We start from the raw sequence: 138,464 nt of genomic DNA on the forward strand, positions 1-138,464 counted from the left end.
ATACTTTTTTCCACAGTGATTGTACCATTTTTACATTCCTATTAGCAATGCACAAGGGCAAATTTCTCCCCATTCTCACAAGAAAATAACACTTATTTTCTGTTTCATTTTGTTTTGTTTTATAATAACCACCCTAGTGGATTTGAAGTGGGTTTGTTTACATTTCTCTAATGATTTAGTGATGTTGAGCATCTTTTCAAGTGCTTATTGACCATTTGTTTATCTTTGGAGAAATGCCTATTCGTATCCTTTGTCCATTTTTAAATCAGGTTGTTCGTTTTTTTGTTATCAAGTTTATATATAAATTTTGATGAAGTCTGATTTATCGATTTTTCTCTTATTGTCTTTTCTTTCGGTGTTATATGCAAAAAATCATTGCCAAATTCCGTGTCATGAAGATTTTGGCCTGTGTTTTCTTCTAAGAGTTTCACAGTTTTAATTCTTATATTTAGGTCATTTTGGGTTAATTTTTATATGTGATTTAAGGTAAAGGTCTAACTTCATTCTTATACACGTAAATATCCAGTTTCCCCAGTTCCATTTGTTGAAAAGACTGTCATTTCCCCATTGACTGGTCAAAATTATTTGACCATATGTGCAAAGGTTTATTTCTAGGTTCTCTATTCCATTGGTCTATATGTTCGTCTTTATGCCAGTACCACACTGTTTTGATTACTATAGCTTTGTATAAGTTTTGAAATTAGGAAGCATGAGGTCTCCGACTTTATTATTCCTGTCTAAAATTGTTTTGGCTATTCAGGGTCCCTTGAGATTTCATATGAATTTCAGACAGTCAAGGGCTTTTTTTGTTTGGGCTCATAGTTTCTTGGGCAATACAATTACCTCAAAACCTTTTGGTGTTTGAGTCAGAGTTCTCCAGAAAAACATTTGATAGACAGATAGATAGATAGATAGACAGACAGACAGACAGACAGACAGACTCCGTATATGAAGAGAGATTTCAAGGAACAGGCTCATGATTGTGGAGGCTAGCAAGTCCAAAATCTGCAAGGTAAACCAACACCTAAAGACCTATGAAAGAGTTGATTTTGCAGTTTGAGTCTGAAAGCAATCTGCTGGTATAATTCCTTCTTTTTCAGGGGCAGTCAGTCTTTTTTCTGTTAAGACCTTCAATTGCTTGGATGAGGCCCACCCACTATAGCCGATAATCTACTTTACTCAAAGTCTACTGTTTTAAATGTCAATCTTATCTTTAAAAAATCCCTTCACAGAAACATCTGGAGTAATATTTGACTATCCACATACTGTGGCCTAGCACACACAAAATTAACACAACAGATTTCTGCTCTATTTGCTTCTAGTCAAATTCCTGTGAGACTAACCACACTCAAGTTCTTTCCTAGATAGAATTCTCAAGATGATATATTTACTTGCTTCATCACCCCCTGTCTCACTTTCAACATAATGGTGGCTGTATTGAAGCTGTGTGAAACTATAAGTGGGGAGGCCACATTGTTCACCTTAGAGGTGATCATGTCTTTCAGCTCCTGATGTTCAAGATTTTTTTGAATCTTATATATGTTGTCCAGAATCAGTCAGCTTTTCTGACCCTGAAAGGCTCATCATCTCTGGAATTTCTCTATTTCCCTTTCATTTCTGCTTGAATGTCAGCTAACTCTCACCCAAGTCCACCTATTCTTTCTAATATGCTATGAAGGAACCCATGCTAGTTATTAAGTTATTGTCTCTCAGCTCCGGATCTACCCTCCTCTTTTCTGCTATGAGATGCTAGAACTGGGATTCTGCAAATCACATTTCTGCTTTGTCAGCTGGCTCTGTTTGGCTCTGCCAATAAGGGCCACTAGAGGGAGATAGTGAGGCCAGAGGAGGAAGAAAGGACTCCTTTTTTCTCTTTGCTTCCTATTCCAGTGAGGTTACCCTAGAAATGCTCCTTCACCCTGGCAGCAGTAGTTTCTTCCTGTAGCAGGAGCTGAATCTACTTTGCAGTCTCTTCCAACAATTGCAGAAACAGCTTTATGATGTTCCACTCAGAGACAGCAGCACCAGCTGGGTAGCACCCCTTTCCTCAGAGGTGTTCAGACACTAGACTTGGAGGTCTGAATTTATGCTCTGTAGGGCCCCTCTTCTAAGTGTATAAGTTTTAGTAATTCCAAACTCTTCCCTTTGCTCGCCTAGCCTTAGAAGCTATTCCTGCCTCTATGATATCTCACTTTTCTTTTTACTCTTTCAACTGAAAGATGGATAACTCTAAACCTAGTTAACCATTCTAACCATTCTTTATATTAAATTCTCTCTGTCTAGTGACTGGTGTGGTTGCTGTCTCATTGGCTGTACCCTGACTGCTACAGAAATTGGTACTAGTAGATCTCAAAAGATAGGATTAGGGGACTGGTTTGGTTGTGTCATTGGATTTGAATGTGCTAAGCTCCTTGCCAATGAGAAATGTGATGCTACTAATCCATGGCATGCTGTGGCATCATGATTAATCAAATTATCACCTGTGGTTATTTGTGATGAAGTGCCAACTAAAGCAAGTGCCTTGGGGGCCCAAGTGGTTGTTGTACTTAACTGTTAAGGGAATGATGATGACCACAGAGACTTGGTATGGGAGGCATTTTTATGAATGCATCAGAGTCTTTGCAGAAAATGACAAGTTTGGGTATTTAAACTCCTAGCTCAAGTCACGGTCACAGAATCATAGTGCTTCCATGATAGCCATAAAATAGGCTCATTTCTTTTAGTCACAAGACTTATTTGGTACAAACAAAACAAAACAAAACAAAACAAAACAAAGTGCATGTTGCAGAGTGACATCAGTTGAATTCAATCTTATTAAGTCTTTCCTATGACTGAAAAGGAGTGGGACCCTGAAATTTGGCGTGGGGACATCTGGTTTGACTCTTCTAGGTTCTCAGAGTCTCCTTCATTCTGCCAGCACCTGGGAGTTTTATGGGCCAGCCTATCACTTCCACTCAGAATTCATTAGCCAAAATTCAGTCACATCGCCATACCTCTCTGTAAGAGAGGCTGGGAGCTGTGGGTATTGGTGAGAATGAGTAGTTTATGCCACACTAAATGAATCACTGGGGACATTTAAAATAAAAGTTTTAAGGGAGTGATGTTGACAGAAGCCAAATGGCAAGACATTAAGAAATGAATAGATGACAAGGAAGTGGTAGCTAATCTTTAAAAGGACCCTAATGAGAGAGAAAAAGATAAACCCGAAGCTAGAGTTAGGCATTAGCCAAATGTGGAAAGCTGTTTCTGTTGTTGGCTTTTTAGTTTAGTTTTGCTTTTTGATTGCTAGAGGAGAATTGATCAACATGGGAGTTTTGACCTGCTCTGTTTCTGACCTGGGCTGGTTCACCCTACCTTAGGTAACCTGGTGGTCTCCTGCTCCTGGGAGGTCACCACGTTGATGCCAAACTTAGAGCGGACACCCAGTCAGCATAGTGCACTACAGCCCAGAACTCCTGGGCTCAAGCGATCCTCCTGCCTCAGCCTCCCGAGTAGCAGGAACTACAGGCACGCACCACCATGCCCAGCAGTAGAGGAGAGTTGAGCATGTGTTTGCAGTCTCAATGAACAGGAGGAGAGCTAGGACATGAGTGGAGGGTTGACCACAGGCAGAGGGAGGTCCACATTTTTAGGATGCAAGGGAAAGAGAGATGCAAATAGAAATTATGAGGTAGAGAGGAGGGAAGCTGAAAATCCAGTAGGATATCTTTGGTTTCTGTGAAGGGACAAGGAGCAATAAAAGATTTAGGGTTGCAAGAGGACCCAACTGAGGTAGGACAGCAGGAATGTGTACTGAAACCAATATGTCCAGTTTTGTGACTTTGTTCCATAGCCAAAGAGTGAGAGGGAGGAAGCCCACAATTTGGTTCACTCCAAGTGAGGGGCTCATTAAGTCCAGAATCTTTGACACCCAGGGGTTTGGCTGGGTGACCTTTAGCATGTGTACCAATTAGTGATCCTTGACATCACTGTTGTTGCCTTTCTACCCCTCCCCATTGCACATTTGACTTCCTTTCTTACTCTCTCGTAGCCTAGCCTCCAGCTCTCTCTTTTCATGTACTTTTTCTTAGGTTTTCTAGTATCCTCAGTCTGGTAGACAGACCCTAAGGTGACCCCCAGTAATTTCTGCCTCCTAGTATTCACACCTTTGTGTGATCCTCTCCTCTTGAGTTCAAATGGTACTTGTGACTTTCTTCTAACATATAGAATATGGCAAAGGTGATAGGATGTCACATCTGTTACACATATAGTTGACTCTCAAAGAACGTGGGGGATCGGGGGTGCTGATCCCTGTGCAGTTGAAAATTCATGTTTAACTTTTGACTCCCCAAAAACTTAGTTGTCCCTCGATATCCAGGACCCCAGCAGTACCCAAATCCATGGGTGATCACATCCCCTATAGAAAATATGTGGGTGTAGATCGACATTAATAGTCATCCACAGACTCCTAAATGTGGATAGAAAACAACACAGGTATTTATTGGGGGGGGGGAACATGTATGAGTGGTCCCACACAGTTCAAACCCAAATGTATAATAAGTTATCTAATATAAAACTGTCTTAGCAAACTTGAGCTAGAGACCCTCGTGGGCCTGATGAAGTAAGTGGCTGTGTTGGAGAAGCCCACATGACAAGGAACTTTGGTAACCTCCAGGAACTGCAGATGGCTAAGGGGCGCCTCTAGATTACAGCCAGCAGAAATCCCTGGCCCTCAGTCATACAGTCCCAAGGAAATAAGTTCTGCCATCAACCTGAACAAGCTTGTAAATGGATTCTTCCCCAGCTGAGTCTCCAGGGGAGAATGTAGCCTGGCTGACACCTTGATTGCAGCTTTTTGAGACTCTAAGCAAAGGACTCAGCTAAGCTGTGTGGGGTGGGGGATGGGGTCATGACCTGGAACCTGTGAGATAATAATGTGTGTTGTTTTAAGCCGCTAAATTTGTGGTAATTTGTTACACAGCAATAGAAAACGAATATACCCAGAATTCGCGAAAGACCCTGAGGGCCTGCAGCTTGAACCCTACATGAAGTGACACCTAGGAAACCCTGGATCTGGGTCCAGATCACAAAGCTGGATGAGGGAGGCCAGGGCATGTGCCACACACATCCATTGGGCACTTTGAACTTCAAGGGCGTAGTTAACAGGTCCCTGGCTTTTGTCCCCACCCCAACTTCTGTTTGTCCCTCAAAATGCCTACCCAGTCAGTTCTCAGATCGGTGAAATCTGGCCCTGAAATTACAGATTGCAGAAGCAGATCACAAAGTTCGCCCCTCGACTCTCAGCGCTTGGCACGGTGCCCGGCATACAGGGGACGCCCAATAAATGGTTTGATTGAAAAGGAGCAGAAAGAGTCCAAGAGAGCGCATCTGCTGCACAGTCATTGTGCAAAAGGGATCCGGCCAGCTCAGTGGCAGCAGGAACTGGCCCGCTCGCTGCAGCGGGTCAGGACCCGGCAGCGGGCCCAAGCGCCATTCCAGGCCCAGGCGGTGGGGGCGCTGCGGCGGGAGGCCGCGCGGGCAGGGGCGAGGCGGGGCGGGGCCGCCTCCAGCTAGCTAGCGAGCGCCGCGCACGCCGCCGCTGCCGCTACCTCCGCTGCTCGGCCCGGTCCCGGTGCGGCCCGGCCGGCCCGCGGGGCGCGGAGCCGAGGCCCGCGGCCGGCTGCATGAAGGACTGCGAGTACCAGCAGATCAGCCCCGGGGCCGCCCCGCCGCCCGCCTCCCCCGGGGCGCGCCGCTCCGGCCCTGCCGCGCCCCCCGGCCCGGGCCCCGGGCCCCCGCCGTCCGCCGCGGCGCCGCGCTGGAGCGACAGCGGCAGCGGGAGCATCGGCCGCCGCCCGCGGCGCAAGTGGGAGGTGTTCCCGGGCCGCAACCGCTTCTACTGCGGCGGCCGCCTCATGCTGGCCGGCCACGGCGGCGTCTTCGCGCTCACGCTGCTGCTCATCCTCACCACCACCATCCTCTTCTTCGTCTTCGAGTGAGTTCGGCGGCGCCCCCGACCCCGCCCCCTCAGGCAACCCGTCCTCTCCGATCCCCACTGTTTGCCGTGCTGCCCACCTTCCCCAGCTCTCGATGGGAACTCCAGCACCTCTGGTCCCCGCTAGGCATCCATCCTCTCCGAGTACCCTGCACTCCACCCTTCCCAACACCTGCCAGGCACCCTCTGCTCCCTGCTCCTCCCGGGCCCGCATCCTCCCTGAGCCTCTCGGAGTCTGCCCTCAGGCCTCTCCGTCTCCTTGCACACCTCTTATCTGTTCTCCTTGGTCTCCGCCGCGCCTCCCAGACTCCTCGTCCTCCATTGCCTGTTTAGGTGCCCCGTCCCTGCTGGTCCCCGCAGCCCTCCCAGCCATCCCATCCTCTATGGCTCCGCCCTAGCACCTTTATCTTTCCCTGACACCCTGCCTTTGCCAGCCTCTGCCAAGAACACTGTCCTCCCAAGTCCCTTGACCCCCATCCTCTCTTCCCTCTCAGAATCTGCCCCCTCCTCAGTCCTCCCTTGCTCCTTGGACAGATTCCCCTCAGCCTCACACATTCCCAGGATGGGCGGCTCCAGCTCCCCCCACCCCAGGTTCTTTCTGACCCTTTGAAGCATCTTTTCTTTCTATCCCTTCCAGACAACTTCCATGTCCTTTGGCTATATACTCCCCACCACAAATTTCCTAGCCCTCTTCCCCCTTCCCTCCCTGGTCCCTCTAGGGTCCCCTTAGTCACTTCTCTATTCTCAGACCCTCACTCCTTGTTTCACCATCAGTCATTCTCTCCCTGGGTGCCCAGGAAATCTTTTCTTAAACATCTTTGGGTTCCTCAGGCCTCCTTTTCCCTCTCCAGCACTTTCCTTAGTTTCTCAATAGCTTCCTGTCCTTCCTCAGTCTCCTCCTGTCTCCCCAAACATCTCCCAAGCACCTCCCCTCTGCTTCCTGACCTGGCTTTCTTTCTCCTCAGCATTCTGGCTTCCCTCGGCCTGTTCCACAGCAGGAGCAGCTGCCGTGCCTCTTTATTTTTTCAGGAGAATCCAGAGTACTTTTATGTGACAGGCCACATTTGCCCCATGGATTTGACCTCTTCATATCTCCAGTGACCCAAGATTGGCCCACATGGCACCTCCCATTTTATGAATGAAGAGAGGATCCTGTCACTTTACCAGGGTCACATATTTGTGTCAAAAGTTTTCTACCCTCCCCTTGGTCTCTAGCACGAGCCACCTGCTGTGTGATTCCTTGCACACACAACCACAGGCGCACACACGTGCACATTTGCCCCATGCTCCATGAGCCCCCCGCCCCTTCTCTCCATCCTTTGTGGTCTCACTTCACTGTACACTGTGGTTAAGAATGCCATCTCCGGAGCCAAGAGACCTGGTTCAAATACCAGCTCTACGACGCTAATTGTGTGACTTCAGGGAAGTCATTTCACCTCTCAGAGCCCCAGTTTCTAATCTGTAAAATGGGATTTATAATAGTACCCACCCCCTAAGGTTGTCACAGCAGTGGCATGAAGTCACACACATAAGCTTTTAACCCATAACAAGCACTTAATGCTGGCTACTATTACTGTTGTCTTCGCCAAAACACCCTTCCCCAGGGCCTGTGGCCATGATAAGGCTGCCACAAAGAACTAGCCCCAGGAACCCTTTTTAGCTGCCAGATCATGTATCTGCAACCTTGGGTTTCCCCTTGAAGCAAGGTGAGGACTTTCTACAAATTAACTTCTCCCTTTCACCTTTCCTTTCTGAGTCAGGGTGGATACAAAGTTCAAGGGTAATTTAACAAGCAGAAGCTCTGGTGAGCAAGCCCCACCTCACACCTCCCACCATCAGCCCTGGACCGAGTGTCAGATCCACCTTGTTGGACCAGCCCACGTGGGCGTTTTGAAAGTGACTTTTCCAGAATCCCGCCCAGTTCTCCCTCCAGGGCTACAACAAGGGCAGGAGGAAGTGGTGCTTGCTGTGGGTTGGCCTGGTGACCTGCAGTGTGAGATTTGCTCAGTGCCGAAGCAGGATCTTCTCTGGGCTGACTGGGTATCTTCACTGGTGACAGATTTGTCCCCAGAGAGAGAAGAAGTGAGGACTTCTGGGTTCATGGAGAGCTTGTGAATCATCTTGCCTTTATGTCTGTTCCTCTTCATTTAGGGTGATGGAGTTGGCTGGGCTGGGCCGGGGTGGGGGTGGGGCGGATTTGGGCTGAGAGCTCACCTCCTTTTGGATGAGGGCTCGATAGGGAGCTGGCGTGATGTGTTGGGAATGCCGTTGGTGAAGTCATGGAGGATGATGTCCATCCATTGCTCTGGGGAAAGTGAAAGGTGGCTGTCAAGGTGCTTCCAGCTGAGAATGGTTTTGCTCCATTGTTTGGTTCAATGTATTATTACACAGGCCTCCCAGCAGGGCTCCCGGCTTCTCTGCCTCCCAGCAGGGCTCCCGGCTTCTGTTCTGCTTCCCAGCATCCAGAATGCTCCTTTAATTGTGAAGCAGACCCTAGTCCTTGGCTGTCTGGATTAGGGCCAGAGCCCTGATAACTGGGCTTCCTCCCTGTCCCTGTCTCCTCCCACTACCCCTATGCATTCACTCCCAGGTACGTCAGCCTCCTTGCACACTCCTACTCCAGGGCCTTATACTTTCAGAACACTCTTCTTTTAGGTAGCTAGCTTCACACTCCCTCACTTGCTTCCATCCTTACCTGACCATCCCTATAATAGCAAACCAGCCCCTGCCCCACATCCCCTCTCTGCCCTGACTTATTGTTCTCGTCAGGCATACCGTATGTATACTTTTGGTTAGTTTCTTGCCTTTCTTTATAGAGTAGGACTTTATTCTCTTCACTGTCCTATCCTCAGTGCCTAGAACAGGGCCTGGTATTTGGCAGGTGCTCAGTATAGTAAATATTTGTTGAATGGGCGGAACATTTACTGGGAGCTTGGAGACCCCAGTCCTGTCCTTGGATCTGGCTGTGGGCCTCAGTCCCCCTTTGTTAAATCAGGGGGCTAGGACCTGGTGTTTCTCAGGGCTCTACGAGTCTCAGACTTCAGGTCTTCTCCATCCCCTAAGAAGTCTGGATGGACATGAACTAGTTGAGTTGTCATGGGAGTTGTCATGGGAGTGACTGGCTCTGTTTGAGGTTCCAAACTGGGGAGCACTGAGATGTTTGGAGCAGAATGTTGCCCACTTAGAGCCTTGGTGTTAGCATTCTCTGCTCCTCAAGCGATGGGCTTCTCTGGTGGCCAGAGCCTCCGATGATGGAGGCTCCAGAAACAGCACGTGGGTGCCCACAGGTTCACTTGCTGCTACTACGTCAGCTCCTGGAACCTTGGCTGATTTGGGCCTCTCAGTGGCCAGCCATCTCCCAAATGTTCTTCGCCCCATCAGGTGCCACTCTGGCCCTGGGAAGGACATCAGCACAGGTCAATGGTTGATGATATATGTGGTCTTGAAGGTAGACCTGTGTGCAGGGTATTCTCTGAGTCAGCTAGGGGCAGGGGCCTGACCACACTGACTTTGGACGCCAGCCCTTGGGTAATGATGGCAGTGGCTAGACCATACTCTTTCCCAACCCCCTTCACCTGGCTGATCCTACGCATTATTTAGGTTTTAGCTGAGACCGCTCCTTCAGCCAGCCTTTCCTGACTGTTCTACTGCCGTCCTCTTCCCTGTTATAGCACACAAGACCCTGTGTGGCAGTTCTCCGTTTACATGTCTGTTCTCCGCGCTAGACCGTAACTTTGTTGAGGGAACAGGAGACTTATTCATTGTCAATATTCCTCTTTCTCATTGAAAGTATTGCCTGGCACGTAGAAGACCTCAGTAAATATTTGTGGAGTGAGTAACCAACTGAATGAATAAATGTATATTGTCACAGATGGTTCATCTCAAGTTCATTGGTAGTGGCTGCCTGAAGCTCTGCATTTTGAAGGATTCTGAGGCTGTAGTTAAGTGCAGGGGTCAAGAGAGCTGGGATCTATTGATCACATCTGCCATGGCTCGGAGAAATTCCAAGGATCAGTTACCGATGTCTTGTCTAGGCACTAATGGGTGTGTGGCTGCTGCTTCCGGGAAAGGCTCTATTCAAGCATGTGGTGATATTTGCTAGGTTGACAACACCTGCCCAGTGCTATAGCCCTGTGTCCCTTGACGTATCTTCTCATCTCTGTTTCTCTCTCTTTTTCTAGCTGTCCCTTCCTGGCTCGCCAGCTGACCCTCGCCATCCCCATCATCGCTGCCATCCTCTTCTTCTTTGTCATGAGCTGCCTGCTGCAGACGAGTTTCACTGACCCTGGGATCCTGCCCCGGGCCACGGTCTGTGAGGCAGCCGCCCTGGAGAAACAAATCGGTGAGCCTCCCACTCCAGCTGTGTCTCCCAGCTCCACATTGCTTGATTTAAGAGGGGACCTGGTTTTCTCTTCTCACACTATGCTAGGAACTGGAGGAACAGTAGTGAGCAAGGCAGGCCGGGGCTGACACTAGAGCAGAGGAGACAGATGATAAACAAGCGAGCAAATTAACAGACACTGGTGAAGGCTGTGATGGCAGCCAGGATAGTACGGAGTGCTTTCTGGGCACCAGGCACTGTTTTCATCTCTTTATATGCATGATCTTATTTAACGCCCCTATAATCTTAAGCAGTAGGTATTGTTGTTATTCTTTTACTTACTGATTAATTAAATTGAGTCTCAGAGGTTAAATGAATGGTCCAAGATAACATAGGAAGTGGAAGAGCTGCGATGAGACCCCAGACAGTCTGATCAGAGCCCCTGCTCTTAAACATTCGTATACACTTATTCACATACACTCATCAAACATTTACTGAGTGCCTGCTACATGCCAAGCACTTTTCTAGATGCTGGCGATATAGCAGTAAACAAATCTGACAATATCACTGCACTCTTGGAGCTGACATTCCAGCGGGAGGAGTAAGACAGTAAACAGGCAGTGAAAGATCGAGGATGTCAGACAGAGAAGGAAAGCAGGGAGGTAGGATGAGAGCTGGGTGGGCAGGTGTATAGTTTTTAAATAGGGTGATCAAGAAAGGCTTCTTGAAGATGACATCTGAGCGAAGAAGTAAAGACCTGCGGAAATGAGGAGTTGAACCGTGTGGGGATCTGGGGGGAAAGTACAGTAGGTGGTCAGGGGAGGTCTGTACGAGGAGGTGACACTTGAATGCGCCGTGAATGGTACGACGGAGCCAATAATATGTGGTCTGGAAACAACAGAAGCCAAAGCTTGGAGTGGTGAACAATCTGGTGTGTTTGAGGAATGGCAGGAAAGGCCAGTGTGGCCAGAAAGGACCTGTGTTCCCAGGCACTTGCGGTGGCCCTTGATTCCTGAAAGTGTTTGTCCTTCTGAGTGGCTGGCTGGGTATGGGGCGGGGCGGGGCCTTAATCTGAGCTTGCTCCACCCCAGCTCCTTCCTGCTGAGAAGTGACGTGGGTATTTGCACACCTCAGGAGTTTCCGGTCCATAGTTGACTCCTTCCCCTAACAAGGTGGCTTTCAGACAAGCTTTTAAACATCTAGCTGGCCCCAAAGAGCCCTAGTGGCTTGTCATTGTCAGAGCTCTGTTGCACCTGTCACAGGAAGTCATTCCACTGATTCTCTGCAGCAGCTCGGGAGGTGGGCAGGAGGGGAGGGGAGGTTCTCTTGCTCTTTGTGTGTTTCTTGTTTCATTCTCTGCCTAGGCCTGGCCTTGGCCACACCCTTGGTTGCTGTCTTCCTCTGCCTACATTCAGCTTCCTTCTCCCTTGGGCCACTGGCCGGCCTCCTGGTTTCTGCTCTGTCAGAAGCCCGCAGTCTGACCTGGGCTGGTCTGCCTGGCAGCAGGGAGGCTCTGTGGTAGCCCCGTTTCTCCTCTCTCCTGGTCAGGGCTAATCAGGAGGCAGGATTATTGCCCAGTGTAGCCTGGGCTCAGAGGTCTGGCCGCCTGGAATCCTCTGCCTCCTGTGCGCTGCCTGGGTAATACAGCAGTAATCCTCCATGTTTGGGGAGGGCTTGACTGTGTGCTGAGGGTTTTCCATCCGTTATCCCTACATATCCTCACGACAGCCAACTGTGCTGATTCAGAAACTGAGGCAGGCGGTCACAGGCCAAGGGTGGAGGCGCAGAGTTGGCATGTGTGCCTTGACTCCCAAACCCCTTGCTTTCTCCTCTGAGATGGCCGCAAGGACACGTTCCCAGTCTTCCATGGCCACAGCCATTTCACCCTTGTGCCTCAGCTCAAGTGTCCCATGCTCTGGGAAGCTTCCGTGATCCCGCTTGAGCCGCACCTTCCATGACACATTCATTCCCAGAGCGCCTTGTCCTGCCATCTGGGCCCTGTGCTGCATGGCGGTGTTACGCAATCGCCAGGCAGGCCTGGCAGACTTTTTTGAGCAGTGAGTGTCTTGTTCACCTTGTCTGCCACCTGGATGGCTCAGTGACTTTGGATGAAGGGTTGGTCCTCTATGAAGCCCTTCCTTACTGTCCCCAGGTTACTCGTGGAGAGACAGCTGGAACCTCTCCCAGTTAGGCATTATGGGTTTGACTATTATGTGTTAGATCATTCATGTTGATTCTATATGCTGGCTCCTAACTGAGGGGGAAGGGGGTTCATAGGAACGCCTGACTGGCCACCACAGGTGAGGTCGGGCTTTGGAAGAAGATCAGAGAAACCAAGAGTATCATCCGCCTAGAGGATATGGGGAGGCTTCCTGGAGAGGTGCCTTGAGCCAAACCATAGAGTTTGGGTGGAGTTCAAACATAGGAAGATATGCGAGGGGAGCCCTCCAGGCTGGAACAGGAGGAGGAGAGGACAGAGTGGGAAGGAGGGGGGACAGGCGTGGGACCTTGAGCAGGCTGTGTTGGCTGGAACACCACGGATGCATCAGAGAACTTGTGACATTCCCATTGGAGGATGGGGTAGAGTCAGTCTTGGGGGGCCCTGAATGTCAGGATGAAGATTTTCCTTGGAGAACAGTTGCTAAGCCTGGACAGTGGCATCTTTGAATTCAAAAGCATCTTTGAAAGGGCCTTTGCATTCTCAAACTTAAGCAGGAGGCTTCTAATCAGGGTGAAAAATATCTTGAAAAGGACTAAGGTTATGAGCCTTTTCAAGAAGGTTGGGGGCTGGCTTTGAGGTGCCGGTGCTGTGCACATAAGCGTGAACTACTTGCCTGCACCTTGGCCCATGCAAACTGTGGGCTTCTCACTTTGGCCCCATAGGCCAGCAGCTCTAGCCCAATGGGATCTGGCCCGGGCTCCCACCCCGGAAGCACCATTTGAGGTAGGATGACCAGTACCTCCCAGTTTTCCTAGGACAGTCCCCGTTTTAGCGCTGAAAGTCTAGCATCTTGGGAAACCCCTCAGATGCAGGCAAACCGGGGTGCTTGGTCACCCCGATCTGGGATCTGACTTGTCAGCTGGCAAGCCATGAAGCTGGATCATTCTGCAGGGCCACACATAGCCCAGTTACTCTGGGCAGTTGGGAGAGAGATAGGAGGCAGGAATGTTGGCCCCCAAAAGCTCTTGGTCTGATGAGAGACGATAGAAATATCTGAATCTGAGTGGCAGACACGAAGCCCGCCTCTCCCTCTGCCGCCACACAACAGGTGACAACCTGCATCCTGTACGTCTCCAGGATACCTCCCCTTAGGTCTTCCTGAAGCCCACAACCCTGGAACAGACTCTCCCTGGATTGGCTCAGGGCTCCGCTGCTCAGGCCCGGACACCTGGCCTCACCCTTCAGACATAGTTGTCTCTTCAAAACCCGGGTTTGGGCCCAACCCTCCCTGGCTCAGAATTTGGGTGACGCCCTAGTGCCCTCAGCAGCATTTCTTGACGATCAGTCATTGGGGTACAACCTTTGTGACTTTTGCCCTTCCTGCATCTCACCATGTACCTTCATTTCTTCACTATTTTCCTTTAAATGGCTCACTTTTATATGTATTTCATGAGGAAAATGTGTATCACCCCTGTAAGCAGAAAGCCACTTGTTCTGAATAGAAGGTAATCATAAAAACAAAACTATAACAATGCTACAGAATTCTTGATGGTTACAGTAGCCTGCAGAAAGCAGTCACTTTGAGGCCCGTGAGGATCACAGGTATTAGGCATTAAAACTTGAGACTTTGTCTTGATGGAGCCAAAGGCTTGAAAGAATTGAAAAGGGAATAACATATCACATGACTCAAGATTGGTTAGTGTCATGGCCAGGAAACAAACTGTCTTCCACCCTTGAAAACAACCCCTCATGTTCCACCTTCCTGAACACTCTCCCACCCACCCTTCCCCCATCTACTGCCACTCTCCAGTTCCCCCAGCCCCCCAGCCCCCCAGCGCAGCGACACCTCTATGCCTGTGCCCACTGCCACCACGCTCTCCTCCCCTAGTGAGCCTGAGGAATTGCTCTTTCTAATCCAGCTTAATTGCCACTTTCATCTTTTGCTTGCTTGAATGCTGCCTCCTGCCCCACCCCACATGTTCCCCTTTGTGTTCTCATGATATTGAGTTTAGACACCAGTAATAACATTAACTGATTAGCCATGGGTTAGGCCTTTACATTATAGCATCTCTAATTTGCTTCTCCATCTTGCAAGGTTGATGTTATTACCCAGTGAGGAAACCGAGGCTCAGAGAGCTTGAGCAGCTTCCTCAAAGTGACAGGCTAACTAGCGGCCAAGCCAGGTTTCAAAATGAGATCAGGCTGGCCCCATAGTTACCACATTTGACTCACAGCGCCTCTTACACTGACTGTAATTATCCACTGTGGTTCACTCTGCCCTCAGGCCAAGCTCTTCCTGTATCCCCAGGTTACCTACCACTGAGGCTGTATGTGGTAGGGGCTCCATAAACCTCTGGAATGAACAGAAATGGTCAGGTGGGGATTATTGACCCAGCACTCACAGCCTGGGCACTGGCTGACCTTGAGCTGCCTGGAAGCTGAGCAGCCTGCAGCCCTACAGCTGTTTCCTCCATAGGTGAGGACAACAGAGGGCAACAGTCAGGGCCCAGCGGGGCAGGTAGAGATCGCAGCCTTCCCTCATGAAAGCCTCCTCAGAAGCTCATGGCCAGCCCCAGGGAGTTTCCACGCCAGCCGCTGGGTTTAGTCACAGTCGCAGCCATTCAGGCTCTTTCTGCAGAGGGCCTGCCTGCTTCTCTCCCTGGGCTGTGGTTGGGGTAGAGCCACCCACAGCAGGCCTCTTGGTCAGGAGGAAGGTGTGCGGAGACTTATTTGCTTCTCACAGCCATTTGGTAAGAAGGAACCTTCCCCCCATTACCACTTCCCCAGAGGCTTAGTTTCCCACCTGAAGGCAGCAAAGAGGGCCTCTCGAGGAGGAGGGCACCTTTTTACTTATTGAGGAAGAGGCTGAAGCAGAACAAGCCCTGGAGTAGATCTTCAATCCCCTTAGGGCAGAGGTAGCATCTCTTCTATCACCTTCTCATTTCTTCAACAAATGTTTTCTGAACTGGTGACCAAAGCAAACATTTGGCTCATTGGTACGTATTCGCCCCTTACTTCTCCCCTCACTTGCCATCCCCCGGCCTTGTACAAGAGCTTGGCACAGTAGATGCTAATGTTTGAAAGAATGAACAAATGAATGCCTTGGGAGACGAGGGTTCTAATTTCAGCCCCACCTTAGCACCTCAGTTTCCCCGTCTGTGAAATGTGGGCACATGTCCCCTCACTCAGCCCAGACCATTTTTTGCACGAGTGTGACAGGGAATGTCAGTACACTTTAAAAATTGTTTTTGTCTATTTAAACTTAAGGAGCTTGAGCCTAGTGGTCAAGAATGGCAAATGGACTTGCTCTAACAATGGACAGGCACTAACAAGCTACCACTGGTAGTGGCTGCTGGGAAGAGAGGGTTGAGGAGGATTCTGAGGTCAAGTCCAGGGTGACGATTGGCCAGGACTATTTGGCCTGTGAAAAAACAGTGGGAGAGCAGCTTGTCTTCCCTCTGCTGTGGGGTTCAGCCTCTGTAGTGACCTCCTTTGACCCAGCTCCTTTAGGGCCCGGCAGTTTATGACTTTCATTTAGCATCTGGGTGGCACCATTGCTCCAAAGTGATGCTTCTCCTGTGCCTCTGGCTCTCATCAGCCTAAGGAAGTTGGACATGGAGAGCTTCACTTCCTCTTTCTCAGTGCTAGCTACCAACAAGCCTGGGCCTGAGGCCAGCACATGCTGATAGGAGTTCCCTCCCTGCTTTGGGGGGAGGCTCATGCTCCCCTCTGCGCTGGGGAGGGCCTGTGGGAATCCTCGGAAGACTCCAGTAACTTTTCTCTTAGTCCTGAAGAGAGTCTAAGATGGGATGTGTTCTGAAGATGGGTTATATTTCTTTGTAAATCAGTTGTTTGGAATATAGTTTCATAAAAACAGCAATGATAAAAATGGCTAATATTTCTGAAGCTCTTGCCAGGTGCTAGACACTTGGCTAAAAACCCACTCGATGAATTTTCGCCTAATCCTCCTAACAATACTAAAAAACAGATGGAGTTGATTATGTCCCATTTTCATATGATGAGACTACAGAGAAGTTAAGCAATTTGACCCACGTCACACAGCTAAGCAATTTGACCCACTTCACACAGTGGTTGGGCTACGATTCATAACCACATGTCTGAGCACGGTGCACAACCACCGCATGAGCTGTTTGTCAGGGTCAAGGCCCTCGTGGATTTAGCCCTGTGCTCAGAGCTGTCCTTGTAGCATCTCATTCCGCCCACAACCCTTTGAGATTGAGACTCTCTTAGCTCCATTTTATGAATGAGAAAACTGAGGCTCAGAGAGGTGAAAGGATCTTTGTAAGGAGCAAGTAAGTAGCAAAACCAGAATTCGAACCCAGTGTTTGACTCAAGGGCCTACATCTTACTGTCCTTTGTGAAAACAGCTATTAGTAAATACCAGGTGCCAGTTCCTTGTACTACTTCTGATCCTCACAACCCTCTAAAGTAGTTGTTGTTATTTGTCTGCTTTTACAAATGCTAAAACAGGCTCACAGAAGTTAAGTAACTTCCCCAAGGGCATCAACTTCTAAGTGGAAGGGTCTGGATTTGAACTCCAGGCCTGCCCGAGTCCAGAGCATGTTTTCTCTCCTCTTTGCTTGCTGCCTCACAGTTCATAGGCCCAAGACTAGCTGTTTATTCCACTGTCCCTGCTCTCACAAGATATATGGTCTAGGTGGAGAGACAATGTACACACACACAGCAGTCCTGTCACACCTCAGCGTGGAGCAACGAGTGTGTTTAGGTGCTGTGTGTGAAGCACAAGAGCCTCTGAGGCCGAAGTGGTCAGAGAAGCTGCTGGAGGCCAGACAGGGCTCCAGTGCGGCCTGGTGAGCAAAGTGAAGGAAGGGGCTGGGGCTTGGTGGGAGCACGGGCAAGAAGCCCTGGGCTCCAGGGACTCATTGGGTAGAGGAGAGGAGTGGGAGAAAATTGGGAACAGAGGTTGGACCCAATTGGGAAGGGCCCTAATATCAAGACAAGAAATTCGTCCTTTATCTTATTTTTTAGGGAGGAGACTGAAGGGTTTTGAGCTGAGAAGTAACACAAAAGGGGTTATTTGGAGGAATGTGGCAGTGTATGCAGTGGGTCGAAAGGCAGAGGGGCTGGAAGCAGGGAGTCTTCAGCTGACTGGTGATGCAGGCCTGGCCTGGGTTGTGTGTTGGGAGTGGAGAGTGAAGTGGCCAGGCAGGGATGAGGGAGAAGGATGGGTCTGCAAAGAGTCTCTAAACTGGATTCCCCTGCCTCTGCCACTCAGTGGCCGTGTGACCTTGGGCAAATCCCCTAATCTCTCTGGGCCTGTTTTCTCATTTGTAAACTGAACCAGTTAGAACTGAGGCAGTGAGCAGACGGACACTTATCAAGTATCTGCGATGTGCCAAAGCCTGTGTTATGCTTTGAGGTTCCTGCCAGCTCTTGGATTGTGCCATCGGTAGAAATAAGGAACCAGGCAAGGATAAATAACACTCATTATGATACTTTAAAATTTACGAAAGGACCTCAAGCCCAAACTTTGGAAACTTGGTTTCACATCCTGGTTCTGTCACTTACCTCCTGTGTGGCCTGTTTAAGTCACTTAACCTCGCTCTAAAGTCTCCCTAAGTATAACCTGGAGACGATAATGATAACCTAACCTCTTGGGATGCCATCAGGGTTACAGGAGACAGTGTCCGCAGAGTGCTCAGCATATAGCAGACCCTCAGTGCACTGTCCACTTTCCCTTGCGACTTCCCTTCTTTCTCTCAGTAATTCTGAGCTGCTAATAACTGTGCACACTCCTTAGCTATTTACTTTGTGCCACTTCATATATATTAACTCATTCAATCCTCACAACAACCCAGTGATGGATACTGTTATCCCCATTTTCAGTAATCAAGGAAACAGAGGCATGGAGAGGTTAAATGATTTGCCCTTCACACATCAAGCAAACAGGGTAATTAGGAGAAACTCAGCTAGTAAGAGGTGGAGCCAGGATTCATGCCGCATTTTACCCGACTGTTATTCCCATTTTACAGAAGAGAAAACTAAGGCTCAGAGAAGTCCATTTGACCTCACCCTCACACACAACAAGTCAGTGGCAAAACTGGGTTTCAGACTGTGTCCATTGGCCTCAGCCCCCCTGCCTTTTACCATGCCACCAGTTTTAAGAAAAAAGATGGATGCTCAGATGCTTAGTTCCATTTCAAACATACTATGATTGAGATGATGGTGAAATAATCTAGCAAAAGTATGCCTGATAGCTGGGAATGTGAGATGTGAATCTCTGCTTCACTGATGCCTGCCAAGTGCCTAGAATAGTGCCTGGCACATGGCAGGCACTCAGTAAACAATCATTGGAGGAAAGTGGCCAAATTGGAGATATTTGGGGAGTCGATCCGGTAGAAGTAATGGCTGGGAGCATAGCTGAGGGCTAGGGATCACAGACAGCCCTGTGTGACGTCTGGAGTTCTGTCCAGGAAGGAGCCTCTGTGGCCTAGGTACCAACAGGCTCATTGGATAGAATCATGGGCTTTTCATATGGCAGACATGGGTTTCAGATTCCTGCTCCGCCAGCATACCAGCTACATGACCTTAGATGAGGCCTTGAACCTTTCTTTTTCTTAGTTTTTTTATTAAAGTATAACGGGCCTACCAAGAAAGTATACAAATCATAAGTATTCTCTTTGTTAAGTGTTCACAAACTGAACGCACACACATAATCCACACCCAGATCAAGACACAGCATATGAGCAGTGTCCCAGGATCCCTACCTCGCTCCCCTTTCTGATCACTGTCACCCCTCCAGGGGTAACCACGACCCTGACTTCTAACTCCAAAGATTACTTTTACCTGTTTTTGAACATTTGCATTCTTAACGTGTGTGATTTCTTCACTTTACACGATGTCGACGAGATTCATTTGCGTTTCTGTGTGTGGCTGAGGATTGTTCTTTCTCATCGCTGTCTAGAATTCCATTGTGGGAGTATACATTTTTTTAAAATCCATTCCCCTATTGATGGACATTTGGAGAGGTCCGGCTTTTGGCTGTTATGAGAATTATTGCTGTGAACATTCTCGTGCATGCTGTTTAGTGCACATCAAATCCTGCACATTTCTGTTGGGAAGACACCTAGGACTGGGATTGCTGGGGACGCACATGCCAAGCTTCCGTCGTTAGCACCAGTTTTCCACGATGGTCGTATGAGATTTCTGGTTGCTTCACGTTTTTGCCAAAACTTGATTTACATCTTTCTTTTTTTTTTTTTTTTTTTTCATTTTAGACATTCTGGTGCATGTGTAGTGATAGCATGTTGTGGTTTTAATTTGTGTTTCCCTGATGACTAATGAGTATGGGCACCTTTTATGTGTTTATTAGCTGTTTGGATAGCTTCTTGTATGAAATGCCAGTTTGAATCTTTGGTACAAATTTGAATTCAGTTGTCTGACTTTTTCTTACTGACTAATAGGAATTCTTTATGTATTCTGGATATAAATCCATTGTCAAATATTGTAAATATCATCTCCAACTCTGAAGTTCACCTATTCATTCTTTAAATGATATCTGTAGATGAACAGAAGTTCTTAATTGTGATATAATGCAGTTTAGCAAATTACTCTTTTATGATTAGCCCCTTCATGTCATGTTTAAGAAATTTTTGTCTCCAGTCGTGACGTTGTTCTCTTATTATTATTTCTTTAATCTAGGACTTTTGCATTTGGAGCTGCAGTACATCTGGAATTGAATGTGTGTTTGGTGGGAGGCAGGGGTGCAGAAACGTTTTTTCCTCGGTTGCATACCCAGTGCACCCAGTACTGTTTATTGAAGAGCATCTTCCTTCACGGTCCTGCTGTGTTGTTGCCTTTGTCATAAACCACATGGTCATGTATATGTCGAGTCTGTTTTCAGATTCTCTTTTCTGGTCCATTGGTCAGCATTTCTGCCCTTGCACTCAAATCAGGCTGTCTTAAATACTACTGCTTTACCCTAAGTCTTGATATCGAATCGTGTAAGTCCTCTAGCTTTGCTCGTCAAGGGTGCCTAGGCTGTTCTCAGCTCTTTGCATTTCCATATGAATTTTAGTATGAGTTTGTTGATTTTCACACACACACACACACACACACACACACATGAAAAAGACCCTGGGAGTTTTGATTGGGATTATGTTGAATCTTTATATTAATTTAGGGACAATAAATCCTCTTCTAATATTGAGTCTTACAACTCTTGAATATGAAATATCTCTGTATTTCATTTTCTTTTAAAAAAATTTTTTAATTTTAATCCTCCACACACCCCCTTCCACTCCTGACCTACAGATGTTGGCGTCTCCCCTTAAGAACTGGATTTCTGAATGTGGAGCATCTCCTCCCACACACTCGCAGCACACACCGGGGCCTGGCTCACCCGGGGGGCCTGGTACACCCAGGGTCTGGCACACCCAGGGTATGGGCTGTGGCTCCACTGGGGCGCGAACCCAGGATCTTCTGCATGTAAAGCAGACGTGCTAACCACTACTCTATGGAATCACCCCCTCTTAAAATTTTTATTATGAAAAATTGCAAACATCCAGAAAAGTGGGAAGATTAGTATGATGAATTCCTCTACATTCACCATTTAGATTTAATAGTTGTGTTATATAGACATATATGTATAATTCTTATTAAATCATTTCATAGTAAATTATAGACATTATAGACTCCTTACCTATAAATACTTCAAGACGTATCTTCAAAATCTAAGGATAGTCTCCCACATAACCACAATTCCATTGTCATATCTAGGAAACTTACAGTTCCCAAATTTCTAATCTGTGGTCATTTTTCCCCCATTGCCCTCTAGATGTCTTTTGTTGTTGTGTTTGATCTTGTTTTTCAAATCTAGGACCATGCATTGCTTGTTTACATCTCCTAACTCTCTTTTAATTTAGAACCATCTCCCCTCGGTCATGTAAGTGACTTTGACTTTTGTTAGAGATCAGGCCAGTGGTCTTGTAGTTGTCCCATATTCTGGATCTGATCGTTTCCTTATAGTATTGTTTACTTTGTCCCTCCATCTCCTGAACCTCCTTGGAAACTAGAACTTATATCTAGGCTTGACTAGTGCAGATAAATCTCTCTAAGCCTTCCCGAGGTCTCCTTCTCTGATAGCCCTTCTCAGAGTTTTGCGTGTCCACTGGTGTGTGAGCAGGAGTGTGAGGCTTTAGCACACAGCAGTGTCAATAAGCCGTAGTAGCTCTTAATATTGTCCGTGCCTTAGGCCAGCAGTTTACCCCAACTTTTGTTTCCCAGAAATTTGCCCTGAGGTTTCTCTTGTCCCCCATCTGTCCTCCCACCCTCAGACAACACAGGCAGTTCCACGTACCGGCCACCTCCTCGAACTCGGGAGGTGATGATCAACGGGCAGATGGTGAAGTTGAAGTACTGTTTCACTTGCAAGATGTTTCGGCCACCCCGGACCTCACACTGCAGTGTCTGCGACAACTGTGTGGGTAAGTGGGAGGTGGGTGGGATGCAGGGAGCCCTGAGAGATGGAGCGCTGGAGGTTGTTCATGGGGGTGGGGGTCTGAAATATTCATGGCTGGGCAGGGCGTCTGGTTCACCCAGATTTGCTCTGACTGAAGGAGAACCATGGAGGATTGGTACATTCCTTCCCCCCAGGTCGGAAGTGTGGGGCGGACACAAAGGCCCTGAACCCTTCTCCCAAGCCCAGCCTGGTCCTCAGTAGACCCAAGGTCCCAGCCACCAGAGACTGGAACAATAACATTTTAGAGAGGTTTGGGCCAGAAAAGGAATGATCTACCCTCTAGTGGCCCAGGACAAGCTATACTTATAGACTTTGATCTGATTCCCAGGGTTTGGGAGGGACAAGAATCTGGGAACAGAGGAGTTTAAACTGTGAGGTGGAGAGGATGTAGCCAGGATTGGAAGCTAAGCTCCTGACCCACAACTACAGTGGTTGCTGGGGAACCAGAGGCTGTTTCATTCCTTCCCCTGCCCTCCAAAGCCCAGACAGCTCTGATGGGGACCAAGGGCGTGCCCCTGGGAGGGTGTCGTAAGGGAAATGCTATGCAAGAGGACCCAGGTGAGCTGAGCCACAGTGACTGTGCATGGTTGTCAAGGCAGTGAGCTCATCACGCTGGCTCAGCAGGGGAACAGTGAGGAACACCCCATGACGGTAGGCAGTGAAATGGGTTGACTCAGTGGGCATCATTCATCCATGAGAACTTGCCCCACCCACCCCTTGTGAAGGGTGCTGGCTTTGGCGTGAGGCCTGCAACAGGCTAATGACCCACATTCCCACAGGGGACTTTCCTCACCTGTCTGGGTGTGACCCCACCCCCAGGGAAATGGTGCTGCTGTGAGATCAGCCCTCTAACCTGGCTTCTTATGCCAGTTTCTCACTAGTTACATAGCGGCCTCGCCCCTCCTTGGGCCTCTAATCCTACTGCAAGGGACAGGAGTCATTGGTTGTTGGTGTATGGCCGGGGTTATAGGCCGGGCAACAAGTACTTTTTGTGGGTCTTTTTCCAGACATTGTTGGACCTGAGATTTAGCTCAGTGTGGGGCCAACACAGGCCCCCTTGTGGACCTTAGAGTTGAGTAGGAGTAATTGGCTAGGCTACTAATTATAAATTAGTACATAAACATCATGGGCAAAGTGCTGCGAAAGATAAGTGCCAGGCTAACTAACAGGGCAGGTAACAGGGTGCCCTTACCTTGTCTGGGGTCGGAGGACACTTTCTCAAGGAAGTGGCTTTGCAGCCGAGACATGAAGGAGGAATTACATCCCACCAGGTAAAGAGACAGGGAAGAATGTGTGGGAACAGGTTGACAAAGGACCTTCAGAAGCAGGGAGAGCCTGAGGGAGGGACTGATAGCCGGCTGGTACGGAGAGTGAGAGGGTAGGAAACTCCTAGCCATGGCGCGAGGCCTCGAACACCTGCGCTGTGCAGGCCGGCACTAACCTGCCTCCCCTGGCCCTTTTCCAGAACGGTTTGACCATCACTGCCCCTGGGTGGGCAACTGTGTGGGGAGACGGAACTACCGCTTCTTCTATGCGTTTATTCTCTCCCTCTCATTCCTGACGGCCTTCATCTTTGCCTGCGTGGTCACCCACCTGACGCTGCGTGAGTTGGCTGTGGGGGCGGAGGCGAGCAGGGGGCGGGACAGCGAGCTCAGCCAGGCCCAGGGGCTGTGGTCACTGTCCCTCTGAGCTGTGCCCTGTCCTGTTTCTTCCTCCTCAGGCTCTCAGGGAAGCAACTTCCTTTCCACTCTGAAGGAGACACCGGCGAGATATCCTTTGCCCTTTGTCCACTAGTGGATGGCTTGGTGGGAACTGAGGCCCCTTCACAGGGGTGAATCCCCACACCTCATCTTGTAAACAGGGGAATGGTGTAGAGCCGATACTTGTCCTCTAGAATCCCATATACTAGCTGCTTCTGTTCACACCCAGGCTAGAGCTGATCTTAAATCGATTGTCATGGGATTGTGGTGGCCGAGAACTGTCAGGAACCACAATCCCCGTCGTCACTTATGATACCCAGTTCCCTAGACCATGTCATATCTGAGACTCTTAGAGCTTGGAACCCCTAGTTTTCTCTACCATCTATTACCCTGGGCTCATCCTGATCTTGAAGGGAGCTCCCAAACTCTTCATGGGGCCCAGAAAGTGGTCCTGCTAAGTGGTGACTGGTCCACAGGAAGGTTATGAACTTCCTTTCTGGGGCGGTAGCTCCACAGAAGTAGGTGAGAAAGGTGGGTGTGGCAAGCTCCCAGGCGCAGGCGAGGCTCCCGGCCCTGTTCCTGTTCCACGTTCCCCGTGTGGGCCCTTGACTGCCCTGCCTTCTCACTGTGCTGGAGTTGGTGATCTGCTTCTTCTCCATCTGGTCCATCCTGGGCCTCTCAGGGTTTCACACTTACCTCGTCGCCTCCAACCTGACAACTAATGAAGATGTGAGTAAGGCTGGAGCAACCCCTCATCCCCGGGCAGGACCCTTGGAGGGAGGCAGGGCTGAGGGAGCCGGAGTGGCCACAGTGCAGCCCTGACTCTCAGACTGCTGGGGAAACGTGGGTGGAGACGGAAGGCAGCCAAACATCTCTTGCAGTGCTCACAGCTCGGCCGTGGGAGACCCAGTACAGGTTTCCGAGGCCCCCGCAGGCCTCGGCCCTTCGGTGTGGGCTTCCAGGCCCCCAAGCCACTTTCTTCCTAACCCCACAGGAGTAGCACTGGGTCCATAACAGTCATTGCATTTGGCCAGCACATTGCCATTTCCAGAGTTCTTTCAGTTCCTATCACCAATCTAGGTCCTTTTGTCAACTCTGCGGCAGAAAGAACCGGGATGCTTTTTCTCCATTTCATAGCTGAGTGTCGTGCCCCAAGGTCACACAGCTGGGAAGTGACAGAGCCAGGCTGTGCCCAGAAGCTATGGCCATGCTCAGTGTACCCCGCTGCAGTTGCAGGCAGCAGAGATATGATTGTTCCGAAGGTGTCCTCGAAGCTCCTTGAGGCTTCCTTATTGAGGGGGCAGCCAGGATAAGACTGTGAGGCTCCATCAACCCTCCCTACCTACTGCTTTCCAGACCCCCACCAATGAGCACTGTCTGAGCACTTACTGTGTGCCCACCCCTGGGCTAGACCTGACCTCCCCTTCCCATTCTCCCAGACAATAAAACAAATGAGAGCATCTGTTCCAGGGCCACCATCCAACATGAGGAGTTCCATCAACCAACAGAAAATACATTCCTTGACCTCAGCCTCTCATGTGGGGAAACAAAACTTGACATAGACGACAGGGCTATCACGTGCTGGGTGATTGCAGGATATTACTAGTGGTCAAACAAAAAGGACCGATATGAACAAATAAATGTGGAAAGCTCTGGGTCTGAGTGAAGCAGGTATCCTTCACTGCTAAACTCAGTGCCTTTGATAGCCAGCTTCACAGGCTAGAGATGGGCAAGATTTCGTCTGATGCTGCAGCAGTGCTAGCAGAGAGCTGGTAAAAGAGAGTTCCCTGTTTTTCACATTAGGATTGAGACTCGCCAGAGAAGTAGTGATCTGTCCAGGGTCATGCAGCAAGTCAGGGGTCCACAGACAGGTCAGCCTGAGCTCTGTGCCCTTATTCTGCCTTCCCCCTTAGGTAGCTGGCCAGAGAAAGGAGGACGTACCCCAGAAGTTTCTTTTGGTGGCTTCTCTGTGGCTTTACCCTGGTTGGGGCCTCCTCCTCTCTACTGGGTGCCCCGCAACATCCAGAAGTCCCCCCACATTCTCATTGAATGGCCCAGGTTAAAGAGGTGTCCTTTCTAATAGTCTAGCCAGAATTGGTTCCAGAAATCACTGGCCCGCCCTCCCATCCCTACCCCCGACTGGTGCCTCTAGACCACCTTCCTAGAAAAGCAAAGCCTGACCTAGACTTTCCTGCTTGTAGATCAAAGGCTCGTGGTCCAGCAAGAGGGGCGGTGAGGCCTCTGTCAACCCCTACAGCCATAAAAGTGTTGTCACCAACTGCTGTGCTGTGCTCTGCGGCCCCCTACCTCCCAGGTGAGACGCCGTGATCCTTTGAGTCCACACCTCTCAGATAGATTCTGGAATCACCAGATCTCTCCCCACACCACAGTCCTTTGTCCACCATTCCCTGCTGAAGGCACTCAGGGTATTTGTCACATAAAAGAGTTCTGTGGTGAGTTGTAATTTTTAATCCTGTGCTCATTTTAGATAAAAACTAGGTACAAAATATTAAAAAAGAAGAGTATTAGACTCACATGTAATCTTATTCCCCAGGGATAACCACAATTAGTGTTTTGTCTACGCTTGGGGGACGCTGCCCTTCTAGTGCTAATGGCGGCATTGGGTGGGGCCTCTGTCCTCCTTCCTGGCTTAAGAGAGTCCTGGTAGCTCCACCCTGCTGGGAGGTGCCCATATATCCTGACAGTAGGGGGAGCCAAAGCGCCAGAACTGGAGCGAAGTCGCAGTGGACACAGCAGGAACAAACCTTCCCCACACTGCACCCCTCTCCTGCCTGATGCCTGTCACCCATCCTGCCTGGGGAAGGGCAGTAGGAATTGCACAGTCTTCAGATGCCCTTTCATTCTTGCTTTTCCCCTCACCTGTAGCCTGGCTTCTTGGCGGCCAGACGGAAAGATGGGCCAGTTTGAATTAACAGTAAATAAATTCTGTGGCCAAAAGCCAGGTGTCCAGAGTGTGAAGAGGGCCCTTCCAGAAGGGAGTTTTGATCTCGCACAGTGGGAAGGCAGCTCCCCTTTCCTCAGCCCTTCTAGGGCTCGGTCTTCCCTCAGCTGGGAGGTGGACTCTGCCATCCAGCCCCGGGCCTGAGCTCTGGTGTCAGGCGGACCCTCATATGTCCCCTTTGTGTTTTGGAAGCCTGATTGACCGGAGGGGATTTGTGCAGCCTGACACGGTGTTGCCCTCGCCCGTCAGAAGCAACGAGCCAGCCCATGGAGCCAAGCCTGATGCCAGCATGGTAGGAGGCCACCCCTGAACCGGGCTTGGTACTTGCCACCTGCTGGCCTGTCCTGTCCGCCTCTCAGCACTCACCTGCCACCCTCCACACCTGCCGAGACTCTCCCATTCCACCCGAGGGAAGCAGAGCTGCCAAAGACTCAAGTCTTGTCGTATTTATTTCCCACCCCGCGTGGCTTTCCCTACACTGTTCCATGGCTGTACCCTCTGCTTCCCAAACCCAGGTTCCCACAGCCTTGGGCCTGAGATCCCTCATGATCAGTGGCAGGAGGAACAGGATAGAGAGGCCAGGGCCCCTGAGGCCCCCAGAGGTACCATGGCAAGTCTGCCTGTGCCAGGGCGAGCCCTGTGTGAGTGAGGGTGCGGACGAGTGTGACCTCCTCCCAGTAGGGGGTGCTGCTGGGCCCTGTGAGCCGGGGTCCTGGGGCGAAGTAGGACCAGCCAGCAGTAGGCTCTGGATAGTGGGCTATGGGAGAGGACGCCTCCACAAGCTGCTTTGGTTTGTGGGCTCCTTTATTCTTTTTGTGATAATCATTGTTCATTTGTTTTCCCTTCGGAGTTGGCCAAGAGAGTAGAGCTGGAGTTCCAGGTAGAGAAGGCAGAGTTGGGGCTGGGTGGGGGGCAGCCTGTGTCAGAGGAAGCCGGACCAGCCAGCCAGGCACCCAAGACCTCAGCTCCTCCATGATTCCTGGGCAGCATACTAAGAATCGGGGCCCTTGCCCTCTCTCTGCCCATGGAAGTTTCTCCATGGGGTCCTGGCCTGCCTCCCCCACACCCCCCACTTCTCTCCCAAGTCAGGTCTAAGGATGGAGAGATTATACTCATGCTGGCAATACTTGAAACGGGTTTATTAATGCTGGGTATTTTGCACAATTTTATAGACCTCTTTTCTACATAACATTTTTTTAAATGGAAGAAGAAAAAGTCAGCCACATTGCTATCCGTGTAGTGCCAGGTTAAGGGTTATCAGAAGGCAAGTTGGTTTTAATAAGTTTAATACAAGAGACCTTCTGGCCGTGTGTGTGTGTGTGTGTGTGTGTGTGTGTGTTTGCGTGCATGCGTGTGTGTGTGTGTGTGCGCGCACGTGTGTGTGTACACACGCTCTTGTTCAAATGTGGCTGGGTCTCACTTCCCCACATCCCCATGGCTGCCCTCCTCCCTGCCATCCCCCTTGAAGTGTCAGCCGGCAGCAGCAGGAGCAGCTTAAGCCATGGGGATAGGGAGCCTGTACATTGGTTACAAGAGACCCCTCAGCTCCTGCTGCAGCTCAGCCCCCATCCTATCTTTCCCTCCTCTAAGGACTTGAGATAGCCAGTGGCTGGGAACTCAGCCACCCACCCCCTGACCCCACCCCTGCCACCCAGCCCCCAGGTCAGGCTTCCAGCTGGGATCTGCCTGGACAGGCTAAGGCTGGGTGTGGTGGGTGAGGTAATGGCTATGGGGAGTGGCTGTTGTCCTACAAGCCACACCCCCTCCTCTAAGCCCTGAGTATGAGCTAGAGGAGAGGGAGTCACTGCCAACTGGAGGCCTCTAACCAGAAAAAAGGAAGGAAGGAGCACGGTGAGCCAAGAGGCTAGTGAAGATTGGCCTAAATGTAGGCCAGAAACTCAGAGGATGTCCCTCCTCTGAGGGGAGCTATAGTTTCTTGTCAAATAGATAGAAAATTGTGCCTCTGTCCCCCTCCTTAGCCCTTCAGGTGGGCTGAAAAAGACACAAGGAGGTCCCCGCATATCGCCCTTTCTTGCTCCAGAGGCTAGTAGATCACAGGCAGCTGAGAAGTGGCAGCCACAGAGGGACCTTCTGGGAGAAACAGCTTCACCCCGGCCTCGGGGCCCTGGGCCATGCTGCAGTGGCACGGGGAGGTTGGGGAAGAAGCTGGCTAGAGGAGGGGACGCCCAACTGCCTTTTATTTAAGCCAGTATTCTTTGTTCCTGCTTGTAATAAAACTTTTTAAGAGTTGATTTGCTTTGGTTTGGTTTTTATTTGCTCTTCCTTTGCCGAGGCCCCAAATGACAGCCATTTATTCTTTCAGCCAAACTCGGTCTTTCCTAGGGAGACAGAAGGCAGGTAGCCCAGCAACCTGGCTAAAGTTCTCTCCTGGCTGAAGTCTGTGTGCTGGAGGCAGAATAGAGGGGGCTGTGGCTAGACCCCCAGAGGTGTGTAAGAGGCCAGCCTGTCTCCTCTTCCTGATTTTCCCCTGCCTCAGGGGCTTGAAGACCTCCAAGTTCTTCCTTGATATCTTTCCTCTCTGACACTCAGTGACCGCTCAGCTAAGAAAATGTTTATGAGACAGTAGATTACAGTTTGAAAGCCAGAGCCTCCCTGGCCCCCACCCCGGCCTGGGCAGCAGGGCCTAGCCAGACAATTCATAACACTGGCCCACCTCTCTGGTATCTCCTCCAGGAGGACACCTGTCAGGATTTTGCCATCTCCTGCACAGCCTGAGGGGAGCTAACAGGCCTCTTTGCAGAGGGTTAGCTGGTAAGACCACATCCCCTGTCGGCCAGCACTGCCCGCTCCCCTCAGCACACCACCTCATCCTCATCGCATGCCTCGCCCACCCATGGAGCCCATTCATCTGTGTGTGTGGTGTGGTATGTGTGCTGGTGGTGGCAGGGTCCCCAGGGCTCCCCCTGAGCAGAAAGATGGGGGTGTGGGGTCAGGCAAAGAGCCCAGCCCTTCTTCGGACTGAGGAATTAGCTTCGCGCAGAGCAGCCCTCGTGGAGCAGGAGGTGAAGGGCGAGGACGGGGAGAGGACGGAGCATGTCCTCTGAGGTGCCTGGGCCTGTTCTGGTGGTGTCCTGGTGTGTAGGGGCCTTCGATCACTAACACCGTGTCCCGGCTTTCTGTCCTTGCTGAGCTTCCTCTCACCTGCCCGTTCTCTCCCCTGCTTCGTTGCCTGCTGCCCGAGCCTTGGCCCTTCTGTGGGGAAAAGGCAGGTGCTGTGGCAGCACCTGTCCCCACTGGCACCCTTTCAGGCCTCCCGTCTCCTCCCAATCCTGCTAACCCTCTCTCTTCTCCTTCTCTGCTGTCCTGCCCGGGATCTCCAGTGCGTGCGGGGGCTTAAGGACCTCCTGAGGACCGCTGCTCTCTGCCTCTCCAGGAGTGGCCTGGGGGGAGCCAGGCACCCGGCACCTCCACCTGCCTAACCTGTGGCCCATCCGCCACCATCTGTGCCTACAGGGTCTACCCCCAAGTCTGCCCCACACATGTGCTCTTTAGGGTCCCCCCATAGGGGGCAAGGGCTGGCCTCTTTGCCCCTGCCCCTACTCCATGCTGGCCAAAATGTAGAAAAGCCATAATGCAGCTGTCAGCACAATAATGTAATACTATGCTGAAACTCACCCTCCCCTCCTGACTTCCCCTTCCCCAGATCTGTCAAGGCTCTTTGGGAACCTTGCCTTACAGCCTGCGCCCCCACCACCAGGCATAGCCATAGGCGAGCTGAGCAGGTTTCTTCAGGAGCTGTCTGGGGTGTTGATGGTTGACGCCACTGAACAAGTTTGGTGACTTCTGAGCACAACTGGTTTGACAATGTTCCCTTTGCCCCCTCCACCCCCACCACCCAGAGTAGGTAGGTTACGAGGATGCTTGTACCCTTTGCTCCAGGCACCGGGGGACTGAGCTAGCTCTGACAGCCTGTGTTCTTCAGAGTAGCTACAGGAAACAAGGCTGGGTGCCTCGGAAATCCGCCGAGCCCATGGCTGGGGGCTGCTTGCCTGCCATCCTGTATCTTTTTTAACCAAAATAAAGACTTCCCTCTTCTTGCCATACCTTTGGCTGTCTGGTGCCACATTTACTTTGGGGGCTGGGGGTGGGGCCTGCAATGACTGCAGAACATCTGGCTCATTCTCACTGCTACCTTTGTTCCAGCTGGTCAGTGCTATTTCAGAGATTTTAAAAAGAGGCACAGCAAAGCCAGAAGTGATATAGGAAGAGTGACCAGTGTCCTCTTCACTCTGCCCCTCCAGAACTCCTGGTCTCAGTTCCAGAGACCTTCAAGCCTTAGCCAACCTCTGAACTCTGAAAGTTCCCAGCCCAGACTGAGACAGAGGGCTTAACTCTTGTCTGGGACAGTCACACCCCTGAACTGAGCCCAGCCCAGGGTAACACTGTCACGGAACCTTCCTTCTCCCCGGCTGCCACCCCACATCGAGGTACGCAGAGTGTGCTAAGAGCTAAAAAAATAACCGCAGTGGTCATTTAGCAAGGTCTTGCCAAGTCCCAGGCCTATTTCTTCGCCTAAACCTATGGGGAAGGTGATGTCAGAGCTTTTACAGATGAGGCAACTGAGGCTCAAGGAAGGCACAGGAGCCACCCAGGTCTCCCAGTTGATAAAGCAGCAAATTTAGGATTTGAACCTGACCTCTGACCCTCCTGCACTACCCAAGGAATGAATAGGGCTGCTTCAGGAGGAGGGGATCTAAGAGGGAAAAACCCTAAAATTAGAGTCTCTTTCATATCAAGGGGCTTAGGGATGATCTGCGCAGCCTCCTTGTACTGAGGGGGAAACTGAGGCCCAGAGGCAGGAAGGAACATGACCAAGGCCTGATAAATAGAGCTGGAACGCAGTCTCACACCCTGAGTTCATTGCATTCCCTTTCCAGAAATTCCACACTGTGTCTTAGACTGAACTGGTCTAGGAGATGCAGGATACTCTAAACAGCAGTGCCTCGAGGAGAAAAAGTGTCAGGATAGCTGAGTCACTTAAAAGTAATCTAACATCCCCTCCCAAAGGCAACTGGTAGAAAGAGCTCTTGGCTGGAAAACTGAACTCTTGCTCACAACTAGCAAGGAGGAGAAGATGCCATAGCTTTCTCCAGTCTCCTGTTTAATTTGATCATTCCAAGACCAAAACATTTCCTAGGAAGTGCTTCCTGGAATCTTAACCAGAGTCCTTCCTGCTGCAGTCAGAGCCCTGTCTTCTGTTCTCAATGGAGATAGATAGCAACTGGTTGCTGCCTTCTCTGCCACGACCCTTCAACACCTGTTGTTACCAGCTAAGAAGGATTGGTTGTCTATGGCAGGGGTCCCCAACCCCTGGGCCGCGGACTGGTACCAGTCAGTGGCATGTTGGGAACCGGGCCAACATCAGGAAGTGAGCAGCCGGCCAGCAAGCAAAGCTGCATCTGTATTTGTAGCTGCTCCCCAGCACTAGCATCACCGCCTCAGCTCCACCTCAGATCATTAGGCATTAGATCCTCATGGGACCATCGGTCCCTAGTGCCAAAAAGTTCGGGGACTGCTGATTTATGGGACCAGAGGCCTTGAGCCTGCTGGTAGGATAGATGCTATACAGTGTTGGGAGGTCGTAGGCAGGATGAGGAAAGCCCCTTTGGGCTGCAGCCCCAGCTCCTGTCCTGCTGACTCAGGCACTTGACTGTGGAACTCTGTGCCCTGCCAGGACCTGCTGCCTCCTGCCTGCCTGTGCTCATAGACTTGGGAAATGGTGGCCTGGAGGCAAAGGGAGGTGGCTGAGACAGGAACTGAGTCAGAATCTGCAGGCCAAAGCTGGCAGGAGATGTCAGGCAGCCTGGCTCCCAGATTCAGCAGGGTTGGGGGATGAATAAGGGACTTCCTTTCTCTTGCCCAGGGCTGCATTGAGGGCATGGAGCTTGCAGTGTGAACCACCACCAGGCCTCCTGGCTTGAGTGATAGAAAAGAGAACCTCGCTCTCTAGAGGCAGAAATAGCTCCAAAATTGCCAGGCCCTGCCTCTCAGGTTTCTGATGTTCTGGGATCTCCAGCTTTCACCCCAGGACTTGGAAAGCCTGGGCTGGATAACTAGTACAAAGGAAGGTCCTTGAGGGCCTAGCATCTGCAATAGTCCAGAGGAATGCTCAAGATGAAGAGGGAGGAGGCAGTGCTTTGGGAGCACATCTGACCGTTCATCTGCCTTATTTCCCCTGTGGACACCCACCTGGCAGGCCCTGATCTGGTCTTTGGCTGAAGCCTGGTGTGGGCCCTCCCTCATTTCATAGACCCTGGCTCTATGTTCATGCCGTGAATGTCTATGTTTATAATAAAGTTGGTTTGGTTTTTTTTTTTCACATGGTAATAACAGTTACCATCCATTCTACTAAGTACTTTCCATCATTTAATCTTCATAAACTCCATTTTACACTCAGGAAAACTGAGGCTTACAGAGGTTAAGTCCCTTGGCGAAGATCACAACTGCTTGTTAAGGCGATCTGATTCTAAAGATACTTGGCTATTCTGTCTCTCAGAAAAATAAAATATGCATTCATCATTGATAATTTGAAGAGGATAGGAAAAGGAAAATTGAAGTCTCACTACCTAAAATACTCTGTAAATTTGTATTTTAGTGCAGCGGTCCCCAACCTTTTTGGCCCCAGGGACTGGTGCTCCTTTGAGAATCTAATACCTGATGATCTGAGGTGGGGCTGAGGCGGTGATGCTAGCACTGGGAGCAAACTGCAAATACAGATAAAGCTCAGCTCGCTGGCCCGCCGCTTACCTCCTGCTGTGTGGCCCAATTCCTAATAAGCCATGGACTGGTACTAGTTCGTGGCCAGGGGTTTGGGGACATGTTTAAGTGTATTTCCTTTCCATTATTTTCTGTGTCAGTGATCTTATTTGAGCAAAACTTTTATACTTCCTTGGAAAGCTTGTAGCAGCAGCTCAGACATGTCCCTACTCTTTTAAGAGGCAGATCTCATCTTTGGGCCTTGAATTCTGGCCTGAGCCTCCCTCCAGAAGGGGAGGGTGGGTGTTCAGACACCAGAGGAACCTGGGGAGGGACAAGCCTATGAAATAGTCCTGGCTCCAGGATTAAGCTGGCAGCATCCCAGTGAGGGGAGCCCCACCCCTAAACCCCATCTGAGCTTTAGCTAGGGGTAGGGCAGATAAGCAGGAACCCACTCTCATGGGTGCAGTGCCAGCACCTTAGATGAAAAAACCTCTTGGCTGACACTAGGACAGCGCCCCAGCGAACAAGACAGAAAGCTGGCAACAGAGAAGTCTCCATCTCTGAGGCCCCTGCTAGGGGTCAGAGGTGGGGCCATGGGCAAAGGGAAGGGACCAGGAAACTTCTGAGAAGCAGGCTGTGGGAGGTAGCATTCAGCTGGGACTGCTGCCCCATAAAACAAAATGGTATGTGTCACTACTACCTCCTTTTTCTTGGTCCTGTCTCTCTCCCCAGTTGCTAGCGTCCCCCCTAGGGAAAAAAACTGGGTTGAGCACCCAGGTGGCCTGCTTCCCAGCCGCTGACAGAGGGCGGGCTGAGTCAGACAGGAAAGTGGTACAGCCAGCAAGCGAGAGGGCCCCCACCCTCTCTGAGCCCCACTGATACAGGACGGTAGGTGGCTTGGAGGGGGCCGGTGACCTGGCGTGGAGAGCCAGAGGGTAAGTCCTCAAACAAGTGGCAACAGGCCACCAACTTGAAAGGGAAAATTGCACTGTGATGGGAAAGGTGTCCAACAAACCTACTGGGTGACTAATTACAGAGGCTGGGCTGGAGCATCAGAGACCGCTCGTTAAACACCTTATTAAGTGGTACCCTGAAAGCTGCCACCTGTGCCTTCTGGGAGCTCAGAGAGGATAGGACCCTGAGGGGGAGTGAGGACTAGGGGATGGAACTATTTCAGGTAGACTCTAAAAGAAGCCTGGATCTCACTTCTGAATCTCTCAGCCTGGAGCTCACAAGCCAGAGGCCTCATGGGAGAGAAACCAAAGGAAATAGGATGCAAGGGACTAAGTAGCTATGTGACCTTGAGCAAATCTCATCCCTCTCTGAGCCTTAATATTCCTATCTCTAAAGTGGGGTAGTAGTCACAGTCCTGCCCACCTCACAGAGACATAGTAGGGATTAAACTAGATCATAGATAAAAAGTTGCTTGGGAAACTGTATAGCCCTACCTAAACATGAATGATCTCACCTGAACCAAGGGGACAACATACCTGGCAGGATTAGGAATGCTATCTTCCTGCACCTGGCTTTAGGGAGTCTGCCAAGGCTGAAGCGGCCAGGTGACTAAAGCCATCCTTAGTCTCTGGAAGGACATCATGAAGGAGAATCCAATTTGAGAAACTGGGGCAGCTACCTAATTGGGGGTACCCACCTATTTGGAGCCACCCATGTAATGGAAGACCTGAACAACAGGGGGCAGCCTGGAGCCTGGAAAAGTGCCTGTGCAGGTGGGGCCCACACCCAGATTTCTCCGGCTGACTGTCCTGATGACTCACCCCATATCCAGCCCTCTTACCTTTAAGGAAGAGCCGGAAAGGGTGTGGAGAGGAGAGGGAAGTAGGTTCTGGGCCTCAGTCCCGCCCCTTGCCCCTCCCTCCCTCCCCACCCTGCACTGGGCCAGGCCATCTAGCCAAAAGGCAGGCGGAAAGCAGGAGAGGCACAGAGTCCGGCATTGGTCCCGAGGCAGCCAGTTAGCCCACCGCCTGTCTGTCTGTCCCCAGAGCCATGGAGAGAGCCAGTCTGATCCAGAAGGCCAAGTTGGCAGAGCAGGCCGAACGCTATGAGGACATGGCAGCCTTCATGAAGAGCGCTGTGGAAAAGGGTGAGGAGCTGTCCTGTGAAGAGCGAAACCTGCTGTCAGTTGCTTATAAGAATGTGGTAGGTGGCCAGAGGGCTGCCTGGAGGGTCCTATCCAGTATCGAGCAGAAAAACAATGAGGAGGGCTCGGAGGAGAAGGGCCCAGAGGTGCAAGAGTACCGGCAGAAAGTGGAGACCGAGCTCCGAGGCGTGTGCGACACCGTACTGGGCCTGCTGGACACCCACCTCATCAAGGAGGCCGGTGACGCTGAAAGCCGGGTCTTCTACCTGAAAATGAAGGGCGACTATTACCGCTACCTGGCCGAGGTGGCCACTGGTGACGACAAGAAGCGCATCATCGACTCAGCCCGGTCAGCCTACCAGGAGGCCATGGACATCAGCAAGAAGGAGATGCCACCCACCAACCCCATCCGCCTGGGCCTGGCCCTGAACTTTTCTGTCTTCCACTATGAGATTGCCAACAGCCCTGAGGAGGCCATCTCACTGGCCAAGACCACCTTCGAGGAGGCCATGGCTGACCTGCACACGCTCAGCGAGGACTCCTACAAAGACAGCACCCTCATCATGCAGCTGCTGCGAGACAACCTGACGCTGTGGACGGCCGACAACGCTGCGGAAGAGGGGGGCGAGGCGCCCGAGGAGCCCCAGAGCTGAGCCACACCTGCTACCCTCCCTGCCCTGTCCTGCCTTCTCCAGTCCCCCACCCCCAGCAGAGAGGACTAGTACGGGGTGGGAGGCCCAACCCTTCTCTCCGAATGCTCTGTCCCAGCTCAGAGAGGCTCCACAGAGAGGGACCAGCAGAGCCGAAGCCTCCTGGAGCCAGAGGATCCCACTCTTCCTGCAGCTTGCGGGTGCTCCTAACCACTGGTCATCCCACCCAGCCCTGCTCTCTGCTCCCGCTCCTTAAGACCCGACCGGTGAATGGGGCCTCTTCTTCTGCCCTCTTGACTCCCTCCTGCCCCTGCTGCCTCTGAATCTTAGGAATTGAGGAGTGTCCCACCCTTGTAGCTGAGAACCGGATGGTGTGGCAGAGGCTGGAGATGAGTGTATGTGTGTGTGTGTGTGTGTGTGTGTGAGAGAGAGAGAGAGAGAGAGAGAGAGAGAGAGAGAGAGAGAGAGAGAGTTGAGAGCAAGACCCAGTATGAGAGGGAAAGCATGCCTGCTGGATGTGACCATATTTCCTCCCAATAAAATTTCCCTGTGACACTCCTCCTGTCTTTTCCAGTTATTGGTGGATGGCTGGGACTGGGATTGGTGTATGATTTACACAAAGCTTGACTTTGGAACTCTGATTTAGGACCCAGGCCTCCCATGGGGCTGGCTTGGTGACTCACAGGCAAGACTTTGGGGCCAGTGACTTCAGGTGAGAGGCTGGAGGTTCAGCTCTCTCCATCAGGGTGGCATCAAACAAACTGGTCTGGCCTCAGCTGGGTCAGACGGTGAGGCACAAAGGCGGCTCTGAGTCTCCTCTGAAGAGCTCAGATCTGAGGGGACAGGAAACGAGTGAAGTCTCAAATGTGAGGTGTGAGGACACGGCCGCATGGATGTGCTGTAGTGAGCAGCATTGAGCACCCCCGATATGAAAGCGGGGAATAGTTCCATCAGGTGCTCAGATCTGAGAGGCGGGAAGTATGATCTGGGGCAGGGGGTGTGACGCCGCCATTAAAAGTCCTGTTCTGAGGAGAGGGACACCCCGCATTGTTCGCGGATCGGGACAAAATGAAACGGGCGAGCTGGGTGGAAGGGCCTCCGGGAGTGGAGGCCAGTCCCGGTGAGCCGAGACCGTCGCCTCCGTTCCCAGCTGCAACACACCCGGGTGCCTCACTGGGTCCCACCTTCACAGCCCGCGCGGGAGGCGGGCCCAAGGTCGATATTGTCCAATTACAGGACGGGGCTGCTCGGGTTACCGCCCCCGGGTCCCGACTGACCAATGGGGGAGTGAGCGGCAGCCCAGCGCGGCGTGTGTTCCCGGCCCCTTCCCCGCCCAGAAATTGAGGCAACGCGAGGAGGGACTGAGAGCGTCCGGCTGCCCGCCGAGCGCCAGGGGCAGTGCTTTACGGGTTTCATTTAGACAAGTTGCCACCTGCCGGACCCGAAAGCTAGGCATCCTCAGAGCAGCGGGACGGGGCGGTGCGGAAAAGCAGTCCCCTCCCTTTGAGTCATCTGCTTAACCTGCGGTGCCTGGCGGGCGGGGCCCGCTGAGAAAAGGCCACCAAGGCGTCCTCACCACATGGCAGAGTCTAGGCAGCCCTGAATTGCCTTGGATTGTGTCCTTGATTTGGTTGTGCGACCTTAGAAAAGCCATTGTACTTACCCGGACCTCAGTTTCCCCTTTATCAAAAGGGGCTTGGACTAAAGGCTCTAACGAAAACCGTGAAGAATCTGGGTTCTGGAGTCAAACTGCCTGGGTTTGTTTCTGAGCTTGTCTTGGCTAAGTTATTTTGCTTACTTTTGTGTCCTTATTATAAAGTGGAGATTAAAAAATAGTACCTTCTTTAGAGTTGCTGTGAAGTTTGAGAAGATAAATGCACTTAAAGTAGCTCATTGTACATGTTCGTCATTATTAATCCTTCTGGCATGAATAGTCCATTTATCCAATGTTTTTATGCCAAAAGCAGGATCATCAGTCAGGCCAAGTCCCAAGGAGCAGCATAATTGCCGAAGCTGGCCTCCCTGCTCACTGAGCCACCTGAGAATGCAGGCCTGAGGTTAAGTGGTCACTCCTCTGCCTGGCAAGATTGGGAGAACACAGTCCAGCCTCATCGGGTTCCCCAGAGTCCAAGTTTGGCCACACCTATGGGACGCTAAACTGAAAGGCTTTTATCAGAGCTAATAATTCTACAGGGGAAGTTGGCAAGGCCACTCCGATGCCATCTGGGTCCCGTGTTTTCTCCCCTTCTTTCCTGGGAATGTGTTGGGTTTCAAGGTTCCAAACCAGGCATAGGCTCCGCTAGGACAAACGACTCCCCCTCAGCTATGGAATGACCCGGTTTCTCTTACCAGACAGGTTTGATGACTTTCTCTTAATGGGGTAGGTCCTGGGAAAGAAGATTTTCTTTCCTCTCAGCTTCTGAGTTTGCCTGCTCCCTCTATACCATTCAAGGTTGCCCTATATGGGAAAATAAATGAGCTACCCTAAGGTAGTGTGTTGGTGTTGAAGGTTTTCAAAAGTACATGCTGTGGATTGGAATATCATCAAATCAGATGGCTAGATGTAAGCTAGCTTAGGCACCGGCTTCTGACAAGGAGGGTCTCAGACCGTTTTATCTTTGACATTTTTTTTTTTTTAAATCTCTGTAAAGCTTTCTTACTGTTTCCCAGGGAGATGTTTCAGTGAGCATTTCTTGCCATCTTTTTCTGGCCTAGATTTGCCATTTAAAAATTTTCAGTCCTACTGCTAATGGGAACAGTGTTTCTTTTGGAATGATGAAATGTTCTGGATTTAAACTGGTGATATTTTCACAACTTTGTGAATATATAAAAAATGCTGAACTATACACTTTAGAAGGATGAATTTTATGGTATGTGAATTATATCTCAGTTTAAAATATGAGTTCTAGAGGGCAAAGCAGGTAAGAGTGCCAGGTTCTGCTGGAAATTTCATGGTGGCTTTCCCATTGTACTCTCCACTTGAGCACATTCTTTTAACCTTTTCCAAATTTCAAAGCCTATCTTTAGGTCAAAAGGTGACTAGCCACCTTCCTTTTCCCCTAAACATATATACAGAGTTTTGGATATGTGCTATCTATTCTACCAACTCCTTTCATTTATATAGGTACATTTATTCAGTTATGATTTCATATCTACTGGATTCTACCTCTGGGTTTGTAGCTATGTCCTGGGTTTATTTCTTTTCTCCCCAGAGAGCGCCCTAAAAATAGTAACTTTGTCCCATCATTTTTCTTTTCTTTCCACACCGTCTCTGGCAAAATTTTGTGTACAGGAAAGGTGCTCAGAATTTAGTTTTAAAACTATCCTTCCAAATGTCTGGAAATCAGGTTTAGTGCTAGGTCCTCTGTTGTGGGAATGGAAATACAGCTCATTCTGAGAGGAGGCAGGGCTGTCTAGACAGACTGGGCTCACAGAGATTTAAATAATCCCAGCCCTCTCATTTCTGTACTTTCAGAGTATCCCTAGGGCTTGCAAAGATTTTCTAGAAAGGCATCCACTCTTCTCTCCTATGTAATTACTTAAGAGAGCAAAGTCCAAATTGGCTCTAGTGGATCCACAGGTGTAGGTGATGGAGGAGCAAGGCACTGGGGTCAAGGTGTCTTCCCAGGTACTAGGTACCCTAAGGAGACCAAGGCATTAGATTCAGACAGGCCACTGTGGCTTCTTCTAGAAAAGCAAGATACTCTTTTGCACACACATGCCCAATGTCTAAATGTCCGGTGCCTTTTTGGGAAAACCTGATTTCAAGATGTTTGCATGAAGATTGTCCATCTGACCAACAATGCCCCACTCCTGCTTCTTCCTAGAGGAGAGAATACCGTAATAAGAGCAGCTGGTATGACTGCTATGTGCCAGGCATACCTTAATCCTTACAGCAATATATATTATCATCTTCGTTTTGCATATGAAGGGACTGAGGCTCAGAACAGCTAAATAACCTAATACCAAGGTTATACAACTACTTATGTGCTTGGGGAGTGGAGTAGGTCTGACTCTAAGTCCCATGATTTTTAAACTACAACAGCTGTTCTCAAATTGTGTTCAGAGGGTTCCCTGGAAGCTGCCACAGGGCAGGAGCCCAGGGGTCAAGGTTTCCCATTTCCACACGTTGGCTGAAATAGCCACACGTGTGTCTGTTTTGCATATTGGAGTTATATGAGTTAAAAATAAGATCGCAAAGAACCACATTATGTTATGCTGACCTGCTCCTACTTTGGATTTTCTAAGAATCAAGAAAATCTTACTCTACTCTCAATCTGATGGCACCCCAGGGCCCAACAGAAAGGAATTGTCTTAAATGAGAAAAAAATTGTGTAGTGGACCAATTTCCTGGCTCATTCACCAAGTTAAGGTTTTCTTAACCTGGTTACATCCTTTGTGCCTTTTCAATTCTTCACTCAGTTCACAAGGTCTCCCTATACTCCCATTCCTGCTTCTCTCTGACCACCCCTCCCCCACCCCACCTACCTACTGAGTCAGGAGCCAGGAATGTCTGTGGGGGCAGCAGACAGGTATGTCACACTGGGGGTGTCAGAGGCTGATTCATCTCTCATCTCCACCCAATCTTCTCCTTACTGCTCTCTGGGAAAGTTAACTCTTTGGAGATAAAAGAGAGAGATCCCAGACTCTGAACGGAGTCTTCAATCTGTGGTTAGGTATAGTACTTAATAAGATCATGATATTGAATAAATATTTGTTCAGAAGGAAGGAAGGAAGGAAAAGGAGGAAAACATATTCCTCCTGTCTTTTTTTTTTTTTTTGTAATTTTTTTAAAATGCCTACAAGCACCTGGTATTTCAAGGTGGTCTCCCATCCAACTACTAACCAGGCTTGATCCTGCTTAGCTTCCAAGATCAATTGAGATTGGGCACATTCAGTGTGGCCTGGCAGCAGACTCCCTGCTGTTTCTTCCTGCAGAGTAGTTAACCTGAAATTTTCTTGTCTTACTGTAGAGAGGACTAATTTTTAACTCAGAATAGATTGTGCAATCGCCGGTGTGTATTATGAGTTGGGAGAAATCATGTCCCAATGCCCCATCTGTGTGGTTTCTATGGTTCCACAGAGCAATGTGGAGGCTCCAGAATATATAGGAAGTGTGAAGGGAGCTGTATTTGCACAGCTAGAATACTGCTTGTAATTTTGATTGGGGGTGGCTTTGAAGGAGCCTTTCATCTCCCTCAACTGCTTCAGGTTTTTGGTTGGGAAAAAAAATGAAAACTTTGCATTTTACCAATAATCACCTTTTTTTCATTGTAGTTGGGCTCTAAATCCTGCAATGGGTTTGAAATGAAACTTATGGCTTCCCTTGTTCTCAGCAGGCCTGATGCCGTTGAGGTATGTGCTAATTTGGGATTCTTCCTTCTAAAGGGGACAGAAAGAGGAGTGGACAGCTCAGACTAGCTTGGGTAAGGGCTCAATGATCAGGGGCAAGAGAGAAGAAAAGGGAAGGTAGCCACTCAGTTTGCTAGAGGGTTTCACTCCAGGAGGCTGGGGGCAGTTGGGCCTCCCTTCTGCTTTCAAAAACAGAGGGGGCCTTGGTAATGCTGAGATGGGTCTGAAGTCGCTCTCCTCCCCTATTCAGGAGCCTTGAGAAAGGACAGAGAATATCCAAGACCAACCTTCCCCTAGACTTTAATGGGGTCAGTCTTCCTAGTCTCAGCCAACTAGGGGTGAGCATTTTGCTAATTCAGAAACAGCTGAGAACAGACCGACTATGCTTCAGCTCTGTGGACTTTAGGGTGTCACCCTTGCTCTTAAGCTTGATAAGTTACAAACACTATCTTCCAATTGCTGGGGTCCCCAATTCAGAGCCAGGAAATGAATCTATCCAGTCAGTGATTAGTGGAAATGACCAAGAAGGTTCCTTCTAAGGCACTCAAAGAGGCTTTCCTTCCTCCAGAAGTTGTTCATAATTTGCCAAGTGAGGTGTGGAGGAGAGGAGAACTTTCAGACAGTATCTGTGAGATGTAGAGTGGTGCTTTTCTGTGAGGCATTTTGGCAATGTGAACCCAGAACCTGGAAAACATCAGCCATTTCGTTTCTATGACTCTGTAGTAAGTTAGGTCAGAGACCCAAAGATTTTGGTACAAAGATATTAATCGCAGCACTACTTACAATAGCAAAAAATTGGCAATGACTTATAGACTAACCAGGAGAGTCTGGATAGGTAAGCAATGTCATAGCCATACCACAGAATATTATCATGTAAACATTAAAAAGGTCTTTATCTTTAATTACATGAAACAGTGTTGACTAGAAAAAGGTTAGAAAGCAATTACATTATCTCACTTATACCAATGCTATGTAACTATCCTTCTGCATGTATAAAGAAATACACAAAATATATATTTAAATAGAAAATTTATTATATATTTTTGTTATGAGGTTGAGTCTAATTCTATTTTTAATCAGGAAATTGAAAAAAAAAATCTTAAAGATGGTTGCCATATCCCACCCATGCTGGAGGATGCTCCTTCTCCCCCCCTTTGCATTTCACAGGAACAGACCTGGAACCCAGACGTCTTTTTTCTGCATTGTGTTGTCCCCTCTCAAATAATGACAATTATTCTGCTGTCATTGGGAGGTTTACGGAACTTTACTGCAGGAGAAACGCCCGTGCTGTCACATCGAGGCCTGTAACTAAGGTTTTAGATTATTTCCATCCTTCTCCACTCCATGACTGCAGAGAATTAAAGCTGGGGGTGCTTGGATATGAACCCACAAACTTCTAAATGACGACTTGCTTTAGTAAAGAGCTGAGGCCTCTGTGATGGGGTAAGCTTGGAAACCCATGACCACAGCTATTGGTATGGGTTTTAAAAACAGCCCCATCCTCATGTCCTGATGAGAGATTTGTCCAGCAGCCTGGGCGTCTGGATTTCTGGGCTCCAGGCCCTACAGGTGACTCACGGCCAGCCCCAGGCTGTGCTTCCTGGCCTCAGTTTCCCTGGCCTGCTCTGTGGATACTCCCCACCTACTTTGCAGGGTGTTAATAGGAGTGAGGAGCTTTGAACGCCTCAGATGAAAGAGGCTGGGGAAGCAGCCCCCCATTATTACCCCCTCCCAGGCCAGGCGTGGGAGCAGAGGTTGGCTGCTTTCATCCTGTTCCAGCCACAGGAGTCTCCTCAAAACCCCTCTCTGTTCTGGCTGCCCAAACTGGAAGCAAAGCTCGGTCACTGCCAACTCAGTGCCACTTCAGAATAGATTTTCCTAAACTGAATTATTCAACTGCTCAAACCACTAGTGTCCTACCTTCCCCTTGATGATTCAGTAATATTCTACAGGTGTCCATTCTTTCTTCTGACTGGCTACAAAAAAATTTTTTAAAAAATCCTGTGGATACTGTCTGTGACTTTTCAGCATTAAGTACTCACGATTAAGAAGTGGGCTATGAGAGAACCAGGCTGACCAAAGTTCAAATTCATCTGTTTCCTCACTGTAAAGTTGGGGCCTCTTGAGAGTCTCCCATCTTGTCTGTATCTCTAGGAGATGCTGTGTGAACCACATGAGGACCATGTGTGTAAAAGCACTTGGTAAAATACCAAGCCCCTCATGTGTGTTAACAGGAGTGTCTGCAAATAAGACTTCTGGCACAACTGCTATCTGTTGCCTTGTGCAGTCAAGCTACAACTGCAAAAGCCTGTGATGCCACCTACTGGCTGAAAGTATGAAATGCATTCAACCGGCTGCAAAAAGAGCAAAGAAAGCAAACACCACTATTTCCATCTTCAAACTTTTTTCTGAATTTTTGCCATGCCCCCTGTCACATTATATATACCTGTTTTTCTTTAAACAACTCACTTCATATGAAGAACCTTTTAAAGTACTTTTAATTACTACTATAAATGGAAAACTAGTTAGCACTTGCCAAAAATAGAATGAAACTGAAATAAATACAATGAAAATGTTATGATCTAGCTAAAAAGTGTTGCCTCTGAAAGCTCAAGCGTAAGGATCACTGTTAAAACTGAAGATTAACAAAAGTACATGATCAGGGGATGAGTGTCAAGCCTCTAGAATGATCCTGTGCTTCAGGGGAAACACTGCCCTGTATGGAGAAACAGAACTCTTCAGAGGGAGCGTGAAATTGCCTTCTTCTACCCTCAGCTCCCTGGATGGTTGAAGAAAGTTTGAAAGCCACAAAAGGTAGAAAATAAACTTGTATTGTTGCACATTCCACCATAGCCTGCCTGAGTGGGGCCGTGCTAAATTCCTGGTGGCAGTGCCCAGAGCTCATGAACATTGAGGTGCTCTGCTTGTTGTGGGTGCTCTGCTTGGCACCATGTCTGGTTTTTGGCCAGAAGTCCTTTGTAGGACTGGGTGTCCCCTTGCCGGCCTCCCAGCCAGGCCTGCATCTGCAGCTTGTTGAGCTGTCCACTGCTCACTGGGAGCTACAGCTCTCCCCCGCGCTGGGTTATGCCTCTTGTTCTCCAGAGCTGTTTGTTGTTACAGCTTCATAGTTTCCTGCTCCACAGAATGGTCTGAGGGTGCCAGGTACTTCTCCTGAATGCCCAGGGTACTGAGGGATGGTGTGTCAAGGCTGAAAGCAAAGGCAAGAATAGGGAACTATGCTGGGTGGAATCTGACCTCTACCGACACCTGCCCTCTATCTGGCAGATTCCTTCCATCTCTCTCCCTTCCTCATAATTATAGCTTCGGGCAATAGAGACCAACCGGGTCTGAGAAGCCCCTCAAAGCATCCAGACCCAAATGCTCCAATATTCACCAATTCCCCACATTGCTGAGGCTCAAAGGACCAGAGAATGCTAGTTCCATGTTACGACACATGCTCAGAGCCAGACCACAATGGTTTAAATCTTGGTTCTGCGTCCAAGAAGCTTTCTTCACCCACTCATTTCTCAGCAGAGCTGACTTTTCCCTTCTTTGTATCAATCCCTAATTATCTTATATAGAGTGAAGATGAACCTTAAGGAGATTAGGATGGTGGCCAGAATCTAAAATCAGCACAAATAAATATGGTTATTAAAAATACTCTTAAAATTCCTTAAATCATTTATTAAATATAGTATATGATTTTATGAATAGAATCCTGTATAACATGTATGAATGCATAAAATGTAGTGTGCAAAATATCATGGCACTATTGAAAGTGCCCCTCCCATTTTTTGCTGAGAACATGCAGTTGAATTTGCCAACATTTTAACTCCATGTGTGAGGCAGCTCCTCAGTCCCTTCTTCAAACACTGCACAGTCTATAAATGATGTCTACCATCATTTATAGACTCATCTGTTTCCCTGTGAGCTTTGTTTCCCATGAGTGAAAGAACCTACACAGATCACTAAGTGTTAGCTGGAACTACTTTCCTCCTTCCCCAGGGACTCTGGAGGGCTCCTTCTCCAGCATCCTGTGTAGATGCCAAATCTGAAACCAGCCTAGAGGGCTTGGACTTCCCTGTCCTGCCACACCTGAAGCCTCTGTGACCCGAGAGACACCCATACGTGACCTCAGCCCCACTCCCACTGGTCCAGTTCCGAAGGTGTGTCTCTCAGACAGCTGATTGTCCGGGGACCCCCTCAAACAAACCTGCCAGCTTTCATCCTTTCCAGATACGTGACAAACGTTCCTCTTCCTTTCCTTGCTTCAGTGACCAGCACAACCACCCATACCACTGTCTAAGCCACAATCTGGGAGTCTAAATTCTGCTCCAACGCCACTATCCCATAACCATCCAGTCACCAAGTCTGGTAGTCTATCTCCTTAATATTTTTCCAATCCATACCCTTCTTTCTATTCTCAGTACTAATGTTTCAACTCTTTTCATCCAGAGACTGAAAAAACTCTCCTGCCCCAAATCACACCCCTTAAATACATTTTCCACACTTAGCAGGGCTTTTCAAAAATGTACATCTGATCATGTCACACCCTGTTCAACAATACTGTGCTGGTTCCCACTGCTCGCCCACGAGCTAAAGTCCATACACCTTAGCAGAGCACTCCGGCCCTCCATCGGCAGCACTGCCCACCTCCCCTGCACCTCTGCACGCCCTTTCACACTTAAGACACCAGGCAAAGTGAACCCCCTGCATCTCTCCCAAATGACCAGTGACCTTTCATCCCTGGGCCTCTGTATTTCTTGCTCCTTCTGCCTCCCCTGCCATTGAGTCCAACCAACTCTGAAGCCTTCTAAGGGACCAGCTTTTGCGCATGAAAGACAGTCACCAAGGAGCCCAACTGGTCAACACAAAATCAGTCATTTACAAGGGTACATCTGGCCACTCCTGAGCCCCATGTCTCCCCCTCCTGGCTGTGGCTGAGAGGCTAGAGAGCAAGGATACGAAGAGAAATGGAAGTCAGCTCCCATTGCAGCAGACATCATGGCTTCCAGGCTTCGCTGCTCTTGGACTCCAAAGCAGTAGCCATTGGCTTTATCCACAGCCTGTAGGACCCGCTGGATACTCTCTTTGTCCTGGGTGGAGAGGAAACAACTCTATGAGTAAAACAGGTGTGTAGAATTGAGGTTGTACCAAACTGCTTAGTCTCCAAACATCCCCTCAATCTTGCTTCATGAAGCCTCTGTATATGCAGCTTCCCTGGCCTGGAGTACTTCTACATGTTCCCAGAGGCCTAGCTGCATCCCATCTTTCCCGACCAACCCACCTAGATTAGAATAGACCCTAATAAGCTCCTCTATGAACACCCATGGTCCCGAGGGTTTATCCTTATTGTAGGTCTGTTTCTACCATCTTACTATTAATAAGTTACTAACTCAACTGCCTCCTCTACTTGACAGTGCACCCCTTGAAGTCAGCAACTCATTTGTTGAGGTATCCCCAGTGCCTGGCACAGTACTTAGCTAACAGTAAGTACCCAATAAATATGCATGTAACCTATTTGTTCATCCACAGAAAAGTAGTAAGAACAGTTTATACATCACATGATTGGAAAAAGATTTCAAAATAATGCATTATAGTTTTAACACAATGCCTAGCACAGAAAGCTTTCAGTAAGTGGTAGTTGTTATTATTACTATTATATGGTTCACACCTCCTCATTTTAAAGAAAAAAAGTATGGCATTAAACAGGAAAGAGATAAATTCACTCAAGTCCAAGCATTGCAGAAAGAAATCTAACATGCACGGGTGTCTCCCAGGTTATCTTTGCAAAGTGCAAGGTGAGAGGCACCGGGGTTGGGTATGACTTTGCCTATCACACAAAATCAACAAGCAATTGCCCATCTTGAAGGAGTCTTGAGACTTGACCCTGGCCTTGGTCAAGTCTCTTGCTGGTGACTTTCTGACCTCATCCGTGTTTACACTGAGGAAGGAACATGTGTACAGAGAACCTAACTACACAGAATAGGTAGGGCCAACATTTGGTCCATCCTCTTTAATTGAGTTCTGCCCACCTGAGCCCCTGGTCCCAAAACCAAGGGGACAAAATGATAGTCAGACTTAGGACAAAGACCACTCTTTGAGTCCTCAAAGTCTAGTGTACCCTTGGCTTGGTGAGAACCCAGGCACTGTCAGAGCCTATAGCTAAGGGAAGAAGCCTCTTAGTCCCAGGTACCTGGATATTGAGAGGAATGAAGGAGACCAGGCTGTAGTCTTCAATGAGCTGCACCAGTTTCTCATTGAGCTGACGGTAGTGGCGGAAAAAGGGGTCAGAAGCCAGGTGGTCGAGCAAATAGGAGAGGTCCAGAACCTCTGTGTAGTAGTCCAAGTTAAAGGCTAAGGAGAGAAGGAGCTAAGGTTCAGGAGCAGCTGGCATCAGGCTAAAGCCCTGAGGATAGGGACCATATTTTCTTTCTTTCTTCCTTTGCCGTCATTCATTCATTTGTTCATTAATTCGACAATGGCATTGAAATGAAGTTACTAAGAAGGAAATAATTGCTTTTACCAGTTAGTTCTGTGATATACTATGTGGGCAGATACCCATCTTGGGGGGCTGCTGTGAGGATTAAATGCTATAACCCCAGGGTCTGGTACAGAGAAGTGCTTGATCAATGGTAGTACCCACTAGACTGCTTGGTCCTCTCTCATGAAACTCAGTCAGGTAATGCTCCAAGGTCCTGGTACACACACTGTAAGGACTCTAGCAGGGCGGCCTCTGGGTAAATTACTTTCTCTTTCTGAGCTAGTTCCTTCTTAATGTAAAATGAGGAGACCAGACTAGATGACTTGGAGGCCCCTGACTCAGTTCTATGACTACAAACTTCCTGCTAAGAGAAGGAAAATGGGCCTCCCTGCACTGTCCATTTCAGCCTGGAAAACTCAAGCAATCAGGCTACTCAGCAGATCTAACCCAAAGTGAGACCAGGGAATCAGGCCATCAGAGATCTATCAACTCACTCCTTGCACTCTGCCTCCCATGTTCTAATCAGCTCTAATTAGAAACTGACACCCTTGTGACTAAAGGAAGAATGGACATTCCAACTTCTTGGATTGCTTGATAGATATGTTCCTCAATGAGAATTAAGAAACTGGAGCCAGGTACATCTGGGTTTAGATTTCATCTCAGCTACCATACTAGCTGTGTGATTAACCTTGGGCTATTCATATAAAGTCTCTTGGCCTCAAATGCCTCATCTGGTTTGCACATTAGTGAGGATGACTGTCAAGAGTCAGAGCTAGAAAGGTCAAAGACCATCACGTAACCATTCAGGCTGGAGGCTGTGAAAGGGGAGAACTTGAGAGGACTGCATCATCTGGGCATATGTAAAATGCAGTTTCTGGGCTTGCAGAGAGATGGACCAGAACTCTGGGCCCCTCCATGACCTGACTAGCAGCCAGTCGGCCTCCCTGTACATGGCCCCTACACTTCACTGTCCTAACAACCTCGCTTCCTGCTCACTGCTAGTCCCTACAGCTGTTCTTCTCTAGGTTCCTTTGTGGCTGGAGATACTATTTAGGGAAATTGATGCCCTCAGATCAGTGGATCACTAATTTTGTAGGAAAGAATTGCTGGCTGTAGGGTCCTTATGCAATTCTCCCACCTCAAACCAGCCTGCTTTTCCCTCAGTCCTCCCTACCTTGACAAACGACTCCTTTATCTGTCCACTGGCTCAGTCAGAAACCTGAGCAACATCCTTAACTCCTCTTTCTCCACATCCAGTCCACAAAGAAATCCTATTTTTTCAGCAAGTTTTGAATCTATTTGTCATTTTCACTACCGCTGCCTGGGCTGCTGTTAAAATCTCCTAAAGGAGCTCTGTTTTCAAAATTCTTTTCCCTTACAATTCATTCTCCATAAAGCAGTCAGAATGGCCTTTTCAGTTCATGCTATTCCCTTAATATTCATGGATGTATTTCCTATGTACAGGTTCTGGCCCCTACTTACTTCTCTGACTTCATTTCCTACCACTCTTCCCCTGAGCACTATCTCAGCTACATGCCCGCTCCGCATCCTACCCTTTTCATTGAACAATAAAGCTCTTTCCTGACAAAGAGCCTTTACCCCTACTCGTCCCTCTTCCTAGAATAGTTCTCCTTTAGCTGGCTCCTCACCACTCTGGTCTCAGCTCAGATGGTGCTGCTTACCCCCTCCACTCGCTGTCCCATTATTTGGTTTTAATTCCTTCATAATATATATTACCATCTGTAGCTCCCTTGTTCCCCAAACCCAGAAGAGTATCAAGCACAAAATAAATGGGCAGGGGTCAGGACACCTGATTGTGGCAATGATCACCAAGCCACGAATGGTCCCTGGAGGCAGCTTCCTTCAGCTGAGATCTCTGCTTCATTCTGGCTCAGTCGCTACCCTACACCTTGCCTACCCAGAACAGGAGCTCTTACCCAGCTTCCCATAGTGCTCAATGAGGTCCATCTTGGAGAGGAGGTTGACATGGGGGAGCTCTATGTGCAGCATGGTGGCCAGGGAGGTACACAGAACTGAAATGAACTTGGCTGGGTCTGTGCAGTAGTGAGAATCTACCAGGTGGACAGCAGTCAACTGGGAGGGGAGAAAGAGACAGGGTGAGAGTGGTCTGGGGAGGCAGGGAACATTCCATCAGGGTTATGTCTCCCCCTTCAGACTGGGGACTCCATAGGACACAGTGCAAGCCTTCCCCAATAGTGTTCTCCTTCTGATTCATTCTAATAGCCATACTCATTTCCTCTTCCTAGAAGATATGGGCATTTTCTTACAAGATACCTTGCACTGAGCCTCCCAGTGGGCAACTGGTTCGATTCTCACTGCATCTGACTCTTTCACTTACTTTTGCCCCCCAACTCACACCAACAATCTCTATGCCACTTTCCATGTCACTCCTTCCATACTTCCAATAATCCCAAATTGGGCACTAAAACACCCAATTTACAGATGAGAAAACTGAGGTTCTGAGAGATAAAAGGACTTACGGAGGACCACAAAGCGAGTCAGTGGCAGGGCCAGAATTGGAAATCGCACGTTACACTCGGCCCCTACTTCGCTGTGTGACATGGGGGTGTGGCATGTCCCCCCACCCCCGTCTCAGTTCCTCCATTTGCAAAATGGTCCTGCTCAACCCAAGACGCACCCTGAGATCCCACTGTGCCATCTGGGAGAAGATGCTGCGCAGGGCACCGTGGTGCGTGCAGAGCTCAACTTGGCCTGGGCAGTCGAAGAGGAAGTAATAGCCACGGAGGGAATCAAGTTTGCCACGCAGCCAGTCCAGGTTGGCCTCCAGGTACTCCATGCAGTAGAGCAGGCCGCCGTTGGGCCCAAGGCACAGCGCGTCCATCACGTCGCCCAGTCCCACCAGCTCGCCCACGTCCACAGCGCACTCGTACGGAAGCCCCTCATTGGCCGGGTCCAGGTTCACTACCGCCACGCGCCGGCCTAGCGAGCGCAGGAACTCACTCATACCCAGGCAGTATGTGGTCTTCCCCGAGCCCGGCGGGCCGATCACCGCCTGCCCAAAGGCCGTGGCCGGAGCGGCGCCCGCCATGGGAAGCACGCGATCCCGTATGCAGCAGGTAAGCTCTGCAGAAGAAACACGGCGGGCGGCCACGCCTGAAACGAGAGCCTAGGGCGACGGAATCCCCGACGCGCACTTCGTGGAGGGTCGGCGGTGATGTCCCGGGGTCGCCTAAGGAACAGCAGCAAGGAACCGAGCAGTGCAAGAGCAGCAAACGTCCCGGCACTAGCCGGACCAACACCGACTTCCGGACGACGACGGAAACTGCCGTGTTGCGGAAGTTCCGCCTTTTCGGTGACGACACAACTTTGCGCCGAGGGACGTGGCTGTGTGCCGCTTTTCAACCCCAGCGAGGGAAACATTTTCCTCCGACCTTCCTCCAGGCTCAAATCAGAAGAGAAATCCGATCATAAATTTCTTTATTTTCTCATTCCCAGAGCACCTCCCGCAGATTCTCTCCTGTCTGGTCCAAGCCAGTTAGGGACAGAGGCGGTGGAGGGCCCGTCCCAAGACAGTCTCTCCCGAGCGCCACAAATCCTCTCCTCTTCCAGCTCTCTGGCTTTCATGGTGACAAGGAACGCTGTTCTGATAACCTCAGGCAATCCAGCTTTTCAAGGTACTGGGGTAGACAGCAGGGGCAAGCCCAAAGAGGGACCCAGGGTTAGGCGACCAAGAAGAAGAGGTCATCAAGCCCTTATATAGAAGGGCAGGGTAGGGGCTTTTTGGAAAAATGCCCTTGAGGTAGAGATCCAGAAGGCAAGTTCTGAACAAAGCATCCTAAACAATCCCTGTAGATTGCTGCTCCTGACTTCTGTTTCAGTGGGAGATAAGGCCAGGACAGAGGGCTGCCAATGTGCAGTTACAAGTGATATTGACTAAGGAAGCCCCTGAACCTGTCACTCAGGCTCTGGGGAGCTGTCCAAGGCACAGCTGGAACCCCTCACAAAGGTCATATTTGTCCGAAACTTCATGCTGGTGGGTGGCTGGCTGCGGAGCAGTGACTCCCCCTGGTCCTGGGGTAGGGGCTCATCATAGATGGTGGAGATGAGTCCCAAACCAGTTCCACGGGGCCTCTTCAGTTGCCCAAATGGCTGTAGCTTCTCTCCATGGTACCTGGATTAGAAAGAGCTCTCAGTGAGAGGACTGGTCTTTCTCAAACCCCAGTAAAAAGGGTTGGGAAGGGAAAGGGAAGTAGCTACTACATCTGGTTTATTCCAAAGACAGGAGCCTCTAAATCTGATTCTTTGCTCTCCACCCCCTTATCTGTCCATCAACTTTGCCAGCAACTAGAGGTCTCACATATTGTTTTCATTTTAAATAGTACACAAAGTTTAGAACAACTGTCACTACTCTGACTTACTTAAAGTCATTTCCTAATGGCAATCAGGTCCAAATTCCTTAGACTAGAGATCCAAACTTACTTATTTTCTAACTCTGCTTTAAAGTTCATTCCTAGGAGTCCCCAGCACCCATCCCAAAACCAAAGGGAAGAAGGAACCAGGGTACAGCTGAAAGGCTTGCTTGCGCTCCCAGGATAGTCCCTCAGCTATACTCACCCCAATCCATGCTTGCATCTAGGGTGCTGGCCATCACTATCCAGGGCCTCAGGCACCCCTGAGCACTGGCTGCCCAGGCCCTGGCCCTCAGCCCAGCCCTGCTGCTCCATCACTTTCCGTCCAATGCCCTGCAGAGGGAAAGGAGAAGACTCAAGAGATGGGGCTCTTAAGTGGGAGAGGGGAAGGAGAAGCGAAGGAATGGAGATAGAGAAGACAAAGGAGTCAATGGACTGGGTACAGTGCTCACCTTGGTGTGGCGCTCAAAGGTGCCCACCTGGCGTTTGATCACAGAGCCATTCTCCTGACCATCACGAAGTCTCTGTTCCAGACGCATTTGGACAGAGTCTCGGGCATCCTTGTCTCCACCATCTGAGGAAGCAGAGCCCAGTTTGCAGAGGGGTCTCTCTCAGCAGAAGGGGTAACAATCAGGTTTCTAGGACTTCCTCACAAGATTTATGAATTCATCTTTATGGTGTTTTATTACTTTATTATTTTCTCATTGCACTGGAAGCTTGCCAAGAGTAGGAACCATGGCTCTCCCATCTTACAAATGAGGAAATTGTAGTACAGAAGAATCATACCAACAAGTAAGAGAGAATTAGAACCCAGGTCTTCACCTTCCACCACCACTCTAGTGCATTTTTGACTCTACAGTATAAATTCTTAACCAGAGCCTGAATTCCTGATCCTCCCACTTGATCAGGGCCTGCCCATCAGACCAGAGCTCCCTCAGGGCTGTCCCCACATGTCCTTGCTCCACAAAGAAAGGAAAAATGCTCTGACTACAACCAGCACTTGATGTGTTCAACTGGAGATGTCTTAAAGAGAGGAAGCCTCTCAGTGAGCTACCCCAAGGGAACTGGTGTCCTGTCTCAGCCTCTGCTAAGCAGGTCGGGTAAAGTGTCACTGCAAGGCCAAGGCACCAGTTTAACCTCCCAGCACTGCAACCCCTGGGCCAGTATTAGTACCTCTGTCGTAGTATACACTCATGTCCACATCCCAGTCATCAGCTGTCTGTTCATCAAAGTCTGCAGATATAAAAGCATCAAGCAAAGTAAGCCAAGGGTTTTCAGTTTTGTTGAGAGTTAAATCTAGACTTAAACATATGTTCTAGAACTTGGGGCTTTTGATTGTAGTTTTAAATCTCTCCTCTGGGAGGGTCATTCAGAATTTGCAGGAGGTCTTTTCTATCCACTCCACTTATTTCCTCACCCCTAAAAAGGATGACTGGTCTCTCATATACAGTTAAGGTAAGCGACTTCCCTAGCCCTTCATTTGGGCCCACTACCAGGGAATCCACCCTGTGGAATAGAGAGCCCTGAGCCAATGCAAGAGGGATCACTCCCACCCTTGTCTGGTTCCAGCATTACCTCCTTCTTCCTCCTGCCAGAACTGGGCATCAGTGTAGAACACCAGGCCGGAGCCACCCTTCTCCCACTTGAGCTCGATCTCCTCCTCAAAGAGTCGCTCAGCAGTACGCTCCTGTCTGGTCACGTCCTCATGCAGCGCTTCATGACGCTCCCACTCCTCACCCCGGTCATCATCCTGGAAGAAGGTGGGGAGCGGAGACCTGCCTGTCTAGCTTCCTGACCTTAGGCCCACAAGGAGGGCAGCTCAGGACACAAAAGGGCTGTGAGATGGGCCCATAGCATCATTGCTCCAAATTTTTCTGAGATACAACACATATTAGGCCCTTGAGGCCTTAACCAACACCTCTCTCCAACTCATTTCTCAACATACTTGCTCCTTCCCCTGACAGACCTGACCCGCTCATATTTCTGCACTTTTGGTCATATTGTTCCCTTTGCCTGAAATATCTGACCTCTCAGCACCTTTTATTCACTTGAGTAAAACCTCATCCCTCAAGTTCTACAGCCTCCATGGAGCTACCCACACTGAGGTCCAAATCACTCTCACTGGTCTCTAATATTGTCAGTGCTAATCAGCACACACTATTTAGGCCTTTAGACATGATGTCACAAAAGAAGAAAGGATAAGAACTAATACCTATTGTCTACTGTGTGTCAGCCCCTTTCACATAACTTCATTCCTTTAATCACCCCAACAACCCTATGAAGTTAAGTATCATTATCCCCATTCTACAGATAAGGAAACCTAAGTTCAGGAGAGTAAAATGATTTGCCCAAGATAGTACATAAGAGTAGCAGAGCTGGCATTCAACCTAGCTCACCACAACATACAGCCGTTCCAGATGCTGTTTCTCTCCAGGGAGATTTAAGGGTCTTTTGAGGATGGGAAATTGATCTTAGAATATCTTTGGAATCCTGTGCTAGCTCCTGTGTTTACAACTGCTTGACTGGACTTGTGGAATGATACGATGACTCCTGCCTTGAAATCTTGGAGGCTCCTATCCCAGTTAAATTCCATGAAGTTTCAGGAATCACTGCTGCAGAGCAGATGCTGGAGAAAAGTTAAGACAGTACCAGCAAGGCGGTGTTGCAGATATGTTAGCAACTGTGCACTTGGAGTTTTAAAGAAATAGGTAAATTATTTTTAACCCAGAGTGTGCATCAAAGAAAAAAAAAAAGTTTCCCAGTAAATTATACCTCTCCAGATTTTATGGATGCATAACCAAGTTTGGAGAAAGAAGTAGAAAAAAAATGTGTATTTCATTGATAAAATTAGAGTGGAGGCTAGTGTTCAATCCACAGACTCAAGCTCAGAAAATAGAGGTGACTTTTCAGCCACATAATAAAAGCACATGGAGGTTAGACAAGCAGTGAACAAGTCTGGGTTCACATCCCAGTTCTGCCTCTACTTCCTTAGATGATCTTATCTCTTGGTTGTAGATTTTCATTTATGAAAAGGACCCTCCTGCAGTCCTTCTGAGGAAATGAAAAGAAGACCCCTGTGAGACTCTTCTGATAAGAGTTTTGGCCCCTCTCCCCAAAGAAATGCTTATTTGCACATGTAAATAAAGTTTTACCTTCAATGTGAGGGAGTTCTGACTCTGGAACCCTTCCGAGGACCCTGGGTTTAAAACTCTTTTAATGTACAATTGAAGAGTGGTATTATTAATGCCTTGGTCTCCCCTCCAAGTGGCCAGCAAGGACAAGGTGGCTCACTGTACTCACGTCATCTGAGTGTGACTCTTCTTCCTCCTCTTTTTCCCCTTCCTCCTCGGCCTTGCCACAGGGGCTGGCTGGTACATCCGTCAGGCAGGTTCCCTGGGGTATTTCCTCACCCTCAGCCGTGTACACAAGCTCTTCCTGCTCCACAGTCTCTGCATCCTCATACTTGAAGGGCACATTGCCATAGCGCCGGGAAGAGCCTGTCTTGGGGAACTGGAGCTGAAGCTGAGTGATGATCCGAGGGGGCAGGCGGCAGGCCCGGATCAACTCCAAAAAGACTCTCAATGGAGTCCCAACATTTCCATTGGGCATCAGCACCGGTGGGTTCAGCTCTGGCAGTTGCCTCAGGTCGGCCAAAGTGAAGGCTTCACTCTTAGCCTTCCGACTCTGTAGTTCCTTCCGGGTCTTGAAGGGAAAGGAGCCCAAACCTTGGGAAGCAGGAAAAAGAAAGGCTCTTGAAAACTAGAAGCCTCCAGCAACACTTGAGCCAGAAATTGGTCGAGGTTTAAATTCTTTAGCCTCAAGCAATTGCTCCCTTTCGAATTTCTCCAGAGTTCCTCTATTCCCCAACCAGAACCACCTAGTAATTTCATGCCATTTCTTGGCACCTCACCAGAGTACACAAGTTTCTCCCAGATATGGTTCCTGTTGACCTTCTGATTCTTAACTGCCTCCAATTTTCACCCCCTGTACACACAGCATGTGCTCCAGCCACATCCAACAATTTGACTTGCCCTGAAAGTTTCATGGGCTTTTTACATCTCTGTCTGCAAATGTCATTTACCATTTTTTTCCCACAAACTCCTGTTTATCTTTCAAGATCCAGATGAAAAACTACATTTCCTGATCCCTCTAGGAAATTGATTTCTCCCTCCTCTGTCCTCTCACAGAACTTGGTGATAAACAGCATAGGCTCTAGAGCAAAATACCTAGGTTTGTATTGTGACCCTGCCACCTACTATACTAGCTCTGTAACTGTGGGCAAGTAATATAATACTGCACTCCTCAGTTTCTTCATCTATAAAATGGCTAACAATGGCTCCTATCTAACAGGATTATTGTAGGGAGTCAATAAGAAAATGAAAGGCTTAGAACAGTGCCTAGTAAGTACCCAGGAAGTGCTCAGTAAATGTTAACAATTAGAATGGCATATTTATGACAATTACCCCTTTACAAATCTGTCTTCTCAGGATTCTGAGCACACAATGTGTCCAACTACATACCAACTACAGTTACACTAGATCTAGAAATATAAGCTAGATTTTGGTGAATGAATGAATTAGAGGGCTCTGCACTGTGTTTCCTGTTCTCCATCCAAGTGGTTTCCCATGAAAATGGAAGCTGTCCAAAGAAACTGTCTCTGCATCTTGCCGAGAGAGGACTGAGTAGGGAGCAACGAAAAGAGCGTAATAAATAAGAAGTTCAGAAATCTGATTTCCTTTTTATCTTTCTGGGTTGGTGCAAAATCAATCCCTCGATAGCGAAAAGAGTCTCAAAGAGGGCATAAATTGGAAAATGGAAGATCATCCTCACATACTTTCCAGGTTTTGTTCCTCTTTTTTTTGTAGTTGAGCCTGAAGCTCTGTCCAGAAATGACCTATACTCCTAAAGAATCATAACCAATGAATAAGTTATCCTCTTCACCCTTCAGGAAAGGTGCTTCTGCTGCAGGCCCAGTCTATTATCTTTCCCAACCGTACCTGATACCTCAGTGGGTAACCGAAGTCTGCGGATGACACAACGACCGGGCAACCAAGTCCCCTGAGAATCCAGCCACCGGCGGCCGGAGTACATGCGAACCAGCCTTTGGGCTTGAGCCGCGCCTTGTACCGAGATGACGCAGCAGCAGGTGCGGGTCTGGGTGGGAGTAGAGTCCCGAGTGGGGAGAGTGTGGGCATCGGTGACTGAAGTCTGGGCGAGAACCTGGCTGACAGGAGTTAGGGCAGAGTCAGGAGCAGCCTGGGAAGGGGTCCACTCAGGACGATGCCGGTAGTGGAAAGAGAGGAAGCCACAGCCGCGTTGTTCCCGGAACTGGCTAAAGTAGCTCCGTAACTGGGCCGAGCGCAACTCCGAGGGGATACCGCTCACTATTAAGTAAACTGCCGCCTCTTCCTCCGTCTCGCTGGGTACCGCCATCTTGGGTTGTCACATGATCGGCTAGAACCAAGTCTCGCGAGAACACCGCTAGTGGCGCTGCGGCTCTGCGTGACAATATTGTGTAATTTGTGGTTAGTCCGCTGGGGCCGTAGATGTGGAACCAGGGGATGGGGAGGTCCCGGGAAACTCATACAGATCCGTTTCCCTCAGAGGGAAGCCGGCGATAATGGAAAAATTCACCTAAGAAATGGAGTTACAGAGTTGTTTCATAAGCTCTAATTGAAGATCGAGTTAGAAGCCTGCAGGAGGCGCAATTTTTAAGATTTTTAGTTGTTGAGGATCTCCCAAACCTAATCTCATTTCTTTTTTAGGTTAGAGTCTTCATTCTTTCATCCATATTTGTTTCCAAAACATATTGGCGAACTCCCACAAATCGGTAAGAAAAAGATAAGCCAGTTGAAAAGGACACCGAAGACACTTCACAGAAGAGAAACACGTCCAGTTAACAATTACCAAGCCTAGCGATTCTGGAGAACTGAGAAGGTTAAGAACCCCTTTCTTAGGGGGTAGGAAGAAGAAACACCCTTCTTTCTATGACTTAGATAAAATTCATGAGTGCCACCTTGTTTATGTTTGACAAGGCTAGGCACAGTATCCAAATTCCAATTTTTTGCCTCATAAACATTTAGGTAAACTGCTTGTCCCCACTGATCAATCAAAACAAAATGCTCATTAACCAAACTTTGCTTAAGCTTCCCTGCTTCCCACAGGTCCCTGAACTTTGTCTCCTCTCACCCCTAGCTTCAGTCAGCACACAACCCTTCCTTTACCGCCCCTCCAGAGAATAGACTGGGTTCAGGGTAACACATCCTCTGATCTATTGTACCATTGTGCCATTCCTGGTCATCCCACTTCCTCACACCCATTTTTTTTTTTTCTAGCTTCGTTTACTCCTACCTACGAAAGAATAACGTTCGTGCCTAACCCTTGAAATGTGTAGATCTTATGGTCAGAGTATTCTCCCATTGCAAAAGCCTCCCTCTCTCAATTGCAATAGTTCCTTTCTTCCCTTGCAATAATCATTTCAAATAAAGCCTCTCCTTGCTAAGTCCAGATTTGTTTTATATAGGGATACATACATAAGTATACTGTAAAACCTTAAAGAAAAGTAAATAAATTATTAACCCAAAATTCAGGATAATCATTACTGTTGGAGGGAGGTGAGAGATTTAGAAAGGGACTTCAAAGTTGATGGTAAAATGAACTATGGAACAATGATGGCAGTTCATTGTACTGTTATTTATCCATTACTTATATTTTATAAATATTGTTTTACTCAATTTTAATAAAAACATCTTAAAAGAAAAAATAACTCATATTTCAAAAGCCAATACAGCAGGTGGTTATTTTGCGGCAATTGCAAATATACACCTATTTCAGAAACAAAAAAATAAAAACAGTTCTAATGAGCATCTGGGTAATTGTCACTAGGGATAATATTATACCTGGATTTTAAAATCTGCTGGTGGAAGCATAGATTGGTATAACCATTTTGGAAAAATGACAAGATCTACTGAAGTTGGGCACATATTCTATGACTCAGTAATGTCAGTTCTCGTTATACAGCAACAGATCTGCAAATATCTGTGCACCAAAAGATTTGTGCAAGAATGATCCTAGCAATATTATTTGATGAATCGAATGTGCATCAGCAGTATAATGGATAAATGAATTTTAGTGCAATGGGATACCATACAATGAAAATGAACAGGTTACTGCTACACAGAGCAGAAGAATGAATCTCAGATATAATATCGAATGAAAGAGGACAAACACAAACAAGTATATGCTATATGATTTCATTTACATAAAGTTTAAGACAAGTGGATTGGGTGAAAAAGGTGAAGGGATGAAGAAGTATAAATTGGTAGTTACAAAATAGTCATGAGGATGTAGGGTACAGCATATGGAATATAGTCAATAGTATTGTAATGGGTATGCATAGAGCCAGATGGGTGCTAGAGTAACCAGGGGCATCGCTTTATAAACTATACAAATGTCTGACCAATGTACTGTATACCTAAAACTAATATTTAAAAAAAAAGTCATAAGAAATAATAAATAAGTTTAAGACAAACAATCTCATTTATAATGTTGGAAATCAGAGGTAGTGATGCCCTTTGGGGAGGAAGGTGAAGGTGACAATGAGGAGGGTTCTTGGGGTGTTGCTAATGCTCTTCTACTTATTGAGTTGGGTGGTAGTTACAAGGGTGTATTAATTGTATAATAATTCATCAAGCTATATACGTATTGTTTGTTTAGTTTTCTATATGTTATACAGAAAAAGGTTTGTTAAAACTATAGTTTTGAAAATCTAAAAATTGAAAAATAAGTGCTTTACAGCAAACGTGTGGATCAAAATAAAGATGGTGTGCTCTGGAAAAGCCGTTATATGACCGAAGAAGTTTAGCACTTACGATTACATACAATTGCCATTTGTGGGACTAAATTTCCAGGACCCTGCATGATGCTAGATGTGTAGAAGACTCAGTAAGTTTTTTATTGATGGAATGAATATTTGTGGCACTAACATGGGGATGTGCCTCTAGGTATTGGCTGGAGACTTGGGGACTCTCTCCAGGGAACAAGGGGTCACTTCTGTGAGGAAACACATAGGCCAGATTTCTCATAAAAAAACTTAACCTCCAAAGCAAAACAAAACAAAACAAAAACTAACCTGAAGATAACCAAGACTACCTTTTCACTCTCATTATACCTTACAGTGGGTGGGAGGGGAAGGAGTGTAGGTGCTGGTATTTATTCTCTAGTTGATCATCCCTGACTATAGAGCACAGGCCCTAAATCCAGACCACCTGAATTCAAATCCTGACTCTATTACTTATTAACTCTTATTTAACCTCTCTGTGCCTCAGTGTCTTAATATGTAAAATGGAAATAATGATAGTACTTCCAGCATAATTGTGGTGAGAATTAAATAACATAATCCATGTAACATGTTTAGAGCACAGCTCTCAATAAATGTTTCATAGCTACCCGGAATGACCTGCCAAGAATGGGTGGTCCTTTTTGTTAATCCTGATACCCCTAAGACCTTAGCCTTGTCACCTCCACACTGTTTCACTGGGATTGCCTTTCTCTGCTGCCTATGTTCTGTAACATGGACCCTATCCACCTCTCCAGGCCAATTTCTTGGCTGCCCTGGGCCCCAGCTGCCCCAGACCACTTGCAGTTAGCTAAACACCCTTGCTCTCTGACATATCTATGCCTTTGCACCTATCAGCCCCTCTTGTCTGGAATGCCTATCCTTTGGTTTGCCTGGCAAACTCCTATTCATTCATTTTAGCTCCAAGTACTCATCACTTGGCTGAAGCATTTTTCCTGCCTCCAGGCAGATTTAATCACTTCCTCTTCTGAGCTCCTGCTGCCTGTTGTACTCCCTGTATCACACTTAAGATCACTCTGTGTTGCAATTACTACTTGTGTGTGTCTCTCTGCCATAGACAGGAGGATTGATGAAGTCAGAGACTGTATCTTATTTATTCCACGTCACCTGACATCTAGCACAGGGTCTGGTACAAGTGGATGTCAAGGCAGATGTTGAATGATGGAATTAATGGCTGGCTGGCTGGCGGGTGTGGGTTTTTTGCTGACATCATAGATTCTAGGACAAGTGACTGCCCCAAGGGCAGGGTGTGTCAGTGCACACATCATTGGCCTGACTGCTTAATAAGCAGTCAATGATTTGGCTAATGAAGGTAGAGATAATAATGATAATAAAATGGTACCTAGGCTGACCCTGCTTCCTAGTGAGTCATCACAGCTGGGCCTAAGGACAGAGATTATGGATGAAAGGTAGATGGTCAGTAAACAGTGGCTGAGCTGGCTCCAGACAGCCTGATCCTGGTCATGACTCACTCCAGCCTGTGCTGGTGGCAAGAGCTGGGCCTCCAGAGTCCCACAGGTCTGAGTTCAAATACCAGCATAGTGATATACCAAGACCTCAAGTACACCCTGTCTGAGCCTGTTTCCGCCTCTACCCTCCCTGGCTGATGAGACACAGATTTGCACTCCTAAGATGCCAATAACGGAGGAACAGCCTCCACCTTTGAAAAGCCTGCGGTCTCTAGGAGAAAGCATTATTTTCTTTATTACACTGTACTACAATTTTTTTTACTTTTGCTTTATTTGTCTTTATGTTCCTCCCGGAAAGCTTTGATAGGGCACAGGAAGCGACTTAAGAAATACAGATGAGAAACAGATGAAAGTGTAACTCCCAAATGACATGGAGGGGTAGGGAAGACATTTGAAAAGGAGCAAGGTAGGGCTGATAAGGGAAGCTATTTCGATGATGGAAACATAGAAGTTGGGGTGGGTGGTTGATTAGAAGCTTTTTAATCAAGGGTTTTTTAAGGTTAGAGGAGGGGAGGGAGAAGAGGCAGGAACACTCAGCCTGAGGGTTTAGGGAGATGGGACAGTAAACTAATGGGATCCGTTTGTGAAGGGACATACAAGATAGAATGACCCCAGATCCCTGGATTTGCTGGGTTTGACTTCTACTGGGAGGCAAGACATCTGCTCTTGACAGAGCTGCCTCCTGCATCTGCAAGGTGTGATGGGGCACCCTGTGCCAAAGTGCTGGGGAAGGGGAGGGCAGGGAGAGGTGCCTGGGGGCCTAAGGGCTGGGCCTGGGGGGTTTGGGGGAGTGAGGGGGTGGGGGAGATGGAGGGCTTGTTCTGGGCTCTAAAGCTCTCTGGGCTCAAACCCTCTGTTTGAGAGTTCGATTAGGTCCTGGCTGACAGGAGTTGTTGATCGGGGCATGGCCTGGCTGTGAGGAGGGTGGAAAGGGGATGGATGATTGGTTAGTCGAAGCTCCGAATGCCAGGCAGGATAGTTTGGCCTGGACTTGCAGGCTGTGGGAAGATGTGCAGATGCAGGTCTGCCTACTTTGGGGGCTGCTTTTCCTTTTCCTGTGACACACAGAAGATGGAGAATGCACCCTGGTGTGAGAGTATCTCCGTGTTGTGTGTCTCACCCTTGGACACAGGGGTATACGTGTAATCATGTGGCCCGGGGGACAGGTCTCTGTGGTGTGAATGTGTTTGGGTCTTGTATATTGCCAAGTGAGTGTATCTGTATTTCCATGCTGTGTGTGGGTGGATGGAGGGTCTGTTTTATGGGTCTGTGTAGATGTGTCTGAGTGTGTGTGAGAGAGCTATGGGTCTGAGTTGTGTGTGTCTGTATGGTGAGGTCTGAGCTGTGTGTTTCTGTCCCATTCTGGGAGTCCAAGTGGTAAACAGGTGATAGGGTAAGGGACAGGGGTGCCTTTGTTGCTGGCACTGGGTTCCCATAACGGGTACATGGCCAATTCAGCTGTGGTCCCTTTCCTGGGGCCTTAGGGAGAGGACTGAATGACACCTCGAATCCTTGACTGTTGTCCTTGAATGAATGACCTCTTATTGAGCAATAATTAACTTGGCCCCAGTGAGAAGAATCCAAACTGTGGTGGTGAAGGGGGCGGGGCCTGGTCGAGGCAGGCCTTATTACTACAGAAAGGGGAGGCCTGAAAGGGGGTCCTATAGGCATGTGTGCTGTTATCATTCCCTCCTGTCCACCCGGCAGGTCAGTCACCCTGACCTGAGTGATATTCAAAATATTTAACAAACAGTGAGGAACAGAGGTCAACCAATCAGAACAGACACAAGCTGTGCGCTGAATGGAGCAGTGGTGGAGCCCACAGCTATGCCCAGCATTGCCTCCCCAGTTGGGGACAGTGGGAATGGGTTCCAGGAGAAGGACTGGGACAGAGAGGCAGTGGAAGGGGACTCAGGGCAATGGCTGTGTGAACCAACTGTCATGGAAGTGTTTCAGACTTTAACAGCTAGTGTGGCAGCTAAACCTCGGCTTGTCTTGGTCTTCAAGCAGCCACCAGGTCACCCCTGGATGTTCTTGCCCTCTCCCACTGGAAGAATAATGGACCATCCTCTTCTATCAGCTGCAGGCATGGGGGAGGTGAATGATGCCAAACTACAGAAATTCTAGTGACCTTGTCTGTTCCAGTTTGGGAATGGGCTGCTGTGTTTTCCTTATTGGCTACAAGGGAGTCTATGGGGGCAGAGGTTGAGGGAGGGATCAGTGAGGGGACAAAGAGAAACCTCTTCTCCCAAAGATAAAAGCAAAGAAGTGATGAGGTCCTGAACTAATCTCATCCTCAGCAATGAAATCATCATCCCACTCTGAAAATTAATATCCCAGTTCTCTGAGCCCTGGCTCCTGCACCCCTTATGGATCCTTCCCCCTTGGAATCCCTCTGTTGGAGGCAGGGTGGACCCTGGAGGTGAGATGGTTCCTTCCACGTGCATAAACTACAATGTCAAGCTTCAGGGGTGTCAAAAATTTTATTACAAAAACCAATAATTTAAGTCAATTCTGTACAACATCAGTAGGATTTCTGGTCCAATGAGAAGTCTAAGCTTTCATCTGTATCCCAGGAGAGGACAGGAGTCTTGGCCCAGTGGCTCTGGGGTCCACCAAGGGTCAGCCAGACAGCTGGAGCACTGCGTCCAAATCAAGGAAGGCTCACAAGGGGGAGGGGGGAATGAATGAGGGGCCAAGTAGTCCATCTGGTTGAGCCAGGGCCAGCTTGCACCGGAGGAGCCGAGTGCTGTCTGCACAGGCTTGTCCCCTCTGGGAGTATTGGGTCATCCCTGGGGACAGATTGCTGAATCAGCGCTGCCAACTATTGTCCAAGCTACACTTGATCTCTGCTTGGGCTGGAGCAGGTCGGCTTAGTAAAAGCATGTCCTCGAGAAGGCCAGCGATGTCAACATCTCCAACAATAGGGCGAAAGAAGAGGTCCTCAAGCAGGCTGGGTGGAATGGACTTGAGGGTGGAGGCTGTGAGAAGGACACGTGCTAAACGGCCTTGGCCTGCAGGGCACCAGGCCTCCAGGACCTCACACAGTGCCTGATGAGCCTCTCGCTGCAGATGCCAGATGTGGGAGGTGGCATGGAGGCCTGGCAAATCTGTGGATAGAGGGTGAAGAGGGCTGGTGAGCATCCCACTCAAAGTCACCACAGGGTGAGACTGGCCCCAGGCTCAGCCTTTAAGCTCCCATCACTGCCTACTCCATTTATTTATTTATCATTTTATTCATCCATCTGTTTATGGAGAGGCAGTATAGGGTAATGGTGAAGAGCCAGGCTGTCACTTATTACCTGTGGGCAAGTTATCTCATCTCGGTGCCTTGGTTTTCTTATCTATAAAACCGATGTAATAATGGTACCTATCTCCTAGGCTTGTCACGAGATTTAAATGAGCTGGTATATGTAAAACCATATAATTGGGTCTAATATACGGTAAGTATAATACAAGTATTTTGCTACTATTATTATAATTCATTATTGTAATTTACGCATTCCTTTGGGACCTCTTGGTGAGGAATTTTCATCTAGATGCTCTCCAGATTACAAAGAACACTACCTCTATCCGTTGCTCTCCGGGCTGAATTTTAGACTCCTCCCTCTGCTCCCCCACACCTCCTATTTTTATTTCTCTTTACCATGTGGTCTTTCTGAACACAGTTTTACCTGTGATTGAGGCACAGCTGTGTCTGCCCACCCTCCCCTTCCCTACTTCCACCTTCCCTGAGGGTCAGGGCAAGCTCCGAGGGCCAGTCTCTGGTGTGAACTGATCTGAGTTCCTATCCCTGCCCTGCCCCTACCTGGCTGTGTGACCTTTAGCAAGTCACTTAGCCTCTCTGAGCCTCTTTTGTGAGATGACCGGTTATAAGGAGGACCCAAAGAGATAACGAATGTGAACCCCTTAGAAGGTGCCTTCCCTGGCTGGGCCCTGCCCCCCTCCAGCCTTGGCCCTCATCCTGGAGTGACTAGGAGCTCACCAGGGTTGAAGAGGATGGTCCCTTTCAGGTAGGCATACTCTTTGGGGCCCAGCTCCAAGCTCCAGAAGGACTCCAGGCAGCACTGAAGCCACTGCACTGCAGCCAGCGAGGGCTGAGGTCGATCTGGCAGCTGGCCACTGCCTGCACTGCTGCTTGGCTCCTCCAGCAAGATCTTCTTGAGTATGCTGGGAACCGGCGCCTCCGCCACCTCAAAGGTCACAGTGTCCTGGGCCAACCCCATCAGGAAGAGGGGGCCCCAGCCACCCCGCAGCAGCTGCCGCTGATCCTGCTGGTGCAGCAGGCAGAAGGATGGCAGGTTCCTGAGGAAGACCACTGTCTTGGCCAGAACATCCAAGGCCTCTTGGCAGGTGCGATGCGGGGCACACAGTTGGACAGGCCGGTGCTGCCTGCACAGGCAGTGACTACGGGCTTGAGGTGCAGAGGGCCTGGCCCTGAGGCTGGGGTTCAGAAGTGCGTACAGAATGGCTGGGCGGCCTGCAGTACCTTGGCATGGGCAGGTGTCCGGCTGACTGGAGCTCATGGTTAAGGATCTGATCCTCCTTCCTTCCAGCTCTCCCGCCCTATGCTCTGCACTGTGGGTGCTGTTTATATCCCCAGTGGGGAGGAGCAGGGAACAGCCGACAACCTTGACTCCAGAAGTTATGTTCATTGAAAAAAAAAAAAAAAAAAGAAACATACTGACCCTGGAAGGACCTGTGGGGAAGTGCCGGGGGAGGGGGCCTTGGAAGCTTCACGTGGCCCTGATATCGCTTTAGTCAATGAAGTGCTGTAGGGCATGGGGGCGCCTGTCCACTGGTCCAGCTGTCCCTTATCGGATGACTCAAGCAGACAAACAGGGTCATTAACCCAGGCTGTACCAGGGCACCAAGGCCTCAGGTGCACAATCAGCAGGTGGCCATGGCAGGCGTCCCTATGGTGCCTGCGAGACTTTCACTAAGCTGGGAAGTCGGTCCCAGAGCTGGACAGGGTTTGAACGCAAGGCCCAACCTGGAAGTGCGTTATCGCTGGCTTATTTGCCTAACCTTGGGGCCCAGCTCCTGTTGTTCATAAGGAACAGGCTGCAGGGAAGGGAGCCAGGACCCTGGGAGGCTGGGAGGACTTTGTCCATTGCACAGTTTATGAGGCCCTTTCTTCTGGATCCAGTTCTGGGGGCCCTGCAGAAATAAGATCCTTGAAAAGTGTCCCTAGTTTGGATTTCTAAAGCTTCTAAAAGGCCATATCTGAAGCCCTCACAGAATGGAAATGATATATGGCTGCTGTTTATTGAATAGCTACTATGTGTCGAGTACTTTCCACTCTAATATTCAGAGCTTCCCTATGAGGCAAGATTTTTACTGTTTGAGACTCAAAGAGTGTCCATGCTTATGCCACTAAGAAGAGACAGAGCCCAGATCTGTCTGACTTCAAAGCCTTCGCTTGTTCCCCTGGACCCACTGTCCAAATTGTGCAGCCAGAGCTGTGTGGTCTGAGTTTCCAAGAGTTGGTGGCTACCTGGGTCCCCACCTTGATGCTTCCTGGTCTGCAGATGTTGCCCACTTATGATCTAGGCAGAATCGTTGCTCTGATGCCAGCCACATGGCAATTCTGACTGGGGCATCTGTCTCAAACAGTGGAGCATGGGGTGTGAGAGCAGTAGGACAGTCCTTGGATGTATCCTGTCTGTGGACTTTGGCCATCCCAGCCTGGGCAACCATCACCATCCCTGGCCTCTGCTCCTGGCTCTATCACTTTCCAGTTGTGTGACCTTGGGCTGATCTCCAAATCTCTGTGGCCTGAGGAGCTTCATCTGGGACAGTAATGCCTGCCTGCAGGGCTGCTGTGGGAACAAAGTCAACTTCCAAGGAGTTTCTGCCATATAGTAGGAGGACTTGTCTCCCTCATTTCCTCTGCCTAAGGAACAAAGCCCCAGCAGACAAACAGGCACACATCTTTCATTTGATTGTGAATTATTTTAAGGTTTATGTCTAAAGTTCTTTTTGCATCCTTTTTCTCACTGAATCTTCACAGCATCCTCTCAGAGGAGACTCGAGTCAGACTGCTGGGGTTCAAATCCCGCTCCCATACTAAGGTGAGCAACCTTGGGCAAGTCACTTTGTATTTCTGTGCTTCAGTTTCCTCATCCTGAAAAGGGTGGCAAGAAAAGCCAATAGTAGATATTGGTTTATGGAAATTTATATGATTTGGAGAGCCCTCTTTAATAATAGAAAATTAGGTATAAAAATGAATTTTAAAATGAGAAAACGAATCACTACCAATTACAAACTAAAATAAGCTGACAGAAAACATAAAGATCGCAAACTGAGGAGAATAACAAAATACTTATACTGATCAGTTTGCTGACAATATTTGCCTACGTGTTTTAGCTGTACCCTCTTTGCTTGTCTCTTCTCATGTCAATGTTATTTCTTTTGAAACCATCACAAACACAGAAAGGTTGCAAGTACAGTACAGGGAGCTTTTTTTTTTCTTCTCTACTTTGAACTGAGAGTCATTTGCTAACCTGATACCCCAGAACTCTCAAATACTTTAGTGCATAATTCCTACAGACAAGGACATTCTCTTATATAACCACAATAAAATCATCAAAATCAGGAAATTAACATCTAATCTCAGACCCCATTCAGTTTCTCCAAATGCTCCAGTGAAATTAATTACAGTTTAAGGGCTCAGTGCAGAATCTCACATTGCATCTCTTTGTCATGTCTCCTTAGTTTGTAAGTCAGGAAACTTTCCCTGTCTTTCCTTTTCTTTCAGGATCTTGACACTTTTGAAGAGTTGTAGTTATTTTCTAGCAAGGCTCTCAATTTGGGTTTGTTCCAGGCTTCCTTATGATTAGATGATTCAAAGTATATATCTTTAGTAGCCATATCACAGAAGTGATGCTGTGTCCTTCATGAAACATCCTACCGGGTAGCACACATTTCCATTTGTTCCATGGTTTACTTTGGTCACTTGATTAAAGGATATCTGTCAGCCTTCTCCACTATAGCTACTCTTCCCCTTTGTAATGAATCAATATTTTGTAAGGAGACATTTTGAAACTATGAGGCTGTTCCCCTCATTCTTTGAATGTGTATGTCTATGTGTTTTGGTATCAACTCATGGTGTCCTGTTTTATTCAGTGGCTGGTAATCTGTTACTATCATTATTTATTTTGATGCTCAGATTGTCACAGATTTGGTCAATGGGAGCCCCTTCAAGCTAGAGTCTATATCATTTGTCATTCCCCATCATTCTCTGAACATCCTTGATTTTCTGGTATAACAAGATTTCCTTTTTTTCCAGCCCCCGGAATTGATGGGTACTACAAGAAACTTTTGGTGGAGAATGGTATTTAAAAACCATGCTTTGGCCACTACAGCTGTATCTAGAAACCAAGATCTGCTCATCACCGTTAGGGTGTCACTGCTCCCAGGCCCTCCCAGAGCTAAGCGTGAGCGTGCACACATGCACACACACACACACACACACACACACACACACACACACATTTATAATTAGTTCTATACCTATATATACATAATAAAAAGCAGGAGTTCAGACTATTATCTGCAATTCTAATTCACCATAAAGGGGTTTATTCTAGTTTTCACCTTTTCTGATACTGAGAAATCTAGCTTCTGTTATTCTTAATTTATTAATTTATTAGATCGAGTCCCTGTTTATAAACAATCTCCCTTCTCTACCACTACCTCGTCCCATATGAGATGCCCTATTAACCCCACTTGGGCTCTGATGCCTTGTGTCAGGCTGCCCTTTCTCACTCAGGGACTCCTTCTTCACCGTGCTGGGCCTCTGTCACCCCATGCCAGGTCACTGCTCTGTGTGGACACCCTCCTCACCATTCTGGTGCTCTGACTTTTGCTCTGGGCCCCTGTGTCTCCCTCACCCTGTGGTGTATACCTCTACCTTGTTCTGTTCAACTTAATAGTTTTAATACTGAAATTTTCTGGGAGAGAAAGGAAGAGGAGGAGGTAGAGCTGTCAATGATTTTTAAAAATAAATTTCTACAATGAGACTAGAGAGACGATTTTGTCTTTTCTCTTGCATGGTTGATCAAAAAATTTTATTCTTGATCATCAGGATGCATAAACATACCCCTTCACACATAGATGTATATACTACTTGTAGTACTGCCTATAGGCTTATAGTAGGAATTTTTATGAATTCTACTTTGTATAATTCCTATCAAAAAAGAAAAATATTCATGGAGTGTTTATAATTGCATATGCTGCATATTCCTTATTGGAGAGAACTTCCTTTTTGAACTGGTGTCAATATGAAATGACAGCTTAGTGATGATCGATAGGATTTCGTGCATCTTTGCTTCTTGTTCCACACATATCCTTGTCTCTCCTCCACCACCCACATACTTCCAGGTACCTTGGATATCATTTATATTGGGAAGTGGGATGAGAGTGGGAGGAAACAGTCATCTTAACAAAATGCAGTTTTAAATTTCCATTTCACAAATTTAAAAAAGTATATGTACATATATATATTCCTAATAGGATATTGCTGGGGCCTCTCCCAGTGCCTTGAATGGGCCCGTGCAAGTCCAAGGCCCTGAAGTTTGAGCTTCACTAGCTTTACAGAAAGTCTGCTTCTAATAGTGCCTTTCCTAGGTGTTCATGAGGCTCACATGAGGTGCTTGTGAAGACACAAAGTGCCTGGCACACTGCAAGTGCTCCATAAAGGAAGACGATTATAATTATTTTTGTTGCTATCATCCTCATTTTCTAGAGGAGGAAATTGAGGAGGAGGAGACTCAGATAATAGAGAGAGAGATATCCCTTTGTAAGGGTCATGATAAACTGGGTTGGAGGCTGGGTCTCTCAAGGTCCCCTGGGTCACACACAGTGCTCAGAAAACAGTTACCTACACTTCAAAAAATGTAAGTCCTTTCAACTGTGTGGCCTTGGGTATATGACTTTACCTCTTTATCCCAGTTTTCTCATCTCTAAGTAAGGATAACAATAGCATTTATATCATAGGAGCACTGTAAGGGTTAAGTCAAATAATTTTTATGAAGTGTTTGGTGCAGTAGTGGGCACTTAATAAGAAGTCAGTACATTTTCCCAATATTTATTGATAAGTTATTCAGTGGTATCAGTCAAAGACCATTTATTCATTCCCCAAATACTTTTTTATTTTATTATTTATTATTATTTATGCCTACGGCCCCTGGTCTTCCTGGGTGTTCTCCCATCCAAGTATTAACTGGGTCCAACCCTGCTTAGCTTCCAAGATCAGACATTGGGCTTGTTCAGGGTGGCATAGCTGTAGACCATGACCCTGACTCCACTGGGGAGCAAACCCAGGACCTGCTGCATGTAAAGCAGATGTGCTAACTGTTACACTATGGAACCATGTCCATCATTCCCCAAATACTTATTGAGATTCTAAAATGTTTGAGGCTCTGAGCTGAGTGCTCAGATGAGACAGGTGCTGTCTTTCGTGAAGTTTATATTCCAGTGAGAGGAGACAGATGTAGAACAAAAATTTCTTAATCGTCTATTTCAACTGTAGTAAGTAATTTCAAATGTAGTAAATAATTTTGCTTCGAAAGCAAAAATCATGGAGATAGAGACTTAATATTAGGGTCAGTAAAGGTATCACAGAAGTGGTATTATTTGGGTTGGGACCTGATGGATGAAAATGAGTTGGCTGGCAAAGATCTAGGAACTAGGACAGGGCATTTGAGGAGCTGAAAGCAGCTAGTGAGGAGAGAGCCCGATGAGTGAAAGAGAGTGTGGGAAAGTGAGGCTGGAGAGGCGGGCAGGCTCTTGATGGTGTCACTCCTTAGAGGCCGTGGGTAGGAGTTTGGAATATATCCTGAATGATAAGTCAATCAATGAAGGACAAATTTTAAGCAAGGGAGTAACAAGATCTGGCTATCCTTCAGGATTGCTCTGGCTGCTGGGTGGAGGATGGAGTATAAAGAGATAAGAAAGGAGGTAAGAAGACCATTTAGAAGCTGTAGGAATAATTGTCTAAGCAAGAGATGATGCTGATTTAGACTGGGTAGTAACAGCACCTTGCTTCACACAGCAAGGTGAGAAGGGGACAGAATCGGGATATATTTTAGAGGGAGAGCTGACAGGAATGACTAATGGATTATATGAGACTAGATTTTTGGCTTGTGCAAATGGGTGGATGAATGGAGGTTTGAGCTTTGGCAAATTCATGCTTGAAGGGGCCATTTAACTCGACGGGAAAGACTTTGGGAGGAATAGATTTGTTTGTGTGTGGGAGTATCAATGTTAGCCATATTAGTTTTTTTTTAAAAAAATAATAGTGGTCCTATGGCTTTGCAATACAAAGGTCATTATAACCTTCCTCAGAGTATTTTAAGAAAAGACTAAATTGAGGAGAGACTGAAGGGAAGGAAGTGGAGAAACAAATATAGCAATCTTTTCAAGTTTTGCTGTGAATGAGAACTGAAAATTGGGTGATAGGAAAAGAAAGTGGGGTCACAGAATAGTAAAAAGGTAAGTGATATTAAAACATATTTGTAAGTTGAAGGGAATGATCCAGAAGAAATTTATAGTACAGGAGATTTAAAAAAATATTAAGAGAAGAATCCCTGAAAAGACTAAGATGATGAAATTCACTGAAAAACCAAAGAGGCTGGCCTTACATGGCTGGGACCTGTCCCCCACATTAACAAGAGTGAAGGTCGAATACAGCACTCATTAAATAATTTGCAGGGCCCAGTGCAAAATGAAAATCTTGGGTCTCTTGTTTAAAAATTATGAATTTCAGGACTGAAACAGAAGAGCATTAAACTAAGCACAGAGCTCTTCTAAGCCCAGGGCCAGTATGAATGCACAGTTTATATATTCATGAAACCGGTCCTGGTAGTTTGTGATGATGATGGAGATATGCGGTCCTTTGGGCAAGTCCCTTCTTCTGGGCCTCCAATGCCTCATGGAAGGACTGGAAGAGATGATCAAGGGCACTTTCGGCTCCCCCGTTCTACAAGCTGGGAGGCCACCCTCAAGGCGGAGCAGCCAAGTTTGTACGTCTTTAACTTCCAACCCCGCCAGATTTTAGCTCAGGGATTTCTGGAAGGCTCAGAAGCATTTGGTGACCATAGCAACTCACGCCAAACTCCAGGGCCCTCGGCAACTTCCACCGCTTCACGAACGCGCTCGTCAATTGGCTCAGCAAGTCGACCAATGGTCGGCGAAGCGGGCTGTCTGCCGCGCGCTCAATGGTCGTGAGCCGGGAGGGAGGCGGGAGGAGAGGGCGAGCAGGCGGGCCTGGGTGCTGGGGTGCATGCGTATTTCCGGCTCCGCTGCAGAAGGCGTAGGGCTAGGGCCGTTGTGCCACACAGGACCCGAAGGAGCCGGGAGGACGCGGCTGCGGAGGTCGGATCTCGGAGCGTGACTAGCGGCCGGCACGATGGGCGGAGAGCAGGAGGAGGAGCGGTTCGACGGCATGTTGCTGGCCATGGCGCAGCAGCACGAGGGCGGCGTGCAGGAGGTAACGGCCCGCGCGGCGTCGGCCCGGCCTGGGCCAGCGGCGCCCGCCCACCTGGATGGCCCTAGCCAGGCTTCCTCCGCTTTTCTTTGCCTTCAGGGCCGAGATCCACTCCTGGGCCTCACAGGCTTCTGGGATGCCCCCACATTCTCACCGCGCCCCAGCTTCCGGTCTGGCCTCCCAGCCGCACGTCTTGCCTCCTCTATCTCAGTCCTGGCGCGGCGCGGCTCAGTAGTTTCTATCTTAGCAACTCCGGCGTCCCTGGACCTGTCCCCGAAAAACCCCTAGAGCCGTGGGATCACCGCCCCCTCTTAGTCTCACACATTCTTCCGACCCGGTTTCCTCTCTGATGGCCGCCCCGAAAGAGCATCTCTTAGGACGAACATCCCAGACATTGAGATTTTCATCCACCGACCTGGAGCGAGCCGAGGAATGTGTGGGGTGGTGAGGGATGAGGGATGAGGAGTGGGGGGCGGGGTGATGTTAGCACGTGGTCTTTTTCGGCCTCGAATTGGGGAATAGGCCTGGGTTCACAGTTGGTTTTCACCAACTACCAACTTGGGATATTTCCACCTCTCCAAGCTTCAGTTTCTTTGTCTCTGAGACAGTCGTGAATCCCTATTTCCTGAATCTTTGTAGGAGAGTAGTGTCTTGAAATGAAGGACAATGAGAACTTCTCTGTAATCAGGTTTGTTCATTCAGCAAGTATTCATTGAGGGATTGATGTGTGTCAGACACTCACTGGACCGGGTCCTGGGGATACAAATGTGAGCAAAACTTGTCCTTGTCCTGATGGAGCTTACAAAGAGCTTTTCAAAAGCATAATTTATGTGTATGACTACACACAATAACAGTGAATGAATGATAAGGACCAAGTAGTATTGATTCTGGAGCTGGATTTTTGGACCAGAGCATGGAAAGTTAGAGGTAGAAAAATCTATTAAGATCAGTCCAGAACTCTCATTTTGTAAAGAAACCAAGAGAAGTTGCTCAAGATCATCCAAAATGTTCTTGACCTAAATGGAACCAGACTGCTTAGGTCAGTGTACTTTCCAGTCCGTTACTGATTCTCTGTCTCACTGGGGACAAGTTTTCATTGAGCTTTCTGTTCCCATTCTTTACCCAGGTCCTAGTGGTGACCAAGGACTCCTAAGCCCTTTGAGGTGGGAAGAGACTTACCAATTTGCAAGTGTGAAAATGTTCTTTTCCTCCTCTCCCCAGAGTTGTTGACATAAACCAAATTTGGGAATGAGTGCATTAAAAAGGTGCCTAGAAGCAGGAATCGAAATTCTTAAGTTCTAAAGTTCTAGCATCGGATTTAGAACCATTCATTTGGGTAAATAAAAGGGCTTGTATGTGCTAACCCTAAATTTTTTCATTCAGCAAAAGTTTTACTGAGCGTGTACCAGATCTGGTGCTAGGCATTGGGGATGTAGACGGAATAAGCCATGGTTCATGGTGACTACTTGTGAGGAAGTCACGCTGTGATAGGAGGTCTCTTGCTCTGGGCCAGCAGTGCTAAACCTCCATCATCTCATTTGATGGAGGTCCTGCTGCTGCTGTTTCTGTTTTACAGAGTTAAGAAACTTCCCCAAGATCACAGAGCTAATGCAGAGTGGTCCGATACTTAAATGCATTCTCTTGACCACTTGGCTAGACTGGTGTCCCAACCAAAGTTAGTTGGTCTTAACCTTTTTTGAAGAGTGTTCATTTGCTCTCCTTCTTCTGTCTCTGCCCTGGTAACTAAGCCAGTGCCACTGTGGATGGGCTTTTTCCTATCTGGAGAAGAAAGCTGGGCCCAGGCTTTTCAAGGCCTGGATGCAGAGGGGTCCTCCATATCCTTAGGCTGCTTGTAGGGCCACAGGAAATGTGAAACACATACACATAGGAGAAATGAGAAACTTGCCTTTTTAGGTGATATAGATAAGGCTAAATTTGGCTTCCTGGAAGGAGTGACTATGGTTGGGCCCGTTTGGAAGGATGCCTCCTCGGTTGAGAGGCTTGGGGGTAAAACAATCAAGTTCTAAGTTTATCCTACACCAAGGAAGTAGACTTGTGTGTGTAGTTGAGGGGCTCCCAATATGGCATCTCCATACCTTTAGTCTTCTGTCTTTCAGCTTGTGAACACTTTCTTCAGCTTCCTTCGACGCAAAACAGACTTTTTCGTTGGAGGAGAAGAGGGGATGGCAGAAAAGGTGAGTGTTGAGGGGTACTATTTTTTTTCGGCATCTCTGTTTCTTTAGAAGAAAAGCTCACCTGGCCTTTCTTTGGCACAATAACTTCAGTAGAAGTAAAATACCAAGGGCGAAGAGTTGAGGAAGGGAAGCAAGCTGTCATTTATTGAAGCCCCTCTCCCTGCGAGGTATTTTATCTACCCTATTTCCTGTGATCCTTTAGCGGTGTGGAGGGGTAGGTGTTACTGTTCCCTATTTTAAAAATGAGAAAATTGGCTCAGGGGTGTTTGCTACTTTGTCCAAAGTCTTGAGCCAGGGTTAGTACCAGAGTCTGTTGTAAGACTGCCTTCTGCCCTGGACACTATGTTTCCTGGTTTCTTTCCTACTGAGAACGTTTTTCTAATCACCTAGGTGGGAGATGAGAGTGGCAAATATTAGCAATTGAGTTTAAACAGAAACGTAGGAAAACCAATCCCAGTTTTCACAGATGTGACCTGTAGTTCAAGGATTTGGGAATTGCATTTTGTGGTACAGGTTCTGAGACCTTGAACTTCCTTCTGATTCTTTAGGTTGTAATTACGTTTTTGAAGATTGATAAATCATGAAGCTGTCACCTCCCTGAACTATGACTTTTATAACCTTGATATTTGTTTTCATTTGAACTTAAGAGACATAGTTATAGGAAGGAGACATTTTGCAAACCACTTGCTGTGGCTTCGGGGTTCTCATGAGCTAGAATGTTCTATAATGTGTCTTGACGACCTGGGGTTACTCTGTTATAAACACGTTGGCGTAGGAGTAGTAGTCTCTTGGTATAGCTGTGTGACCTGATTGATTTCCTATCAATTGTCTAGTCTTTTCAGTCTTCACATCTGTAATATGGAAGAAGGTGGACTCGACCTGTAGGGCCCCTTCTGGATCAAATATTCTTTTGTATTAGCACCAGCACCTCCTATTTTTTCTGTGGGCTGGACAGACTACCTTATATTACCAGTAGTCATTCATCGGTTCAGTGAGTATATATTGAACGCCTAACACCTTACCTGTGTTAGATTCTCTGCCATACCCTTTAGAGTTACGGAGGTGAACACAAACATGGTTTTCATTTACATGGATCTCACAGTGTAGCTTCCCCCCCAAAAAATAAAAAAGGAAACTTAAAAAGTGTTGGATGTTAGAGCAGAAGCCTTGGGAGCATAAAATGGGTATTAACCTAGGTTGGGGGCTCAAGGAAGACTTCGTGAGGGAATGATGTATGAGGTATGAAGGATGAGTAAGAGGTAGCTGGAAGAAGAGAGAGGGATGAACAATATAAATCTCAGAAGTATCAGGGGGTGGTGATAGCTACCACATATTGGCTGCCTACAGGTTCCCTTTCAGACCTTGTTATGCTTCTTGCCTCTTTGTTTAGGGTCAGCTCTTTCCCAGGAGGTTGCTCAGATTCTCAGGCAGATAGAAACCTGTCTGGCCTTCTCACTTGGTCTCCAGCTGTAACAGTAATTCCTACTATGTGCAGGTCCACCAGATAACGTCATTTCCAGGTGCAGTGGTTAAGAGCAAGGGCTCTAGAGTCCAGCAGACCTGAGTTTGATTCTTAGTCTCCCCACCTGACAACCGTGTGGCGTTTGGTGAATCACTATGTCAGAGCCTCATTTTTCTTACCTGTAGGTGGGGGTAATCTTACCTCACAGGACTGTTGTGAAGTTAAAAAGATAATAGAGGTGAAATGGCTGGCATATGAGAATATGAATTCACAACCCCTTTTCTGTATCTCTTGGGGCCAGATGTGTTTGGGATTTAGAATTCTTGGGATTTTAGGCAGTACAGTGCATATACTGTATATTACATATGATACCCCAATCCAGGGGGGCAGGATCAGCATCCTGTAATCAAGCACATTAAAATTTTCAGAGAAATGTATATCAATATTCATACCAAGTGGGAGATATGAAGATTGTTAATACCTTCATGCCCCAAACCTATAAAAAGTACATAAACACTTTTAGTTTTTATAGTTTTGGGGTCTATAAATTATGGATAAGATTGTGGATTTGAGTGAAGCCATAATGGTCAAATCAGTATGGTATAGACCTAGGAAGGAAATGGACCAGTGAAGCAGAAAAGAGAACCCAGAAAAAGTCTAGCATATATGCATAAATGAGGATCTAATATTTGTCTAATACGATAATTCAGTTCGGTAGGCAAAAGATGATTTAATAAGTTATGTTGCTGCAAGTGGCCATTTATAAAACAACTGTGCCATTTGTTTTACTTATATATAATAATAAATTGCAGATCAAAAAGAGTCTTGTAAGGAAAGCTAGGAAACTGTATAATCTTGTGTGGGGAGGCCTTGCAAGATTAGAAACCCGAAAGCTATAAAAGGAAAGGCAGCTGTTTGCCTCTTCAAACATTGAAGATTTGTGTATGGAAAAAGAGGTTGACATTCAAAGTCAATTGAAAAACAATAGATTGGGAAAAATGTGCAGTGCAGAGGACAGAAAATTTAATGGATGATTTAGTATGCATGAACTCTTGTAAATTGACAAGAAAAGGGTAAACACAAAACAGGCAATTCCAAGAAGAGCAAACCCAAAGAGCATATGAAAAGTTGCTCACGATCACTAGTAGTCACAGAAACGTAAGTTAAACAGTGAGATGCCCTTTTTTTCCTATCAGCAAAAGTGTGTGTGTGTTTTAATTGCTTACAAGGATGAGGAAAAAAAGATACTCTTCAGACATTGTTGGTAATAGTTTATTATTATAGTTCTTTAAGAACTTTTTATTACAAAAGATGCCCAGCATCACTAATTGCCAGAGAAATGCAATGCAAAACCACGAGATACCACCTCACACTCATTAGGATGGCTTCTACCAAAAACAAAACAAAGTAACAAGTGTTGGCGAGGATGTAGAGAAATGGAACCTTATACACTGGAGGTGGGACTGTAAAGTGGTGTGACTACTGTGGAATACAGTATGGCGCTTCCTCAAAAAATTAAAAATAGAATCACCACATGATTCAGCAATCCCACTTCTGGGTATATATATACCTGAAAGAATTGCAAGCAGGGTTTTTGTTTTGTTTTGTTTTTTAATTTATTTTTTATGGGGACATTGGTTAATGAAATCCAATAAGTTCCAACTGCGCACTTTAACAGTAAGGCATATATATATTTACACTGTGCATTCACCTCCCGTAGTTAGATTTCTTTCTGTCACCACATATTTGGCCCATTTTACCCTGTCTTCCTCCCCCTTTTCCCCTGCGCTCTGGTAACTGCTAGTCTATTGTCCATGTCCATGAGTCTATGCGTGTTTGTCTTGTTCATTTGTTGCTTTTAAGTTTATATCCCACATATAAGTGATATTGTGTGATTTTCAACTTTTTCTGTCTGGCTTATTTTGTGTAGCATGATTATCTCAGGGTCCATCCATGTTGTCACAAATGATGGTATTTCATCTCTTATGGTTGAGTAATATTCCATCGTATATATGGACCACAGCTTCTTTAGCCTATCACAGGACACTTCTATCATAGGACGCTTCGGTTGCTTCCATGTCCTGGCCACTGAATAATGCTGCTATGAACATCGGTGTTCAAATATCTTTTCCGATACAAGTTTTCAAGTCTTTGGGGTAAATACCCAGCAGAGGGATTGCTGGATCATTTGGTAGATCAATTCTTAATTTTTTGAGGACTCTCCATAATACTGTTTTCCATAATGGCTGTACCAATTTGCAGTCCCACCAGCAGTGGAAAGCAGGGTTTTGAAGAGAATTTTATGCACCCATGTTTATAGCAGCACTATTCACAATAGCCAGCAGGTGGATGAACAGATAAACAAAATGTTGTATATTAATATAATAGAATGTAATTCAGCCTTTCAAAGGAAGGCATACACACACAAAAGAACATATATGATTACACGTATATGAAGTTCTAGAACAGGAACATATCGTTTTCCTCAGATATGTTGGGAGTTGTCCCATCCCTGCACAAGCCCCCGCTTCCCACTGCCTGCCACCTACAGGTTTAGGACCTCACACACTGGGATTAGTCTTAAATATCTCTCAGTGTCTTACCTGGCTAGGCTGGTGGGTACCACTCTTTACTCTCCTGTCACCCAGCCTAGGTCAGGAAAAGCCTGTGTTCAGGTATGCCCATTGAGCAACCTGGAGCCCTTCATCCAGAACTGGCTCAGCCTTCCTCACCCTTTGCCCACTCTGCTGGGCTGTGGTTCGCAAAAATGTGTTCAGCAACAGCCTGCCAGTTGGCACCTCTGAGTAGGTTACACACTCCCAGGGGTCTCTGCTTGGGGTTGGGCCTGTGTAAAGTTGGGGGGAGGAAACAGGGATGAAGGGTCAGAGGCTGCCGTGATTGGCCTTGACTCTGTCCTGTGTTCAGCTCTGCCCTCTCCTGACCTCCAGTAGCTAGGAAGGAACAGGATGAATGGGATGTAACGCGATTCTCTGGAGTCTGGAGAGGCGAGGACCTGCTCCCGCCTCCCTTGGCTGCTGCTTAGCAAATGGCTTCAGTTCAAGGTCTCCCCGATTAGGGACTTGGGACCAAGGCCCTATGGTGGAACAGCGTCTGCTGGCATAATTATCTCATGACTGATTCTATTGACAGTAGAATGGCCTTCAGGTGCCTCATTTTTCTCTCACACGCCCCGTTTTGTTAACCCAGCTGGTTTGGAGGAGTGCTTTTCATGCTCTTTAACCTTGTGGAGTACATAGTTACTTCATTAACTATGCACGGGGTTGGGGATTTGGGGGTAGCAGGAGAAATTGGTATCATATGAATGAGAAGTCACCAGGCATTTGGCAGAACCCTTGGTCTGGGAGCCAGTGGGTAAACCTGAGCCCCACATGGGCCCCTCGGCTCTTACACACCCCTTCCTTCCTCCAACTGGGGCTCAGAGATGCTTGAAAGATGGTTTATTGGCACTGATCACATGGCGGTTGCCTTGCAAGGTGTGTGGGTCAACACAATTGGATTTTCTAAATTTGGTATGTTCTCGGGCTTGCTGAAGATGAAGAGGTGAAACTCAAGAGACTCTTGAGCTGGTCCTGGAGGATGAATAGAAGTTTGTTAGGTGACTTGGGAGTATGGTCAAAAACATTATAGGCAAAGAACAGCTTATGCAAGACTGCTTTTAGAAATAATAGAGGCACAGAGAGATGACCTCAGGGTCACACAGGTAGAAGACTGGATCAGGAATTCAGATCTAGGTGTGACTCTCCAGTGTGCATGAGAATTAGCCAGGAGGGCTTGTTAAAAATAGAAATTGCTGGGTCACCTCCCCAGAATTTCTGCTTCAGCAGGTCTGGAGTAGGGCCTGAGATTTAGCATTTCCAAGAAATTCTGGGTGATACAGATGCTGCAGCTTGGGGGACCCACACTTTGAATGGTATAACAGGTGGAGCCATCACTCCCATTGTATTTTTATAGCAGAGAAAGTACTCCCCAGCCCCCAACAGCTGACACTGGGTTATCCTCAGCCAAGTGAGGGGTGTTGGGAACCACTTTATATGTGGCCATGATGTGGCAAGGACTGTGCTAGGCTCTAGGCGAGTGTCTTATATTCGATCCTCATGATAGGTGAGGAAATGCGTTTAGAAAATGTCAAAGTTCACTTGTCCAAGGCCACACAGTTAGATGCTGACAGGTAGCAATAGTATTGGGGAGCTCTTGGGCAGCAAGAAGGCCAGCTAGCAGGATGTGGGTTGGAAACATCCTGGGAAGGTGTAGAGGGAGAGAAAGGATTTGAAATTGTTAGCTTACAGGCGGAGGAGAGGAAGAGGCTCCTTTTCCTTAAAGAAAGCTCTCTCCAGCTTCCTGCTAATGTGGCAGCTGTGGGTGTGGTGCTGAGTGCTACACGGCTGGGCTGTGGGCCTGAGAGCTCGGGAAAGGCTTCTCAGAGGGGCTGAGGCTGGAGTTCCACTGGCTGCACTCTCTAGTGAGGGACTTTCAGAGCACTTACCATCGGTCTGCACAACAACTCTATCACGTGGGGATTCATTCTCACTGATGAGGAATTTGAAACTTTTACAGGTTAAGTAATTTGTCAAAAATGCAATAGCTAGTGTATAATGAAGCTTGGATTACAACTCAGGTTGTCTAACTTCAGTGTCCATACTTTTAGTCACTAGACTGTTTTTTAAAAAGTTTATTAAGCCAGACACTTTGCAGGTATTCTCCTTACAACTCTTTGAGATACTGTGTATAATCCTCATTTCGTAAATGAGGAAACAGGGGTTGCCTTTGGGACACTGTCCCCGTAACTTAATAACCTCATTGCCTTCACTTCCTTCCCCAGCTCATCACACAGACTTTCAACCACCACAACCAGCTGGCACAGAAGGCCCGGCGAGAGAAGAGAGCTCGGCAGGAGACTGAGCGGCGAGAGAAGGCGGAGCGGGCAGCCAGGCTGGCTAGGGAGGCCAAGTCCGAGAGCTCTGGGCCCCAGATCAAGGAGCTGACTGATGAGGAGGCGGAGAGGCTGCAGCTGGAGATTGACCAGGTAAGAGTGGTCAATCTCTCCCCTGTCCCCTGATCTCCATCGGCATTCTTGCCAACTGCTTTGCCCTTTGTCACAGAAAAAGGATGCAGAGAATCATGAGGCCCAGCTTAAGAACGGCAGCCTTGGCTCACCAGGGAAGCAGGTGAGGCGGACTTGGGGTGCTTGGGACTAGCCAGGGGCTTGGGAACTTCCGGGGACTCTCCAGCTTTTCCTTGTCTCCGGAATGCCTTGCCTACTCCCCTTCGCTCAGCTTCGGGATCCTCTCCATACTTTAAGATCTCCTTCAGAGACATTGGAGTAAAGGGTCCATGATAGAAAAACCAAAATCCACTGGCCTTAACCCTTGGCAGAAAAGCTCAAGAGCCAGAGAGGGCAGTGCCTGTACAGGTACCATTCGGGTGGGCTAGGGTCTGTGGGCCTAGCCTGGCCCTTCATGGTGGGTCACTCTGACACATCTGGGGCTCCTCCCACTAACTTGAGTTCAGATTCCCCAACAGTTATTGGGCATTCATTTGGCTTTCTAGAGGTTCTTGTCTGAGACTAGGGATCTCAATCCTATAGATACAGAAAAAGGCAACTTGGCTGTATTTTAGAACAACCCTGTTCGTGGCCGCTTGGTGACCTTTTGTTCTTCTGTGCTGGGCTTTCTTCCCAGGTCCCTTGGCTTGACACCCAGCTCGGTCCCATGGGTCAATCTCTGACTGTCACTGTCCCCTAGCTGTGCCCTTTGTCACATGGTTATAACAGTCTGAGCTCCTCTCAGGCAGAGATGATAACCAGGTTTTACCTCTGGCTTCCACTGGGCCATGAGTAGGCAGGGACCAGGTCTGTTTTAGTTTGTGGCTGTACGTCCAGTGCCAGCCTTGAGCCTGGCCCAGGGGGGTGTAGTCTGTGTCTGTCAGTAAGTAGCTGAGCACACTGACTGTGAGCAGGAAGCTGAGGAGGACGAGGAGGAGGACGAGAAGGACAAAGGGAAACTGAAGCCCAACCTTGGCAATGGGGCAGACCTGTCCAATTACCGCTGGACCCAGACCCTGTCGGAGCTGGACGTGAGTGGCAGGGCTGGGGTGGAGGTGAGGGAGCCAGCCTGGGGCCCCTCCTGACCGCTCCTACCCCATGCAGCTGGCAGTGCCCTTCTGCGTGAACTTCCGGCTGAAGGGGAAGGATGTGGTGGTGGACATCCAGCGGCGGCACCTCCGGGTGGGGCTCAAGGGGCAGCCGGCGATCATTGACGGGGAGCTGTACAATGAGGTGAAGGTGGAAGAGAGCTCGTGGCTCATTGAGGATGGCAAGGTGGTGACGGTGCATCTGGAGAAGGTACGAAAGGCCCAGCCTCCTGGCCTGCATCTTGATGGAGGAAGAGGGGAGGGCATCTGCTCATTCACTCAGGGACCATGCTGGGGTCTGGTGGACATAATCATTTAATCTAACCACAAGACTTTTTTAAAGTAGGCTTTCTCATTTTAGAGTTAGAAAACGGGCAGCTCAGAGATTTGCCCAGGCCTTTACCTCTAGGAAGAGGTGGAGTCAGGATTGAAATAGTCTGGTGCCAAAGCCTTACCTTTCCAATAGGTTCACGTATGCATTTAATTCAACAAATACTTGAACACCTACTATGTTCCAGGGACTGTTCTATTCGCTGGAGAGAGAACAGTAACAAAACATAGAAAACTGCCTTCAGGAAGCCTGCATTCTCACTCTCACTCCCTGAAAAAGAGAGGTGGGACACAGACCCCAGTAAATAAAGATAGTGTCTAAAGTCCCCAAGGGTCCAAGGAGAGCTTCCCATGGCACACCAGGCCTGTCTTGACTGGCTGTGGCTGCCTCTCACCCCTAGCATGCCTTTGAACTTGCTTTTCCTCTCATGGGACAAGCAGTATACCAGATTAAAAAAAGCATGGAAGGACATTTCATGCTTTTTTTAATCTGGTATACTGCCTGTCCCACCCTATCTCTCCCTCCACCCTGGATAAGTATCTTCCTCTGTACTTTATTCATTTATCATGCTGCTTTGTAACTTTGGGGATCTGGGCAGAGGACATGCTCCTCTGTACTCCAGGTCCCAGTACAGGTCTACTTGGGTCCCAGATGCAGATGTGGATGATAGAGTTTGGGTGGTTCCTGGGACATAGAGTGAGCTACTTCCCATCCCCCAGTGGTCCTCTTCTTCTTCCTCTTCCTCACAGATCAACAAGATGGAGTGGTGGAGCCGCTTGGTGTCTAGTGACCCTGAGATTAATACCAAGAAGATCAACCCGGAGAACTCCAAGGTGTGAGCCCTGGCTGGTTGGGGGAGCTTCAGCTGGGAGATGAGAGGCTTTGGCGGCCCCAGAGTTTCACCTAACCCTGTCACTGCCTGCCCCCAGCTGTCAGACCTGGACAGTGAGACACGCAGCATGGTGGAGAAGATGATGTATGATCAGAGGCAGAAATCCATGGGACTGCCCACTTCAGACGAGCAGAAAAAACAAGAAATTCTGAAAAAGTGAGCAATTCAGAGATGGGGGTTTTGAGATGGGGAACTTGGACCTGGGTGACAGCTGCAAGTGGGTCACTGGGCAGTACACAGGGGCTGGCCTGCCCCTTCCGGAATGAGCCAGCCAAGTTTATGACTTTATAGCCTTAGCTTGCCTAACCTAATCACTTGGCTGAGGTTTTCTTGAGGGCAGGGTCACCTGAGGATAAGGGAAGTTATAGGTGATCATTGCCTCCTACAGGAGAACATTGCCAATATCAGCACCTAAGCTTATGGCCATAGGGTTCAGGTGGGTCTGAGAGACTCTGGGGCCCCACCCCCTATCTGGCCTGGCTCCATGTCGCTCAGGGTTCTAATAAGTGAGATTAGATCTCATGTGGAAGGCTGGAAGGGACCAACTTTAGGGGAGAGGGATACCCTGTTTCACTGTCTTCCTGTTTTCCTTTTCCAGGTTCATGGATCAGCATCCAGAAATGGATTTTTCCAAGGCCAAATTCAACTAGTCCATTTGCCTCCTGAACTCTTGGGGCAAGTCCCCAGCTTTCCGCCTTTCTTTCTCACCCTTCCCTGGGACCTGAGGGCCTCAGAGCTGAGGCAGGCATTGGACAGGCCTAGGCACACAGGTCCCAGGGCATCATGGGAGAAGGACTGGGGCCTTGGGGGGTCTTGTCCTCCCCAGTTGGCCAACTGTTACACATTAAAACTCTACCCAATTCCTCCTGTGTCCTCTCTTTCCTCTAGCCTATCCCTGGGGGACAGGCCTCATGGCTAATGCAGGGAGCTGGGGGCTTGGTTTCTAGGCAGTTCTGCCATGAGACCTAGGGCAAGTGCTTGCCCCAGGCTCAGTTTCTCATTAAAGGGAAAGATTAAAACAAGGCTTAGTTTGTGTATGTTTCTGAGCAGAGGTGAGTTTTTCTGGCTACAGGGACCAGAACATATATCATTCTCAGAGGGGCCTGAGACACAGCTGAGTTTAAGAACAGCTGGACTTGATTCCATTTTTACCTCAAAGACAACTTCCTTGTCCTGTCCTGGATCAAGTGTTTCCGGAACTACACACTGTCGTTTCCCAGGGGGGGAGAGCAGCAAGGGCCGGGGGGCCACCCTGGGCTCAGGTCTGCCGTGTGTGTGATACAGGGACCACTGCAGAGTTCAGGACTTCAGAGTGAGCTAAGGCAGTGCCAGGGCAGGAGAGGTGCTGCTTCTACCCAGATCAAGTCCTGAGCTGACCCTGCCCAACTTTGGCCAGAGAGTGGAGGTCACTGAGTGCAGGGACCGCAGAGGTTATGGCTAAAGCAAGAATGTCTGGGTTGACTTGCCCAGAGTGTTTTGCTCTGTGGTCGGAGGGCGACCCCTGAATGTCTGAAATAGCATATCCTTCTGGCACGCGAGGATAGCTTGTTAAAGACTTACGGAGGCTGTGTAGTACCTACCTTTGTTTCCCAGACTTGATAAACCATATTTTCTGGGAATGCCAGTAGTGGTACCCCAGACTAAGTTTGGAAAATGGTGTGTTAGGGCCAAGACTAGGGTGGGGGGACTATGGCATTGCTCTCCTGCTCTGTTCCATGATAGTCCTAGGCCCCAGCGCCTTGCTGTCATTTTTAATCTTGGAGTGGTCTTGACCTGGATGAGACAGCAGAGCTTAAGGGAAGGGGCCAATTTTATAACTGGTACCAGGCATTCTAGTCATAGCCCCAAGGGACCATCCTGTGTGTCCAATAGGAAATTGGATAGACAGGTAGTACGTCTAATGGTCACTTTCCAAAGGGTACGTGTGAGGACAACAAAAGGGCTATAGGGGCTGCAGGTGAGGTAGGGGCAGAGGGGGTCCCGGACACCTAGCTTGTTCATCAGCTGGGCTGGTAGGCCAGCTCTGGCCTCACTGCTAAAATACACTCTGTGTGAGCAGCTAAGTAGGATCCTTCCGGACCCAGCTGCTCTCCAGTGTCCAAACAAGGGGACCCTGCTTCTGACCCAAGCAACTCAGCTGGCCAAGGCCAATTTCCTGGTCCAGATTCAGTTACCAGCTGTAGGACCCACTGATTTCCTTTACGCCTCTGAAAGAATGACCCTACTCTGGGGTTGTTGGGAAGACCAAGAAGGTAACAACCACGGTGCTGTCAGCACCAGGGAGAGGTGGAGGGAGCAGCAGGTCTGGGGTTGCGCCAGGGCTAACAAATGCTCTGGGATTTGGGGAAACTGCGGAGATGGCCGGAAGCAGGCCGACCTGCAGGCAGTGACACTGGGCTGACAAGCCAGCCTAGAACTTCGCACAGTGACAAACCATGTGTGAGGCCTTTCTCAGGCACAGACACTGCTGGGCTCTATCTCCTGGAACTGACAGTGACCCTGAGGGGGTGTGAGCCTCTTACTTCAACCCCACAACACCGTCAGGTGGGATGCTCCATCCCACTTCCTGTTCTAGACAGCAGTCAGGCAAATGGGACGGAAAGGACAGTATCACAGGTGAGAAAAGGCAGAAGTCTTTATTTCATTTGTACTTGCAATTATGGTCATGACCATGTCGAACACCAACGAAGAAATGAACTGCTCAACAGGACATAACGTGGAGTGGGCACTGCCCACAGAACTCCAACCCAACCCTCCACCCCAACCTAATCCAGTGAAGATAAGCTTTTTAGCTGTTACCCCCCTCACACCAGTGGGGGAAGGGAGAAGTCTGCACAATTGGTTAGGGTGGCAGGTTAGAGTGGTAGCCGAGATTCGATCCCAGAAGGTAACTCTTAAGTCTGTTTTCCATGGGCTAGGCCACCTGACAACCAAGGGCAGAAAAGGACAGATCAGGCCAGCTGGGGGATCCAGGAGAATTCAGGCACCATGGCCCAGTGAAATGCACGTGGTCTAGGAACCAGTCAGCCAAGGTGGAGGACCAAAGGGGGTCCTGGTCCCCCCTCTTCATTGTGCACGCTGCGCTCCTCTCAAAAGGGGTTGTGGCCGCTGGGCCTGGTGGGGGTTAGCAGTACACCTGGAGCAGGGGTGCCCCTGAGGAGTCTGTGTCGGTGCCCTGGAAGGACGAGTCGTGGCTGGCTGGGTATCCTGAGGGGGAAGGGAGGAGGAAACAGAGCCTCAGAGAGGCGAAGGAGCTTATCCAGGTCCCACGGGCAGGGAGAAGCCTGCTGAGAAGGAGCAGAGGGGGACTTAAGCCTGGGTCAGTCTGATCCAGGTTGGGTGACCCGTTCAGTTTCTTGATCTCTGAGCCCCAGCCTCACTCTCTGTAAAAGGGTAACGACTCTGCTCCCAGGGCTTGCGAAGGCCAGGAAGACAGCAGTAGGAACCATACGAGTGCCTTTTCAGCACCAGGCTGGATGGCCTCCTGCTCTCCTTATCCTTCCAGTGACCTAGGATTAGAGGCTGGGGTCCCATTACTACCAGTGTGCCTTTTCTGGGCACCTGCCCCCTGCTGGTTCAGGGGTGACTCTGTGAAATCTCTCCTGACTGAACCCTTTAAGCCAGCTTGAAGGATTAGGACAGTGTCTATGGCTTCTCACCCCTTTCTGATCCCATCCTCACCCACCCCAGGAGGAAGCTGGGAGAATGACATCTGGGGGCCCTTAGGGCAGTCCCCTCTCCTCGCCACACTCATCAGGTCAGGACCAAACCTGGGGCTCCATAAGGCCTCAGCTTCCTGGCGATGGCATCTGCAGTCGTCTCCTGGGAGATCTGCACTGTGAGTTCTAGGAAGGGAACATGAGGGGGGCAGCAGTCATCATCACATGGTTTCAACCCTACTCCCCACTTCTGCCCCCAGCCCGACGAGGGGGAGGCACCACTCGCCCCTGGTCAGGCTGAAGATACGTTTAAAACAAAGATACAGATAGATAATGTGTGTGCACGCGCTATGGTGGGTGATGGGGGCTTTGGTTAGGCCAGGACAGGTCAGAGTCCAAAATCATATGGGTTCCTGGGTCATGTTAGCCAGGCCAGGCCTGGAAGCCACTCTGGCAGGTGGTAGCAAGGACATAAGGAACCTGTAGGGGATGCGGAGGAGTTGAGAAAAAGGAGGAGGAAGAACAGGGATTGGCTGAGGAATGGACCCACAGTGGCCAAAGACCCCAATGCAACCCTCCCTTGGCCAGAGCCTCCTCCACTCTGCCCTTTGGCCCTGTGGGGCCCCACCTACCATCTTGGCTGACCCCTGAGCCCACCATGGTCTCATGGCCACTGTCAGGGGCAGCGGCGGCAGGGGCAGCAGCCCGAGTTGAGCGCCCTTCTACGGTATGTGGACGGGTGCGGCTCTTTCGGGTACTGATGCGAATGATGCCGCGTACCAGGCGGCCCTCAGCATCCTGCTCATCCAGGTGGTAGTCCTGGGTGATGCTGCTGATAAGGTCCGAGATCTTACTGGTCTTCTCCAGGAACACAGTGTCTGATGTGCACTTGGCCAGCTCGTCAATCTGGTGTACGCTGAACAGCTCTGTCAGCTTCTTGAAGATGAGCACATCGATCTCTCGGCTCGACATGGAGCCACTGCCCATCTCAGGCAGGTCCAGGTCCGACTCATGGAAAGAGTAGTATTCCTCGGAGCCACGAGGGCTGCTGGCAAGGGTGCTCGGCAGACTGTGCCGCATGGGTGGGGGCTCAGCCAGCGGTTCCTTGTAGCAGGGGTCCACATCAAGGGTTGGGGAGGTGGTGCTGCGGTAGGGATATACAGGAATGCCTTTGAGCTTGACGTCAGGGTAGCTAAAGCTGCTGCCCATGGGTGACTTGAGCCGCTGGCCATCCCTTCGGCTTGGTGGTGCACGGTCGGGGCTAGGGGGCACTCCGTTGTGCTCCTTGGCCCACGTGGTTTCAGCAGCCCCCTCAGGGGAGTCCCCGGTGGACAAGCAGGGGCTGCAGCCCCGCACACAGGCTCCGCAGCGCTGGAGGCAATCCCAGCAGCGGCGGAAGCAGAAGGCAGCCCGGCACCAGTCCCACACCCAGGGTCTCCAGAGCAGGCAGCAGGCTGGGGGCTCTGCAGCAGGCTCAGCAGGGCCAGAGATGAAGGTAAGGCTCTCGGGCCCATGGTGGCCAGGATCCTTGGGGTCTGGCTTGCGTGTGCGGCGGCTTGGTGGAGGCTGAGATGGCACATCACAGGTCTCCAGGCATAGCTCCGTTGGCTGCTCCCAGGGTCCCAAGCGGGGGGGCCCAGATGATGGGCGAGGGTGTCCGGGGCGGGGCATGGCTCATTACATGGTTTGCGGCAGCCAGGCACCTGTTGAGAGAGTCCAGGAAAGAGTCAGGATCAGAGGTCAGGGGCAAGCTCCTGCTTTGACCTGAGGAGTGTCAGACTTCTGGTTTCTGAGAGGTCTGTGATGTGGTCAGGCACAAGTATGTGCACGAACCCTCATTCAGTGTTCCTTCCCTCCCTAAGGAGGAAGTTCTCTCTGAATATAACCTGCATGTCAAAATCTCCTAGGACTTTACACCCATTAGACTACTATTGAAAAAACGGAGGATGTGGAGAGGATGTGGAGAAGTTAGAAACGTGTATTGCTGGTGGGAATGTAGAATGGTGCAGCTGCTATGGAAAACAGTATGGTGGTTTTTTTTAAAAAAAATTAAACATAATTAAGATATTATCTAGCAATTCCACTTCTGGGTATAAACAAAAGGACTGAAAACAGGGACTTGAACAGATATTTGTATACCAATGTTCACAGTAGCATTATTCACAATAAACGAAAGATGGAAACAATCCAAAGGTCTGCTGACAGATGAATGAAGAAACAAAACGTGGTATAGACAATGGAATATTATTCAGCCCTAAAAAGGAATGAAATTTTGATACATGTTACAATGTAGATGAGCCTTGAGACATTATGCTTAGTGAAATAAGCCTGACACAAAAGGACATATGTGTATGTATGGTCTCACTTATATGAAATATCTAGAATAGTCAAATTCATAGAGGCAGAAAGTAGAATGATGGTTGCCAAGGATTAGGGGTAGGGAATGGGGAGTTAGCATTCAATGGGTTTCAGTTTGGGAAGATGAACAAGTTCTGGAGATGGATAGTGGTGATGATTACACGACAATGTGAATGTGTTTAATGCCATAGGACTATATGGTTAAGATAACTTAAAAAGAAAAATCTCTTGGGATCTTGCTTTCTGTGGAATGGTCTCCCCCAGTTTTTTCCCACTGTTGGTAAGTCCACCCAGCATAGAGCCTCTGGGACTGCTCAACAAATGCCACTCCACGTGACTTGCTACAGAATCTGATCATTACTACCTTCCTACCTTCTTGTTCCTTCCCTCTTCCTTCAAATCAGACATGGGAATGTAACAGGTACCCTGTCAATATTTCAGTCTGGCTGAGATTTGCTCTCCTAGCAACATTTAACACCAAGCAGTTTTGCTTCCTTTGATTAGAAAAGAAAGCCAAGCCACAAAATACATCTTACCCTTTTTGACTTGCTTGCTAGCAAGCTCAGAGCTAAGACTTCACTCATTTCATAAACACTGAACCTGGCCCTGTGTTAGGCACTGTAGAACCGAGGATGAATGAACTACAAACCCTGTTCTTGTGATTTACACATGGTTTTATGGAGAAAACATGCTAAAAAGCTCGTATGATGGAACACGTAGGATATATGAGGTATTATCAGAGTAAATAACTCTGCCAGAGGGAGTCATGGAACATTATGTAGTGAGGTATTTGGGAGGGTTCTAATACATGTAGGAGTTTTTAGGGCAATAACAATCCTTAGCCTGGATTTTGTAAAATATTGATCCCTTATCTTTTCATCCCTGGTTTAATGGCACCTGGATCCTGGAACTGGTAATATGTGAGCAACCTGGGACTGGATGTAGAATATCTATATTCTAGTCCCAGTTCTGGCTCTAATAGGCAATGTGCTTTGAGCGCACCAATGCCATCTCCCTCAACACGGCCGCTATCATCTCTCACCCACATACTGTCGAGGTCCCCATTCTGGCCACCTCTAGTCTTTTATACTTGCTGCAGCCAATGAGAAAAAAAAAAAAGCCCCCCCCCAATTTTTTTTTTTTTAATCTGGAGTAACCTGGCACACATTACTTTAATCAAACAAAGTTAACATCACCAATAATGGGATGTCCTGGCATCATGTGGCTCCTAATACTATGCACTAAGGAGGCAACAGCGCTTATGAAGTATTCCTGCCAAAAATGCATAACCTAAATATAATCATAAGGAAACATCAGACAAGCCCAAGTTGAGGAACATGACAACTAAATGCAATGTGTGATCCTGGCTCAAGAGGAAAAATTGGAAATTGGATAATGTGGATAATTGGTGATATTCAAGAACAGACTGTATATTATTTAATAGTGTTATATCAATGCTACATTTCCCGAATTTGATTACTATGGCTATATAATATTTTTATTCTGAAGAAATATACACTGAAGCATTTAGGGACAAAGGAGCATGATGTCTACAGTTAATCTCAAAATGTTCCAGAAAACCAGGTGTATGTGTGCAGAGAAAGGGAGAGAGGGAAGGAGGGAATGTTAGCCATGGTTATGGTACGGTAACTGCTTCGGGGGACTGACACATTCTGTGAGACCTAAGGGTAGAACCAAGATCACTGGGTGGAAAGAGAAAGACTTAGGCTCTAGGCTGACTAGCGCTGGGGGCGCAGTGTCTGGAGGTGTTTGTGTGTGAAATCCCCTTTCCAAAGGTATGCAAACTGAAATTGTAATGGTCTCTCACAGCCCTGAGAGGCAAGTGGTTAAAAACATTTGCCTTGGTTTGAGCAATGGGGTGGGGGGTCCGGTGGGGATAGGAATGGGTTCATTTATTCACTCAACTAACAAATATTAACTGAGGGCCTACTGGGTGCTCAGACACTGTTCTAAATTCTGTACACACAGTGGTAAAATAGACAAAATTCCCTAACCGTAAGAGTTTGCATTCTAGTGAGTTAATTGTTCTAAGTGCTTTAAATGTTATTAAACCAATTAATTCTCACAACACAATTTGCAGGTATTATTATTGTAGTTGTTATTGTTACTATACTGAAGCACAGAGAGATTAAATAAGTTGTCTAAAGCCATACATCTATTTGTATCCAACCAGCCTGGCCTAGACTCATATCCATTACCCCATCCCATCTAATACTTGGGAGGAAGGGGGGTTAGTCAAAGTGGCCAGCCGCCAGCTCCACAGACAAGCCTGTGTCTGAGGAGGGCTCACAGAGGGAGCTCAGACCTTGGATGAGGAGGGTGAGCATATCTACACCATTTCAATCACACTGAGCTCCGGGGTACCTGTGGTTTCTAAGAACATCAATAGGTTACTAATGATGGATGGTCTGGGTAACTGTCCCCTTGTCCAACTCCAAGGCTTTAGGATTTGCCACTATTCATTAAATTCATCCAACAAATATTTCCTGAGCACCTACCACGTGACCAGCACTGTACTAAACGCTGAGGAAACAGCAGTGAGCAGGCCGAAAATAGCAATGAATGGGCCAGAAACAGACTCTAGCCCAAGAATACTTTTGCTTTAACACTCACAATTGTCCTGTAAATACTGTAGCTCTGCTTTACAGAACAGGAATCTGAAGCTCAGAGAGCTGAAACGACTTGTCCAGAGGCACCCAGCTGGAAAGGGATGGAGCAGGGTTTTTACTGTGGTCTGCCAGACTCCAGAGCCCATGTACTTTGCTCTGTGCCACACATCTTGAATGGCAGTGGGACGGAGGGAAGGGGAGCAAAACTTCCAGATAAGGACAGTGGCTGGTCTCAGTTGCCCCTCCCCTCTAGGCTTTGAACCCTCCTGAAGTCAAACTCTACTCATTTTGTCTAGGCTGTATCTCTCCCCCTTGATGCTGTTACCCCCACCTCCAAAATCCTAGGAATACTGGACATTTGGTTTTGTGAGGCCTGGGCCAAGACTCTAGCTAGTCTCAGGTTTTTCATCTTTAACAAGAGAAAAGATGAGTATCATCATGGGCCACGTGAGATTTAAAGGAGATATTGCATGCAGGGGGTTTAGCACCTGGGAGGCAGTGGATCTTTGGGCCCCCAAAGCACTGCAGGAATCTTCCTTAGGGTCCGAAGGCCCCAGGCCCGCCCTCCTCAAACTTCTTATTGCTGCCCTTCCCCTCCCCTTAGTCCCAAAGAACACGCATACTCAGTGGTCTGTCTCCCTACGGTTCCCCTCCTCCAAGGTCTCCAGGACAAGCCCGGCTGCACTGGCTTCTAACCTACTCCGGTGCCCAGTCGAGTCTTGCACTCCTGGCCGGGAGGGACACCCCAGCCCTGCTCACGAAACAGCCGTCGGCTCTCGCACCCGGCCTCAGTGCACCTTCGATCTCCTGCCCCAAAAGCTTAGCCCGTGACTCCCGCATCTGCGGACACCTGGACCTGGGGCAAGGGAAACCAGACGCCGGCACTGCTCCTTGGACTATTAGAGCCCCTACACCGGCAATGCCCTGGGGGCGAGCACCACCCTCTCCAGCTGCAGGGGCCCTCAGCCCACCGGCGAGCCCAGCCTCTCTCCCGCCCTGACACTGTTTCTTAAGCTGTGCACGGCCCCCGCCCCAAACCGGCGCAGCCTTCAGGGCGAACACGGCCCCCCTCACCCAACTCTGCTCGCCCGGCCCAGGCGCCCGCTCGGGCCGCTCCCCGGCCCGGCCCGCGCACCCCGGAAGTGGGAGGGTGGTCCCCAAGGAACCGGTCCCGGGACCCTCCCCCATCCGGGCGCAGCCTCAGGGATCGCCACACACTGGTGTCGCCCTGCTTCGCGCCCCCGTCGGGCCCGCGCGGGGCTTACCAGTCCCACCAGGTGAGCGGCCTCCGGCTCGGCCCCTCCCCCCGCCCCCCTCGCCACTCACCTGGGGCGCCCGTGAGCGTCTCGCGGGAGCGCTGCACGGGCCGCCGCTGAGGACACACTTCCTGCCTCCGCGAAGCGCCGCCGCCGCACACCTGGGCCGAGACTCCGCCCCAGGTTCTGGGCGGGCACCGCGGCCAGGCTTGGGGGCTCCACCTGCGGACTCCGAAAGGGAGAGCTGCGCTCTGGCCAGTTCGGGTAAGTGAGGACTGGCCAGCAGAGTGAACAGACCCTGGGGCCCAGTCCCATCTCTATTAAATGGCAGGTGGTCCTAGCATCGCTGAGCTCCTGGGGAACGCTTGCCAGACCTTAAAGACCCAGCTCAAAGGGACTGCCTCCTGCGACACCTTTCCTGACCCCTGCGCCTGTCTGGTTTTCTGTTATATAGCACAGTTGTACTTCTTTATCATAATACTCAGCATACTGTTGTTTTCTTGTCTTCTGTCTCCTTTAACTTCTGACCTTGAGAACAGGGTCTGGTCTTGTTCCCGTTGTTCCTGGTGCCCATTGCAGGACCTGGCACATACTAGGTGTTCAGCACATATTCTCCACTGAATGAACCATTGGCTCTGATTTCTTCTTTTGCCCTGAGGCAGAATAGGGGGCCTGGGTCCTCTTCTTTGGTAGTTAGATCACCTTCTCTGTGCTGGGAAATCTGCAGAAGTGGAGTACCTGTTTGGGGGTCTGGGAGCTGGTGGAATTGGGGCTGGGCTGTGCAGCTCTGAAAGACACATCCCATGTCAGCAGCAGTGGCCAAAATGGGCCACAATCATCCCATCCTATGGGATCTCTACGAGAGACAATACCACCGAGTGGCAAGAAGTCAGAGCTCAGACTGTTCTGGGTTTCTGCTTCCCTTAACAACAATTTAATAACTTAATAACAATAGCACCAATAAACAGTGACTTCTAGGGAGCATCTCCAGGCTCCATGCTAAACCCCTTACTTGTATAGTATTGTTTAACCCTTCCACTGGTCTGTGAGGTGGGGCAGATGTTATCGTTCCCATTTTACAGATAAGGAAACAGGATTAGGAAGGGGAAATTATTTGCTCAGGCAGTTAGCACAAACTGTGTAACTTAGGGCAAGTCACTTTCCTTCTCTGTGCCTTATCTGTAGTGATAACAGTACCTCTTCCCGGTGGGGAGAATTAAAAAAGATAATGGATGTAAAGTGAGATAAAGACTGTAGGAAGAGATGACTGGGGTAAGAATTGATAAGTGGGAGGAATTCAGTACTGCCTAGCCCCCTTTCGCTCCAGATGTACCAAAGATATGGGACCTCCCAACCCCAGACCCCTTCTCATTCCCCCCTAACCTCAGATGGAGATACTGCCAATTAGGACAGAGCACTTTGTCTGCACCATTTGGGTTGCCAAACTCTCTCCTTGCCCAGCTAGGATGGGCCTTTTCGGAAGATGACTCCTACAGCAACTAGGGGGCTTCCTTCCCTATCTCACCTTTCAGGGCACCATTATCTTTTTCCACAGGTACCCTACCGCACACACACAGTAGGTGTTTAATTTCCACCTACCTCAGTTCGAGCTCAAAAAGTGAGTCACATCATGCACAGTTGAACATCTGTGTACCCTAAGTCTCAGCAAGTTCATTCCTGGGGTAGAAGAATTTCACACATGCCCCAGGAGATGAGTACAATTACGGTAGTAGAGACATTGTTTATGGTAGCGCCAAACCAAAAATGCCCGAACGCCACTTGACAGAAGATAACGAATAAAAAATAGCAACGTGGCTGGATCACAGTGATATAATATTGAGTGAAAAAATCCAAGTCCCAGAAGCATACATATAGAGTAGTGGTATCCTTTTTATAAGGTTCAAATACAACTAGAACTACTAGTATGTTTAGGCATAATAGTGGGTTGAATCATATGGAATTACTGGTTGTCAACCTGTTTTGACCTATAAAAATGGCCAATTCAGAAGGTTCAGCCTAATTTATTTGTGAAGAAAACTATTTTTTTTTAAAAAAAAGCAAGAGAATGAGGAACATGAAATTCAGAATAGTGATTATCCAGGGTGGCATTGGGGAGGGGTCAGGGATGGCGGGGAGCCCTTTAGTAGAATTAATTTTTAGTAATATTCTGGTTCTTGGGTTGGATGGTAGGTTCAAGGGCTTTCATTTTTGAATGAATGAATGAATGAATGAATAAAAATAGAAATTTATGCTCTAATCATATAATTAAGGACACTATCACTTGCAAAATTCTGAAGGTAGCAAAAATGTGTCTAGAATCTTATTTAGTTTTCCCCCATTCATTTATTGATCCTTTTTTTTTTTTTTACAGATTAAGGTATAATTTACATATGGCACAATTCAACTTTTTAGTGTACAGTTCCATGAGTTTTGAAAAATGCATACAGTGGCATAACCATTACCACAATCAAGACGCAAATCAGTTTCATCACCCCTCAAAATTCCCCTAAACCCCTCTATAGTCAGTCCCTCCCCTGAACCCCAGCTCTTGGCAATCATTGATTTTTTTTCTGTCTCCATGGTTTTGTTTTTTTTTCCAGAACATGTTTACTTGTAAAAGTGCAGAACTACACTACAAAATTCTAATTTTATGGTACCTAAAATGCTGTGGATTAATAAGTAAGAACATGATGGCCAAAGCATCTCAGAACTACTTACCTTACCTAGAAAGAAAAAAAAAAAGAAGGAAAATATGACCTTTGAATCTCTGGCTGTACTGTATGATGTGTGAGGGAACCTTTCTCTGGAGCCCCAGCCTTGCTTCTCACCAGCTGTGTAGCCTGGAAGAAGCCCCTTTCCTTCTCCTCATTGGTAAAATGGGGATGATAATATTTCTCCCTCTGGAGTGTTTTGTGGAGTGTTTTTGCAAAAGGCATGCGTTAGCTGTTATTCTAAGCACAGCCACACTGAAACCTCTCTTCTTCTCTGTCCTTTTCCCTCCCTCACTCAAACACACTGGACCCTGTGTGTTCCCCCCGCCACAGTGCATATTGAAAAACTCCATCAAAAGCCAATGACACTCTAGGTGCATACCCAAAAGAATTGAAAACAGGGACTCAGACAGATACTTATATGCCAGTGTTCATTGCAGCATTATTCACAGTAGCCAAAACGTGGAAACAACTTATGTCAAAAAAATGAATGAATAGACAAAAAATGAATGAATAGACAAAATGTGGTATATACGTACAATGTTATCCGGTCATAAAAAGAATGTTCCGATAACTGCTACAACATAGGTGGATCTTGAAGACATTATGCTAAATGAAATAAGCCAAACACAAAAGGACAGATGTTGTGATTCCACTTATATCAAATATTTAGAACAGATAAATTTATAGAGACAGAAATTAGTGATTACCAAGGGCTGGAGAGAGGAGGGAATAGGGAGTTATTGCTTAATGGGTGCAGAGCTTTTATTTGGGATGATGAAAAATTTTGACAATAGATTGATGGTTGCACAACAGTGTGAATGTAATTAATGCCATCGAACTTTACATTTAAAAATGATTAAAATGGCAAAACGTATGCATATATATATATATATTACCACAATTTTAAAAACTCAAGATACTTTAGGGGTCTGCTATTTAGCCTAACAAAGGAAAGAGAGGTCCACCAGCATGAATTTCCCAGATAAAATTACACCTCTCCTGTATACTTCCCTTTGAAGGTTATAAAGCAAACACTTTTTAATATGATCCTTATAACAGCTGTAGGTAGGCATTATCATATTCATTTTACAGATGGGGAAACCAAGGCTCATTAAGGTCCCAAAGCCCTACTGTGACTGAGTAGTGGAGATGAGTGGAAACCCAGTCCTTCTGGCTCCCAGTACAGTGCTCCTTACCATGCCCTCCTCCCAGCCACAAAGCTGCCTTTGGGTTTCTTTCTAAGCAGAAAGGCCTGCCTGTCTAACCAGAGATACCTGTGCTCAGTTTTGCCTCTTGGCCATGATTGGGAACCAGTGTCCTGATCCTCTGCTTCCACCACTGCTGCTCTGCTGTGTTCAGTGTTTACTTTCCTGGCTCCTGGGCTGGTGGTAGTTGGGGGGAGGGAGGTGTCAAGGATGGCCAGGGTTCTGGCTTGTGCCACTGAATGGATGGAGATGACTGGGGAGGCCAGGTTTGGGGTATAAAAGTGTAAACTTGGTGTTAGACCTGTTGAATTTGAGGATTTGCGAGATAGCCAAGAAATACTGTGATTGTATACATGGAATTTAGAAGCTATAAGACCTGCAGCTTTGGGTGCGGGGAGGAGCGGTGGGTCAGGAGAGAGTGTGGGTTTGTGTCAGCTGCTTGCCTCTGGTGTGCTTCTCACAGAAGGGGCACTAGGGGGCAGCACACGACAGAGTAAATGCCAGAACTTGGGAGTCCTAGTTGCAACCCTGTTGAGCTGTAGTATGAACGAACCTCTTTAGACTTCAGCATTTCTCATCTGAAATGGGTTTAATGTGAGATACGATAGTACAGTCGTTCACAATGTAAACTCTGGAGTCAAAGCGCCTGGGTCTCGATATGTGCTCCAATTCTGCACTTACTAGCTGGGGTGGCTTTGGCCAAGTATGGAACTTCTGTGTGCCTCAGATACCTTGTGTATAAAATAAAGTAGTAATAGTTTAAGGTGGTGATTACACCTTAAGCTGGCATATGGTAAGTGCTAGATGATGATAGCTGTTTTATTTTAACCCCCTCTTTCCACCTCTTCCCCAACCATTCTGGAGCCAGGACTCTCTGAAACAAGACCAGTACCTCTGAGAATAAACTGGAGAACAAATTACTACTACTGACCATGACCACCTACTACGTGTTAGGTATATCATGTGCCTCATTCCATTTAACCCTCCCTATAACTCAGTGAATAAATCCCACATCACCATTGTGTCACTAAGAAAACAGAGGCTCAGAGAATTAAGCCACTTGCCCAAGATCATACAACTAGTAAGTGTATGATCTTGGGCAAGTGGCCCAAGTCCATTCTATTCAGAGCCTGAGTCACTCCTCTGGGAACCCCAGAAACTGGGCCCTGGAGATTCCCCCAGACCCCAGCAGAATGGGGGATTTTTCCCTCAAGAGTTCCCTTCTGTAATCAGCTTCAGTTCTGCCTGCCATACCCCACTTTCCCAGATAGAATTTTCTGGAATTCTGAATGAAATAAGGAGAATGGAACCAACTGAAAGGTAGAAGGGAACGGAATGGTGGAGGATGAACAGAATTGGAATGTGGGAGTTGAGGCTGTCTCAGGTCTCTCAGGTCTGATTGGTCAGGTCTGTCTGTACAGTCAGACAATGGGCCAGTGACCATTCAGAGTTGCCTCTCCTCTTTCCTTTCATTGGCAAAAGGATGGTGTGTCCTGAAGGCTGGAGAGAACCAGGGGAATCCAGAAGCTACCCTGTGGAGCTGGGACTTAGGCTGGGCTGATCATGTGAATAAAGGTGCAACTGGAGCCCCGGAATTCTAAGGAGATGGGTTGTAAGGGGTTCTGGAACTCTAGGTTGGGCTGTTGGGTGGGAGATCCCAGTTTCACCTGATTCCTGGGGCTCCCTTGGCTTTTGCTAGCACATCACCCAGTTGCTAGGCTTGGAGGGAGCTGCAGGCTGAGGTGCCATCCTGTACCAGGTTGAGATGGGGGCTGCTTCTAGTAGAAGTATTTTCTGCAGAGTCTTTGTGCTAAAAGAACCTTCATCCAATTTTCTCAGTTTACTGATGTGGAAACGAGGCCCACAGGGGAGTAGCCTTAGCTGAGGTCACATAGTGAATTAGCAGTGGGCCCTGGAAGAGATAGAGCTCTACTCCTTCACCTTGCTCTGTGTAGTGTCAAAATAGGCCTGGGTTCAAATCTTACCTTTACTACCTAGTGGCTTGGTGAACTGGAGCGGGTGACTTAGCCTCTCTGGGCTTTAGTTTCTACTTTAGTAAAGTCCATTTATTCATTCAGCCCTTCTCTTGCCTACCCTCCACCTCACCCTTCTACTGCTCGCTCGTGCGCTCTCTCTCTCTCTCTCTCTCTCTCTCTCTCTCTCTCTCTCTCTCTCTCACACACCACAGACTGGCATGGATGCACATGTCTCTTTCAGTCACTCACAGGGAACAATATGCAGATGTGGCCACTGAACACTCCCTCTACTTTCTGCCCCTCTCCTACAGCCAATGTCACAATCCCTGTTAAGCCTTCCCAGAGAGCTCCCAGCTAGAAGGCTGTCTCCCTGAGCTAACTCTGACACCCTCTGATCGCCTTGATTTCCTCTGCTGCTTTCCCTGTCCCCAGATGGGAGCTCCCAGAGTGCAAAGTCTGGTCTGATTCATCTCTGAGTCCCCAGCCAGGGTAGGGTCCAAAGGTTATAGCTGAGGGTGTTTGTGGGAGAAGTAAGTGAAGGAAGCCCCTCCAAACCTTCCCCTTTTTCAGGAGCCTATGCCGACCACCTTCACCCTCCCAAACCACTAATGTGGTAGAAAGAGACCTGGAATGTATGTGAGGGGTGGGGGGTGGGAGAGGGTCACACAAACCTAGGATGGAATCCCAGTCCAGCCTCTTCCTCACTGTGTGAACTTGGGCAATGGCCTCCTTTCTCCAAGCTTCAGTTTCCTCTTCTATGAGTAGCCTTCCTAAGGAGGGAATATTTAAGCTGGGAACTGAAAGACCTACACGGAAAGACCTAGATGAAGTATCTTCTGGGCCCCAAGGTGGGGATCACCTTGGCATGTTCAAGAAACAGAAAAGAAGTCCATGTTTCTGGAGTGCCGTGAGCTGGAGGAGAGTGACTAGAGATGGGGTAGAGACATGGCAGGCACTGGACCACTGAGGAGTCTGTCTGTTAATCTAAGTGGCATAGGAATTGACCGGAGGGTCTCGATCTGACCGGTCCCCTAAAGACTTCACTCTGTTCACTGTATGGTGACTGCAGGAGTGTAAGACTGGAGGCAGGGTGTCCAATGAGCAAGCTGTGGCAATAATCCAGCCGAGAGATGATGCTGGCCTGGACAAGGGTGGTGCCTGGGGATATGGTGAAGTGGTTAGACGCGTGATCTGTTTTGGAGGTGGATCCCACAAGACTGGACGTGGAGGATAAAGGAAGCGAGGACTCAGCTCTTGTTTCACTCATCTATTTCTGAGAAATAAACTACCCCTGAATTTAGCGGCTTAAAGCAACAATGGTATTTTATTTCTAAAAATTCTGTGGTTCAGCCAGGGTCAGCTAGCTAGTTCTGCTGATTTTGCCTAGGGGTTGCTCATGCAGTTGCATTTAGCTGGGCACAGCTGGGGCTGCATTACTAAGATAGCTTCTCCTCCCCCAGGACCTCTCTTCACCTGGCCTCTCATCATTCAGACATCTAGCCCCGGTTTGAGCAGAGAGGCCCAGTCCAGCCCTTAAGGGTTCCCTGTCTGAGGGGTGGGGGGAACATAGGTCTGAGGGATGAAGGATGGAGAACTGTGTGGAGGTCAGAGATCAGGGCCAGGGGAGAGCATGGCGTACCTCTGGCTAGGTCTGGGCTGAGTTCCCTATCAAGTGGAAAAGTGAGGAGTTGCCATATTTAGCTCTGGGGGCCCAGACGGAGGGATAGGAGGGAGCGTGGGAGCTTAGAGCCTGGCCCAGCTCACCCTTAGCGACCCTGAGTTTGTCCCACTCTTCTATGCTGGTGCAGAGGGTTCCCAGCACCCTGCCGAGTTGAGTCACCAGCAGAGGAGCTCAATAGTACATGAGCCTGCTGATCTCTGGCTTCCCCTCTGAAGGGAGAGGCAGCCCCACACGCGACCCCAGCCAGAGCTGGAGATGGCCGTGGGGGTGGCTGCTGAGTCCAGGCCACAGATATAGGAGGGGTGTGTGTGGAAGGAGATAGAGAGAGGGGGAGGGGAGGTCCTGGCATCTGATGCACACACAGCAAAAGCCTCTTTTCATTGGAACCAGAATTTTCTGTAGCTGGGCTGGAAGCCATCAAGAGAGAGATTAGGGGTGGGGGAAGAGGGTAGTGAGGAAGATTGCGGGGAGGGGAAAGCGGAATCAGAGAAAAACCTGGAGAGGGAGGTGGAGACAGACCTAGAGAGTCAGAAAGAGGAGAGAGAAAAAAGGCAAAAGCAAGTGTAGTGGGTATGAATATGGTACACAAATTCAGGTAGGCAAGAAATAGGCTATTTATTTTTTAAATGCACTTAGAACCCTCATTCTACCTGGCCCATGGGAAATCCAGTCTCCATTATAGTCTCTCAACCCATGACAGCCCCTAGAGTTGGTCCAAGGTCCAAAGGTGTCATAGAGCCAGACACGGACAGGGTCCTTCAGTCTGGTCACCAGGCCTCCCTTGTCACCTGGCCAGCATGACCCCATCAGATTAGAGATTGTGCCAGCCATGCTTGGGGGGCATAGAATCTATGGTGATCTGGGAGCCACTTATCGCGAGGTCCATTCTTCTGAATGCCACTTGTCTCCTTGAACCTAAGGCCTAGATCCACCTATTCCCTGGGACTGGAGAGACTGAACTGCTATCGCCCCACACCATCAAAGAGATTGGAGAAGAGCCACTCACTGTGGTCTCTAGAAGCCTCAGGCAGTTGTCTGTCCCAGAGCCTTACCCCTGAATCCTTCTGGCCTCTGGGTCTGGGGATCTGTTTCTTAGCAGTCTTTGTTCCTTAGCATCCTAAGGGTGAGCAGCTGGAACCAGCCCAGCATTTCCTCTGGGGCCCGGAGGCTTCAGACTCAGCCAGACAGCCTGGGGGAGGATCCTCAGAACCTCTACCAGCCACTGCTATAGTGGCAGTGGGGGGATTACAGAAAGCCACAGCTGGAGCTTTGTCATGAGCGAGAGGAGGGATCTGATCCGGAGTCAGATGGTTATTAAATTATTCAATGCACATTTATGGCATGTCTGCAGTGGGCCAGGCCCTACCCTGGTCTACGGGCCCCACATGACCTGGTCCTTATACATTTTTATTTTAAAAATTTAATTGTAAAATATCATGTAGAAGAATATATGCATGTGCATACACATATGTATAATTACATATAAAATAATCTATATCTATATAAAAGCATATGTATTGTTTTAAGATTAAAGATAAAATGAACATCCAGGCACTCACCACTGGTCTAATGGGACATTCCAGTATCATCAAAGTCCTCTGTATCATCCTCCTCTGTTGCCTACTACTCTTTCTTCATCCTCCCAGAGAAAAACATCCTGAAAATGATGGGAGTCATTCCTTTAACGGTGTTCCTCATTCAGGCTGATTTATCCATTGGGCACAGTAAGCACAGTGCCTAGGACCCACAGTACTTTTAGGGGCCCACAAAAACATTTTAATTTCTTTTAAAATCAGAGATGATTGAATAAATAAATAAATGAGAGAGAAGAGACATTTTCCTTACAGAATTCTGATATATGTAGATACTCCTCCTTCCAGGAGGGGGCACTTCATCGGGTTAATGGTGCTTTCTACCTAGTTTGCTGAGAATTTTTAACATAAAGGATTGTTGAATTATCAAATATGTTTTCTGTATAAATTGAAATGTTTACTTGTTTTTTATCCTCTAATGTTTTAATATGATTAATTAACTGGTCGATTTTCTGATGTTGAATCAACCTTCCTAGAGTAAACTCAATTTGATGATGATGTATTTATTATCTTTTAAATACATTGCTAGATTTAGCTTACTAATTTTTTGTGTAGAGAATTTACATCTATGTTCTTAAGTAATATTGTTCTGTAATTTTCTTTCTCATTCTGTCCTTGGCTGTTCTTGATATAAATTTTTATTCTCCCAGAAATTTTTCTGTCTTACTTTTGTTTTAAATTTGTCATAACATTGTTTATAATATTCTCCTATGTAACTATCTGCGACATCTGTAGTTCTGTAGTCCTGTTCTTCAAATCTAACATCATTTACTTGTGCCATCTCCCTCTTTTTTTTCTTGCTCAATCTTGCCAGGATTTTCTCAATTTTGTTCCTGTATCAGTGAAGAATTAGATTCAGCTGGAAGAAACAGACTTCGCACAGCAGCTCTCTGTTCATCCATCTGTAAAGCAAGGCCTTTGTCTTGAGGTCCTTCATGGTATCTCCCCATTTACATTTGTGAAAGCAAGATGGAGAAAAGGAGAAAGAAGAGGGCAAAGGTGTGGGCCATTTCTTCTCACTGGCTGCTTAACATTTGAGTGCCTAGGCTCTGTGCTTGGTACTCTTTTCTCCTCTGCCTTCTCTTATCCTGTGATCATCTCTTCCAGTTGAACACTGCCTATGTGCTGACAATTCCAAATTCACATCTGCAGCCTACCTGAGCTCCAGACACACAAATTCAGCTGCCCACTTGAAAATCTTTCTAATAGGCATGTCAAACTCAACATGGCCAACATTGAACTCCCTGGAAAAGAAAAATCCAACAAAATGCTGGAGCCCCAAATGATCCTTTTCTTCTGAATGCTTCCTGAGTGCATCTTGCAATTGGTTTGCACCTTGGCTTCCCCTCCACAAACACAATACTCTGTAATTCCTGGTACTCTATTGTTGAATGGATCTCAAACAGGATTACAAAAAAGGAATTAAATAGTATAAGACAGAATAGGCCAGGAAACACCAGCATGCATCACATAGAAATCAGTGAGTATTGCTTGTGAAACTTTTGTCTGGGTCCTGGGTCCTGTTGTAAAATGTCTCATTGTGGGTTGAAGTAAAAAATTTTCTCTGGTCTAGGCCTCTGTGTTCAACAGGTATCTTCAGGGCAAACACCAGCCGCAGGACTCATTTACTTGTTGCCCTTTCTTGTTGTTTCTGGCCTCTATTTCCCTTACTTTATAGTCAGCTCATTGATGCTTTATAAAAGATACTTTAAAGAATTGGTCCGCCATTTTTAAAGTGCTATATGGGAAAGCATTTGTACCCCTCTTCTGCCATTTTGCTGGAAATGGAACTCTCTTCCTGTGATTCTATCTAATCTCTTTCCATCACCATAGCTTATTATATTCCAGCTTCACCTGTCTCCTTCATGTTCCCCAAATGCCCCAAACTATTCTGCAAACAATCTTTGCACCTCCTCTCCCTTCCACCTGGATTGCTCCTCCTTGGCTCTTCTAAGTCCGCCCCTTTTGTGTCCTCCAGGCCTTCTTCATCAATCAGGATTTGTTCAATTATAAGTGACAGAGAACCCAGCTCAAAGTAGCTTAAGAAAAACTGGAATTTATTAGCTCACTTAACTGAAAAGTCCAAGAGTAGCCCTACCTTCAGGTATGGCTGGAATCAGGCGCTCAAGTGATTTCTCCACTTATCTGGTCTCTCTTTGTTTCTGGGCTTTCTTGCTGGGTAGCAGGCAAGCACTTCCCTTGAGGTGACAAGATGACTGCCTGCAGCTCCAGGTTTATAATCCATTCAGTCAACGTTCCCAGGTAAAAAAAAGTTTCTCTTTCTCAGTCGTTTCAGCAAATGCCCTAGTATTGTTTCATTGGGTAGGCCAAGGTCACAAGCCTGTTCTTGAAGATGGACTGGAATGTGTTCCACAAAAACATGTATTAAGCGTGTAGGAGAAATGGTTCCCCCCAAAACATAAAGGCACTATTACCAAAAGTAGGACAAGCGGGTGATAGGAGGTAAAAACCACAGCTGACTACTCCATCAGCCTTGACTTCTCTAAAGGACATCGTCTTGTTAACTTCCTTCAAAGCAGGCACAGAACCTAGTCTGAAATAATCTTATTCCGGTTGATTCTTTATGGCCTTACTCTCTTCCTTTGGACTGAGCATGCTCAGAGGGCCAGGGACCTTGCTGGTCTTTGTCACTGCCATAGCCCCAGCACGTGGAACATTATCTGGCACACAGTAAATGCTTTATAAAGACTTGTGTCGGGATGGACCGGAGAGCCTATCCTCTCTTGCTTTCTTAAGCTCCGACCTGAGGTTATTATTTCATGCCAGGCAGCCATACTTCCCTCTCTACTGGCTCAATGCCATCAGTGTACAAAGCTGGTCCTAGTAAGCTTCATTCTTACAGAACTCCTGACTGACCTCACTTTCTTGTCAGCTACCACCCCATTCTCTGCTTCTTTTCAAAACAAAACTTTACAGAAGAGTGGTCAACATTTGCCGTGATTGCTTCTTCACTTTCAATTTATTGTTCAGTCTCTTCCTTGTTTTCTTCCTTTACTGCCAACCATTCCTGCTTAGGCTCCTTTGCTGGTTCCTCCCCATCATCCTAACTTCTAAATGTGGTGCCTCAGACCTCTGCCCACTTCTTTTCTCTATCAGCATTTTCTCCTGAGGCCATTCATCCTGTCCCATGGCCTCAGGAGAAAATGCTGATAGAGAAAAGATGACTCCCCAAATTCAAGCCTCCAGCCCTGATTCTGTAGTGCTGATCTATACACCTGGCTGCTTATCATGGATGTCCAACTTGGGTGTTGTGAAATAATAGAAAATATATATATACAGCCATACCTGGAAGGTATTGTGGGTTCAGTTCCAGACTGCTACAATAAAATTAGTATTGCAGTAAAGCAGATCATAATCTTTTTGCTGGTAGAGGGTCTTGCCTTCAAGTTACCAAAAATGCAACATCTGTGAAGCACAATAGAACGAGATATGCCTGTGTTGGTGACTGCCCCTAGTTCCTGACACAGAGTTCTGAAATCTCTTGGAATTTCTTGGATCATTTCCTGGAATGCCTTTTGTTCTAATGAAGTGAACATTAGAAGCTTCGACCTCCTAGCCCCAGCCCCACTCCCATCCTCTGGGAAGGGAGAGGGGCTGTAAACTGAGTTAATGATCAATCATGCCTATGTGAGGAAGCCTCCATAGAAATCCTGAAAGTATAGGGTTCAGAGAGCTTCCGGTTTGGTGAACTCCACATGCCGGGAGGGTGGAACACCCTTGAAAACAGAAGCTCCTATGCTCAGGACCCTTCTAGACCTTGCCTTTGTACCTCTTCATCTGGCTGTTCATCTGTACCCTTTATTATCCTTTATTACATAATCGACTGGTTAATGTGTTTCCATTAGTTCTGTGAGCTGTTAGAGCAAATGATTGAATTCAAGGACAGGATCGTGGGAACCTCTGATTTGTAGCCAAGTTGGACAGAAATTGTGGATAACCTGAAGACCTACTACTTGTGATTAGCATCTGAAGTTGGGGCAGTCTTGTGGGAATAAGCCCTTAACCTCTGCAACCTGCCTGAACTCTGGTTAGTGTCAGAATTGAATTGAATTGCAGAACACCCAGCTGGTATGAAAGAATTGGTTGGGGTAGGAAACACACACACACACACACACACACACACACACACACACACACGGTGACCAATAGTGTCAGAAGCATTCTGTTAGTAGTATTAAGTATAGAGGAAAAGCAGAAACAGTTTCCAAAACAAGTGTCCAAAAAATTTTATTTCCAGAAGTTTATCTTCTATGTATGTAGACCTTTACCAGAAATATATATTTTCCTCTTTATATTGTTTTTTTATTGCGTTTTGCTTTTTCTCATTAGTTTGATACATGACACAATTTTACAAGTTAGACCTTCATTTTTTAGTGCACAGTAATGCAAGCCATATTCTCTGAATGCTATGTTAATGCCAGTTATTTCAAATAATCTTTTCCACCTTTGAAACCGAAGGTACACTGTCTGCAAAGTATAACATTTATTCGTTGGACTAAAAAATGGGAAGATATAATGGGCTATTTATCACTGTATACCCCTTTCATTCTTATTTCTGCAATGAAACAATTATCATTTAGGAAAAAACCCTTCTTTACCTCTATTTCTCCACTAACCTTGTTCCTCCCTTGGTCTTTGATCTTTCTCCTCTCAGTCAAGGGCACCACAATCTATTCTGCTGCCATCCAGAAACCCAGAAAGCATTTCCTCACCTCCGCACTAATCCATCCACAAATCCTCTCAGTTCGACTCCATATAAAACCCAAATCCATCCTCCCTCCCACTTCTCTCCATGACTCCTGGCCTGGTGCTGTCCTCTCTCAGCTGGATTACTGCAATAATCTCCTGATTGGTCTCCCTCATTCTCCTCTTGCTCCCTTTAAGTTCATCTCCACACAGCAAACAGCACGATCTTTTAAAAACAAATCAAATCATTTTGATCCCCACTTAAATCTTTCAGAGGCTCCCCCTGAACTTAGAGTAAAATCCAAAACCCTCGCCTTGGCCTCCAGGCCCAGCCTGCTCCTCTGACCTCAGCTCTCCCCATTTTCTTGCTGGTTTACCAGGCACCGAACACACTGATCTTTCTGTCTCAGGACCTTTGCACATTTTTTTTTTTTTTTTTTTTTTGCTGGGAATGCTCTCTCCCTAATTCTGCATGACTGATTTCTACTTATTTTTCAAGTCTCAGCTTAAATTTCCCCTCCTAAGGAGAAGCCCCTCTGACTCCCTTTCCATCATGTTCATAATTTCTAGGGAAGCCCTATGGCATCATGGTTGAAAACAGTCTCCGGAGGCAGACTGCCTGTGTGTTGAATCCTAGTTAAGCCACTCCTTGACCATGTGACCTCGGCCATATTTACTTAACCACTGCATCCTTCAGTTTCCTGATCTGTAAAATGGGGTATGCTAAAATAGGATCTCATAGGATCAATACCTAGCACAGAGTAAGCGCTAAGTAAACATTAGCACGTATTTTATTATTCCTTCATGGCACGTGCCTCGGGATTCAATTATTTTTATTTCTGAAATGTAAGCTTCAAGGGAAAAGGGACTGTGCTTCCTTCATTTACTGCTGTGCCCCTAGCACCTTACATAGTAAGTGCTTAATTATGTTGTCAAATGAATGCATGAAAACAGAAACGATCTCACTTCTTTTGGAGCTTATGATCTAGAGATCATGGAGTCTTACCTTGTCCTACTTACCCCTCAACACTTGGCCACTTTAGAGATGTGAAAACTGAGACCCATAAAAGCGGGATGATTTGAGCAAAGACCTATTGAGGGGGAAGGGGCATTACTCTTCTCAACTTCCTAGAGGGAAATAGAATCGTCAGAAATATAATGAAGCATTAAAAGCAGATGGACTCTGCTACATCTGTGTGTATACAAGTCATAGCCTTTTATTCTAGGAATGACAACCAGGTCAAAATTTTCATCACAAGAGAAGTTAAAAACAAAGAAAACCCGTGAGCTTTCTGGATGGCGCAGCGGAACGGATTGTAGTGCTGCTGACTGAGATGGCACAGACATTGCAGTCGTGCCTTTCTGAGGAAGGCATCCAGTCCCCTAAGTAATTGCTGCCACCCAAATATTTTGTTCCTGCCACATTTAGGAATCCAGAGGCCTCATTTTATAAATGTGGAAACAGAGTCTTAGAGAGAAGGGACTTGCTTAAGTGCACATGATGAATTAAACCCAAGCTTTTGACTTCTAGCACAAGATTCTTTTAGGCTCTAATTAGTGAAAGAAGAAGTGAGAAGGGTGGAGAAGGACTAGAAGCAGGAAAAGGAGGAGGTGTCAAGTCAGGTGCCCATTGTTGGGCAGGGGTGCTGACAGGTGTGGGGGCAAGCAGAAACCTTGGGGAGAGAGCAGGGAGACTGCTGAGGAAAGAGGAGATGGAGGCTGGGCTTGGCTGGGTTATTTTCAGAGCTGCTATCTTTGTCTGCATCTGCTAAATTATTAAACTGATATCACATCCTAGAGGGTGCCAGGCCAGGTTGCAGGGAAGAGACTGAAAGGGAGGGGTTGGATCTCTTAGCAGAGACTTCGAATCTTCTAGGCTGGAATGGAAGTAGATTCCTCAGGCTTTAACCTCATGCCCCATTCCACTCTTAGCTGACGGACGGGATCCTGCTTTGAGCCACAGCCACACTCCCCATCCATAAAGCTCTATCTCTGCTGGCTGCTGTCCTGGGAGGGGTGTGTATTTAATGAACGGGACTCTGGAACCAGGTCCCCCTCAAGCTGTCTCTTCTCTTTCAGGGTCTCTGACTCACATGAAGGACAGATATTACTACCAATGACATCTTGGATAAATCTTTGCATCTATCTGTGTCCTTGCCTATGACACAGGTATCAGCAGCTTCATTCCTCAGACCCTAAAAATCACAGAGAAAATGTGCCTTCCTCAGGACTGCACAGCTAGGAGAGATCTGAGCTTTAATTCAAACTCGAGCCTCCCTAATCCCAAATGGCTTTCCTCTCTCTCTCTTTTTTATTTTAATATTTTCTCTATTTCCCACCTTTTCTACAAAAGAAATGTAAAACTTTTATAAAGATCAGGAAAAAGCCAATAATCATTATAGTTTAAAATGTATTTTCTAATTCCAAATGTTGTGTTTGCCAGGCTGGCTATGCCCTAAGGGGTGGTTGGCTGTGGCCCCTCTCCACACCTGGGAGTGCGGAGTCCAGGGCAAGTAAGGAAGCTGAAAAGGAAGGTGGCTGATGCCAAAGCTCTGGCCTCTGGGCCTGTGCACATGGTGTTCCCATCCTGAATCCTTCTCCCTTCCCATCCCCCACCACCTCTGCATCACTCACTTTGATTCATCCTTCAGGTTTCAGTTTAAACATCATCTGCAGGGAACTCTCCCTGATCTCCAGCTGGGCTCAGGGTTTTCTCTGTGTTCCCAGAGCCTCAGTTTCCCCATCCCATTAGTTACTTCACTGAATTGCCATCAATATATCTCTGTCCCCTCTAGACTGTGTGCCCCCTGAGGGCAGACCCCATGTGATTGTTGTTGTACCTCCAGCAACCAGCTCAACAGAGAAGGTGATGATCAAATTTGTCAACCAAGTGAAATAAAGAATGGATGGATGGATGGATGGATAGATGGATGCATGCATGCATGCATGAATGAATGAAGAAAGGGACTTCTCTCTTCTTAAGAAGCTCTGTGTACTCTTGCATTATTTTTCAATTCAAACACATGTTTATTGAGTGCTTTATGGGGCCAGGCATTCTACTTAACTTCAGGGGAGTCAAATGGTAAACAAAACCAATCTAGAGAAAGTGACTATTGAATAACTAAACAAACATATATATCAATTATGGGAAGTGTCATAGAGCAGGGGTCCCCAATCTGTGGGGCATGGACTGGTACCGGTTCACTGCCTGTTAGGAACTGGGCCTCACAGCAGGAGGTGAGAGGCAAGCAAGAGAGTGAAGCTTCATCTGTATCTGCAGCCTCTCCCCAGCGCTAGCATCACTGCCTCAGCTCCACCTCAGATCATCGGGCATTAGATCCTCATAGGAGCACTGGTCCCTAGTGTCAGAAAAGGTTAGTGACTGCTGCCACAGAGGCTAGGAAGAGGGGTCATATCAAAGAATAACAGAGAAGTGAGCTATGACTTTCTGTGTCTGAATCCTTGCTTGGTCACTTACCTGCTGTGTGACCTTGAGCAAGTCTCTTCATTTCTTTGGGCTTTGGTTTCTCATCAGGAAGAAAAAGCTGCTGATGCTCCTTTCTTAGGGATGCTGTGAGGAGATAGAGAACATTCATCCATTCAATAAATATAGGTTGAGTGTCTTCTCCTATTCAGAGAAATGACTTTCCCAAGGTCACTCACATGTGCCATGTATGGTATTTGAACTCAGATCTGGCTTGTTCTCGGGATTTGGTTGATGGTGGGGGTAAGGGGGTGGCTAAGTCCTAGTCTTGTTCCCCTTATTCATCCCCCAGAAGTTGGAAGCAGTGATCTTCCTGATGCTAGCAAAACACCTGTTAATCTCCCCACAAAGATGGAAGGGAGCATCTCCTGCACAGAGAAAGACACAGGGTTAGATGACACAAAGGAGATGATTCAAAGGAATGATGATGCCATTCAGCAGGGCATTTCTCCTTGCTGGGGGCAACTTGGTAACTCCTGAGTATCCGTGTCTCCACTGAGCCCCTTTGACTCCCGGAGGCCCCATCCTCCTCACCGAACTTCCCTCTTCTCCCTCTATGTGCCTCCTCTAAGCACCAGTGCGCCCTCTAAAGCCCTCCCCCTTCCCCGAACCCATCACATTCACGACCCCTCTTGCCCTCCCTGAACTCCTCCCCTTCCCCTCCACTGAGCCTCCGCTACTCCTGGTCATTGAACACAGTCCTCCTCACTCCTTCCTTCTGAGTCTTCCTCCTTTCCTCTTTACTTAGCTTGGCGCCCCCTCATGTACCCTTCCCTCCTCTCTGAGCCCCTTTCGAGCTGCCTCTCAGGAGCCGAGCTGTCTCGCCCACGCCCATGAGTCCCAATCACTCAATCTAAGGGTGTGGGGGGGGGGGGAGGTGGGAGGTTGCTGCTCCACTGTGTTCTTCACATCAAGCCAGTGCAGCTCTACCATCTGCCTCTTTTCAGGCTGGGGCAGTAATCACACTGGCCACAGTTTTAGCGGGTCCCTTTGAGCCCAGAGTCTGAGCTGGTTTCTGGCCCTCTAACCTCTGTTGGGCCCACCACAGAGACCTCCCATCTCTGATGGCACCTTCAAGTAGATGAAAACTGAGGCAGGGCCATGGTGTCTGGGCCAGTGTTTGGAGCAGGTATTGGGGGGTCATTTCTGCTGTGGGGAAAATTGCCAAAATGTTCTATTATTTTGCTAGATGACTAAGGTCTCATTTGAGGAGGGTCCCCTGGTGACAGTGAGGAGACTCAGGTATCTGAGCCCACAGAGGACATGAATGGCTGAGCTGGTTCCATCCAGTGGGCAGATTCAGCGACCAACCTGCACTGTGACCTTGGGGAAAGCACCCCTGCACCTCCTGGCTCCGTTTCCCCTCAATGTAATGGTGCGGGGACATCTACTGGGAGGAGCAAACAGGAGCAGGGGCATGGAAAGAATTTTGCACACTGTGGGGTCCATGCCTCCTCTGGGTGGACTTTAGGGTTTATGAAAGCCGCGCCAAGCTCAGCGGCAGCTCTGTGGTTTGTTCTGCTCAGAAAGGGGCTGCCTGGTGGTGAACCAACCCGGCCAAATTCCCACGGCGACCCCAGTCGCCCCTCTGGGTTAACCTCTCCACTGCCCCAGGGAGATTGGACAAGAGCGTTCTGCTGAGTTTGTGGCCCAGGAGACCAGGCAGAACCGACTCGACCGAGGGGCAGCATGCGGTACGAGAGGAGCACTGTGCAAGGAGTCAAGCCTTCTGAGTTCTAGTCCAGGCTCTCACTGTCACAGCGTGGTCTCAGGCAAAACCCTCTGCTCGGCAGAGACTGGAGTCCACGATTTCTAAGCACCAGTTAACAGAGCTTATGATTCAAGAGCCAGAACAGAGAGGATGCAGTCCTCTTTCCACCCAACTTTTAGGGGGAGATGGGTGGGGACCAGATGCCTGGCAAGGCAGAGAAGGACTGAAGGACCCGAAGGTTCTAGGCGATGTGGTGAACTGAAGCGCAGGGGAGGCGGGTTCTGGACAAGCCAGGTTTTGATTGGCTGTGCTGTCCATCGCTCCGCCCCGTGCTCTATAAGACGCACTGGCGGCCGGTGCTGCGCTGGCGCGGGGGCTGCGGCCGCATCTCTCGGTTCCTTGGTGTCCCGCGGGGACAGCCGGCCAGACCCCGGGACCGACCGCTGCAGACCGCCTGGGGGCGGGGGATGCCGGGCTGCCGCATCAGCGCCTGCGGCCCGGGGGCCCAGGAAGGGGCGGCGGAACCAGGGTCCCCACCGCCGCCACCACCACGGGAGCCCCTGTCGTCCCCTCAACCCCCGTCCCCAACTCTGACCTTGACCCCGACCCCAGCTCAGGCCTCCACGCTGCCGGAGGCGGCCCCGGTGTCGGCGGGCCTGGCCGAGGGGCAGGAGCTGCAGCGCTGGCGCCAGGGCGCTAACGGGGATGCGAGAGGCACCGGCTCGGCAGGGGGCGCGGGCGGCGGCCCCGGCGCGGCGGCGGCGGCGGCGGGAGCTGGGGGCCGCGCTCTGGAGCTGGCCGAAGCGAGGCGGCGATTGCTGGAGGTGGAGGGCCGCCGGCGCCTGGTGTCGGAGTTGGAGAGCCGCGTCCTGCAGCTGCACCGCGTCTTCCTGGCGGCAGAGCTGCGTCTGGCTCACCGCGCCGAGAGCCTGGGCCGCCTGGGCGGTGGCGTGGCGCAGGCCGAGCTCTACCTGGCGGCGCACGGGTCGCGCCTCAAGAAGGGCTCGCGCCGTGGCCGCCGCGGCCGCCCGCCCGCGCTGCTCGCCTCGGCGCTGGGTCTGGGTAGCTGCGTGCCCTGGGGCGCCGGACGCCTGCGGCGGGGCCATGGCCCGGAGCCCGACTCGCCCTTTCGCCGAAGCCCACCCCGGGGCCCCGCCTCCCCCCAGCGCTGATCTCGGCGCTGGGACTCCTGGCCACCACCGACAGGCCGTCGCCGAGGTTCTGACCGAAGGATGGCGGACCCCGGCTGGATGGACGGCGTCACCGACGCGGATGGATGGACTGACCAACCACAGGAAGAGACAGTCTGGGGGCCGGGGGACCAGTAAAGGAAGCTGAGGTGCGGTCTTAGCGGCTGGTGCATCCGAGGGTCGCAGCAGGGTGGTGCAGGAACTCCCTTGGGTCTCTGGAGTCCGCTGGGTCCCTAATAAAGCTGTCCACTTTCTTTTGCCGCCTCTCCCAGACCTCTTGGGGAAGGAGGTGGTAGCTCCAAGTTCCCACTGTAGAGTTGAAAAATTGAAGGTGCTCAGACGCCAGGAGTGGTTTGCCAGCAAACTTACCAAGTGGAGGCTGGTGCACTGACGCAGCACCCCCCACCCTCACCTCCACCTGCATTGCCTTTTCATTGAGTCCCTTGGGCCTGTAAGAAGAGTCTTGCACTTGAGGCTGCTGTATTCTGGCACTACCCAGCTCCATACCTTCGGGAGGACAGAATAATGAGTTCCCAGGATGGGGTGGGAGCTGGCACAGCAATGTACCCCTGAGTTCTCCTCTCCTAAGCCCTTGTTTCCCATTTGGGGGGATGGAATCCCAGAGAGGTTGAGGATATGTTCCCAATATACTTATACTTAGGCCCTTCCACTTCTAGGAGACAGATATTTTTCTCGTGTCCTTATGCAGCTTTGCTCTGAGTACCGCCTGACTTTGATATCCAGTGTTTGGTAACTGCCTAAAGCCTCATCTGTTCTCCTAGGAACCCCCTCCCAACCTGTCGCTAAGATGGCACTGCCAGGCATGGAGCTAGGTGATATCCTTTCACAGGCCCCAAGGGGGCAGGTATGTCATTGGCTTGTAGAAAGGGGGGCCTTAAAGGGCCAGACCTGAAATGAGATCTCCTTCTCTTCTTGTCCACATGCCCTTCAGGTACTCCTTCCCCTGCCCCCACTCAGTTGTGAATGGCCCGGATGCTGCTTTGCTAATCACCAGCTAAGTTGACTGCAGCCTAACTTGTCAGTCTGTAAAGTGGGTATCTTCGCTTCCTGGAAGGGCTGTAGGGAAGATGACACAGGGCAGAGGTCTGTCTTCCCCAATAAGTCATGGAAGGATGTTTTATTCTCATAAATCACAACTAGAAACAAGCAGTGCTTTCACGGGTAGAGCCAGAAGTTTGTTTATTAGGCAAGGTAACTCTTGGCTGACCTCACAGATTGCAAGGACCTTATATTGTCAGCTTACAAACACTTATATTTTTTACTTATTTATTTCTTTTTTATGCCTACAGCACCTGGTCTTCCTAGGTGGTCTCTCACCCAAGTACTAACCAGGTCCAACCCTGCTTAGCTTCCAAGATCAGATGGGATTGGGCTTGTTCCGGGTAGCATGGCATAGACAAGGAGTTAATTTAAAGTACTCGTTTTGCAGAGTGGCAAGATCACATGCCAGCAAGGGACAGCAGTAGGCCCCAGGCCTGTGTATGTCTGCCTAGTGTCTCTTCCCTGCCCAGGAGCAGATGCTAGAGAGAGCTGGTGTTGGGCTTGCCTGCTGTGTGACTTAGAACAACTCTGCCCTCTCTTTGGGCTGGTTTCTTCAGTATCTCCCTGAATATAGCTGTCTCTTCTCATGTCAGGGCTTGGGAATGGGGAGAAGGGGATAGGATAAGATCGCAGTCAAAATCATGAGGATCTGGTTCATTCCTAGAGCCCCAAGGGTCAGGTGGACTGCTTTGAAAGGTAGAGCCCCAGGGTCCCTCACCTGACCCCCCTATTAGACTTCTACTCCCCAGGTATCAGACCTTTTGGCTGGTCTCTCAGCTAACATCCAGGACTTCCTGAATTCATTCTTAGCTGGGGAAAAGAATTCCAGGAAGAGGTCTCAGAATGAGAGCTTGGGGACCAGGAGAGTGGTGGGCGGCCCTGGCATCTCCTGGCCTCCCTAGAGAGTTGAGAACCTTTCGAAGCTACTTGGGTCATTTGGGGTCTAGAGGCCCAGAAAGGACAAGGACTTTCTGGAGGTGATGCAGTGAGGAGTTTTTGGCCACAGTGCTGGGCTGCAGCCAGAACTGTTTGTTTTCTGGGTTGCCTGGAAGAGGGCACTTGGTCCAGAGAAGCTTTTAGCTAATGGCGTAAAGTGCTCTGTGCCGTCACAATTTTGCCTTTCTCTGGGATTTATTGGTAATCAGCTTTGTCCTGATTTGAAGGAGGGGGAGGGGCAAGGGAGAATTAGAGATGGCTCTCGCTGGGGAAAGTGGTGTTTTGTGCAGGAAATGGAGATTGGTCCTAGTGTCACAGGCAGCTCTCCCTTTGCTCTACTCCCAGAAATCCTACCGCTTCTCACCAAGGGCCTTGGCACTCAGTGACCTGAACCCCAGCTCTCAGTTCACTGCTCTACCCATTATCCCCTCAGCCAGCTTTTAAAAGTCACCTTCCCACCCTGCCAGACCCACCTAGGGCCCCCTCTACGAAGCTCCATTTTCTCCCCAATCAGCAAACATTGCTATCCACTCAGTTGAGGGGCTCAAGAAGCAGCACCGAATCAGAGGGTCTCTGCTTTTTTTTTCTTCCCCCTCTTTAATTCCTCCACCCCCCACTTCTACCTCTGACCTATGGATGTTGACGTTTCCCCTTAAGAACTGGATCTCTGAAGGTGGGGCGTCTCTTCCCACACACTCCTGGCGTGCACCTGGGGCCTGGCGCCCAAGGGAACCGGGAACCGGCGCCAGGGTCTCTGCTTTTAAGGATTTGTATCTCCCGGCCCTCCTCAAGGCACCCTTCCCTGACGGATACCACCCCAGGGGACCCTCTGGGGGCTGGACAGTTTGTATTGCTGGAGGGCTATTTTTAGGCCCTCACAAATAACTGTAGCCCCTGGTCAGGAAACTGACACTCCCCCAACATGACTTCCTGAACACTTTCTTGATGGCTCCTAGAGCTGGGGACTGGACAGACTACAGGGGATCTTGAGGGATCTGTGCATTGAGGACATTGATGGCCCCCAGTGAATCTGGGATCTCATCAAAGGGAAATGAGGGAACAGACTTTTTTCAGGTTAGTACCTGGTGCTAGGAAGTCAGTTCAGGGTTCTAGTGTGAGACTTGCCCCTCCCTCTGGATGAGTCCCTTCCCAGCCAAGAGAGGGTATCTCTAGATCCTCTGTGTAGTGCCACCAGAGGGCAGTGTGGGGCTTCTTAGGCCTTGAGCTTTAAGGGCGGCAGAAGAGTGTTTAGTGGAGGTCATTTAGGGAAGGGACTCAAAAGAAGCCCTCTGCTTGGACTGGTCCCCAGGCTTGGGGAGAAGGTCTGTCAGGAGAGACTTTCCTGGAAAGAGGTTGCCCCCGTTGGTCACCTTTTGTGTAAAAGCCTGGAGTCATTTTGCCTGTCACAGATTTGTTAACACTGATAGTTGATCAGAACACCCCTGAGGGGGCATCAGAACATCCCACCACCACCTGAGGACCAAGGGGGCTTCCTAGACATTAGACTGAAGCAACAGGTCTTTTTGCTCAGGCGCCATAAGCCTGCAGTGGTCAGTCTCCAGGAGGCTCCCTTTCCCTGACAGCCAGCTCTGGAGAAAAGCCCGGGGGCCCAGGCCCCTCAGAACTGATGGAGAGGCTCTTTACAGGTAGGGGGAGGAGGTATTTGGGAAAGCTGGGAGATCCCCAGCCTACTTCTTCCCCCATTAGTCCTGATTGCACCCTCGCCAGGAGTCATGGGGGAAAGGAATCCTTGGTTCTGGAATAATAATAACTTAACCACCTCCTCTATGCCAGACACTGTGCTAAGCACTTTACATCCATTATCTGATTTAATCCTTTCAACTATTCTGCAATGTAGGGGTTATTAGTCTTGTTTCCATAGATGAGGAAACTGAGGGTCAGGGAGGACAGGTAACTTGCTCAAGGACATAGAACCTGTAAGTGAGGGATTTCTGAGACAATAGGCTATGCAACTTTTCATTTATCAGGCAAATGAGGGCTCCATTGGGGGATTGCTGGGCTCTCACCTTTATGTTTGAGTACAGTAACCCCAGGTCCTTGGTTCTGCGGAGGGATGTGATGAGATACTGGAGGGGTGGCAGAAGGCACCCCTCCCCAAGGTCTGGGCACACCCCCAAAGGCTGGCTCCCCAGCCTGGTTGTCTGGGCTCTGGAGGTGAGTCAGGCTGAGTCAGCATACCTGGCTTCAGGCAAGGGCAGGCCAATGATGCTCAGAGCCTGGGCTTGCCTTCAAGAGCTGGAATGTTTGGTGCCAAGGAAAGCGAGGAGCCTGAGATGGCAGAGGAGGAGGGTGACAGGCTCTTTGGTGGGGAAGATAGTACCCCACACTTGGAACAAGACAGACCAAGGATTCAGTCCTGGCCTAGCACTTCTCAGCTGGGATACCTTGGGCAAATGACTTCCCTTTCCCTTTTGTGTGCCAATTTCTCTCTGTCTGTCCGTCTGTCTCTGTCTGTCTGTCTCTGTCTCTGTCTCTGTCTCTCTCTCTCTCTCTCTCTCTCATGTGTTTTGAGGACCTAGGGAGAAGATAGCTTCTGAGTATTAAATGAGAGGTCACACAAATTGCCTAGCACATAGGGGAGATCTGAAAATATATACTGGAGCCCCATCTGCGGACAGAGCGCCCAGGCAGCGTGGACCTGTGCTTCTCCAGAGCATCACCATATCAGGAATCCTTGCAACAGTCCCCCTCTACCCCCACCACAGGCCCCGGGGAACTCCATAAGGGGAGAGGTGGAGGAAGGGGTAGACTTTTCATCCCAGGAACATTCCATTCCAGCTGCTCAGACCAGTGAGAATCCCAGCCAAGGACAAAGGCCCAAGGGAACTTCTGCTTACTCTAGGACGCCCCACCCCTCCAGGGTGGGAGCCGGTGGAGCTCAGTTCCACAATATTGACCCTGGACCTTCTCTGCACAATGGCCCCTCTTAAAGAGGTCCTTGAGGAAGCATTTGGGTGGGGCTGAGTGGCTGTGGGGAAGAGGTAATTAGAACTCTTGAAATTATTTTCTCCAGCTCCTCCCAGCTCCTCAGAGCATCCACTCTATGGATCTGAACTGGATTCTGCTCCTTCCCTGGGCACCTCCTTCAGGAAGACTTCTCTAGTGGACCCTAAACAACCTTGAGCCCTCCTCGCTTCACAGGAGCCCTTCGCTTACAGTGGCAAGGGGCTGGATTCTGAGCAAGTTGCCTGTATTATTAATTTCTTTGTGTATGCCACATTTGACTTTGGCTTACGCTGTACAATTAGAAATGTTACAACAGGTCCCCAAGACACCATTTAAGAGTATAGCAAACATTTCCGATGTGAAGATGAAAAGGATTTCTTTTAAAAATATAGTCATCATTGTTAAGTCACAGTGCAGCTTGGTAGCTGCCATTGCTTCTTAGTCAAACAGGGCCAAGACCTTTTTGAGGGAAAATGGTCTGAGAAATCCCTGTCTCCCTCATTCACTGTCCTCGCCCTCTCCCCGTGGGAGTGTGCCTGTGGCCCCTCACAAAGGGCATTGGCTCTGGCTCCTGGGGGGACACACCTCTTTCTCAGAAAGAGGTGGTGGCCACATAAGAACTCTCAGCAAAATTTTAAATGAGAAAAGGAACCACATTTATTCAAACACCTGATAATAGAGGGAAGGGAACCACATTTACTCACACACAACCTGGAACTTGTAGAATTCTGCAGAATGAATGTATATTGAGTCAGTCCCTTGATTCATACATTCAGGAAGAATAAATGTCAATAATGTGAGACAAATGTGTGTGGTTTTGAGGTTTATTTTGCAAGTGTCCTTGCTTTCTTTGTGCATGTCCGTCACAGCTCTTTAAGTTGGCAGTTCCTTGAGCAGATTGTTTAGTTTCCCTTGGCAGTCTTGGGCCTGTTGACTGATTTGCAGACTGATTTTTCCCTTGACCTGGCTCAAAGATGACCCTCTCCAGGAAGTCTTCCCCCAGTTAAGGATATAATGAGGAAGCTAGGGGGTGGGAAGGCACATGCGAGACCGTGTGACCTGGAGGGAAGGAGGTTGTGCATGTTTGTGGTAACATGGCAGCATGATGATGTGTGGAGGATTGTGTGTGACTGTGCTGGTAACTGTATGGACCTGTTTGTCAGTCAGGGTTCTGGCAGGAGACAGGGCGCTCAAACTGGGAAGAGATTTAAAAGGGATTATTTCCAAAGGCGTGAGCTTAAGAAACTAACAAGAGATGGTGCAGCTCTCTGGCTGAAGCGGGACTGGGAGGGGGTGGAGCAAGAGACCTAGAGAGTACGCCTACAGCCGTGGGGAGAGGGCCCTTGACAGGAGCAGTGGCCTTTGATTGAGAGGTGTAGCCAACCATGGCAACCTGGTGGGGAGGGAGCAGGGGAATAAACATCTCATTCTGCAATTTCCTGCTGGGGCTTCTCATCAGCCAACCCCAACAGGAAGGCAAGGAACAAGGGAGCCATTGATGCATAGTCCTTAAATGTCACCCTCCCCAGGGCACAGAGCTGGGAGAAGGGTAGAGAGTGGGGCTGGAGGGGCCAACACATCATCTTCCTCAAAGTTTGCAATAACACTCCTTCCGGCACTGGAGTCCACCTGCTGTGTGTAAGGGCTGGGTGCATTGCTTTTTGGAGAGCAGTGTAGAGTTGGGGCTTTCCTGCCTCAGCCTTCCCTTCTCTGGCTCTGATTCCTAGTTCTTGATTTCTGCCTGTCCTGTCATCTTTGATGGCTACAGGAATTGTCCACAAGAGAACAAAGCCAGCCATTGAGTCAATGTTTTTCTTACACCTGGAAACACTGTACCATCCCCGAACATACCCACAGGCATGCCTCTTGTCATCATAGGCCTCTAACATAATCACCACAAGCCATGGCTGTTGTCACATGCATATCAAGAAAATTTACATCTTGACACACTGCTATACTCTAAGTCATAGCAATATAAACTCACTCCATCACATGCCAAACATGCCTTGTCACATATATGTACAAAAGACATACTGACACTCATCATGGGAAATCAGTGTAGGGACAAACCTCTCTGGCCTCTCTGGTATCAGTTTCCTGGTCTTTAAAATGGAGATAATCCTTGCTCTTCTAATTGTTGCAAGGGTGAAATGAGGATAGTAATGGGGAAGACCTTATTGTCCTGGCCTGGAGTAGAGCACTCCAGAAATGGTAGCTGTTACTGGGAACTCCTGTCTCTCTGCTGCTTCTCACCCCCATGCAGATTGCATACTGGCACTGAAGCACAGGTGCCTGCACTAGGCCAAGCAGACACCCTCAGGCGCACGCGCCCTCCCAGAGTCGCGCCTGCCCGGAGCGTGTGTACTGTCAGACAAGTTCCCTTTGCCTGGACCTTTCCCCAGACGTTTGCATGGCTTGCTTCCCACTACTTTGAAATCTGTTTCAATCAAATGTCATCCTTTCAATGAGGTCCACCCTGACTTCTTCTAAAAATGGTAAACCCCAGCTATTTTAATCTCTTACCTGCTACATATATTTTTGAGCATTGCTGACCTTCTAGGACCATTGAGCAGGTAAGGTTACTGGACTTACCCAGGTGACCTGGGGCTTGCTCTGTGGCCTTGTATACTCCATTCGAATGTAATCTAAATGAGGGCAGGGATCTTGGCCTTTGGTTTGCTAACTTATTCCCAACCCCTTGATGGTAGTTGGCTCACTCTGGGCTGAATGCATGTATATACATGTATCATGGGTTCTTGGCTTTCTCACCCTCAAATACAAACACAACTAGGTGAAGCCCGCTCCCTACCCCAACAAGCTAAGCCTGTGTGCTTACCCTGCAAGCATCCCTGACATGTCAAAATCAGGAGCTGGGACAAACTTAGTCCCTCCCAGGACCTTAGTTAGGTGGACATGGTTGGAGAAAAGTTGGGGGGCTGTTTTCAGTCATCAAGCAAAGAAAGCCTTTCCATTTACCCTTCCAGCCATTTTGAGCCCAGCAGGGACCTATTGAGCCGGTGAGGTGGTGAGGTGGCTGGACTCACGCAGGTGACCTGGCTTCCTCTGTGGCCTTGTTTTTCCACCCTGGCTGAAACCATCAAAGCCACCACTTCAGAAGCCACCAATGAAGCTGAATGTGTTAAGGGCTTTGCAATCCCTGGATCAAAGAAGCTGAGTAAACAGAGGGCAGCGTCCAGGCCAGTGACTGGCTGATGCCCCGAGGGAACAGCTCCCAGAGTGCTTGAGATTTCCTCTCTGACAGCCCGGCATGGCCCCAGGTGGGTTTGGAAAGGAGACACCTGCCCTTCTAGGAGATCTGCTTAGAATGAGCTAGAGTGTGCCCATCAGCACTTGAGGGGTGACAGAGGGAGCTGGAGGATTGAGGAAACCTATCCAGAGTAGGAATGTGAAACCTGGGTTCTGGCTTTGGGGGACTTCTGGGGTCTCTGCCACTACTGAAGGGGTCTCCAGTCTAGATTCACCCGCTTGTTCTCCACCTGCTTCCTGGGAAGGGAGAGTGTAGGGTGGGCAGATATGGGGTCGAGCAGCCCTGAGCACCAGAGTATGAGGCCAAGTCCAGGGTCATCAGGACTCTAGGTAGGAAATACTGAAATATTTACTCTTTAACAAGAGACTCGCTGCTAAGGCAATGGGCAGGTGCAAGTCACACATGTAGATATGAGCTCCTAGCACAATTGTTAACCTGGGGCTGTTGTTGAGAGGAGGGGCATTCCCCCAGCCACAGCCCAGACCTCAGACACACCCCCACCCCATGTCCCCTCCCACAACATAAGCCAGACTCATTCTGCGAGAGGCAGCTACAGCCACCACAGCCATGGAAGGTCGATCTCCCAGGAGAAAGCATGGTGCTAAGCTCAGTGTAGACAATCTTTATTGGCAGGTGTTAAGAGTGCAAAACAGTAACAGGAGGCGGGGCATGGTTCTCCTCCTCCAGGTGAGGAACCTGTTACCAGGCCAGCGGGGAGGGAGCACTTGACTGTGGCTGCTTCAGGCCCCACACCCTCTGAAGAACAAGCTCCCAGGCAGGAGGTCTCCCCATGACCTGGTAGAAGGGAGCAACACCCTAGAAGGGTCACGGGCTGTGTCCCACCCCAGGCCACTTGGCTCCTGCCCACCACAAACCTTGACAGCTTGGGTTAGGAGTGTTAGGGGACTGAGCTAAACATATATATCCCTCTCCAAACTCAGGCATCTGCCTCACACCTCAGTTTCCCCTCTCCCAGTGATTAGCCAGGTTGGACCACCAGGCCTGGTTAGTGGCCCAGCCTGACCTAAAGTGACTAGTTCCCATAACATACCATATTCAGTCATTGTGTGGGCTGCAGGCCTTCAGAGGCTGCTGGGATCACTTAGCCAAAAAGACCCTTTCTAGGCCGCAGAAATCAACCCAAGAAGATGGACATTTAGGTTATCACCTCAAATGTGCTTTGTCTCCTAAAGGCAATTGACCCCCAAGACAAACAGCTCTTGTACCCAACAATCATGCTGGTTTAAAAATGTGGTGCAATAAGCAAAGGGTCCATCTGCCAAGAACCCCAGTTTCCTAAACCCATAGGGGACTCACTTGGGGGAACCTGTGTGGGGCCACCTGGCACAGGCTGCCTGTCTCCGGTCATGTCCTCCACACAGTCCTGGAGGCCCCACTCCATCCAGGAAGGCCCGATCTCATCCGGCCAAGGTCCGAGTCAGTTACAAGGCAGCCAGGTGGGATAGCAGGAGTGGGCTCGGGCCAGCAGAGGCTGCACAGGGGTCACATAGTAATTGATGGTGGCAGGCACAACCCCGTTGGGGCCTGGAGGGCGCCAGGCCAACGCGGCTGCAGCAGCCGGGCCCTGCTCAGCCAGCGCCTGGAGCGCCATTGTGGCGATGAGGTCCAGTGTCTGGCGGCGCTCGTGGCTCATCAGGCACACGGTGCTCTCATTGACCACACGGTGCAGCGTCACCAGGCAGGCATAGCGGCGGGCCAAGTCGGCCCCGCTGAAGTGGGCCTCCAGGTAGCGTTCCAGGGTGCGCTGCTGTTCCAGCAGGTCTGGGAAGTCAATGAAGAAGCGGGAGCACATGTAGCGCTGCAGGGCGCCTACATCGGTGCTGGGCTGAGGCCGGAAGCCCCGCACCAGGAGGTGGCAGTACTTGAGGAGGCCGCCACCTCGGATCTCCTCAGGGCTGCGAGTGGCGATGACTCGGTGACGCAGGTGCTCCAGGGCTTCGGCAAAGTCCCCGTACAGGCTCTCTCCTGTCACTGTTGGGTGGAAGGCCTCGGACATGGGTGTGGATGAGCACTGGCCAAAGAGCAGCAGGGAGTCCAGAATGATCTGGAAGGAGTCTACGCTGAACTCGAACTGACGCCTGACCGAGTCCACAAACTTGAGCTCCATGTTTTTGCCACTCTTGTTGGACAACGAGATGAGGCTCCAGCGGTCTGTGTCCGTGCACACTTTCACCAGCTTCTGCACGTACGCCTCCTTGAGTGTCAGTGGTGTGATCTTGGCCCGGCTCACACCGGCCGGCAAGAAGTCCAGCAGGCAGGCCAGCACCACCTCCTTGGTCAGCTGGAAGGATGCCTCGCTGCGCAGGTCCATGTAGAATACTAGGTCCAGGTCCTTATAGCCCAGGCCATTATCGGGGTGCAGCACGTGGCTTGCAGCTGAGCCATGTAGCCGCACGCCATGCACGCGCAGTCCCCGTGCCTCCAGGCTGCTGCGGACAACCTGCAGATGGGACAGCAAGAGGGAGCGGTGTCAGGAGCCTGGGCCGCTGGGGTCCATTATTGGCTTCTCCGTAACAGTGATGATAACATTAACCACTGTTGAACACTTATCGCCTGCCGTGCCTTTGGAAAGACAATTAACTCTCTAAGCTTTGATTTCCTAACTTGGAGAATGGCCCATTTGGAGGAAAACCTCAGAAAGAATAGCAAATACAAGCATAGAATTTACTAAAAGCCAGGTCCTGATTTAAGCACTTTATATATTAGGATAAAAACTCACAATAACCCTGTGAGGTAGGTACTATTATTCCCTACTTTATAGATGGGAAAATGGAAGTTCAAAGGGGCTAGGCAACTTGCCCAAGGTCACATAGCTGGGAATTAAACTTAGAGCCCATGTCTTAACCACTAGGCTATTCTACCTCTTAAAACTGCAAGTAAAACACTTAGTTTTGTGCCAGGCATGATGCAAACTGCTCAAATGTGTTGGGAATATAATTTTCAATTCACACGTATTACTACATCATTCCTTACAATAATCCTATGTTTGAATATTACCATCTCAATTTACAGATAGGAGACTTGAGGCATAGAGAGGTCAAGAAACATGTCCAAGGTTAGAGAGTGGCCAGGCTGAGATTAGAACTCAGGTCAGTTGGATTCTCAAGTTCTTTTGACTATGAGACACTCATTTCATCTTTACAAGGACCCAGTAAGGCAAATGTTATACTCAGTTTTGAGATGAGGAAACTGAGGTTTACGATGGTAAAATATCTACAGTTCAGAGGTGATGTCATTTGGAAATGGCAGGGCTGGAAGTTAAAACCCAGACCCTTTCTGCTCTTAGGAGAGGGGATGGGTCAAAATCTCAGGAAGTCCCCCAAACCAAGTTGGAAGAGATGTAGCAGACCCCACTTGTTGACACAGGAACATGACAGGTAAACCTACAAGTCATCCTGAACCTGCTTCTCTAGCATTCGTATAGGCCAGGTGAAGGCATCTGCTTCCTTTGGATTCTAGAACCTGTCTCCCAGGGCCTAGGATGAGGTGGAGAGGAGAGAGGAGCTGGGCTGTACACTCAATTTTCTCAGCAACCTGGAGTACTCTGTACACTATCCTGAAAGTGACCAGGCAGCATTCCTACCCTGAGTGATTCTGCAACCCTTGCTGCCAAGTCAGCACCGGCCAGGCTGCCCTTCTCGCCTCCCAGGGAATTACTGCAAAGAATGCACCTAAGTGCTGAGGCAGCAAGCCACTGTGGGGCAACCTGAGGCGGGCGGCTCCCTCCAGGAAGGCTTCCGGGAGGATCTTGATGAGGGGAAGGTACTGTCATGGCTATGGGTGGTAAGCAAATGGCCATCAGGAACTTGATGGGGGGAGGGGGAACAGCTGGGGGAAGGGAAGGGGAACATTGGTTAGGCACCTATTGGGTGCCAGGCACTGGATCTTCTTACCAGAATCTATAGGGGTTAAGCCTTTATGATCTCCAAGGTATGAATGGGGACACCAAGGCTCACAAGAGTGAAGTAACCTGCCCAAGGTCAAGGAGAGGTGCCTTCATATCCAGGTACAGCTGACTCCAGTGTCAATACTCTTTCTACCACGTTACTATCCCACAGTTCAGAAGGAGCCTAGATTAGAAACTAGGGTTCTAATCCTCTCCCACTTTCAGAATTTCACAGTGAGGCCTATCCTCCAGTCACTGAAGCCCCGAATGAGAGTAGTTGGGGAGCAGGAAGATTGGGGATGCCTTGGCCAGCCAGACAGGGGAGGTTGGAGGAAAGGGGCCAGCTGCTGCAGTCCAGCCTGTGGGACTTCTAACCTACACCCTGGCAGCTGTGTCCATGTAGGCTGAGGAGAGAAATGAGCCAAAGACCTTATCTCAAGGACTCTGTCAGACACGCAAAGCAAACCAGCCCCCTCCCCAAGTCTCATTAGAGCTGACTAAGCCTTATTCAGTGCCAGCTCCTGCTCCCAGGCTGATGCCCACCCCAGGGTATGGCATCTGGCCTGGTGAGTAGGTAGCAGTACCCTTGTTAAATCGCCTGCGTCAGGTTATGGGGCTGGCTGTTGTCTCTTTCCCAGGTATGACTGTAGCCAGCTTGGCAGGCGGTCCCCAGATACTGCCACACCCAAGGACTGCAGGGCAGCTCAGAACCTCCTGAATCAGACTTTCTAGCCATGGAGGGGGCAGTGGCTGCACCCTCCTTTCTCCTATGCCAAGGCCCTCCCCAAACCACTCTGCTCCCAGGCCACTGCTGAGACCTGCAGGGAGACTGTAGGGGCGGCTAGCCAGCATGCTTATAAAACTTGAATTCAGAGCTGCCTAATGCAGGCCCTCTGGCTGTCCCTGGAGAGATCAGATTGTCTAATTCAATCCTCTGGGCCCAGAGAGGGCAAAGGACTTATCCAAGGTCACGCGGCCAATAAATGGCTGAGCTTATAATTAGAACCAGGCCTCCCAGAGGGCAGGGGGCCTCCTGTAGAAGAGTGGGTCCCTCTAGCCTAGGTTCAAACAAGAACAGTATTTCTACTTGCTCGGCTTGCTGCTGCAGGTGAAACCTTGTGAAGTACAGGAGAAAGATTCCAGTTCTTGTACTGTGGGGCAACTCAGCACTGGAGAGAAGCCCAAACTCAACAAGCAGCACCCCCACCACACACTTCCCAACAGCTTGTGAAGCTGCCAGCTGCAGATTTCTGCCAGGAGATGGTCTTTCTTCCCTGTGGAGGCAATTGTAAAAGCCAGGTGAAGGCACCTGTGCCCTTTGGATTCTAGAACTAGAAAGGGTGTGGGAGAGCAGTCTAACCCATCCCCATTGAACAGATGGGGACACTAAGCCCAGCACAGAGAATACACGACAGCCCAAACCCTGAAGGCAGATGTCCAACTTCCCAGTCCAGCTCTGAAGTCTCCGATGCTCCTCCCCACCAGAGCCAGCAGCTCCGTTTTGTCTCTGACCCTTGTCTAGGAAGACACTGTACTATTATCTATGATTATTGCATTGTAGAGTCACCTCCTATTGACCTGCAGTCTCCCCCATCTGGCTGGGTGGACCTGGAAGGCCAGAGGCTGGGTCCTGGTCATATTCTATGTCTTCGTGTCCTGAACAAGGACTTGGCACAGAGTGGGGAGCAGTAAAAGCAGTTTGGACCTTACTGACAAGGGCGGGGACTTACCCTCCAGGGCGCCCCTTGTGCCTGCAGAGGGGAGCTGCCACACTGTGCTCTCCCATCCCCTCTCCCCGTGCCTGGGACAACAGTCCTGGAGGCACAGCATTTGGGGCTCCAAGGTTGACCTGACTTGACTCTCCTGGAGAGAAACTGGTTACCTAATTACCCCATGACAGCGGGCAGCAGAGGAATGCCTCTGTGAGGTGCCACTGGGCTGCAGATTAGTCAGCCCTGAGGAATCTGCCCCTACCCCCACCCCCCATTCCTTGGGAGGGAGGGCAAGGTAAATCCCCCAGTGAGCATCCCTCCCCCGCTGTGGAAGCTAAGGCAGCAGGGGGCAGGGGAATGACCTGCTTTACCTAACTGGGGGCTATCTCCCAGGAAAAAAGTCCATCTGTTGGTAGAAATGCACAGAAATTGTGGCTGATTTCCTGGTTTGTTTGTTTTACCAGAAGACACCCCTAAGACCTAGATGTTGAATCTTGGCTGCTGGGGAAGGAGTGGAAACACCTTGAACCTGCAGCATCTGCTAATGGAAAGACCCAAGATTCTCTGGGTTTGATTTTCACCTCTTTAGGTAATCTTAGGCAGCTCGCTCTTGGGACCTTTGCTTCCCCAGCTATAAAATGGGTACAACAATTACCATATTCTGGTATTTCGGAGTATGATAGTGCCTGGGGCATACAGATGAAAGAGCAATTTTAGGGTTGCTGAGTGTCAGGTAGAGGGAATCTGAGGCAGAGGAGAGGCTTTGCCAGAATTCTCTTCCTCGGCTCCTCGGGACAGAAATGGGGCTTGGGACCTGGGATAGCCTTTGTTTCCAATCGTGGGGAAGGGGAGAAACACCCAAACTGGACACCTGAGGTTGCCTTCCAGCACACTTCCATCAGGTCTGGTCTGGAGAGGGAGGCAGTTCTTGTCAGGATTTCTAGGCTTTTCCACTTAGCTAGGGGACTCTTGAGCCAAGGGTTGTGGGAGCATAGGACAGAGTCTGCCCCCAGAACCTTGAGAGGGAAGGGGTGACGGGGTGAGGTCCAGGAATGATATTTCAGGATGAAAAGAACTATTTTGGACCTAGGCACGCACACGTACCCATCCAGGGCTGTCTGGCATTTTTTTTTTTTTTTTTTTTTTTTTTTTTTTTTTTGTCCTTGCGGCAGGGACTATTCTTCCTCTGCTTCTGGATCCCCCCTCATTCTCCTTCCGTCTCCAAGCCGGGGCCTGGGTGAATGGTCCAGAGGAACAGCCGCTCCCCAGGTGCCCGGGACGGGGAAACTAAGTGGGAAAGAGCTGTGAGGTGAAAGGGGGAGGGGTATGGTCTACTATCAATGCTGTGCGGTTTTGTTAGAGCCCCTGTCCCTCTCTGAGCCTTATTTTCCCTAGCTGTCCAACAAATTGAATAAACTCCGGGTGCCTTTCAGCCTCGAGAGCCTCAGGATAGCGACTCTGGGCCCCCTCCCGCCCAGCGACCTCTCACCTGCACGATCTGCCGGGGCTGCACGCTCAGCGTGGGGAAATTGCCGCGCCCATGAATGGGAATCGGCTCGCTCAATAGCGCGTCCAGCCGCTTCACCTGTGGCCAGCTCAGCCCACTCAGGTGCCGTCCGAGGGAGGCTGATGAGGCCTTCGGGTCGGGGCCGCCGTCTGCCTCGGCGGCCGTGGTCACCTCCGAGGCCGCAGCCGTCCCCACCTGCGTAGCCGCTCGGTCCGGGCTCTCAGCTTTACTCTCCGACGGCATCATTAAGCCGGCCCTGGGGCCCCGACGGTAGAAATCGGGGGGTGGTCAAAGGGAGGAGGGCAGGGAGAGCAGTTGGGCCGGAGCCAAGGCTGGGGCGCGGCTGCAGGGACCGGACGGCAGCGACCAGCGAGGAAAACCCAGGGCACACCTGCGACAGCGACGACCAACCGACCCTAAAGTCTGTCGCCGCGGGCCCAGCTGACTCTTATAGGCCGCGGGCGACTTGCCTATTGGTCCCGGCAGCTGTCATACAGCAGGAGCCGCCCCTCCTCTTGACGCCCCTGCCATTGGTCAACAGAGCTTTGCACGCGAGTCACTGGGCTCCAGGGAGATTTCGATTGGCTGGAAGGCACGCCCCTGCCCCGCCCTCCTTTTCGGGCTGAATTCCCTCCTTTGGTCCTTAAAGAACTTCTGTTCACAGTGATTGGCCCGAGCGGAGCAGGGCCTGGACCTAAAGGGACTTGCGACCTCTAGCGGCAAGAGGAAGGGACGTGACCAGTAGAGTTTGTAGTGGAGTTAAACCACTAAGAAATCCCAGGTTTTGTTTTTGTTTTTGTTTTTGTTGTCTGTTTGTTTTTGCTCTAGAAGGAATTTAGTAAGCACCTGGCCTGGCCCTAGTCATCAGCTAGTTTTAGAAACCCAGAGAGATTGTGCTACTTGTTCAACCCCTCACAGCTCTCCTCCTGCTTTCCCACAATCTTCCGGAGTCAAAGAAAAGTAGCTAACTCAGACTAAACCTGAGTAGAAACTTTTTTAACACACTGTCTTGGTTGGCCCTTGCTAACTGCCGCCCGGCCAGCCTCAGTGTTCACTTTCAGAGGAGGGGAAACCTACTCGGAGCGGGGACATGGCTCCCCCAAGATCACATAGCGAACAAGTTGGGCTCTGGTGCAGACCCAGGGCTATAGGATCTGTGAGTGCATGCCCTTTCCACTACACCTGCGAAGACACAGGACCTTTGCCAGAAGGGAGAATGGAGAGAAGCTGAAGCTGGGGGTTTGGTCTTCTTGACCCAGTGTCTCAGGACCTTCTGCAGCTACGACTGGCAGGAGCTTCCTGGGTGGCTGGTGGGAATCTTTCCTATCAGCATATTCTCAGCCTTCTCAGGTCCGGTGTGCTACTAGGCAGGTCGCTATACCTCTCTAAGCCAATTTCCTCATCTGCCCGAAAGAAGATACTCAATAAACATTTTTAAAATTTTGGTTTGATTACTTAGAGTTGGTCAAACATTTTCACATGTTCTTTTGAAATAATATGTTTACATGTTTTTCTTTTCCCCTTTACAGAGCCCAGAGGGATACAACTTATTATTATTGTTACTTTTAATCTTTTTTTCTGATTTTAAATATATGTGCTTGTGGCAAAATTTTAGAAACTGAGTCTGTCTGATTCATCACTGTAATATTCTCTCTTAAATATCATGCTCCTAACACTATATTGAATTAAATATCATTCTCCTAACACTCCCATTCTGTAAGGCAGGCTGGGCAAGGGGTAATATGTCCAATGCACAGAAGGAGAAGGCAAGACCTAGAAAAGACAGACTACATTCCAAGGTCACCAGCTTGCTTCTGATAAAGCTAGGACTAAACTCTCAGACTAGAGCAGCCACTTCCTCTTTCTAGAAGCCCAGCCCAAACAAGATCCTGCCCTTGCCCCCTCTCTCCATCTTGTCAGTTTTCTGGGGCTTCCTCTGGCCTCCAGGGAGAGGAGCTGCTGCTTAGCCCCACACCTTGTCTGTGTGACTTTGGGCAAGTCCCCTGCACTGTTTTATCTTCTCTTGAAAGATAAATAGATAAGAAATCTCCTGCGGCTGAGCCCAGAAGCTCCAAACCTTTGACCTACAACTTCCATGCCCTGGTGGAGGCAAGAAAACTAACATTTACTGAATACCTGCTGCTCACTAGGTCACGTTACATACTAAAAATACACCTAGAGATGCGGGATCATTACCCTCAATTTACAGATGAAGAAACCAAGGCTTAGTTTAGAGAAGTCAAGTGAAATGCCTAAGGTTATACAACCACTAATTGGCAGTGTGGGACTCAAATCCAGGTCTCTTGACTCCAGAGACCTATTTTCCAACTGCACCTCATGGAAGAGTTGGCACATATCACAGTCATGCTTGACACAGCTCTGGCACCACCCACAAGATCCATCCATCCATCCATCTATTTATTCATTCATTCCTCAACCAACACATATATACTAAGTACTTACTATGTAGCAGGTGCTGGGTTAGGTTTTGAGATGATAGGCAAGGTTCCTGCCCTTCTAGATTCTAGTATAGAAAGATAGTAGTCAAGTAAACAAATATATGACATTTTAGATAGTGCTAAGAAAAAAAAACCATACGCACAAGAGAGAGAGCAACTCTGTGTGTATGAGACTGAAAAAAGAGAGCTATAACAAGAATGAGAGAAAGAGAGAGAGAAATGGAGATGTCCGTGTCCATCATTAAATGGTGTAATCATGGAAGGACTTCCTAATGAGGTGACATTTCCATTGTGTCTGCTGGATCCACTTCTACCCTATCTCCTCATACTTCTTCCTGAACAGTCAGGGCAGCAGAGAAGGTGCTAAGCTAACACGTTCCTAGAACCCCGATGGCCTGAGCTGGGAAGTCTTTTGACACTCATTTTGTTCACTCTCTTTGTACTTTATAGATGGGAAAACTGGGGTCCAGAAAGCATAAGGGATTTCCCCCAGGGAGACCGGCTAGGTCTGGAACTACACAAAGGCAAGGCTTTGTGGGGGGAGTCTGGTGCTGTACCCACTCCCACACACTTGAATCAAATTCTCTAAGGAAGGAAACATAGAGATCTATGTTTTCCTTTCTCCTTCCTTCTACCTGGGCTAGGAAGAGTAATTAACAAATTCATGCATTGTGAATCACTCTTTCAGATACTTCTGTTCTCAAGCAAATTGGTTCAATGTTTGCCCAATTATAGGACCCGAACATTGCTGTGATGGGGGTGGAAGTGACTGCGGGATGCAGGAAGAGGAGAGAGAAGATGAGAGAGAGCAGGGGTGTACTCAGTAGAGTTTTCATGTTCACCAAACCAACTTTTAATTGCCCCAGTGAATGGAGGGGAGTGGTGGCTGGGGTACATCCTGCAGAGACCAACTGGTTTTCAAATGTTATGTATGAGCCTCTCTCCCCCTGTACAAATTTCCCATCTTAATTTGACATTAATCGATTTTAAAAGGGAACTTACTCTCTATGCTAATTGAGTCTTATGACATAGATAAGTCACTTTTCCCTAGCTGGACTTGTTTCCTATTTTGTAAAATGGAGTGAAATAGGAGTTAGTCTATTCCATTCCCACCTTGTATGATTTGAGGTGGTGGGAAGGGAACAAGTTTCCTTGGAAGAGTCTTGGTCCCTACATCCGCCCCTCCTCAGCTCTGGGATCCAGACAAGAACATTCTGGGATCAGGTCACATTACCGAGCACCCCGAACCTGGAACCACACTAGTCACTTTCCAAAGTTTCTCATCCAATTTTTAGAACATAATTTTTGGACACAGAAGCGATCTCTTACTTTGCACAAGAGGAAACTGAGGCTCAGAGAAACTAATTTGTGCAGGGCCCCGCATTTGGAGAAAGGAGCTTCACATGTAGGTCTGGCTGAATCCCCAGCCCATGCCTTACCTAGGGCACTGCCTCTGAGAATGACTTGGTTTGTTCAATTATATACAGATGATCCTTCCCTACGGTGAGTCACCCGTCCCCTACTACTACGGTTCTTGTCCTCCACCCTGCCTCAGCCCCTCACGGCCAAGGTCATTTCCTGGACCTTGTCACCAATAATTGCACCCCCCCCTACCCAGCACAATTTCAATGCCAAGTATCCCATGCTGCTAATACCACCTCCTGTCTTTCTTGCTTACTTTCTCTGCAACCCAGGCTCCAATGGTTTCTTGGCCCACCAGAACCTTCTATCCAATTATCCTCCCACCTTTTTTCCCCACTGTTCCTCACCTCCCTGACTTTCCTCCTTAACCAGCTTAGATTCCATGGACCATGATTATAATTACTTCCTTGCAAACAGCCTCAACCTCTTGCTCGTCTCTCGTTAAATTGCACCCACCTGGCAAAACCACACCCTTGTTAATCCAACTTGGCGCTTGCACCCACACAGTTGACTGAAGCTGGAGAAAGACATACAGCCCTGCTGACTGGTCTCGCTTTAACGTCATGCTCACCATCCTTCAGGGTGCTGGCTGGCGAACCTACCATATTATTCGGTCCTTTCAATCTCCCGCAACCCCATAGACAATGTCTTATATTCTCTTCTGTCCTCAATTCCGGACAGCTTTCCTCCCTCTTAGCTGATGACCTTACTTCCTACTTCACTGACAGAAGCAATCAAAAGAGAATTTCTGCAGGCTCCCAACACTTCCTCTACCCAATCACTGGGTCTGGGCCACATTTTTATCCTCCCTCCTGCTGCTTGGGTGAATTCACTTGCTCATCTCGCAGCTACCCCTCCACTTATATATCTGATTCCCTGCCTCTCATCTGCTCAAGGACTTCATTCCATCCGTTTTCCCCTTTACTGTATCATTCCAAACAGCATTAAGACATAATTTCTTGCATCTCAAAAAACAACAACAAAAAACAAACCCAAAACCCAAACCAAAATATCCTCTCTGACCTCACATCTCCCTCCCCTTTAACCTATTTCTTTATATAGCAAAAATCTGAAAATGTCTGTACTTTTTGCCTTCACTCATTCTGCTGTCTCTTGAACACATTTCCATCAGGCTTTAGCCCCCCCCCCCCACTCAAACTGCTTTTGTCAAGGTCACCTGTGATTTTCACACTGCTAAATTCAATCATTATTTTTTGGGTAATAGCTTTATTGAGATAAATTCACATAACATACACTTCACCCGTATAAAGTGTACAACTCAGTGCTGTTTTGTACACTCACATAGTTATTCAACTAGCACCATAATCAATGTTGGGACATTTTCATCACACCCAAAAGAAACTCTGTACCCTTTCGCAGTCACTTCCCATTTTCTCAACTCCCTCAGCTTACAGCCCTAGGGAACCGCTAAACTACTTTCTGTCTCTGTATAGATTGGCGTATTCTGGACATTTTATATAAATGGAATCATAGAATATGTGTTTTTTAGTGACTTGTTTCTTTTACTTAGCATAATGTTTTCAAGGTACATCTATGTTGTAGCACTTATTTGTATTTCATTTTTTTCTGTATTGTTAAATAACAGTTCATGGATATATTTATTTATCCATTCATTAGTTGATGAATGCTGTTATGAATATTCATATACAAGTTCTCTTTTAACTTTTTTTTCCAGAGCAGTTTTAGATTCATTGAGAGGAAGGTACAGAGACTTCCTTTACAGCCTCTGCCTCCACATACACACAGTCTCCTCTATTATTAACAAAACCCCACCAGAGTGGTCCATTGGTTACAAATGATGAACTTTCATCGACACATCATAATCACCCAAAGTCCACAGTTTACATTAAGCTTCTCTCTTGGCATTATACACGTATGAGGTTTTGTGTGGATGTATGTTTTAATTTCTCTTGGTTATATACCTAGAAGTGGAATTACTAGTCATAAGGTAACTTTATGTTTAACTATTTAAGGACTTGTTAGACTATTTTCCAAAGCAGCTGCACCATTTTACATTCTTACTATCAGCATATGAGGATTGCAATTTCTCCACATCCTTGTCAACACTTGTTATTATCTACCATTCTGATTATAGCCATTGTAGTGGATTTGAAGTGGTATCTTATCTTGGTTTTAATTTGCATTTCTCTGAGGGTTAATGATATTGAACATCTTTTCATGTGCTTATTGACCCATCTGTATCTTTAGAGAAATGTCTATTTAAACCCTTTGCCAGTTTTTGATTGCATTATTTTAAAAATTATTGTTGAGCCCTGAGAGGTCTTTATATATTCTAGATACGTGTCCCTTATCAGATATATGATTTGCAAAATTTTCTCCCATTCTAATGATCAGTTCTTCATCCTCGTATTTTACTAGACCTATAAATTGCCTGTGACACAGCTGATCATTCCTTCCTCTTTGAAATACTTTCTTCACTTGGCTTTGAAGACATCTGACTGTACTGATTTTTCTTCTGCTTCACTGACTGCTGTTTTGCGGTTCCCTTCTCATCCGCCTCTAAACAGTGAAATGCCCGGGACCCACTTTCTGGTCCTCTTTTTTTCTGTCTGCACTCACTCCCTTGTTGATCTCATCCAATTTTAAGCTTTAAATGTCATCTGTGTGCTGGCAAATCGCAAATGTATATATTCCAGTCCAGAGCTCTGTCCCAAACTCCAGGCTCATTTATTTAATTTTACTCAAAATCTCTACTTGTATGTTTATAGCCTTCTCAAACTTTGCTTATCCAAAGCTGAATTCTTGCATTGAATTGCTCCTCCCCCAGCAAACAGCAACTTCCAGTTCTTGGGCTGAAAACTCAAAGTCATTTTTTTACTCCTTTTTCTCTCATATCCCACATCCAATTTCTCTGCAAAGTCCTGTTAGTTCTGCCTTCAGAATACAGATGGAATGTGATCCCATTTCACCTACCCCACCTCAGCTACTGCCACCTTCATGGCCATTGACCCCTGTCCTCGATTATCAGAGTCTCCCTACTGGTCCCCTTGCACTTGTCTCCTACAGTCTGTTTCAATCGAGCGGCCAGACCAATCCTTTTAAAACACAAGTCATATCATGTTGTTTTAATGCCTCCATCTCACTTGGAGTAAAAGCCCAAGTCCTTCCTATTGCCACGGGTTCTAAGGGATACCCTGCCCCTATCCCCATCCCCCCCACCATCAGTCACAGGCACGCTGGCTTCCTTGAAGTTCCTCTCCCCCCTCAGGGCCTTTGAGATTGCTCTTTCATCCGTCCCAACACCATCTCGCCCTCGATAGCCACATGGCTTCACCCCCAGTTTCTCCCCATCTTTTTCTCAGTGTGTCCTTAGAAGGGCCTCCCTAACTACCCAATTAAAATGGCCTCCAGAACACCACTCCCCGCCCCAGCTGTTTCCATAGCACTCAACACCATCTACACATCATCTACTTACTTATTCATTGCTCGTTTCCTGTTTGAACAGAAGCTTCTTCAGAAGGGCAGGGATTTTGTCTGTTCTTGTTTTCTGTGTGTCCTACCTCCTGGAACTGTGTTGACAATTATTCAGAGCTCAATAAATATTCATGGAATGAGTACAGGGATACTTGAGCACTATTCTAGAACCAGATCTTGCAGGGAATGGTGCAGTGTGGCCATAGCCAGGTTTCTGACATGGAACTTTGAATGGGGAACGTGGGGAGTCCTCTCAATGTCCCTGAAACTTGGTTCTTGCTTTCCAGCCTAGGATTCCTAGTGTAGTGGGAACCAAAAGCTTGAATTCCTATTTTATCTCAGCCTCTTACTGGCAGAGTGTCCTGAGTACAGGACACTCCCCTTTGCTGAGCCTAAGTTTCCTCATCTGTTCATTGGGTCATTATCTCAGGGCAGCATAAAAAACCCAGTGTGTGAGCGATGCCTGGCATGTAGTCAGCATTCAAAGCACGCTTGCTCTCCCTAGAATCAGGGCTAGTTTTCTAAGCAAGGCTCAGATGGGTGTTTTGTTTTGTTTTGTTTTTATTTGTGTGTGTGTTTGTTTTGCACAGGGGCAGGGAGGAAGGAGGAAGAGAGAATGAAGCCACAGAGGAGGATGAAGCTCTGGGAGAGACCCAGGAGGCTCGGGGCTGGACTCTGGAAAACAGGGAGAGGCACCAGAGGGCAGAGCTGTGAGCAGGGCACCCCTGCACTTCACTTCCCCCAGGTGCAAGGCAGCTCACACAGCCCCTCCTCATCCCCAAGCTCCTTTGAGCCTGTCCAGTGCCGCGGTGGGGAGGCAGGTGGAAATGACTGCTGGCTGAGCCCATTTCATGGGTGAGAAGAGTGAGGTTCACTGTGTCTCATCCCCTGCTAGAGTGTAAGCTTCTCGGGTCCACGTGCTGCTCGCTCCCATTTGTGTCTCCTCAGGGCCGATGTTGCCAACTAGAAACGGGAGTGGGGTGCTCTCAGTAGGTTCCTAGCCCCCGCAGACCCCACCTTCCTTTATAAGAAATATTGTGCAATATCTTCTTCCCTGCAATGAGATGCAATTCATAGATAATATATCCTATTTATACACTCTTAATTTTGAAAAAAAAAATCAAGATAATGTTGAAATGTAAACAAATAAAAGGAAGGTAATCTTTTTTCATGGTTTTATTTTTTTATCGAGATATAACTGACATGTAACATTATGTAAGTTTCTGGTATATACCATGATTCGATATTTGTATATATTGCAAAATGATTACCACAGAAAGTCTAGTCTATCAGTATAGAGTACAATTTTTTTTTTCTTGTGACATAGAACTTTTAAGATCTACTTTCTTAGCAACTTTCAAATATGCAATACAGTATTATTAACTATGGTTACCATGCTGTATGTTACATCCTCAGGCTTATTTATTTTACAACTGAAAGTT

At 48.6% G+C, this 138,464-nt stretch overlaps 9 protein-coding genes and 1 pseudogene across 19 annotated transcripts; 4 read left to right on the forward strand and 6 right to left on the reverse strand.

The window, feature by feature from the left end:
* The first annotated feature begins 5,562 nt into the window (after window positions 1–5,562).
* ZDHHC18 (zinc finger DHHC-type palmitoyltransferase 18) lies at window positions 5,563–41,527 on the forward strand. Of its 7 annotated transcripts, none has more exons than XM_036230418.1 (10): window positions 5,565–5,974; window positions 10,156–10,316; window positions 21,774–21,923; window positions 23,424–23,561; window positions 23,679–23,727; window positions 24,285–24,387; window positions 25,860–25,972; window positions 26,813–26,912; window positions 29,315–29,392; window positions 30,285–30,684. In XM_036230418.1, exons 1-9 carry the CDS (start codon window positions 5,664–5,666, stop codon window positions 29,354–29,356), a joined length of 1,167 nt encoding a protein of 388 aa, XP_036086311.1. In that variant the 5' UTR covers window positions 5,565–5,663; the 3' UTR covers window positions 29,357–29,392; window positions 30,285–30,684. The 7 variants fall into 7 exon arrangements, with proteins under 7 accessions (XP_036086298.1, XP_036086301.1, XP_036086302.1 ...); XM_036230416.1 differs by lacking the exon at window positions 30,285–30,684 and adding an exon at window positions 29,962–29,980; XM_036230405.1 differs by lacking the exons at window positions 29,315–29,392; window positions 30,285–30,684 and adding an exon at window positions 41,366–41,527 and having other exon boundaries at window positions 5,563–5,974.
* SFN (stratifin) lies at window positions 26,849–36,647 on the forward strand. Of its 2 annotated transcripts, none has more exons than XM_036230422.1 (2): window positions 26,849–26,912; window positions 35,341–36,647. In XM_036230422.1, the coding sequence occupies exon 2, from the start codon at window positions 35,345–35,347 to the stop codon at window positions 36,089–36,091; it is 747 nt and encodes a 248-aa protein (XP_036086315.1). In that variant the 5' UTR covers window positions 26,849–26,912; window positions 35,341–35,344; the 3' UTR covers window positions 36,092–36,647. The 2 variants fall into 2 exon arrangements, with proteins under 2 accessions (XP_036086315.1, XP_015987587.1); XM_016132101.2 differs by lacking the exon at window positions 26,849–26,912 and adding an exon at window positions 33,417–34,023.
* A 2,393-nt stretch (window positions 41,528–43,920) lies between the features above and the next one.
* Window positions 43,921–51,233, reverse strand: GPN2 (GPN-loop GTPase 2). Its single transcript, XM_016132122.2, has 5 exons — window positions 50,584–51,233; window positions 49,862–50,018; window positions 47,637–47,797; window positions 46,406–46,536; window positions 43,921–44,627 (listed from the first exon to the last, which is right to left on the reverse strand). Exons 1-5 carry the CDS (start codon window positions 50,992–50,994, stop codon window positions 44,555–44,557), a joined length of 933 nt encoding a protein of 310 aa, XP_015987608.1. The 5' UTR covers window positions 50,995–51,233; the 3' UTR covers window positions 43,921–44,554.
* Window positions 51,234–51,366: 133 nt separating this feature from the next.
* GPATCH3 (G-patch domain containing 3) lies at window positions 51,367–57,755 on the reverse strand. The gene is made up of 7 exons (XM_016132121.2): window positions 57,313–57,755; window positions 55,616–56,040; window positions 53,891–54,065; window positions 53,489–53,548; window positions 52,768–52,889; window positions 52,521–52,648; window positions 51,367–52,077 (listed from the first exon to the last, which is right to left on the reverse strand). The coding sequence occupies exons 1-7, from the start codon at window positions 57,746–57,748 to the stop codon at window positions 51,861–51,863; spliced, it is 1,563 nt and encodes a 520-aa protein (XP_015987607.2). The 5' UTR covers window positions 57,749–57,755; the 3' UTR covers window positions 51,367–51,860.
* A 6,350-nt stretch (window positions 57,756–64,105) lies between these two features.
* NR0B2 (nuclear receptor subfamily 0 group B member 2) lies at window positions 64,106–66,248 on the reverse strand. Its single transcript, XM_016131941.2, has 2 exons — window positions 65,628–66,248; window positions 64,106–64,752 (listed from the first exon to the last, which is right to left on the reverse strand). The coding sequence occupies exons 1-2, from the start codon at window positions 66,166–66,168 to the stop codon at window positions 64,454–64,456; spliced, it is 840 nt and encodes a 279-aa protein (XP_015987427.2). The 5' UTR covers window positions 66,169–66,248; the 3' UTR covers window positions 64,106–64,453.
* A 6,693-nt stretch (window positions 66,249–72,941) lies between these two features.
* NUDC (nuclear distribution C, dynein complex regulator) lies at window positions 72,942–85,027 on the forward strand. The gene is made up of 9 exons (XM_016132096.2): window positions 72,942–73,136; window positions 75,251–75,328; window positions 81,631–81,834; window positions 81,911–81,976; window positions 82,767–82,883; window positions 82,957–83,151; window positions 84,021–84,104; window positions 84,201–84,319; window positions 84,762–85,027. Exons 1-9 carry the CDS (start codon window positions 73,056–73,058, stop codon window positions 84,811–84,813), a joined length of 996 nt encoding a protein of 331 aa, XP_015987582.2. The 5' UTR covers window positions 72,942–73,055; the 3' UTR covers window positions 84,814–85,027.
* A 1,753-nt stretch (window positions 85,028–86,780) lies between these two features.
* Window positions 86,781–94,239, reverse strand: KDF1 (keratinocyte differentiation factor 1). Of its 4 annotated transcripts, none has more exons than XM_016132093.2 (4): window positions 94,137–94,239; window positions 88,455–89,525; window positions 87,934–88,008; window positions 86,781–87,370 (listed from the first exon to the last, which is right to left on the reverse strand). In XM_016132093.2, exons 2-4 carry the CDS (start codon window positions 89,491–89,493, stop codon window positions 87,288–87,290), a joined length of 1,197 nt encoding a protein of 398 aa, XP_015987579.1. In that variant the 5' UTR covers window positions 89,494–89,525; window positions 94,137–94,239; the 3' UTR covers window positions 86,781–87,287. The 4 variants fall into 4 exon arrangements, with proteins under 4 accessions (XP_015987579.1, XP_015987578.1, XP_015987581.1 ...); XM_016132092.2 differs by having other exon boundaries at window positions 94,076–94,196; XM_016132095.2 differs by lacking the exon at window positions 94,137–94,239 and adding an exon at window positions 92,815–93,656.
* An 18,095-nt stretch (window positions 94,240–112,334) lies between these two features.
* TRNP1 (TMF1 regulated nuclear protein 1) lies at window positions 112,335–120,088 on the forward strand. The gene is made up of 2 exons (XM_016132097.2): window positions 112,335–114,475; window positions 119,359–120,088. Exon 1 carries the CDS (start codon window positions 113,604–113,606, stop codon window positions 114,306–114,308), a length of 705 nt encoding a protein of 234 aa, XP_015987583.2. The 5' UTR covers window positions 112,335–113,603; the 3' UTR covers window positions 114,309–114,475; window positions 119,359–120,088.
* On the reverse strand, window positions 115,628–115,745 carry LOC118604416 (annotated as a pseudogene).
* A 3,078-nt stretch (window positions 120,089–123,166) lies between the features above and the next one.
* TENT5B (terminal nucleotidyltransferase 5B) lies at window positions 123,167–130,232 on the reverse strand. Its single transcript, XM_016132162.2, has 2 exons — window positions 129,668–130,232; window positions 123,167–125,020 (listed from the first exon to the last, which is right to left on the reverse strand). The coding sequence occupies exons 1-2, from the start codon at window positions 129,929–129,931 to the stop codon at window positions 123,998–124,000; spliced, it is 1,287 nt and encodes a 428-aa protein (XP_015987648.1). The 5' UTR covers window positions 129,932–130,232; the 3' UTR covers window positions 123,167–123,997.
* Window positions 130,233–138,464: the final 8,232 nt, after the last annotated feature.

The sequence above is a fragment of the Rousettus aegyptiacus genome, unplaced genomic scaffold (genome assembly GCF_014176215.1).
Source record: "Rousettus aegyptiacus isolate mRouAeg1 unplaced genomic scaffold, mRouAeg1.p scaffold_m13_p_1, whole genome shotgun sequence".
Taxonomy (NCBI): Eukaryota; Metazoa; Chordata; class Mammalia; order Chiroptera; family Pteropodidae; genus Rousettus; species Rousettus aegyptiacus.

Excerpts from the sequence above, each read along its gene's own strand:
- ZDHHC18 (XM_036230405.1), top strand. The coding sequence starts at position 5,664 with ATGAAGGACTGCGAGTACCAGCAGATCAGCCCCGGGGCCGCCCCGCCG. Across the intron at positions 5,975-10,155 it reads ATCCTCTTCTTCGTCTTCGA|CTGTCCCTTCCTGGCTCGCC; the intron begins GTGAGTTCGGCG and ends CTCTTTTTCTAG. Across the intron at positions 25,973-26,812 it reads TGCGGCCCCCTACCTCCCAG|CCTGATTGACCGGAGGGGAT; the intron begins GTGAGACGCCGT and ends GTGTTTTGGAAG.
- SFN (XM_036230422.1), top strand. The coding sequence starts at position 35,345 with ATGGAGAGAGCCAGTCTGATCCAGAAGGCCAAGTTGGCAGAGCAGGCC.
- GPN2 (XM_016132122.2), bottom strand. The coding sequence starts at position 50,994 with ATGGCGGGCGCCGCTCCGGCCACGGCCTTTGGGCAGGCGGTGATCGGC. Across the intron at positions 46,537-47,636 it reads TCATTCCTCTCAATATCCAG|GACAAAGAGAGTATCCAGCG; the intron begins GTACCTGGGACT and ends CTCTCCACCCAG. Across the intron at positions 44,628-46,405 it reads GCTGACTTCCATTTCTCTTC|TACCCTGGGCATTCAGGAGA; the intron begins GTATCCTTGCTC and ends ACCATCCCTCAG.
- GPATCH3 (XM_016132121.2), bottom strand. The coding sequence starts at position 57,748 with ATGGCGGTACCCAGCGAGACGGAGGAAGAGGCGGCAGTTTACTTAATA. Across the intron at positions 56,041-57,312 it reads GTTACCCACTGAGGTATCAG|GTTTGGGCTCCTTTCCCTTC; the intron begins GTACGGTTGGGA and ends CTGCTTCCCAAG. Across the intron at positions 52,890-53,488 it reads GAGTGTATACTACGACAGAG|ATGGTGGAGACAAGGATGCC; the intron begins GTACTAATACTG and ends CTGCTTCCTCAG.
- NR0B2 (XM_016131941.2), bottom strand. The coding sequence starts at position 66,168 with ATGAGCTCCAGTCAGCCGGACACCTGCCCATGCCAAGGTACTGCAGGC. Across the intron at positions 64,753-65,627 it reads GACCATCCTCTTCAACCCTG|ATTTGCCAGGCCTCCATGCC; the intron begins GTGAGCTCCTAG and ends CTCTATCCACAG.
- NUDC (XM_016132096.2), top strand. The coding sequence starts at position 73,056 with ATGGGCGGAGAGCAGGAGGAGGAGCGGTTCGACGGCATGTTGCTGGCC. Across the intron at positions 75,329-81,630 it reads AAGAGGGGATGGCAGAAAAG|CTCATCACACAGACTTTCAA; the intron begins GTGAGTGTTGAG and ends TTCCTTCCCCAG. Across the intron at positions 84,320-84,761 it reads AAACAAGAAATTCTGAAAAA|GTTCATGGATCAGCATCCAG; the intron begins GTGAGCAATTCA and ends TTCCTTTTCCAG.
- KDF1 (XM_016132093.2), bottom strand. The coding sequence starts at position 89,493 with ATGCCCCGCCCCGGACACCCTCGCCCATCATCTGGGCCCCCCCGCTTG. Across the intron at positions 88,009-88,454 it reads CTCAGGGGTCAGCCAAGATG|AACTCACAGTGCAGATCTCC; the intron begins GTAGGTGGGGCC and ends TTCCCTTCCTAG. Across the intron at positions 87,371-87,933 it reads GAGGCCTTATGGAGCCCCAG|GATACCCAGCCAGCCACGAC; the intron begins GTTTGGTCCTGA and ends CTTCCCCCTCAG.
- TRNP1 (XM_016132097.2), top strand. The coding sequence starts at position 113,604 with ATGCCGGGCTGCCGCATCAGCGCCTGCGGCCCGGGGGCCCAGGAAGGG.
- TENT5B (XM_016132162.2), bottom strand. The coding sequence starts at position 129,931 with ATGATGCCGTCGGAGAGTAAAGCTGAGAGCCCGGACCGAGCGGCTACG. Across the intron at positions 125,021-129,667 it reads AGCCCCGGCAGATCGTGCAG|GTTGTCCGCAGCAGCCTGGA; the intron begins GTGAGAGGTCGC and ends TCCCATCTGCAG.